Source organism: Hyperolius riggenbachi, chromosome 12 (genome assembly GCF_040937935.1).
Source record: "Hyperolius riggenbachi isolate aHypRig1 chromosome 12, aHypRig1.pri, whole genome shotgun sequence".
NCBI lineage: Eukaryota > Metazoa > Chordata > Amphibia > Anura > Hyperoliidae > Hyperolius > Hyperolius riggenbachi.
In genome coordinates, this window is record NC_090657.1 from 6878343 (window position 1) to 7000238 (window position 121896).

Consider the following 121896-nt stretch of genomic DNA (forward strand, 5'->3'; position numbering starts at 1 on the left):
CCAGTGCATTAATTACATCTGTCCTTCCCTGTAATAACCCACTGATCACCTGTCAATCACCTGCCAATCACCTATCACCCATCAATCACCCCCTGTCACTGCCACCCAACAATCAGCCCCTAACCCGCCCTTGCGGGCAAACTGATCACCCACCCACACCAATAGATCGCCCGCAGATCCGACATCAGATCACCACCCAAGCGCAGTGTTTCCATCTATTCTCTCCTCTAAACACCCACTAATTACCCATCAATCACCCCCTATCACCACCTGTCACTGTTACCCATCAGATCAGACCCTAATCTGCCCCTTGCGGGCACCCAATCACCCGCCTACACGCTCAGATTGCCCTCAGACCCCCCCTTATCAATTCGCCAGGGCATTATTTACATCTGTCCTTCCCTGTAATAACCCACTGATCACCTGTCAATCACCTGTCAATCACCCCCTGTCACTGCCACCCATCAATCACCCCTGTCACTGCCACCCATCAATCAGCCCCTAACCTGCCCCTTGCGGGCAAACTGATCACCCACCCACACCAATAGATCGCCCGCAGATCCGACATCAGATCACCACCCAAGCGCAGTGTTTCCATCTATTCTCTCCTCTAAACACCCACTAATTACCCATCAATCACCCCCTATCACCACCTGTCACTGTTACCCATCAGATCAGACCCTAATCTGCCCCTTGCGGGCACCCAATCACCCGCCTACACGCTCAGATTGCCCTCAGACCCCCCCTTATCAATTCGCCAGGGCATTATTTACATCTGTCCTTCCCTGTAATAACCCACTGATCACCTGTCAATCACCTATCAATCACCCATCAATCACCCCCTGTCACTGCCACCCATCAATCACCCGCTGTCACTGCCACCCATCAATCAGCCCCTAACCTGCCCCTTGCGGGCAATCTGATCACCCACCCACACCAATAGATCGCCCGCAGATCCGACGTCCGATCACCTCCCAAGTGCAGTGTTCACATCTGTTCTCTACCCTAAACACCCACTAATTACCCATCAATCACCCCCTGTCACTGCTACCTATCAGATTAGACCCCTATCTGCCCCTAGGGCACTCAATCACCCGCCCACACCCTCAGAATGCCCTCAGACCCCAGCCCTGATCACCTCGCCAGTGCATTGCTTGCATCTATTCCCCCCTCTAATCACACCTTGAGACACCCATCAATCACCTCCTGTCACCCCCTAGCACACCTACCCATCAGATCAGGCCCTAATTTGCCCCGTGTGGGCTCCTGATCACTCGGCCAAACCCTCAGATCCCCCTCAGACCCCCTTCCGATCACCTCCCCAGTGCATTGATTGCATCTATTTTCCCCTCTAACCACCCCCTGAGACACCCATCAATCACCTCCTGTCACCCCCCTAGCACTCCTATCCATCAGATCAGGCCCAATACAACCTGTCATCTAAAAGGCCACCCTGCTTATGACCGGTTCCACAAAATTCGCCCCCTCATAGACCACCTGTCATCAAAATTTGCAGATGCTTATACCCCTGAACAGTCATTTTGAGACATTTGGTTTCCAGACTACTCACGGTTTTGGGCCCGTAAAATGCCAGGGCGGTATAGGAACCCCACAAGTGACACCATTTTAGAAAAAAAGACACCCCAAGGTATTCTGTTAGGTGTATGACGAGTTCATAGAAGATTTTATTTTTTGTCAAAAGTTAGCGGAAATTGATTTTTATTGGTTTTTTTTCACAAAGTGTCATTTTTCACTAACTTGTGACAAAAAATAAAATCTTCTATGAACTCGCCATACACCTAACGGAATACCTTGGGGTGTCTTCTTTCTAAAATGGGGTCACTTGTGGGGTTCCTATACTGCCCTGGCATTTTAGGGGCCCTAAACCGCGAGGAGTAGTCTAGAAAACAAATGCCTCAAAATGACCCGTGAATAGGACGTTGGGCCCCTTAGCGCACCTAGGCTGCAAAAAAGTGTCACACATGTGGTACCGCCGTACTCAGGAAAAGTAGTATAATGTGTTTTGGGGTGTATTTTTACACATACCCATGCTGGGTGGGAGAAATTTCTATGTAAATGGTCAATTGTGTGTAAAACAAATCAAACAATTGTCATTTACAGAGATATTTCTCCCACTTAGCATGGGTATGTGTAAAAATACACCCCAAAACACATTATACTACTTCTCCTGAGTACGGCGGTACCACATGTGTGGCACTTTTTTACACCCTAAGTACGCTAAGGGGCCCAAAGTCCAATGAGTACCTTTAGGATTTCACAGGTCATTTTGCGACATTTGGTTTCAAGACTACTCCTCACGGTTTAGGGCCCCTAAAATGCCAGGGCAGTATAGTAACCCCACAAATGACCCCATTCTAGAAAGAAGACACCCAAAGGTATTCCGTTAGGAGTATGGTGAGTTCATAGAAGATTTTATTTTTTTGTCAAAAGTTAGCGGAAAATTGATTTTTATTGTTTTTTTCACAAAGTGTCATTTTCCACTAACTTTTGACAAAAAATAAAATCTTCTATGAACTCACCATACTCCTAACGGAATACCTTGGGGTGTCTTCTTTCTAAAATGGGGTCATTTGTGGGGTTCCTATACTGAACTGGCATTTTAGGGGCCCTAAACCGTGAGGAGTAGTCTGGAAATCAAATTCCGCAAAATGACCTGTGAAATCCTAAAGGTACTCATTGGACTTTGGGCCCTTTAGCGCAGTTAGGGTGCAAAAAAGTGCCACACATGTGGTATTGCCATACTCGGGAGAAGTAGTACAATGTGTTTTGGGGTGTATTTTTACACATACCCATGCTGGGTGGGAGAAATACCTCTGTAAATGACAATCTTTTGATTTTTTTACACACAATTGTCCATTTACAGAGTTATTTCTCCCACCCAGCATGGGTATGTGTAAAAATACACCCCAAAACACATTGTACTACTTCTCCCGAGTACGGCGATACCACATGTGTGGCACTTTTTTGCACCCTAACTGCGCTAAAGGGCCCAAAGTCCAATGAGTACCTTTAGGATTTCACAGGTCATTTTGCGGAATTTGATTTCCAGACTACTCCTCACGGTTTAGGGCCCCTAAAATGCCAGGGCAGTATAGGAACCCCACAAATGACCCCATTTTAGAAAGAAGACACCCCAAGGTATTCCATTAGTAGTATGGTGAGTTTATAGAAGATTTTATTTTTTGTCACAAGTTAGTGGAAAATGACACTTTGTGAAAAAAACAATAAAAATCAATTTTCCGCTAACTTTTGACAAAAAATAAAATCTTCTATGAACTCACCATACTCCTAACGGAATACCTTGGGGTGTCTTCTTTCTAAAATGGGGTCATTTGTGGGGTTCCTATACTGCCCTGGCATTTTAGGGGCCCTAAACCGTGAGGAGTAGTCTGGAAATCAAATTCCGCAAAATGACTTGTGAAATCCTAAAGGTACTCATTGGACTTTGGGCCCTTTAGCGCAGTTAGGGTGCAAAAAAGTGCCACACATGTGGTATCACCGTACTCGGGAGAAGTAGTACAATGTGTTTTGGGGTGTATTTTTACACATACCCATGCTGGGTGGGAGAAATAACTCTGTAAATGGACAATTGTGTGTAAAAAAAATGAAAAAATTGTCATTTACAGAGATATTTCTCCCACCCAGCATGGGTATGTGTAAAAATACACCCCAAAACACATTCTACTACTTCTCTTGAGTACGGCAATACCACATGTGTGGCACTTTTTTGCAGCCTAACTGCGCTAAGGGGCCCAAAGTCCAATGAGCACCTTTAGGCTTTACAGGGGTGCTTACAAATTAGCACCCCCCAAAATGCGAGGACAGTAAACACACCCCACAAATGACCCCATTTTGGAAAGTAGACACTTCAAGGTATTCAGAGAGGGGCATGGTGAGTCCGTGGCAGATTTCATTTTTTTTTGTCGCAAGTTAGAAGAAATGGATTCTTTTTTTTTTTCTTTTTTTTTGTCACAAAGTGTCATTTTCCGCTTACTTGTGACAAAAAATAATATCTTCTATGAACTCACTATGCCTCTCAGTGAATACTTTGGGATGTCTTCTTTCCAAAATGGGGTCATTTGGGGGGTATTTATACTATCCTGGAATTCTAGCCCCTCATGAAACATGACAGGGGGTCAGAAAAGTCATAGATGCTTGAAAATGGCAAAATTCACTTTTTGCACCATAGTTTGTAAACGCTATATTTTTTACCCAAACCAATAAATATACACTGAATGGTTTTTTTTTTATCAAAAACATGTTTGTCCACATTTTTCGCGCTGCATGTATACAGAAATTTGACTTTATTTGAAAATTGTCAGCACAGAAAGTTAAAAAAATCATTTTTTTGCCAAAATTCATGTCTTTTTTGATGAATATAATAAAAAGTAAAAATCGCAGGAGCAATCAAATAGCACCAAAAGAAAGCTTTATTAGTGACAAGAAAAGGAGCCAAAATTCATTTAGGTGGTAGGTTGTATGAGCGAGCAATGAACCGTGAAAGCTGCAGTGGTCTGAATGGAAAAAAAGTGGCCGGTCCTTAAGGGGTAGAAAGACTGTGGTCCTCAAGTGGTTAAAGAGGGGGAAGTTAGATTTAGGCAACAGGCAGGGGTAGACAATAGGGTTAGATGGTTAGATGTACGAGAGGGGTAGAGGTAAGGGGTAGGTTAGTGTTCCGAGAGGGGAAGGTTAGTGTTAAGGCTGGTACACATGATGCAGTATCCCATGATGCAGATTGTTGGCTGAATTGATCATTTCCAGCATGTCCGATCTGCTCTCGATCAAGAACAAGATCGGTTTTGTGCAGTATTGTTCTCAAAAACTGATTTTGTTCTCAATCAGGACCAGATCTAACATGCCAGAAATTATCGATTCGACCAGCCGATCTGACGGAGGAACTAGTATGGTGTGCACCAGGCATTAGAAAGGGTGAAAAGAGGTTCATTTTACCTTTGGTAGAGCCAACACATGCTGATGATGTAGGGCAGCAGTAATTGTCATTGCAGTAAGAGGAAGAGACAGGCAATGGGGAGGAAAATGCAAAGAAACAGGCAAGAAAGAGAAAAGTCCAGCTGCATTGACTGCTGCAGGCACTGACTCAGCCTCAGGCAGCCAGCAGTCATTTCTCTGTGTCTCCTTTACCTGACCCAAACCAGACTAGTTATGACCAAAGAATGGAGACTCACCTTCCCCCTCTTTTGTTCCTCTCCAAGTTTGATGCCCCCATCACGTTTATTTTGTAAAGACCGTTGGTATGACCAAGATGAACAACTATACATTTTTCAGCACTGAGTATTTATAAATCTTGGTATCAGGCAGCCACTACAAGCCCTCGCAGATTCTATAGTAACTAAACAAAAACTAGTCAGCAGTCCGTTACCCCCCTGGAGCACTCACACCACGTGGAGTCATGGGAACAAAGGGTAGACATGGTAAGCCAACATTTGAGCCAATGCAAAGAACTAACCTATGTACATAGGCAAGAAAGATTGAGGTTAGGTAGAAAAAAAGGGGGTAATTCATGTTGTGCATTGGAAAGGTGGGAGGTTAGTGTTTGGCACAGGAGGGGTGGAGGTTATTATTAGGCAGAGGGGCAGGTTAGTGTTAGGCACAGCAAAAAGGAGAGGTTAGTGTTAGGAAGAGGAGAAGGGTAGGTTAGTGAAAAGTAGGATGTTAGTGTCAGGCAGAAGAGAGGGGGAGGTTAGTGTTGAGCATTGGAAAGGGAAGAGGTTAGTGTCAGGTAAAAGAGAAAGGGAGATTACTGTTAAAGTGGATCCGAGATAAACTTTTACTCACTGCATAATTGTGTTCCTTTCATATACAGTAGTTTATAGGGCATTCCTCAAGCCAAATATTTTTTTTTAATACTCTAATTCCCTATAAACTAAACTAGCCTCGCCCACAGCTTTTTCAAGGGCTTATGGGAGCTCAGTCTGGGCAGGAGAAGGATGAGGTTACTAGCCAGAGATTTCTGAGGCAGAGGGGAGGAGGGAGGAGGAGAGGGGACTGAATTTGTCACATTACACACAGGCAAGCTGATAGCATCTCCAGCCCTCAGCCTGTGACAATGTGACAAACAGAACATGGCTGCCCTCATTGTATCACAGGAATAATCATATACTGTTGAAGCGGTTTGCAGCTAGATTTGCTGTGTAAACTATCTAAACTTTAGAAAAGATATATAGACAAGTTACTTGTTATAGTTAATTTTTCATCTCAGATCCGCTTGAAGCAAATAAGAGGGCAAGGGCAAGGACAGGTAAAAGTTTAGTATTCGGCAGAGATAGTAAAGTCAGTGTATTGTAGATTAGTCTGGGTCTGGTCAATGTACACCAAACATGCAGTGAGACTGTTTTGTGTACGGTTAATAAGGCAAAGAGATGAATTAGTGTGAATGGACGGAGTATGAACCTTAGTTGGTTGGCCAAATAGTGATTATGCAGAAGTTACAGCTGTGAGATCTGTGCAAATGGATTAACACTTTCATGCTGGCATCCTATGCCACTACTTATGTTGCGTATCCTCCTGCTCTGTTTGCTTAATTAACCTGGAACTGCGTGTGTGGGGCTGCTGCCAATGCAACTAACATGAAGAATTGCACACTACATTGTGGGTGCAAAGACCCTTTCTCAGGTCTATCACATACTTCCCAAAGTGAAGCACTGATTGGTTCACCATTGATACAGTAGACTTCAGTCACAAATCATGAACCATTAATTACCTGCTTCTTGTTCATTGCCATTTGCAGCATATCTTCAGTGGAATCCTCAGCCTCCCACCTGTCTTTTGGCGGTTGTCTTGGTTGTGCAGGTTTTGTTGGAGGTGCTTCCTGATATAATGTCCATTTGCTAAGATTCTCTACCGTCAGGCGTGGCAGTAGAGTTTCTGAGCTCAACCAACTTACTGGATCACTTCTGCCAGGAACACTCTGAGCCCAGTGAATATGAGTCGTGGCTTCGTAAGAATGACTAGTCTCTTCTTCATTTTCCTCCCCTTCCTGTGTAGGGTCCACAACTGATGAACCCACCTGAGAGTCAGCTAGTGTTGTTCCTTCTACTGGACTGGTTTGAACTGCAACGTTACTATGTACTTGCTCTTCCTTACTAGATTTTGGTTTTGAAAATGTAACCAAACGCTTAGAGTCTTCATTAGCTTCTAATACCTGTCCTATGCTAGATCTAGATTCCACTAGCTGTAGAGGTCTGTATCGTTGTATGGTGTCTTGATTTTGAATGTCTATCTTAATATCCTTCATCACTCTCTCTGAACTTCTGCTAGATGAAGCAGGCTGCACAGAAACAATTATTCTTTGACCAGTACTGGCTGAAGACCTTTGAACAGCAGGAGAAACCTTTATGGTCTTTGCAAGATGGTGGATCCTTGGAAAAACTATGGCATACTTTGCATCTGTAGTAACAGTAGATTCTTCAGTTTCAGCTACCTCTGAATTTTTTTTTATGCTAGATGGTGAAATGCCAGTATTTTTTTCAGGGTGGTAACTCTTCTTACTTTCAGTCTTCATCGTACAGATTCCAGAATTTCCTTGGGAAGATTTTTCAACGCTATACTTTCTTTCTGGGGTTTGACCAAACTGATTAACAAGCTTTGATGTGCTCAGCAATCTCATAGCGGTCCTCCTTTTAAGTTCACATTGTCTATGTTTCTTTCTTCTTCTGAAAGTCCTGAATAGCCAGTCCGTGATCCCAATGGCGCGTGCGACACTAGCTAGGCGTTCTTTCAAGCTTGATCTTTTGGCAGGAACTCGCCTCAGCCACCCAGTCATTCTACGAAAGGCTGACAATGAAGACGATTTTTTGCCATTTTTAGGTGCAGTAGGTGAATATCCTGGCATGGTTTGGGTATCGTTACCTTTTTCATCCTTGCCTATTTCTTTAGAGTTAGAATTCTCTTGCGTATTGTGACCTTTTTTCTGTGCTACTGAGCTCATTAGTCCTATTTTATGTTCTCCTTGCCGAGTCTTTCCCGGAACCTTGTTAAGTACTCTATTATTGGAATGAACATTGCTGGTAGCTGAACTGGCAGACTGTTGTTCAATTATATGGTCATCATCTGGGCAGCTTTCTTCATTGACCTGCTGATGTTCCTTCTCTTGACCCTTTAGCTTTTCTCTGGCCTCCTTTTGTCTTTTCCTCAAATTTGTAATTATGTGAGTTTGTGCAAGGAAATTGTTTGATCTTGTGAGTTCCAATATCTCTGGAATGTCTTCTGGAACTTCCAAATGGGATGAGATTTTCGGAACTTTTTTCTTCATACTTGCCCTTGGTTTTATACCTACTTTTCTAGGTTCGGTTTTCCCTTGGTTGGAATTATTAAGGCTTACAAAGTCTTTCTTATGTGTAACAATATTTTCTCTCTCCACTGGAGCTGTCCCAAGTTGGATATTCAAAAGTTTAGCTTTTACACCCTTAGGGAGAGGCTTTCTGTTTGATAAAATCACTTCCTTTATTTCTACCATTTTCTCTTCTTTGTCCTCCTTATCAGATTTGGAGATAGACTTCTCTTTTATATTTTCATTTACATGATTTCCAATGGTCCCATTTCCGTCCGGTTCATCCTTTTGACTGTTTATTGATCCTGCATCATCTTCATCTTCTTCATGTTCAGTTTGCCCCGTGTTTCCCTTTGCCCTTTTATCAATGTTTTCTCTAATAATCACATTTTTTTCAACTTTTTCCATATCATCCTGTTCAGTTTCACTTTCTTTCTGAGAGTGATCTGTAACATGTCCACTCATAGACTCATCACTGTCTGAGGTTTCACTAGAACTGGTGTCTTCACTGCTGGGACTTTGTGCCCGCTTTTGTTCTCCACTACTTGTTTGGACAACACTTTGTTTCTCTGTTGTATCTGGTGACTCTCTTGAGTCAGAAGAACTATCTTCTTCTTCATCTTCACTTTCACTATCATCATTCGTTGAGCTCTCAATCTCTTCTTTTAATGTGCCTTTGGTTTGTCCTCTGGGTTCCACGGTTTCTTCTTCTGAACTGCTTTCTGATGATGATGATGATGACGATGAGCATGAAGATGTTTCATCAATTTTTAACGTTGTCCTGGGTCTCTTTTCATTAGAGCTGCAGTCAGTTCTGCAGCTAGAAGTGGTTTCTGAATCTATGTTGTCCTGTATCTTGCCTTGTGGTGGATTTGATTTTGTTCTGGCATTTACAGTGTAATTTTTTTGGCCCTCAGTACCTTTTCCCCCTTTGTCCTTTTGCTGTTGCTTCAGTCGTATTTTGTTCTCTTTATCCTTAGCTTCCTTTGTTTTTGACAATGGTGATAAATGTTTTGTGGTACGGATCGCAGGTGACAATTTTGGTTTTGTTTTATTTTTGCTTGTGTCAGCCAGATCTGTTTTATCTGTGTCTGAATTCTGTGCATCAGTGTTTTCAGGAGCCTGTGTTAATTTAATTGTGGGTTTATCCCTTGATCTTATGTTCAAATGGGCCTGGTCTTCCTCCTTGATGTCAAATGATTCCAGTTGTGCTACACTGCTGGTTGCTGGAGTCATTTCTTTCTTGTTTTTTGTTGGATTGTTGGTTCTTTTTTCCTCCATTTTGGATGAAGTTTTTGTACTCGTAATTTTTCTTGTGTTCTCACAATCTGGTTTGACTTTATGTCTTTCTCCAGAATTCACAGTGCTGCATAACTGATTAACTTCCATTTTGTTTGCAGGTGGACTCTGTTTTTTTCCTGATGGAGGTACAATTGCTTGGTGTTTATTTTTATTGGATTTAATTTCCCCCTGAGAGGAGGAAACAATTTCAGTCTTTGTCTTGTTGTTTGATGAAGTTGCAGCTTCAGTCTCAGCTCTTTGAGGGCAGGATGTTCTTATTGTGTTGTTAGATAAAGTCTCTGCTTTTACTTTTGACTTATCTGGAACCTTTAACCTCACATTAGAATTTCTAGAGCCTTCCACCCTTTCCGTCTTGTTTTTTGTGCATTGTGAATCCGCACTTATTACCTTGTCAGGCAGGCTGGTTTCATCCTTTGCTTTGCTATGAGATGATACTTTATGCTTTGAATTGCCTTTTGGGGGAATGTCTTTTTCTGTTTTCTGTTTAGGCGGAGAGTCTATCTTTTCATTATTAGAGGACTTCTCTTGTTTTTTCTTTAGTTGTGCTGGAGCATGTGCATTTAACTTTCCATGAGATGAGATATGTTCTATATTAGATGACATTTTAGTATCCGTTTTAGGAATGGATTGAACTTTATTTTTTCTTTTGTTAACAGATGCAGGCATTTGACTTGATGCAGTCATACTCCGACTGTCTGGTGTGGAAGCTACAGTTAAAGATCCTCTACCTATCTTTGTGCTTGAAGATGGTGAATCGCTGTCTAATTCTGAGATGGCATGCAAATCCTCATTTAACTTTTTGTTGGGAGAAGGTCCTTTGGCTGACTTGCTGGTAGACATAGACTTTTCAATTGATTTGGTAACGTGTGGAGATTCTCCATTCGCTGATTTTGTGCTGGAAGCAGTTTCTTGAGTGGGTCTACTGGAGAGAACTTCATCTTCATCCATAACATTTAGCTGAATGGATTCATCATCATCATCCATCACCGGTGGGATCATTTCAGGAGTGTCCGGAGTCTGGGGTATATCTGCTGATTCTCCGTTTCTCTTAGAGTTAATCCCAACTTGAAGTTCTTGCTTTTTCTTCTTCTGTTTGTCTATGAGCTTCTGTCTTTTGTTTCCTGTGGTTGGAGCAGGTTGGTCAACATCAGACATGCTTGGTTTACAGTGACTAGGAGACCTGCTATGGTTTATGAAGGCATCTTCATTTTCAGTGGCTTCACTGTGACTATTGCATTTCTCTTGCCCTCTTCTTACTGCTCTACCTCTCTTTTTGAGAACTTTCTCGGGCATTTTGTCATCCTCTTCCAGCTGCTCATGACTACTTTGTCCTGATAAGCTTCCTCTTCTACTGCTGTTACTTTCCTGTATTCTAGTTTTTCTTGTCGGTGTTCTTTTACCATCGGTTTTGAGGTCTGACACAGGCTTCTTGTCCCTTTTATTACCATTTTCGTTTGTTCTGCCCTTTGGTTTCCTACCCCTTTTCTTTAGGCCAGTTTGTGAACGATGCATTGAAAATTAGGCTCCTTTTGAAATATAATCTGTAAGTAAGCAAATAATGTAAGATATAATAAAATATATTTTACAGGTTTCAAGTAAAACAGAAAACAAACATCAGACATAACAAAGAGTATCCTGACTGCAGGAAAACAGAAATACTGTATATTCTTGCATATAAGACTACTTTTTCACTCTTGAACATCTTCTGAAAAGTCGGGGGTCGTTATAAGCCGGGTGTCATTGATGCCGGGTGATACGCCCTATCCTATTACTGACTCTCAGATCTCGCTGCTGAGGACTTTAGTGAGAGGCAGAGAAGGCGGTAAATAGGATACAAGGGTGAGCCAGAAGGGTGAAAGAGGAGTGTTTTATGGGCACAGAGCGATCTATTTTTTCATACCGCTCTGATACACAGGTAGACAAGGAGAGCTGACCAAGCCACTTAGGGAGAGGGAGAGTTCACCAATCCAACCAGTCAATCGTCTATATACTGTTATACACTGGGTACCACATACAGTACAGCACTAGTATCTATTCATACATAGCACCAGTTATTGCAAACGCTATATTTTAACTGGAAAAGTTGGGGGGGGGGGGGGGGGGGTGTCATCTTATATGCCCCGTCATTTTATACGGAATAGATATATATTTTATAATGCAAAACTGTAGTCTCCTAGCATTTTTTGAATGTTTATAAAGGTGGTGAAAGAATTAAAAGCAAATCATTTGAGCTAAAAGAGCATACAGTGTGTCTACTCTGAGCAGTCATACGGTAACTGTGCTTGTCTAGAGGTGTTAAGACATTTGAACAGAACGAAGAAGAGAGCAACGAGCCAGAGAAATTCCTAAGACAAGTTGAGGAGAAGCTTTCTGCTAATTGATCACACAGGAAAATACTGGAACTTGTATCCAAAAACGAAACAGGCAGCTCTGCAAAAGGCAACACACATTTTATTAATTAATAAGGAGAGTAATGGAATTAACCAACTGATTATCTATTTTGTGCTCAACAGTTAAGTAACAATCCTGGCTTATGGCTGGACTGACAGTGGAGATAATTATCACAAAAGACAGCATAAACTAGTGCAAATAGTGCAATAAGTGTTTACTGAAATAATTTCCGGCTAGATAGGGAATGTGAATGGGAGTCATCAGACAGTTTCGGTACTAGACTCTGCAGATAGAAAGGCCGAGGATTAGAGTGCAAAGACTGAGTGTGGGGTCAGGCCAAACCGATGGATTGGGAAATTGGGAAAGTGTTATGGATTTTGTAGGACCCAAAAGGCTAGTCCTAATGCGTTTGAGAGATCTGGCCCAGTGACCCCAGTGCAGTCGCTACCCCTGCAACCCCTATTATTATGCCACTGTCTCCAACACATTCTGCTTGTGACTCTGACGTGGCCAGGAGTGCCACTAGAAAATTCCATGGAGGCTAGGGCAGCCAGTCAGAGCAGAAGACAGAAGTGAGGCCAGAAAGGATAAGAAACATTCAGAAGTTAGGTTCATCCCCTTTCCAAGTCCTGTTCCTGTCGAACTAGAAATTGCATATTTTGGTGATTTCCTGCTCATCACTCTTTGATAATATCTAAAGGTTTGTTTCAAGTGTGTAAGAACTTCTTGGTAAAAAATCCTAAATTGTATATATATATATGTTTCCACATTTCCCACCCCTGCTCTACTATCAGTGTACCTTCACACTCGTCATATCGATTTTCGTGGACTTTTTTTGGCGAATGGGAATTTGCATGTGTGAATTTTTTCATATGCAAACTCCATATAAAGCCCCTATGCATTGAGAGTGCAAAAAATTGCAATGCAATTTTTAAAGTTATAACTTCCCACTGTGCTGCTCCTTCATTCACATTGAAACTTTGAAATCTTCACTGCTGTATAGAAGTTTAACAGAGCAGTTATCACACAGTTTAGCTGGGTATCCAACATCATATACTGCAGTGGCAGTGTGTCTATAAACACTATGCATGCTTGGTGACAAATGGCTCAGCTACTGAGTAATCTTTAAATGTGGCATGTAACAAACAGCGAGTAGTAATCCCAAGCAACCTCCTCCTTGAACATGGCATGGAAATACCCAACCATTACCAGGGAGAAGTCAACAGGTGGTAATTCCACAGCTCTCAACCAAACGTGTGAGATAATCAAAATCTGAAACCAAAGTTCATGGTAACTTGACATACTTTAAAGAGGATTAGTTTAACTAGGGATTGCACTTCATCCCAATCAGTAGCTGATACCCACTTTCTCGTGAGAAATCTTTTCCTTTTCTTGAATACATCATCAGGGAGGTCTGTCAGAATTCTAGCGGTTTATTTATGCAGGAAAAACTGTCATATGTGTCTGTTTACAGTTTACAATGAAATTTTGCTTAGAACAATAAAACTTAAAAGTTAGAGTACTTCTTTAAAATATTACTCAGGGACATCTCAGCATATTCCAGACAGTGAAACTCAAAAGATTATTTTAGTTACAGAAGCTGAAACATTTTTGTTTATATTATAAGCATCTTTCAAATGTCAAGGTTAGACAGCACAGTATATGAAGACTGGACACAAGCTTAAAAGTCACATTACTGCAGCAATCATATATGTATATTTGCTCAGTTATTACATATAAATAGTATAATTACATATAAATATTAATAATCAATACAGTCCTAAAGAAAGAAATAATTATTGGTAAACCCTATGATTACATAATAGAATGTATTACTTTGAATTACATTTAACCACTTAAGTCTATCTGGACCGATATATCTGTCCAGATAGACTGTGCTGCTCCTGCAGCCTGAGGCGCACAATTGCGCGTGCTCCCGCCGCCTGCCGTTAGACCCCCGATCAATGAATGGGAATATACTTCCCATCCATCGATCTAAGTCACTCACAGAAAAAAAGGACGGTCTCTTATCAGAGGACGCGGTCTTTCTGCAAAAAAAAAAAAAAAGTTTCCCATCCTCTTTCTAGTTCCTGGAAGCGAAATCGTTTGATTCCAGGACTTTTTGACTGTAAACTACACCCATATACATTTTTTATTAAATAATTACATTATATTACATTTAAAATTAGCTATTTACCTCTTTAATTAAAAAAAAAATAACAAAAAATGACAATTAAAAAAAACCATAAATAATTACCTAAGGGTCTGAACTTTTTAAATATGCATGTCAAGAGAGTATATTATTATATTTTTTAAATTAGAAGCTTGTAAATAGTGATGGACGCAAATTGAAAAAATGCACTTTTATTTTTAAATAAAATATTGGCGCCATAAATTGTGATAGGGACATAATTTAAACAGTGTAATAACCGGAACAAATGGGCAAATAAAATACATGAGTTTTATTTATGGTAGCATGTATTAATTTCAAACTATAATGGCCAAAATCTGAGAAATAATGTTTTTTTTTTTCATTTCTTTCTTAAACTTTCTGTTAAAATGGATTTAGAAAAAAAATAATTCTTAGTAAAATGTATCACCCAAAGAAAGCCTAATTAGTGGCAGAAAAAAACAAGATCAATTAATTGTGATAAGTAGTTATAAAGTTATTGGTGAATGAATGGGAGGTGAAAGTTGCTTAGATGCATAAGGTGAACACCACTGAAGGCTGAAGTGGTTAAATGCTGGATTCTGTCAGTGATAATTTGAGACAGTAACATTTTCATAAGATTTTTTAATTTTGAAACTAGAAGATTGTTTATATGTTCTTTTTACTTGAAGGACGTTTCAGCTAGCTGAACACTGATAGCTGATAACACATGCTATGTTTTGGGAACAAGCCTCAACTATATATAATGGGGTTTCCCAATTATTTAAAAATGATTATATGGTGACATCTGCTGGTGGAAATTATTAAATGTATTTGTTCGTAATAGAAAATGATTTTAAATAATATTCAATTATATTTTACACGATTAATTGTTTTAAGAAGAATTATATACGTTTTATATTTAAATAAGTATATTGGGGGAAGTCCTGTATGCTTCAATAACCATTACATTGCTGAAGACTCTTACAGGTCTGTGTTACTGGTTCAAAATGACCAGTTTTATTTTTGGAAAAGGACAGACACATTCCAAACTAATTAGCAGAAGGACACATTATCAGAAATGCATCATGAATGACATTGTTTAATATTTGAAAGTCCCAATGTCTGGGGCAAGTAAGTCAAATCAGCAGACAAGATGGCTGGTGACGTCCATTTTTAATTAACTGTGTCAAAAATAACCTGATAAGCAAATGTCAGTATGTGTATTACGTCAATTTCCACATTTAAGTTAATTAAGGAATTTGTAAACAAGAAATGTTATGGGTATTTTTAAAGGTCAGCTATTTACAGTATTCAAAACAAGTTAGTGAGTTACACATGAGAGTCTCAACCAATCAGAACCAGAGATTTAGGGAAATTAAAAATTAGGCAGCCATATTGAATCCATGTGTAAAAATAGGTGGTTTTGAGAGCTTTCAGAGACATCCAGATCGGATCTCTCCTGAAAGACACCTACTCAGCTACAAGCCAGAAGCTACCTTCCCACATGTGGTTCTAGATGCTAAAGAGATGACAGAGAAGGGGTAATATGCTGAATATTCTGGTGATTTAATGTATTCATATTTCAGTATTAGGTTCCGTTAAGATGTTAGCAAGAAGTTTTTTAGAAGCTATTTTTTATGCTGTTTCTTTAAGAAGATTACTACAAGTTTTACACAACTACTAGATACACAGCTATTGATACAGATGAGACTACTTTTGATCTTATTCTACATAACACAACTGTTATATACTTTTTTGAATGTACTTAGAAGATTGATGATCGCTTGGCTATAAATCCTTGATGAGATGGAATACTGTTAAAAAGAAACGCTACTTGGAACTGTTCATATTTTGTATATATGCTGTATGATAAGCAAATACAATTTTTTATATAAAATCATATACTGAGTGCTCTGATTCATTTCAAGGTATACCGTCAATCTATAATTATTGTTATAGAGGGTTCAGATCCCACTATGCCGGATTTATATGATAGCAACGCTTTAAAGGGACTCTGAGCAGTGCCTGTGGGTATGCCTTTAAGCATACCCACAACAAATTAATTATATCCTCACACCAACCAGCATGATGTTTGTAATTATATTCCCCTGGATTCCTTATATCTCATTGCATTGTGCTGAATCGAACTGCCGACTTTGGAGAAAAGTCATCCTGTGTAATACAATGCTGGACTCCAAAAGGTGCAGAAACTATGGAAAGATGCATATCATTTTGAAGCTCTCTTTCTCCTCTTTCCAATGATAAACTGCCACCCTACGCCTTTTAATTTTCGTTATTTTTGCAGTCGCAATTTCAGTCACGAAAATAGCGAAAACTAAAAGGCATAGGGCGGTGGTTTATATATCATTGGAAAGAGGAGAAGGAGAGCTTTAAAATGATATGCATCTTTCCATAGTTACTGCACTGCTCGGAGTCCCTTTAAAGGCTGGTCCTTTACGGAGTTAGCAATCATGAAAAAGGCAAGAACCGCTCAGGTTTTTTGACAGGTCTGTATGGCTGATATTGTGTTGAAACCCCTCCCACAGTGACCTAGGTCCTGACAGTTTCCTGTCTGTGAGCCTTGTTGCATTGTGGGAAATAACAGATGTTTCCAACTGCCAAGCAACCAGTATCTCCCTTTGTGCATTAAGTATACAAAAACAACTGTTTAGCCCAGGCATGTGCAAACTCGGCCCTCCAGCCGTTACGGAACTACAAGTCCCACAATGCATTACAGGAGTCTTACAGCCACAGTCATGACTCAAAGGCAAATGCATTGTGGGACTTGTAGTTCCGTAACAGCTGGAGGGCAGAGTTTGCCCATGCCTGGTTTAGCCTATCACGTTGTTAGGGGGTGTGGCTATAGATAACGGCATTTGGTGCTGTCTGTTTTTTTTTCATGTCTGACAGCAGTAAAAATGATTATGTGCAGACTCATTGTAGATCAAACAATATGAGCAAATTACATGGTGAACAGCAATGATTCTTGACTTCTCTTCTATTGTTTTAACTTCTTACTTTGCAATGTATTGATTTATTTTTTTCCTCTTTTCGCTAAACTTCTTTCTTAAAGCAGAACTGAAATTCCTGTAAAAAAAAAACAGTTTCACTTACCTGGGGCTACCCTAAGCCCCCGGCAGGTGACCCGCACCAGTCCTGCACGAGCCTCCGTTCTCCTGCTGCCAGCTACTTTCATTACCGCTGTCGACGGCAACTGCGCCTGCGCGCCCTGGGGTATGCAAAGCTTTTTGCACGTTCCCGCTCGCTATAGCGTACTGCGCTATTAGTGCAGGATGCCATTTCGGGCTGGAATGCGAAGAAAGCTTCACGTAGCCCGGGGCGCGCAGGCGCAGATCAGTGATGAGCGAAAATGTAAATATTCTTTTCGCCGAATTTTCGCAAAAATAAGTACTATTTTCGTTTCGAAAGGCGAAAATTCGCCGAATATTTTTGCATTAATTTTCGCCTAAAGTCCGTTTTTTTCGCGTTGAATTTCTAAGCCCCCTTACAAGCTAGAATCACCAAATTTGCAGGGTATATTAAGGAGATATGTGGGTACAAGAGGAAAAAGAAATTTTTCAAAAAGACCTTATAGTTTTTGAGAAAATCGACTTTAAAGTGTCAAAGGAAAAAAGTATACATTTAAATGCAGTAAATGACAGTTACTGTGGCAAACCAAGCAGTAGTGTAAATTTACTAATATCAAAAGAAAGGGCCAAGTGTAAGTGCCATGGGCTAAGTGCCAAGTGCAAACTGCCAAGTGCAAACTGCCAAGTGCAAAGGGCCGAGTGCCAAGTGCAAAGGGCCAAGTGCCAAGAGCAAGTGCCAAGTGCAAACTGCCAAGTGCAAAGGGCCAAGTGCCAAGAACAAGTGCCAAGTGCAAAGTGCAAAGGGCCAAGTGCAAGTGCAAAGGGCCAAGTGCAAAGGCAAAGTGCAAAGGCAAAGGGCCAAGTGCAAAGGGCCAAGTGCAAGTGCAAAGGGCCAAGGGTCAAGGGCTAATGAAAAGGGCCAAGTGCAAAGGGCCAAGTGCAAAGAGCCCTTGGCTCTTGGCCTTTGCACTTGGCCCTTTTCATTTGACACTTGGCCCTTTGCACTTGCACTTGGCCCTTTGCACTTGGCCCTTTGCCTTTGCACTTTGCCTTTGCACTTGGCCCTTTGCACTTGCAATTGGCCCTTTTCCTTTGCACTTGGCCCTTTGCACTTGGCCCTTTGCACGTGCAATTGGCCCTTTGCACTTGGGCCTTTGCACTTGGGCCTTTGCCCTTGCACTTGGCCCTTTGCACTTGGCCCTTTGAACTTGACCCTTGGCCCTTTGCACTTGGCCCTTTGCACTTGGCAGTTTGCACTTGGCACTTGGCCCTTTCTTTTGATATTAGTAATTTTACACTACCTCTAGGTTTGCTTAAAGGAATACTGTAGGGGGGGGTCGGGGGAAAATGAGCTGAACTTACCCAGGGCTTCTAATGGTCCCCCGCAGACATCCTGTGTTGGCGCAGCCACTCCCCAATGCTCCGGCCCCGCCTCTGGTTCACTTCTGGAATTTCAGACTTTAAAGTCTGAAAACCACTGCGCCTGCGTTGCCGTGTCCTCGCTTCCCCTGATGTCACCAGGAGCGCACGGTGCAAGCACAGACCATACTGGGCCTGCGCAGTATGCTCCTGGTACCATCAGCGGGATCGAGGACACGGCAACGCAGGCGCAGTGGTTTTCAGACTTTAAAGTCTGAAATTCCAGAATTGAACCAGAGGCGGGGCCGGAGCATTGGGGAGTGGCTGCGTGGGCACAGGATGTCTGTGGGGGACCATTAGAACCCCCGGGTAACTTCAACTCATTTTACCCCGACCCCCTCCAACAGTATCCCTTTAAGTAACTGTCATTTACTGCATTTAAATGTATATTTTTTTCCTTTGAAACTTTAAAATCGATTTTCTCAAAAACTATAAGGTATTTTTGAAAAATTTCTTTTTCCTCTTGTACCCACATATCTCTTTAATATACCCTGCAAATTTGGTGATTCTAGCTTTTAAGGGGGCTTAGATATTCAACGCGAAAAAAACGGACTTTAGGCGAAAATTAATGCGAAAATCTTAATGCGAAATTTCGCCTTTTGAAACGAAAACAGTACTTATTTTCGTGAAAATTCGGCGAAATCGAAAATGGGATTTTCGATGCGAAAATGGCTTTGGCGAAAATTCGCAAGCAACACTGGCGCAGATGCCGTCGACTTACAAGTAAAAGTAGCTGGCGCGAGAGATTGAAGGATTGTGCAGGACCGGCTGCTGGGGGCTTGAGGAAGCCCCAGGTAAGTGAAACTGTTTTTTTTTTTTACAGGAATTTACAGTTCCACTTTAAGAAAGAGGAAATGAAGTTTCACTGGTTGTATTTGACAATAGATTAGTTTTCACTTTCATGAAGAAGTAAGAAGCGGATAAGCTAAAAGGCGCACCTACAGAATATGTTTTACAAAATGCAGCCGTTTTACTTAACACAGCAGAGAGTGTCTTTACAGACACTTGTTTCTGCAGCTACAGCTCAGTGTTTTGCAGTGGACTCAAGAACATAGGGATAGATCTCTTAGCTGGCTGCTGTGGATCCTGGGAGTGGAGGAAACGGGGGAAGTTCATCCTTAAAGTGAAACTTAAAGTGGACCTGAACTCAGAACTCCTCTCTGCTCTAAAAGATACACAACAGCATAATAACCGTTAAACAAAAAAATTTCTTTTACAGCTGAAACAAATCCTAATACTGGGCATACACGGCTCGACTTTGCCGCTCGATTCTCCCACTCAATCGTTTCACCGCTCGATTCTGCAGTCAATTCTATTTTCTTCTGTTTGTTTTTCTTATCTTTTTCCATTCACTTCAATCCGGAATCGACCGGCGAAATGATCTGGCGATTGGACATCTCGGAAATCATCTATCCAGACATCTAAATGGCTCAGAATCGACCAGCGTATTCTCAGCATAAAATATATGTGCGCTGTTTCTACTTCATGATTCATGGAAGCAGACATATTGTTAACATCCTGTGCTTTTAAATGGGCATATCTGCTGTGGCAGTCAGGTGACACAGGGGAGAGACCAAATTACAATCACAATCAACTTGTAATTAGACACAAATGAGGGGGAACTAAACAGGCTAAACTCTCAAAATACATACAGATTGCATTTCACTCTGTTTTCCTTCTGTCCTGTGCAAGGGTTCAGGGCCACTTTAAGTGAAAATAAACTGATGAGATAAATAATTGTTTCTATCCTCCTACTCAAAAAAAAAATGACTTTTAGATATCCCACAGTTTTATGTTATGTTTAAAAACCTAATAAAGTACATTTATTGTTTTGTCTCAGCTCAATGAAACAGTTTGTTCCGTGTCTCAGAGTGCTAAAACATTTGAACTATCAACTTTTTTATCTATCCTCTGGAGTCAGAAGGCCAGATCTTTGCCAGGAAAGTGTTTTATGGCTGTAATTCCTTATCAGTGAGAGACACTATAGTCCGACTGGATCCTGACTGGAGAAATACAGTTGCATAGCTGAATCTTTAAGGCAGAATAGTTATTTGTGTTCTTGACATTGTACATACTCTATCTTATCACGTCACATGTGAGTACCCCTGAACTGAGAAGGGGTTTGATTATGCTAGGTGCTGTTGTGTGAATGGTGCTCATTCTCTCAGTCCAGTGCCCCCAGGGAGCCCCGTTCTAGTCAGCCAATATCTTCAACTGACTAGAACGTTAATTATGGGTGGAGTGGAAGTGGCAGTTTTCCTCCCCGATCACGATGACCTTTCAAGACCTGTTAAGAAAAAAAAAAAAACACTGCGCACAACTCACCTACTCCTGGATCACTTTGCTGTCTTTTCCACCTTGTCAGCTTTCCCGTTCCGCCGCCGTGTCCTCACGTATCAGCCGGCATCTCTACTGCTATGGCGCTGACTCGGACAAACTTTCGGGTTACTTCCAGGTGAGCGCCATAGCGGTGAAGATGCCGGCAGATACGAGCAGAATCGGAGAGCTGACAGAAAAGACAGAGAAGGGATCCAGGAGTAGGTGAGTTGTGCGGTGGCGCTTTTTTTCTTTCTTTACAGGTCTTAAAAGGTCGGTACAGGAGTACTTTCAGATTCCCTTCAATGTATTTGCAGTCCTTGTTTTCAATATATTTTCTTCTGCTCCTCCTTCATATGGCTGCTAAACATTCATGTGGAAATCGAGTTGTAAAGTTAGCAATTCTCACAGAAAAAAAACATATAGTGCTAAATAAAGAACCAGTCACCCAATTGTGGGAAAAAATCTAAGGAAGCCCAACATGCAAAAACGTACTTCTGCTGGGAATGCACGGGTCGATGCCGAGCTGATAAGATGGTTAGATAGATCATTTCCGACGTGTCTGGTCATGGTTCCATCGTTTTGCCGCTCGATTTGTCATTGAAGTGAATTGAAAAAAGATAAGAAGAACAAGCAGATGATAAGAGAATTGAGCGGGCAAAACGATCGGGCGCAGAACCGAGCGCCAGAATAGACCCCTGTATTCCCAGCATTATTTGCCATAACCCAGAGTTTACTACACATTACAACTGCAGATTTTCTTACAGGACACACCATTCTCATCTGCTCAGAGCATGCAAATATAGGAGTTTTTATCCTCAAACCGAAGACCAAGCCATTTTGCATAAAAATTCATCTCTATGTGATAAAGTTGAGATGCACTTATCCTGCAAGAATGGACACACACACACACACACACACACACACACACACACACACACACAAATACACAGACGCACACACAGAGACACACACACACACACACAGGGATGGTCGTAGTCAGCCAACTTCGCTACGCTGGAACTACGCGTAGTTTTACGCAATCACGCTTCGCCAAACTACGGCTTAAAAATCAATTATTTGCTTCGTATGAATTTCGTAGACTACGCGTTAAAATACGCAATTACGCGTAGTACATGCGGCCGCTTATGCCATTATGCATAAAAATGTACGCACGAATTCCTCTGCAAAATGCTTATACCAGTAACTCTTCTATGCGTACATTCCCCTTTCCAATGCGTAATTTTGTATGCATACAATCGCACGCGGAAAAATAGATGCAAAAAACGCATTCGTAGTTTACTTCGCAATACACATAAGAACTACACCTAGGGGCGTAAACTACGCGTAAGGGTACTTCGCTACGTGAAAAATCGTACGCGTAGTTTTGAGACTTCGCCTACGAACTACGAAGCGTAAATGCGAATTACGATGCGAAAATTCGCACTGGCGTAGTTTCTGCTCATCCCTGCAAATACACAGACGCACACACAGAGACACACTACACACACATACACACATAGTACACACACACACAGACGCACACAGACACAGACACACACAGACACACACACACAGACAGACACACGCAGACACACACACACACACACACACACACAGACAGACAGACACACACACGCAGACACACACACACACACACACACATTCTCACACTCACCTGTAGCTGTACCTGTCCAGCAAATAGTGACACTTGTACCCTTTTCCTTGCTCTGCTGTACACATGAGGTGCATTCATTATTCATATTCCCAAGAAGGGGAGGGAAAGAAATGCTTTAGCCTGTAGACAGAGAAAGCAGAATCCTCAGTCAGCAGCTATGGTGTGTAATCGGTCTATATGTATGGCCACAATGGCTGAGCAAGTGTTATGTTTCTCCGTAAAAACGTCTGCCAGAATTTCCCTTGTGAAGCCGTGCTGGCCACTATTGTTCCACCTGGTCTGAAAGCAAATCTTGTTTCTTACCTTATACAATAAAGAGCTTTATTTGCTCAGATTCCCGAGACTAAGGCTAGGTTCATAGTGGGAGTTACATTGCCTTCCTTGTGACAGCGCCGGACGTTATCCACACGTTGCATTGCATACAGCGAAGCATGCACACAATGAAAAGTATGCTTCACTGCACTGTTAATGTGGGCATTATGCAGTAATCATGCACTGGGATACTGCACTCCATCAGACCGCACTGCGGCGGCTGCACTGTGACCCTCGCAGCGCTTTTGCATTGCAGTGCTATGTTCTGCATTACAATGCGGCTGTGAAAAGCTCCAGTGTGAACCTAGACTAAGAAAAAAAAGGTTCTCCATTATTTCATACTAGTAGACTTAAGCCCGTTTAAAAATGGGTTCTAGGTCTGTGTTTAAACCCCCTCCCCTCTCCTCCTCTCTTCTCTTCTCACCCGCCCAGGACCGCCACCACCGACGCACAGTCACCGCGCATGCTGAGCGCGCCCGACGACGCACACTCGCCACGCACGCCCGACGACGCACACTCGCCACACACCAGCCTGCTGCACGCCCAGCCGCATGGCCCCTTGCCTGTCCTGCTCCCGTCCAATGGCTGTCCTTGCGGCACATGCGCAGTAGCACGCAGGGACACACACACGGACATGGGACGCAGAGACACAGGGGCTTTATTATAGAGGATTCTTTAAAAATTGTACGTAATATTTACTGGGATACCTACTCTGCATCAATGACCTTAAAGGGAAGGTTCAGGGAGGGATAAAAAAAAATCCATATCCACTTACCTGGGGCTTCCTCCAGCCCGTGGAAGGCAGGAGGTGCTCTTGCCGCCGCTCCGGAGGCTCCCGGTCGTCTCCGGTGGCCGACCCGACCTGGCCAGGCCAGCTGCCAGGTCGGGCTCTTCTGCGCTCCAATCTGCGTCTCACTGGTGCGCGCTGACGTCATCGGACCTCCTCCGGGCTGTACTGCGCAGGCTCAGAACTACTGCTACTACTGCGCAGTACAGCCCGGAGGACGTCCGATGATGTCAGCGTGCCCCCGTGAGGCACAGATTGGAGCGCAGAAGAGCCCAACCTGGCAGCCGGCGGACGACCGGGAGCCTCCGGAGCGGCGGCGAGGGCACCTCCTGCCTGCCACGGGCTGTAGGAAGCCCCAGGTAAGTGGATGCGGATTTTTTTTTTTTTATCCCTCCCTGAACCTTCCCTTTAAAGCACACTTGGGGGGTCGATTTACTATAGTGTGAGTTATCACGCTATAGTGAATCGACCCCTTGAAGTGAGAGGGATACGGAGGCTGACATTTTTCTTTCCTTTTAAAGAATCCAAATTGCCTGGTTGTTCTGCTGCACATCTGTCTCTAATACTTTTAGCCACAGCCCCTGAACAAGCATGCAAATCAGGTGCTCTGTCTCAAGTCTGACCAGATTAGCTGCATGCTTGTCTCAGGTGTGTGATTCAGACATTACTGCAGCCACAGAAATCAGCAGAGATAAATATGCTAATTGCCATATGCTTATCACGTCAGGTTCCCTTTAATAACTGTAGTACGTATGACTAGATATAGACAGTATCATAGATAAACATCAGGGTACTCAAAATACAATAAAATGACCTATCAATTTCTGTTTCACAGAGCGTCAAATGACCTGACAAGGGTCCAGAGCTGTCAATAAAATTACCTATTACAAGTCTTCTTTATAGGACGCAAACATCCGATAAAAACATACAGCTGTCAGACAATAAGAGATTGTATAGAAACTGCCCTATAAAAATGGCCTTATGCATGTTTTAAAGAGAACATGGTTTCTAATAGCTATTGGAGCTGCCATCTTACCCCTCCCCCTCTAGCTACTCATTATTTAACCTGGGGAAAGTGTAAAGATAGCATCTGTGTCTTCTCTAAACTCTATGAAGCACAGTGCCTTATGCCTCACCCTTCATGCTGATGAAGCTTTTGTTTGCTCTCTGCTAATGTGTGCAGTAAAAAAAATTACATTTGTCCTTATCTGCCTTAAATTTTTGTGGTTGGACAGGCCTCAGAAGTAGAGTAAAAAGCATCTGCTAAACTTTTAAATGTAGAAAGAAGAGGTAAAATTGAAGGTTTTTTTAGTAGGTAGCCGCATTTTTGGTTTGCATTTTTAATGTGCTATTGAGATGCCCTGGGTGCTAAAAATGGTGCGCAGTTCAGTTTAAAATAAATATACCAGTATAAACAGCCAGCTTGGCAAAATGCCCTGACATTTTGTAACTAATGATCAACTTCCTTTAAAGGATCCATAAACAAGTACCGGTAGGCTCGGTATCGCCTGACAACTAGAGATGGCCGGAACGGTTCAAACATGAACTTTATGCGAGTTCGACCCGCCCCCTAATACTACATCATTGGGCTAAACTTTGACCCTCTACATCACAGTCAGCAGACACATGGCAGCGAATCAGGCTGCACTCCCTCCTGGAGTCCCCCCCCCCCCACACACACACACACCTTATATAAGGCAGAAGCGTCGGCCATTTTCTCACTCTGTGTGCTGCTGTATTAGTGAGAGAAAGGAGAGACATTGGAGAGATAGGGAAAGCGATAGTTAGGTCTGTTAGCTAGCTGATATTTGTTGCTGAAAACCACCACAAAACAGCTCTTTTGAGAGCTAACAATCTTGTAATGTTTTTTTTTTGTGTGTGGCCCACTAACACTTCATATACAGCCCTGTCTGTCGCAGCTGGCCCTTGCTAATTGCTATTCTGTGCCAGGCCCAGCATTCAGTGCCTAGTGTGACTGCTGCACATTGTATTTTAATACCAGTCACTGCATACCTTTCACTGCACCTGTGTGACCACACGCGGTTTTATATACCAGCAGTCAGTGCATCCATTTTCACTGCACCTGTGTGACTGCACATTGTTATACCAGCAGTCACTGCATACCTTTCACTGCACCTGTGTGACTGCACATTGTATTATACCAGCAGTCAGTGTTTACCTTTCACTGCACCTGTGTGACTGCACATTGTTATACCAGTAGTCACTGCATACCTTTCACTGCACCTGTGTGACCGCACATTGTATTATACCAGCAGTCAGTGTATACCTTTCACTGAATCTATATGACTGCACATTGTATAAGTCAAGTCAGTGCATACCTTTCACTTCATCTCCCCAATATGGACAAAACAACAGGCAGAGGCAGAGCCAGAGGCAGGCCACCCGGAAGGTCTATTCGAGGTCGTGCTGTCGTGATTTAGTGCGACCCTCGACCAAAGTACAGAGTTCAGAAGAAGGCACGTTTTATCAACCCCCAATATTGTCAGACTCAGGACGTAGTTGACTATTTAATACAGAACACCTCATCTTCCTCAGCTTCCGCATGAAAGCAGGACATATCTTCCTCCTCCTGCTCTGATTCTGGCACCCCACTTAACACTCAGTCAGCAGCCATCACCCCAGGGCTCAGCGGTATGGACGTTTTTTGTGTGTCTGCCTCAGATGAGAGCGATGCCATCTGTACTCTCTGCCACCGAAAGTTGAGCCGTGGAAAGAACAAGACCCGCGTAGGGACAACTACCTTACAAAGGTACATTATAAAAAAGCACAAACTGCAATGGGATGACCACCTGAGGAAAATCAGCACACAAAAGCAAAGCCACAAACCGCAGTGTAAGATACCAGGCCGCAATTTTTCCTCAAAAAAGGCGATACCTAAACTGTACCGTGATGTTGAAAGGCAAGTGGTGTCATCTCTGGCACACAGCGTTGGGTCAAGGGTCCATCTGACCACGGATGCCTGGTCTGCAAAGCATGCTCAGGCTTGCCCGAAGACTAAGTCAGTCCCCACACGCAGCATCTCTGCCTGCACGCCGTGTGACTGCCTGCCCCAAGACTAAGTCGGTCTCCACACAGCAGGAGAAGGCTTGACTGCCTTCTCCGCCACCACCAACAGGGTCCAGGACACCAGGTGGATTCCTGGATTTTTAAGGCTGCTGCTAGCAGTGGCCACTAACAAAAACAATATTTTTTCTGGTGCGTGTACTTGCCTGCCTAATTTTTCTGGCTGCACTGTGGCTGCAACAACAAAACAAAAGGCAAGTACATGTGCCCATTCCCCTTTGTGATTATTACCTTGCCGCGGTGAAGGGGCTTGTGTATCACAATAAAGCAATGACCGGCTATATGAGTGTGTTGGGGGGCATACCCGACCCAAGATAATAAGATCGTTGCTTCATTGTGGACAGACCACATTCGATCAGCTGGACACTCAGTCACTGTTGTTCTATCATTGAGCTACCTCAGCCAGGCGACCATATGGGCTTGAAACCACCATCACCTGCACTCTCGCCATGGTGCGTACCAGTCCAGCACGGCCGTCACTACACAAACAGCTGTTTGCGGTACGTTACACAGTGAGTTTGGTGTGTCAGTGTGAAGCAGTACTCTAATTACACTCCCTGATTGATGTATACACATGCAAGATGTTTTAAAGCACTTTAGGCCTCCAATTTAGCATTCAATGTTATTTCTGCCCTTAAAACCCTGTGTCAAATCTGTAATTTTCCCTGGATCTTTTGGCGTGTATCCCACTCTGCCATGCCCCCTCCAGGTGTTAGACCCCTTGGAACATCTTTTCCATCACTTTTGTGGCTAGAATTAGTGTTTGCAATTTTGAAAGGTCGCCTGCCCATTGAAGTCTATTGCGATTTGCACAAACGCAAACTTTTGCGGAAGGTTCGAGCCATCTCTACTGACAACCCAGAGGCTCTGTGGCTCTCTGTTCACTAGTGCTAGTGACCAACTCTGGTGTATGCACAGGCAACAGACAATGAACACCAGTCTAATGAGTGCAGTCGTGGTAAAGTGTACCTTATGTCACCATAGTGACTGAAATGTGACATTCCACTAAAACCAATACAGACATTCTAGTTCAGCACACAGTAATACCACTCTCTTTGGAGCAAGAAAAATCGCCTGGCGTCAGAAGGACCTGGTGTCACAGGAGCCCTAGTGGTTAGACCGCAAATTGCCTTCCAATCGGTTTCAGCACACAGACCATGCAAGCTTTGGTCGCGATCTTTGCGCAGAAACAGACAGAAATTTGGGCAGCAGCCCAATCAGAAGGAAGCCAGTGAGGTACGGTAATTACAACTTTACACACTATTTCAGGGTATAACTGCCACCACCACTGGTATGGGCCAGTGGACCCTACTGACTGACGGACTGCAAATAAAACAGTTAAACACACTCTATTCTGTCTAGATATCAACAATAGTAGCGTCTCTTCAGAGACCCGAGTTCAATTTCTTTGTATGCTGAATAATAGTTTAGCAGAACAGTGAATGACTTTGATAAAGTCTTTTATTCACGGGCAATATAAATAATTAATATATACAGACAATTATTAAAATCAACAAGTATTAAAACAGTAATAGCCAGTATGAAAAATAAAAGGGAGAAAATACTTAGTGTCATGGAAAGATGTCCTTTTGTGGGAAGAATCATAAAGGCCTTGGTAAAATCCTTTGTTTCAGATCAAAGTTCAGAGTTCAGACCAGGTGGATGCCAGCATATCCTCAAGCTGGCACAGATGAGATCAAGATCATGTTTCAGGGTGGAGGACACTGAGTTTGTCTCCTCTGCCATTCTTATGCCCCTGATCCAGTAGGAGGGAGTGAGGGCGGGGCCACACACCCCCTTAGAATATGAGATGAGTCCTCCCCTTGTCCTGGGAACCATAAATCATATCTAACCATATATGGGCTCTATCTCACAGAACCGTACAGGTCAGGGCAGATTTACTAACATTTTCAGGTCTGTCTCGATTTACCCAGCAGCCTGATACCAAACATGAGGGGTGGGACCCCTGTGGTATCATCAGGGCACTTTCAAACTGCCTAACTGGCAGTCTTTACCTCAGAATGTTCTGAAACTTCCTCAGAACCAGCGCCAGACAGGGCCAATCCTGTTCTGTTAGTTTGGAGGGTCTGCCAGCCTGGCAACACAGGAAATATGACACATATAGCAGTTTATGGAATATGAGATACATCTGGGATTTACAGCAGGTAATCCCCAGGCAAAGGCTCTTTGAAGTTTGGGGCAGCCAGCTACATGTCAGCTCCCCTGCTGGGAGGAGAGCCAGAATGTCTGACTTTTCCCCAACTAAATTGTTTCTGCCATCGGGCTTATCAACTATACCTGATGGATGGGCCATCAGCACAGCTTGAAGCCAGGGACACTCTGCAGCAGGCTAGTGCCTTTTGGTGGAAGGAGGGAAAGAGAAAAACCCCAGGAATGTCAGTTCTGTTCGCTGCAATGACCAGCAGATCTGACCAAGAAATCGGAGAAACTGACGGCGAATCTTCCAGATTCGCCTACATTCCTCCCGGCTGTTCCGTGACAGCTGGGAGAAAGGGAAACTCCAGGTTGCTGCAGGTAGCCCCTACACAACCAATCCAGATTCTATTGATCTGAATCGCAATCAATGCAGAGAATCGAGCGCGATCGCTTTTTCTTCACGGGCGGTTCTAGGACGCGTCTGCGGCCCCGCAACGGTCCGTGACACCTGGACCACAGTAGTGTTTATCACCTGGGATCAGGAAACGTAACTTTGCAAAACACTAAATTATTTGATGCCTTGCCAATGAGTTATGCTCAATCTCTACTGATACGATCCCCCTAATAAATGCTGTAGATTATAAGTGATCCTGCAAACGGGAGTTTAACTATCGGTCATGGAGCCCTCCCACTAAAACTATGAGGTTTCTCCTCAATACTCACCCCCTCCCTTCCCCTGTGAGGGCTCCCACAGCCTGGAAGCCCATCTGACCAAAACTATATCTCAAGTGCAGCCAACATGACTCATAACTGTGGCCACACCAATACCTGGAGGAGGCCCCTGTAAATAAGAAGGGTACGCAACTGAGGTCCTCTATCTAGCCCTGGGCTCCCTTGTGGCTGTGGAGCTAGCTCTCCCCACAGTAACACCTCTGCCTGCAAACCTTGCATGAATTAATTCAAACTGTCAAGTGGAAATGGTTTCCAATGTTAGACCTATCAAATAATGAGGTTTGCTAAAAGATTGTTCATTCAGGAGTTGTGCAATTCAGTCATGACTACATGAGAATGTTAGGTCAGAGTTTAATCCCTCTAATCAACTTTGACACTAGACGACAGCGAGTTGTGAAGAGCTATCATTAGTATTTTGTAGGTTTTAGTGATTTCGTACTCAGGATCCCAATGTAAAGCTCACATTGGGAAAACTCACAACTGCAGGGTAAGCCACCAATCTCAGAAGGCCCAATGTAAAGCTCACACTGGGATCTATAGCTCCTTAACCCTTTGGGGACCGGCTGCCTGACCCCCCCTTAAGGACCAAGCTATTTTACATGCAGGGGGAGAGCATTTGGGGGGTTAGGCAGCCGGATCCCCATTATAGCATGGTCGGCATAGTGTCCCCTGTGTAGCCCGGTGTCCCCCGAAATGCCAGCAGCCTTTACTCACCTCCCAGGCTCCAGCGATGAGCAGCTCTAGCCCCCTCCGCTCTGGCCGGCATCCCCGCACGCACTGCTGCTAAGTTCCAGGTCGCGGCTTAATGATGTCATCAAGCAGGGACCCGACACTTAGGTTAGAACAAGCAGGGATGCCAGACAGAGTGGAGGGGAGTGCCGATCACAGAAGAAACGTCAGGAAGGGGAGTGGATCCTCTTCTCCCCCTCCTACTGCGGCTGCTGTAATAGTGATCACTATGATCTGCCGGCATTCGTAGTGATCACGTGATCAGGAGCCAATCGCGATGGCTTCGATCACTGAGGGGAGATGTCAGCTGTCATCTGACATCTTAATCTCCCCTCTTCTGTGCGCACGATCGTGTCGGGAGCGGAAATGGCAGGTGGCGTAAATCCTACACCGCATCAGGCTTAGGCAGCCACAAGTGCAGCACAGGATTTACTACGGGCAGTCCCCAAAAGGTTACAGGGAACCTAAACTGAGAAGGATGTGGATTTTTCCTTTTAAAAGTTACCTGACTCTCCTGCTGATCCTGTGTCTCTAATACTTGTAGCCACAGCCCCTGAACAAGCATGCAGATCAGGTGCTCTCTGATTGAAGCCAGACTAGATTAGCTGCATGCTTGTTTCAGGTGTGTGATTCAGCCACTACTGCAGCCAAAGAGATCAGCAGGGCTGCCAGGTAACTGGTATTGTTTAAAAGGAAACATCCATATCCCTCTCAGTATAAGGTTCCCTTTAGGCACACCACTGTGGGGTAAACCAACAATCAGGCAGCTGTTTGTTGGGAAGCGAGGAAGAGTTAACCTTAAAGGGGAACTGAAGAGAGAGGTATATGGAGGCTGCCATGTTTATTTCCATTTAAGCAACACCAGTTGCCTGACAGCCCTGCTGATCCTCTGCCTCTAATACTATTAGCCATCGCCCCTGAACAAGCATGCAGCAGATCAGGTGTTTTAGACTTTAAAGTCAGATCTGACAAGACTAGCTACATGCTTGTTCCTGGTGTTATTCAGATACTACTGCAGAGAAATAGACCAGCGGGGCTGCCAGGCAACTGGTATTGATTAAAAGGAAATAAATATGGCAGCCTCCGTATACCTCTTACTTCAGTTCCCCTTTAATCTAGGTTTCTTTCAACTTCCCTGACCAAATAGATGGAATATAGGAATATACAGTTTAATTACTCTGTAAAATGCACTAATAGAGGCATGATAGAAGTTTGTGAACAGACTGGGGCACCGTTTATTCTACACGCTGGAAAGATGAGCCGGGCAGATAATTCACTGCAACAAAACGACAAGCATTGTAAACAGCCGACATGAATTAGTGATGGCCTTTTTGTCCTGTAAACGGCCATGGCCATCTCAGGTTCCCTCACTAATTAACCAAAGCAGGAGTCACCGCGAGGGCCGCAAAACCCCTTTATAGCCATAGTACAGGTCAAAGTGAAAAACCTCCCCATAGAGGCTAAAACCAGTCAGAGGCACCGGCATAATGCTATTGCCAAAAAATCAGCAATGCAGACAATACACTGAGGTTTGAGGCCTGGGCGCACACTTGTCAGTGCGTGAAACATTGCGTTTTCTGTCATGTGCGGTTTTGCGTTTTTTCCGCACATACATTTTTCTTGCATTTTGCATGCGTTTTAATGCATTTGCGGTTCGCATATACAAAACGCATATGCTTTTTGCATGTGTTTTGCGCAAATCAATAGGAAGTCAACAGGAAGTGGAAATACAGCATAAAACATGTTTTTTTGTTTTGTTTTGTTTTAAACGCATATAAAAACGCATGCAAAACGCACTAAAATGCAATACCTCTGCATCACCATTGATTTTCATTATGTGCATTTTTAATGTGCTATGGAAAAATATGCAACAACATTTTTAAAAACGCATATTACAAAACGCATATGCATTTTATGCGACCCATTGAGTAGCGTTAGACGCATAAACGTATACGCATAAACGCGAGCATTTCTGCCTAATGTGCTCCCAGCCTCAATTTAGGCTGCTTTCACAGTGGGACGTTACAGGCGCACGTTAGAGCAGCCTGTAACGCAGCCCAACTCACAGTAATGAAAAATTAATGTGCTGTTCACACTGCCCACGTTGTGTTACATTGTAATGCAGCACGTTTAAACAAAGTGCTGCATGCTGTGCGTTATACTGGGCTAAGCCACGTTAGACTGTTTGCACATGCTCAGTAATGTTGTTTTTTTTTTGTTTTTTTCCATGCAGGAGAGGAGAAGGTGAGAGTCTGCTATGGTGTTTAGCCACATGGCAAATTAATATTCACTGCACTGCAGTGTTTACTTCCTGGAGCGGCCGCTTATTGGCTGGCGGGACCACGTGATGCGGAGTGTTCCGCTCATGTGGTCTCCACAGTCTTTTGACGCATGCACCGTTTTTGTACTATCACTATCGAACAAAAACAGCGCACCAAAGGAGGGGCATAACGTGTCTCTTGGTAATGTCCAAGTTTAACCCCACCATAGGTTGCGTTAGGCGGACGTTATGGGATCATAACGTCGCCTCTAATGCAACGTCCCTGTGTGAAAGAGCCCTAAACCATGTTGCCAAGTAAATGGGCTGAAGACATGCTTTTCTTACAATATAGATCTATTGTCATTGAAAGTACAATACTTGCACATACCTGCAGACATGCAAAACACAGACTGCTGCTAAGGTTACTGGGTAATGCCAGTCCTTACTGCACACATGTCCATAGGGTTGGCGTTAAAGTAAACTTGACATGAAATGTTTTATTCATACCTGGGGCTTCCTCCAGCCCCCTTTCACACTGGTGCATTGTGTTACCCTGTTTTTACAGCAGGGTAATGCTACACCAAGGTGTGTTGCTTGTTGGGTAGACATCCTAGTATGTAGTGCCCAAGATGATGCTTTGTCTTTCAGTGCATTTTGGCTGCAGGCGTTTTGAAGGTGTTTTAATGCCAACACATTACTATCAATTGTGATGAGAAACGCTCCGGTCAGCAAACGCTCCAAAACGCAGCGTTTAGTGTGAAAGGTAAAATGAAAGTCTTTGGACTTTCATTTTACTATGGATAACGCCAACTATGGGCGTGGCGTTAAATTGCAGAAAAAGCCCTCTAGTGTGAAAGGACCCTTAGGGGTTGACGTTGCTACGTCAGTGCTTTTGGTCAGCTGACCAAGTGGGTGGGGTATCCTGCTATGGGTGTGGTGCACTAGACTTTATAAGTAGTTATGCTGTTTGGGTTGCTTGTACACTTGAGAAAGGGGAGACCCCGAAACATGTCGCGTTTGGCTACTTGTTGAATAAACAACAGTTTATACGCCTTTTGAGTGCCTCCTTCGAATTGGCTAGTTTAATGCTACACCAATGAAAGTCTATTGGGCATTTCATAGCTGTGTGATGTGAAAGAAGTGACATTATTGCCGCATGGCCTATGCTGGCGCAACAGCGCGTTGGTGTGTAACTTGCGCAGTGACGTGCGGCGACCGGAAGTCATGTAAATCTATGGCGCCACACATTTTAAACCGATTGCCGCACGTATTTGTGTCGCACATGCGTGGAAGCGTATTTTGACAATAGACTTCCGCGCAATTCGAATATCGGTCACAGGAAGTGAGCGCAAGAGAACCTCACTTCCTGCTAGGCTTGCAGCCAAAATGGAGATGCCACAATAATCTCCACATACTTTATTGGGCGTTGTGGAGTGGTGCAATCAGCCGATCGCCCCGCACTACAACTGCAGGTCGGCAGTGTGACACCGGCCTTACCCTGATCGATCCCTCGCCATCGATCAGCCTGAAGGGGGCTTAAGGAAGCCTCAGGTATACAGGGAGTGCAGAATTATTAGGCAAGTTGTATTTTTGAGGAATAATTTTATTATTGAACAACAACCATGTTCTCAAATGAACCCAAAAAACTAATTAATATCAAAGTTGAATATTTGTGAAAGTAGTTTTTAGTTTGTTTTTAGTTTTAGCTATTTTAGGGGGATATCTGTGTGTGCAGGTGACTATTACTGTGCATAATTATTAGGCAACTTAACAAACAACAAATATATACCCATTTCAATTATTTATTTTTACCAGTGAAACCAATATAACATCTCAACATTCACAAATATACATTTCTGACATTAAAAAACAAAACAAAAACAAAAACAAATCAGTGACCAATATAGCCACCTTTCTTTGCAAGGACACTCAAAAGCCTGCCATCCATGGATTCTGTCAGTGTTTTGATCTGTTCACCATCAACATTGCGTGCAGCAGCAACCACAGCCTCCCAGACACTGTTCAGAGAGGTGTACTGTTTTCCCTCCTTGTAAATCTCACATTTTATGATGGACCACAGGTTCTCAATGGGGTTCAGATCAGGTGAACAAGGAGGCCATGTCATTCGTTTTTCTTCTTTTATACCCTTTCTTGCCAGCCACGCTGTGGAGTACTTGGACGCGTGTGATGGAGCATTGTCCTGCATGAAAATCATGTTTTTCTTGAAGGATGCAGACTTCATCCTGTACCACTGCTTGAAGAAGATATGTAAAGACAAATTGAAACGAGAGCCCCAATAGTGTATTATTGTTACAGATTATGGAGTTTATCTAGAAGAAATAATACTCACAAGTGTGGGTTGCCAGTCCAGGCAACCACTATCAGCGCAGACGGGGAGTTTAAACCTGTCCCCGCTCAGGTTAAAAGGTCGCTCTCTGTAGATAGAAGGTGTTCACACCCATCCAACTGGTGGACTCAATCGTGTTCAAAACAAGGTAACAGAGGCGCCCCAAGAATAAAATCACTAGATTTAAAATAACATGGGGGGGGTGCTGGATGATACACCTTCCCCAAGAAGACAAATCGCACTGATTCACATAAATGAACAGTTTAATTTTCACTCCTCAAACAATTGCAACGCGTTTCACGGGTCTAACGCCCGCTTCCTCAGGCACATAAAAGAAGGAGCAACTTTAATGTCTGTAAGCGCGCTTGGCACCTCTGACAGAGGTGCCAAGCGCGCTTACAGACATTAAAGTTGCTCCTTCTTTTATGTGCCTGAGGAAGCGGGCGTTAGACCCGTGAAACGCGTTGCAATTGTTTGAGGAGTGAAAATTAAACTGTTCATTTATGTGAATCAGTGCGATTTGTCTTCTTGGGGAAGGTGTATCATCCAGCACCCCCCCCCCCCCCCCATGTTATTTTAAATCTAGTGATTTTATTCTTGGGGCGCCTCTGTTACCTTGTTTTGAACATGCTTGAAGAAGGTGTCTTCCAGAAACTGGCAGTAGGACTGGGAGTTGAGCTTGACTCCATCCTCAACCCGAAAAGGCCCCACAAGCTCATCTTTGATGATACCAGCCCAAACCAGTACTCCACCTCCACCTTGCTGGCGTCTGAGTCGGACTGGAGCTCTCTGCCCTTTACCAATCCAGCCACGGGCCCATCCATCTGGCTCATCAAGACTCACTCTCATTTCATCAGTCCATAAAACCTTAGAAAAATCAGTCTTGAGATATTTCTTGGCCCAGTCTTGACGTTTCAGCTTGTGTGTCTTGTTCAGTGGTGGTTGTCTTTCAGCCTTTCTTACCTTGGCCATGTCTTTGAGTATTGCACACCTTGTGCTTTTGGGCACTCCAGTGATGTTGCAGCTCTGAAATATGGCCAAATTGGTGGCAAGTGTCATCTTGGCAGCTGCACGTTTGACTTTTCTCAGTTAATGGTTAGTTATTTTGCGCCTTGGTTTTTCCAAACGCTTCTTGCGACCCTGTTGACTATTTTGAATGAAACGCTTGATTGTTCGATGATCACGCTTCAGAAGCTTTGCAATTTTAAGAGTGCTGCATCCCTCTGCAAGATATCTCACTATTTTTGACTTCTATGAGCCTGTCAAGTCCTTCTTTTGACTGATTTTGCCAAAGGAAAGGAAGTTGCCTAATATTTATGCACACCTGATATAGGGTGTTGATGTCATTAGACCACACCCCTTCTCATTACAGAGATGCACATCACCTAATATGCTTAATAGAGATGGGCCGAACGGTTCGCCGGCGAACGGTTCCCGGCGAACTTCGGTGGTTCGCGTTCGCCTCCCTCAGGCGAACGTTTCCGGAAGTTCGGTTCGCCCCACAATGCACTATGAGGGTCAACTTTGACCCTCTACATCACAGTCAGCAGGCCCAGTGTAGCCAATTAGGCTACACTAGCCCCTGGAGCCCCACCCCCCTTATATAAGGCAGGCAGCGGCGGCCATTACGGCCACTCGTGTGCCTGCATTAGAGAGAGTAGGGCGAGCTGCTGACAGACAGCCTGTCTGTCTCTCATAGGGAAAGATTAGTTAGGCTTAGCTTTTCCTGGCTGCATACCTGTTCAGTGATCCTGCCACTGCATACCTGTTCTGTGAACCCACCCACCACTGCATACCTGTTCAGTGATCCTGCCACTGCATACCTGTTCTGTGAACCCACCCACCACTGCATACCTGTTCAGTGATCCTGCCACTGCATACCTGTTCTGTGAACCCACCCACCACTGCATACCTGTTCAGTGATCCTGCCACTGCATACCTGTTCTGTGAACCCACCCGCCACTGCATACCTGTTCAGTGATCCTGCCACTGGATATCTGTTCTGTTCAGTGAACTCGCCACTGTATACCTGTTCTGTTCAGTGAACCCGCCACTGCATACCTGTTCTGTTCAGTGAACCCGCCACTGTATACCTGTTCTGTTCAGTGAACCCGCCACTGCATACCTGTTCTGTTCAGTGAACCCGCCACTGCATACCTGTTCTGTTCAGTGAACAGTTTGGTGTGTCAGTGTGAAGCAGTACCTTAATTACACTCCCTGTTTGATGTATACACATGCAAGATGTTTTAAAGCACTTTAGGCCTGTCATTTAGCATTCATTATGATTTTTGCCCTTAAAACGCTGCTTTGCGTCAAATCCAGATTTTTCCTGGGGACTTTTGGCGTGTATCCCAATCCGCCATGCCCCCCTCCAGGTTTTAGACCCCTTGAAACATCTTTTCCATCACTTTTGTGGCCAGCATAATTATTTTTTTTTTTCAAAGTTCGCATCCCCATTGAAGTCTATTGTGGTTCGCGAACTTTAACGCGAACCGAACCTTCCGCGGAAGTTCGCGAACCCGGTTCGCGAACCTAAAATCGGAGGTTCGGCCCATCTCTAATGCTTAATTGGTAGTAGGCTTTTCGAGCCTATACAGCTTGGAGTAAGACAACATGCATAAAGAGGATGATGTGGTCAAAATACTCATTTGCCTAATAATTCTGCACTCCCTGTATATAAAATGTTTTATTCATCTCAGGGACCCTTTAACAAAAAAAAAATGACCTGATATACAGGTCCTTCTAAAAAAATTTGCATATTGTGATAAAGTTCATTCTTTTCTGTAATGTACTGATAAACATTAGACTTTCATTTATTTTAGATTCATTACACACAACTGAAGTAGTTCAGTAGTTCAAGCCTTTTATTGTTTTAATATTGATGATTTTGGCATACAGCTCATGAAAACCCCAAATTCCTATCTCAAAAAATTAGCATATAATAAAAAGATTCTCTAAACGCGCTATTAACCTAATCATATGAATCAATTAATTAACTCTAAACACCTGCAAAAGATTCCTGAGGCTTTTAAAAACTCCCAGCCTGGTTCATTATTTAAAACCGCAATCATACAATACAATAACATTTCTATAGCGCTTTTCTCCCATAGGACTCAATCATGGGTAAGACTGCTGACCTGACTGCTGTCCAGAAGGCCATCATTGACACCCTCAAGCAAGAGGGTAAGACACAGAAAGAACTTTCTGAACGAATAGGATGTTCCCAGAGTGCTGTATCAAGGCACCTCAGTGGGAAGTCTGTGGGAAGGAAAAAGTGTGGCAGAAAACGCTGCACAACGAGAAGAGGTGACCGGACCCTGAGGAAGATTGTGGAGAAGGACCGATTCCAGACCTTGGGGGACCTGCGGAAGCAGTGGACTGAGTCTGGAGTAGAAACATCCAGAGCCACCGTGTACAGGCGTGTGCAGGAAATGGGCTACAGGTGCCGCATTCCCCAGGTCAAGCCACTTTTGAACCAGAAACAGCGGCAGAAGCGCCTGACCTGGGCTACAGAGAAGCAGCACTGGACTGTTGTTCAGTGGTCCAAAGTACTTTTTGTCGGATGAAAGCAACTTTTACATGTCATTTGGAAATCAAGGTGCCAGAGTCTGGAGGAAGACTGGGGAGAGGGAAATGCCAAAATGCCTGAAGTCCAGTGTCAAGTACCCACAGTCAGTGATGGTCTGGGGTGCCATGTCAGCTGCTGGTGTTGGTCCACTGTGTTTTATCAAGGGCAGGGTCAATGCAGCTAGCTATCAGGAGATTTTGGAGCACTTCATGCTTCCATCTGCTGAAAAGCTTTATGGAGATGAAGATTTCATTTTTCAGCACGACCTGGCTCCTGCTCACAGTGCCAAAACCACTGGTAAATGGTTTACTGACCATGGTATTACTGTGCTCAATTGGCCTGCCAACTCTCCTGACCTGCACCCCATAGAGAATCTGTGGGATATTGTGAAGAGACAGTTGAGAGAAGCAAGACCCAACACTCTGGATGAGCTTAAGGCCGCTATCAAAGCATCATGGGCCTCCATAACACCTGAGCAGTGCCACAGGCTGATTGCCTCCATGCCACGCCGCATTGAAGCAGTCATTTCTGCAAAAGGATTCCGGACCAAGTATTGAGTGCATAACTGAGCATAATTATTTGAAGGTTGACTTTTTTTGTTTTAAAAACACTTTTCTTTTATTGGTCGGATGAAATATGCTAATTTGAGATAGGAAATTTGGGTTTTCATGAGCTGTATGCCAAAATCATCAATATTAAAACAATAAAAGGCTTGAACTACTTCAGTTGTGTGTAATGAATCTAAACTATATGAAAGTCTAATGTTTATCACTACATTACAGAAAATAATGAACTTTATCACAATATGCTAATTTTTTTGAGAATGACCTGTAGATTATTCAATTTGAAAAGATCTGAACTGTGTGCTCTCTCCGGAAGTTCTGTTCTCTTATAGTCTTTCACAAACACTGGTTCGCACGACAGCCGGGGGCCCCAGGTCTCTCTCACTAGCTGGGGCCCCTAAGCCACCATACGATACCTAGAGGCAAATGCGGACAAGCCCTGGAACTCTCACAGTCTTTCCCGGTAATCTGGCCGGCCGTGGTAAATATAAATATACGCCAATAGAATCCATCTCAAGTTCCCTTTAAGGGATGAATTGATCACTAGTGCGGAGGAAAGGGACCAAGTGCCAGTGGAACGAGATGCTTTGTCTCCCGAATGCACTAGTGTGAGGTTTGTGTGACCATAAACAACCTTAACTAAGACACAATTAATAATAAAGTACAGTAAAATAAAAAAACAACAGGTCTGGGTATCAGGAATACGAATGTACCTAGAGAGGGTGAGATGGAGTGCAGTGCAGGTGGGAATACATCAGCAATGTAGTTCATCAAGTGGGCAGCACTTGACATCTCAGGCTACAACATTCCAGACCAGCATAGGATAACTAGAAAGAAATTTTGTGTTACACATAAACAGCATCAATAGTACCACCTAGTGGCAACTGTCAGGTATTCATAACATCAAGTTATTAAGTTACCCCTAGCATAGGGGGACGAACACTTTCATAGCCCTCCCCCTCCTTAGGGAAGGCTATGTGGGTCATATAGAGCCTTCTCCTTCCTCTCACGATCCCCATGTTCAAGCGCGATCATCCCCAGTAGCAGTATCTGACAGATCGGTCGAATACTGCTTTCCACCACTACAGAAGCTTCAGAAGTCTTCTAGAGCCCGTGAGGTCCTGAAGATGGGCAGCTCCATAATGACATGTGCAATTGTGCGCTCTTGCGTGCATTCGCACATGCGCAGTACGGAGCCACCAGTCTTCAGGAGCACCCAGGCTCCAGAAGACTTCCAAAGCCTACTGCAGCGGGGTATTCAAACGGGGGTAACAGCACTGTAACAAGGGGACCATGAGAGCAATGGGAAGGCTCTGTATGACCCAGAGCCTCAGGTTTTTTGTTTTGAATCTACTTGACATTAGCTTTAAGTTCAAGGGTCTCAATTTTAGTGGTTTTCTCATTGAGAAGAGCCTTGTCCAGGGTCTCTGTAACAGAGTCAGTTTGTTGTTTTAAAGGGGAACTGAAGAGAGAGGTATACAGAAGCTGCCATATTTATTTCCTTTTAAGCAATACCAGTTGCCTGGCAGCCCTGCTGATCCTCTGCCTCTAATACTATCAGCCACAGCCCCTGAACAAGCATGCAGCAGATCAGGTGTTTCAGACTTTAAAGTCAGATCTGACAAGACTAGCAGCATGCTTGTTTCTGGTGTTATTCAGATACTACTGCAGGGAAATAGACCAGCAGGGCTGCCAGGCAACTGGTATTCATTAAAAGGAAATAAATATGGCAGTCTCCGTATACCTCTTACTTCAGTTCCCTTTAAGTCACTGTTGAGGCCGTCCAGGTCAAAATTCTACTGGGAGATATCTCAAACAGCCTCAGCTCAGAAGACTTGGCCACAAGATGCTTCTGTGAGTGGGGCTGAGGGGGAGTCCTTCAAGCTCCTGCAGCTGGGTGAAGATGGGGGGGAGTTTATCTGCGTTAGAAAGACCATGCCGAGAGTCCTCCCAGGTGCAAACTGCCACCTTGCTTCAGGTAGCATGCGCGGAGGGTGGCAGGGTCTCCAGTGCCGAGCTCGATGAAGACGCCAAGGAGTTGCCAGTCTTGTGCTTTCTCGATCTAGTCATACTCCCCAGCAAGTAAGGAGCATTTGGGTGCCAATGGTAGGCTGTAAAGTATGGTATTTAGTAGGAATGAGCAGCCTGAGCACAGAGCACCAAGGGCTCACATCTGCTCCATTCAGCACCGCACATGCCCCCCCCCCTATATATTGTTTTGTGCTCACTAGTTATGTTTTTGGAAACTTGCAGAGTCATTTGTTTTCAGTATGTGTACCATTTTTTCACTTATATGTATGTATGTGCTTTAAAGGATACCCAAAGTGACATGACGATGAGATAGACATGTGTATGTACAGTGCCTAGCACACAAATAACTATGCTGTGTTCCTTTTTTCTTTCTCTGCCTGAAAGAGTTAAATATCAGGTATGTAAGTGGCTAACTCATTCCTGACTCAGACAGACAGGAAGTGACTACAGTGTGATCCTCACTGATAAGAAAATCTCTTTTTATCTCTTTCTTGCTCTCAGAAGCCATTTTCTGCTAGGAAAGTGTTGTATAGTTGGAATTTCTTATCAGTGAGGGTCACACTGTAGTCACTTCCTGTCTGAGTCAGGACTGAGTCAGCCACTTACATACCTGATATTTAACTCTTTCAGGCAGAGAAAGAAAGAAAGGAACACAGCCTAGTTATTAGTGTGCTAGGCACTGTACATACCCATGTCTATCTCATCATGTCACTTCGGGTATCCTTTAATTATTATCTGGTCTTTTGTCTTCAGGAGAGATTCAGATAATTTCAGGCTGGTGTATATTGCTTGGAGCTTGGCTAATGAAATGTGTCATTTCGGATTGGCCCCATTTTAAGCTGAGTACAAGAGAAAATTAGGTACTTATCCGTTAGCCGGGCGCATCCGGCAGGTGGCGCTTATTACTATTCCCCCTCCAGGCCGACATGGATAGTAGGGAAAGATGTAACTCTGGTGGAGTTTTGTCGCCACCTAGAGGATGCGCCCGGCTAACGGATAAGTACCGAAAATTAATGTTTTGTTGATCATCTTCAGCCAATTTCTGCAGATAGGGATGGTCAATGAGATACAAATAATTCAGAGTTGGTGTAAAATTATGCAAATCATTGGAATAACTCAGAATTATTTGCATATCATTAACCATCGCTAATTGCAAATAGTGACTTAATGCCAATAAAGCCTGTGACAGGAGGCATGGCCCCAAAACATAGCTTCCCCACTCTGTTCCAGAACTCCATCAGCACCACAGGTGCTCTTTGGCAAATCCCCTTGCAAAGAGAGCTGTCTGATAATAGAGGAGAGGGTTCCTTTCCAATCCTATTGGTGCATCATGCACAAATCTAATTTTAATTGGCAAAGTATTAGTTTATTTTACCACCTCCATGTGGTAGGAAGACCAACAGATGGGCTATCATTCATAAAAGGCTGTGCGGTAAAACAAAACAAAAAAATCTGGTCGGGAAAATACCACATTCGGTATTTTAGACTTTTGTGTGCCAAATTATAAATATTTTCACAGCTGCGATGGAAGTGCAGGGTTTTTCCTGTCTGTAACAGTGTTACATCGCAGATCTCTGTGCAGACATTACAGTATGAGGCATCCCAACTTCAATTTACATGTGCATGTGCATGTTTCATTATACTGCCTCTGCTTGCCCCGAATCTGCTCGGAGGCCCGGTGCCTACCAAAAACCGCTAGCCGATCCGCAAATTGCTAGCAGATTTTGAAACGCTTTTTCTTCTTTTTCTGTAGCGTTTCAGCTAGCATTTTGCGGTTTTGTGAAGCGTTTTTGGTGTAGTAGATTTCATATATTACTACAGTAAAGCTGTTACTGAACAGCTTCTGTAACAAAAACGCCTGCAAAACCGATCTGAGCTGCCGTTTTTCAGAGCGGTTTGCGGTTTTCCTATACTTTACATTGGAGGCAGAAACGCCGCCGCAATCCAAAATCTGCAGCAGCCCGGGAGTATGCGTTTCTGCAAAACGCCTCCCGCTCTGGTGTGCACCAGCCCATTGAAATACATTACCCGAGCGTATCCGCAGCCGCAAACGGATCGAAAAACGCTGCCGAACCCGCTCTGGTGTGCGCTAGGCCTGTATCTGTCGACTAGTCTTTCTTAACAATCTATTTAATTGCCACAGCGTAGAAGAACTTAATGAAACTTAACACGTGGCAGGCTTTCTGATGTGAAATACACATCTTGAGGGCCTGTTGGCACTGCAGGCATTTTTGTTATTTTTTTTATGTGACAGGGCTTACACAATGATTCTCTTTGAGATAGCTCATATCTAAGCGGTTCGTTTCCGATTCATTTAGATAAGCGGTGCTTGAGCAATTTTTGAGGTAATTCCGCCTCAATGGAAGGTATAGGATAAACGCCAAACGCTCACAAAACCGCCTTGTGGAGCGTTGGGGTTTTTAAGAATAAATACATTGTATTTATTCTTTTCCAGATCAAAGAGTTCACTTCCTGACTTGCGTCAGGGAGTGAATTACAAAACGCTTCAGAAATCGCTAACTACAAAAAAAAAAAAAAAAAGACACCCACCCAAGCGCAGGCAATCAGAAAGAAAACGCCTAAAAAAAAAAAGCCCACCGCAGACGGACACGCGAGCCGAACAAGGCCTAAAAGCAGGAACCCAAGAGATTACACAAGCAAAAGGTGGCCATACACTGGTCAATTTACCATCAGATCAACCAACAGATAGATCCCTCTCTGATCAGAGAGGGATTGTATGGCTGGCATTGGCCACCTTTACTGCAAACAGATTGTGAACCGATTTCAGCCTGAAACCGATCACAATCTGTGGTGGTGGTGCTGTATACACTCACCCCCCAACAGCTCATCTGCCAAGCTTTAATATTGCCCTCTGATGTATTTATACATGTTAATTAGATCCCCTCTAAGGCGTCTTTTCTCTAGACTAAATAAACCCAGTTTCTCTCACCTCTGTGTGCTCGGACAGCAGTGAGCAGTTAGGGAGCGGCAAACAGTTGGGTGAGTTTGAGAGGCTTTTTACTGCCTAACTGCCAGTGTAAAAGGGACCTGATTCAGCATAAACCAGCCCATTTGGCAGTGTTCCTCAAACCTGCCCTCGTGTCTCCCCAATGGTGCATGTTTTGCAGACAACCTCCCCTAGGCACAGGTGGGGTAATTAGGGTCTCAGCTAGGTGGAGTCCATGTAGAGACACTAATGACTCCACCTGTGCCTAGGGGAGGTTGTCTGCAGAACATGCACCATTGGGTAGTCATTAGGGATGCTCGGAAAATTCAGCGGAATTATAAATTCCGTGATTCCGGCCGGAATTAGGTTATTTCCGATTCCGGTAGTCAATCGGAATTCCTATACCTCTCAAACGGAATTTTATAATTCCGATGGAATTTTCCAGAATAGCACAAATCAATCTCTCTCTCTTCCTCCACCTCCTCCTCCTCTATCCATCCATCCATCCATCCATCCAGTAGGGAATTGCAGATTTTCAAAACAGCTTATATACCATAGCTGGGATTTGAACCCAGGACCTAGTGTGTAGTAGGTATCTGTCTTAACCTCTAGACCATGACCCACACTACATGCTAAAGCTGGCGGTAGCATAAACCATACTTCCATTATGATCAATTCGATAGAAAAAGTAGCATGATTAAGGATTTGTACTTTTTGAAAAGCATGCTTATATACCATAGCTGGGATTTGAACCCAGGACCTAGTGTGTAGTAGGTATCTGTCTTAACCTCTAGACCATGACCCACACTGCATGGTAGTAGGTACCTGTCTTACCCACTAGTAAGGCTGAGTCTGGAGAGGCTGCAGCCTCAGGGCGCAGTGTAGGAGGGGGTGCACAATTCATTCAGCTGTCATTCCCAATTGTGTTTGAAGCAGAAAGAAATAAGAAAAGGTGATACATGGCAGCGACTGCAAGCCAGATAAGTAGTGATTAAGGTGTTGGGGGTGGGGGGGGGGCCCTGGGGCACCTCTTAGTGTAATAGCAATCAGTGTGTGACAGCTGGGGTGGGAAGGATGGGGGGGCGCACTTTGCTGTCTCAGCCTTGGGTGCTGAAGGACCTTGTCCCACCTCTGACCACACTACATGCTAAAGCCTGGCCCTGAGTGTGGTTGATGGTCTAGAGCAGTGGTCCTCAAACTAAGGCCCGCGGGCCGAATGTGGCCCCCTAAGGCTTTCTTACCGGCCCCCCACACAGAAAATGTATTGCTTATAAATGCAGTCAGCTACATCTTTGAATATTGGTGGTCCACATATGGAATAGCAGTGCAGCACCCCCCATCCACATGGAAGCCAGAAAGCAGAAATTTTGCTGGTTTCCAATCAAATTCCACATCAGGTTACACTGCTGTCCAATTGGCTTGCAGATTGTCACCTGGGTATGCTTCACTGTCTGGTCCGCAAAGACTTCTACATCATTTTATGTTTACTCCGGCCCACCAGCGGTCTGAAGTATGTTGACCCGGCCCTCAACCCAAAACGTTTGGGGACCCCTGGTCTAGAGGGTAAGACAGATACCTACTACACACTAGGTCCTGGGTTCAAATCCCAGCTATGGTATATAAGCATGCTTTTCAAAAAGTACAAATCCTTAATCATGCTACTTTTTCTATCGAATTGATCATAATGGAAGTATGGTTTATGCTACCGCCAGCTTTAGCATGTAGTGTGGGTCATGGTCTAGAGGGTAAGACAGATACCTACTACACACTAGGTCCTGGGTTCAAATCCCAGCTATGGTATATAAGCTGTTTTGAAAATCTGCAATTCCCTACTGGATGGATGGATGGAGGAGGAGAGAGGGAGTGAGAGAGAGATTTTAAAATTTTTCCGACGGAATTCCGTATAAGTCGGAATTCCGTGGAACTGCCCCGGTATACCGTCGGAATGGAACGGTAACGGAATTTCTATATGACGGAATGCGGAATTGTGCCGGAAATGGAAATGGGCTATTCCGACCATGCCTGGTAGTCAGTCATGGACAGGTTTGAGAAACAAATGCCTTATGGGCTAGTGTACACTACAAATTACAAACCACAATCACAAAGCTATTGTGTTTTTTTTTTCCACCAAGTACAAGTTTGTGGTCCTATAATTTTTCGTCAAACACAATACTGAAACAATAAGATAGCCTTGGGTGCTGGAGGACCTTGTCCCAGCTCTGTGGCTGAGACACCACAGTGATTGCTATCAGGCATGGGCTCACAAGTAGTTACAAATCCGTAAGGACTGAAATTCATAAGTTAAAATGAGGCTTAATTGCCTCAGCTGTGTGGCTGGATGAGAAGGGATTAGTTACCCATAAGTGATCTGCAAACTTGGCACTCCAGCTGTTAGGAACTACAAGCCCAACAATGCATTGCAGCAGTCTGACAGCCACAGTCATGATGTAGAAAGGCAAATGTATTGTGGTTCCTTAACAGCTGGAGAGCCACCTTAGCAGATCACTGGCCTAGGAGTACTCTCAGCAGAAATGCTAGCGTTTCATTAGCTGCAAAAATGGGCTGCAGGGAAAAGAAAAACAAAACACATGCTCCCAGCCTCAAAGAAATAATATGCTGTAGTAAACACTAAAGGGGACCATACAATGGACGATTTCAGTGATCGATCAGAAAAATCTATCTATCTATCTAGGTACTTATCCATTAGCCGGGTGTATCCTTTAGGTGGCGACAAAACTCCACCAGAGTTACATCTTTCCCTACTATCCATGGCGGCCTGGAGGGGGAATAGTAATTAGCGCCACCTGCCGGATGCGCCCGGCTAACGGATAAGTACATATATATGTACACACATATATATATATATATATATATATATATATATATATATATATATATATATATATATATATATATATATATATATATATATATATATATATATATATATATATATATATATATATAGCTTTGTATGCGTGAGTTTTTAAAGAGAGTCTGAAGCAAGAATAAATCTCACTTCAGACCTCATAGATAGCAGGGCCACGTGTGCCCCTGCTAAACCGCCGCTATCCCGCGGCTGAACGGGGGTCCCTGATCCCCCAAATCGCCTCCATAAAGCGGGGGAGCGCTTCCTGGTTGGGGCAGGGCTAACCGCCGCAGCCCTGCCCCACGCGCGTCTGACAGCGCGTATCTCCACCTCTCACTCTTCCTTCACGGAGAGGCGGCGATGTGCCGCTGATAGACGCGACTGGAGGCAGGGCTGCGGCGGTTAGCCCTGCCTCCAGGAGCGACCAAGTCTGCGACCAAGTGTCGCAGTGGGGGGTTTGGGGGTGAAGGGACCCCCGTTTAGCGGCGCTATAGCGGCGGTTTAGCAGGGGCACACATGCCCCTACTAACGATGAGCTCTGAAGCGAGATTTATTCTCTCTTCAGAGTCTCTTTAAAAACGCTGGGTTTTGTTGCATGATATGCAAAAATACTTAAGTAAATGCAATGGTATGCATATTATAGGCTCTTTTTTGCTGTTTTGTGATGCATTTCCACTTCCTGATGTCTTCCTAGTGATTAGCATAAAGCACAATTGAAAAACAAAAATATACAAAATGAAAATGCATTAAAACGCACCAAAAATGCATCTGCGGTTAAAAAAACCACTAAATGCGAACAGTAAAAAATGCACACAAAACCGCACATGACAGAAACCACGACCTTTCAGGCTCTGTTATGTCTGCACCCAGCCTCAAACACAATAGGGGAATGATAGCTGAACGAGTTGTGCGCCCCCCTCCTACACTGCGCCCTGAGGCTGGAGCCTCTCTTGCCTCTGCCCTGCCCCCTCCTACACTGCGCCCTGAGGCTGGAGCCTCTCTCGCCTCTGCCCAGCCCTGTGTCCCCTCCTACACTGCGCCCTGAGGCTGGAGCCTCTCTCGCCTCTGCCCAGCCCTGTGTCCCCTCCTACACTGCGCCCTGAGGCTGGAGCCTCTCTCGCCTCTGCCCAGCCCTGTGTCCCCTCCTGCACCCTGAGGCTGGAGCCTCTCTCGCCTCTGCCCAGCCCTGCGCCCCCTCTTACTCTGCGCCCTGAGGCTGGAACCTCTCTTCCCTCTGCCTCAGCCCTGCCCTGCACCCCTCCTACACTGCGCCCTGAGGCTGGAACCTCTCTTCCCTCTGCCTCAGCCCCGCCCTGCGCCCCTCCTACACTGCACCCTGAGGCTGGAGCCTCTCTTCCCTCTGCCTCAGCCCCGCCCTGCGCCCCTCCTACACTGCACCCTGAGGCTGGAGCCTCTCTTCCCTCTGCCTCAGCCCAGCCCTGCGCACCCCTCCTACACTGCACCCTGAGGCTGGAGCCTCTCTTCCCTCTGCCTCAGCCCCGCCCTGCGCCCCTCCTACACTGCACCCTGAGGCTGGAGCCTCTCTTCCCTCTGCCTCAGCCCTGCCCTGCACCCCTCCTACACTGCACCCTGAGGCTGGAGCCTCTCTTCCCTCTGCCTCAGCCCCGCCCTGCGCCCCTCCTACACTGCGCCCTGAGGCTGGAGCCTCTCTTCCCTCTGCCTCAGCCCCGCCCTGCGCCCCTCCTACACTGCGCCCTGAGGCTGGAGCCTCTCTTCCCTCTGCCTCAGCCCCGCCCTGCGCCCCTCCTACACTGCACCCTGAGGCTGGAACCTCTCTTCCCTCTGCCTCAGCCCCGCCCTGCGCCCCTCCTACACTGCACCCTGAGGCTGGAGCCTCTCTTCCCTCTGCCTCAGCCCTGCACCCCTCCTACACTGCGCCCTGAGGCTGGAGCCTCTCTTCCCTCTGCCTCTGCCCAGCCCTGCACCCCCTCCTACACTGCGCCCTGAGGCTGGAGCCTCTCTCACCTCTGCCCCGCCCTGCACCCCTCCTACACTGCGCCCTGAGGCTGGAACCTCTCTCACCTCTGCCTCAGCCCAGCCCTGCGCCCCTCCTACACTGCACCCTGAGGCTGGAGCCTCTCTTCCCTCTGCCTCAGCCCCGCCCTGCGCCCCTCCTACACTGCACCCTGAGGCTGGAGCCTCTCTTCCCTCTGCCTCAGCCCCGCCCTGCACCCCTCCTACACTGCGCCCTGAGGCTGGAGCCTCTCTTCCCTCTGCCTCAGCCCCGCCCTGCGCCCCTCCTACACTGCACCCTGAGGCTGGAGCCTCTCTTCCCTCTGCCTCAGCCCTGCCCTGCACCCCTCCTACACTGCGCCCTGAGGCTGGAGCCTCTCTTCCCTCTGCCTCAGCCCCGCCCTGCGCCCCCTCCTACACTGCGCCCTGAGGCTGGAGCCTCTCTTCCCTCTGCCTCAGCCCCGCCCTGCGCCCCTCCTACACTGCACCCTGAGGCAGGAGCCTCTCTTCCCTCTGCCTCAGCCCTGCCCCCTCCTACACTGTGCCCTGAGGCAGGAGCCTCTCTTGCCTCTGCCTCAGCCCCGCCCTGCGCCCCCTCCTACACTGCACCCTGAGGCTGGAGCCTCTCTTGCCTCTGCCCCACCCTGCTCCCCCTCCTACACTGTGCCCTGAGGCTGGAGCCTCTCTTGCCTCTGGGGCCCCTCCTACACTGCGCCCTGAGGCTGGAGCCTCTCTCGACTCTGCCCAGCCCTGCGCCCCCTTCTACACTGCGCCCTGAGGCTGGAGCCTCTCTCGCCTCTGCCTCAGCCCCGCCCTGCGCCCTCTCCTACACTGCGCCCTGAGGCTGGAGCCTCTCTCACCTCTGCCCAGCCCTGCGCCCCCTCCTACACTGCTCCCTGAGGCTGGAGCCTCTCTTGCCTCTGCCTAGCCCTGGATAACCATGCTAGTCTTGCTAATGTACTGACTACAAGGATCTCCCGAGTCCCAAGGCCTCCTAGGCGTTGGCTAAAGGTGGCCATACACTTATAGATTTGCAGCAGATTCGACCATCAGATAGATTTCGGTCAGACACCTGTCAAGGGGAATCTGCCAGGAATCTGATGTGTGCCACGCACTAGGAACAGATTTCCAATCTATTGAAAAACCGATCTAAATGCATTATTGGACCATTAGATCTAATGCAACTCTATGGGCCATTCATCTGCTGCCAGCAGCAGATCCACCTAGATCTTCCATCCTGTCAGATCAAATTGATCTGAAATCGGACGCAAATTGATCGAATGGGGAATTTGATAGAATTGATTTCTGATCAATCGCTGAAATCGACCAGTGTATGGGCCCCTTTAGTTTTTACTACAGCATTATTTGAGGCTGGGAGCATGCGTTTCCTGAAGAAGCATTGCAATTCTGCAAATTATGCTCCCGGTCACAGGATTTGGCTATGTTATCCTATGTGCACCAGCTGCCTTGATTGAATGACTCTTGGCAATAGGCCTTTACCATTGTTTGCAATCTTCCATCTTGTTTCCAAGGCTGGTACCTCGACAAAACTAGCCAATTGCCCAGAGCTGGCTGTATGGCACCCAGGCTCCTTCCAAAGCGCCCATTTCCACAGGCAGTTGAACTGTGTGCTCAGCAAGCAGTTACCACCAGATAACAGCGAGCAGTCACCTGGCGGCAGCAAGCAACTACCAGGCAGCAGTGAGCAGTCACCTGGCGGCAGCAAGCAACTACCAGGCAGCAGTGAGCAGTCACCTGGCGGCTGCAAGCAACTACCAGGCAGCAGTGAGCAGTCACCTGGCGGCAGCAAGCAACTACCAGGCAGCAGTGAGCAGTCACCTGGCGGCAGCAAGCAACTACCAGGCAGCAGTGAGCAGTCACCTGGCGGCAGCAAGCAACTACCAGGCAGCAGTGAGCAGTCACCTGGCGGCATCAAGCAACTACCAGGCAGCAGTGAGCAGTCACCTGGCGGCAGCAAGCAACTACCAGGCAGCAGTGAGCAGTCACCTGGCGGCAGCAAGCAACTACCAGGCAGCAGTGAGCAGTCACCTGGCGGCAGCAAGCAACTACCAGGCAGCAGTGAGCAGTCACCTGGCGGCAGCAAGCAACTACCAGGCAGCAGTGAGCAGTCACCTGGAGGCAGCAAGCAACTACCAGGCAGCAGTGAGCAGTCACCTGGCGGCAGCAAGCAACTACCAGGCAGCAGTGAGCAGTCACCTGGAGGCAGCAAGCAACTACCAGGCAGCAGTGAGCAGTCACCTGGCGGCAGCAAGCAACTACCAGGCAGCAGTGAGCAGTCACCTGGCGGCAGCAAGCAACTACCAGGCAGCAGTGAGCAGTCACCTGGAGGCAGCAAGCAACTACCAGGCAGCAGTGAGCAGTCACCTGGCGGCAGCAAGCAACTACCAGGCAGCAGTGAGCAGTCACCTGGCGGCAGCAAGCAACTACCAGGCAGCAGTGAGCAGTCACCTGGCGGCAGCAAGCAACTACCAGGCAGCAGTGAGCAGTCACCTGGCGGCAGCAAGCAACTACCAGGCAGCAGTGAGCAGTCACCTGGCGGCAGCAAGCAACTACCAGGCAGCAGTGAGCAGTCACCTGGCGGCAGCAAGCAACTACCAGGCAGCAGTGAGCAGTCACCTGGCGGCAGCAAGCAACTACCAGGCAGCAGTGAGCAGTCACCTGGCGGCAGCAAGCAACTACCAGGCAGCAGTGAGCAGTCACCTGGCGGCAGCAAGCAACTACCAGGCAGCAGTGAGCAGTCACCTGGCGGCAGCAAGCAACTACCAGGCAGCAGTGAGCAGTCACCTGGCGGCAGCAAGCAACTACCAGGCAGCAGTGAGCAGTCACCTGGCGGCAGCAAGCAACTACCAGGCAGCAGTAAGCAGTCACCTGGCGGCAGCAAGCAACTACCAGGCAGCAGTAAGCAGTCACCTGGCGGCAGCAAGCAACTACCAGGCAGCAGTAAGCAGTCACCTGGCGGCAGCAAGCAACTACCAGGCAGCAGTGAGCAGTCACCTGGCGGCAGCAAGCAACTACCAGGCAGCAGTGAGCAGTCACCTGGCAGCAACAAGCAACTACCAGGCAGCAGTGAGCAGTCACCTGGCGGCAGCAAGCAACTACCAGGCAGCAGTGAGCAGTCACCTGGCGGCAGCAAGCAACTACCAGGCAGCAGTGAGCAGTCACCTGGCAGCAGCAAGCAACTACCAGGCAGCAGTGAGCAGTCACCTGGCGGCAGCAAGCAACTACCACCAGGCAGCAGTGAGCAGGCGAAAGTTTGATATGAATTTCACTGCCCATCAACTGCTCGTGAAATAGGTGACCATTAATGATCCCATTCTTCAGACAATTGATGCTCTAAGGCCTCTTTCCCACAAACTGTTGAGCTGTGTGCTCAGCAAGCAGTTGCCAGGCAGTAGTGAGCAGTTACCAGGCAGCAGTGAGCAGTTGTGAGAGTTTGAGAGGCGTTTCACTGCCTAGAAACAGTTTGTGGAAAAGAGGCCTAACTCAATCGCAATATCAATTAAACCTACTAAACAGAAGTAAAGGTGCTATCCAATTAAGGCCCTGTTCACACTTGCGTTTTGGCATGCAAACGGACCGGATCAGGACCTGATCCGGATAAGAACTATACAGTTCCGATCCGGATCCGGTCCGTTTGCATCAGGCATGCATCAGGCTGCCATCCGGATCCGTGGGGTAAAAAAAAAAAAAAAAAAAAAATTAGTATTACCATAAAATTGTTGGGGTCTGCAGAAGGTGCACCTGTAGAATCAGGTCCTCCGCTGTAAGCTCCACCTCCGACATACTGCCAAACAGCTCCAGCACGTCTGTCACTGCTGCTCCACTCCAGATATGCTGGGCCCATGTGTCCCCATCCGAAATGGCCGCTATAAATACGCATAGGAAGTGGGGTAGAACGTCCAGTGTTTGTCTCCAGTGTGTTCTCTGTGCTTCCGTTTCCCATTGGTTTTCTGGATGGTGCAGTCAGGCTCCGGCCCGGGTGCGTGGGCCGGATGATCCGGACCGAAAAATAGCGCATGTTGGAAAAGTGTCCGGATCCAGCTCCGTTCTGTACGGAACGGACACGTGTGAACGTCCGCATAGACTTTGCATTGCTATGTGGAACGCACGTTCCGTTTGTACAGTATATGGTCCGGATCTGATCCGGACAGGCAACGCTAATGTGAACCGGGCCTAAGTCAGCTTAAAGAGAACCTAAACGGAAAATAAAAGGCAAATAACCATACACAGGTCATACTTACCTCCTGTGTGGTCTACTCAATCTCTTTCTCCTGTCCTGCGTCCTGTTTGTCCACTGTGATCAATGGAATTCTCCATCCTCCTTTGTGAAAATGGCCATTACCCCATAACAGCTTCCTGGTCAGCACACTGTTACATCGCCCACTTGAGCCAGAGGGAAACATGGACATTACCTTGCACATTTAGTTGTAACTGACAGCAACTGGTATATTTCAGATTTGACACAATCTGGTCAAAACTGGAAGGGATCACTGTAAGAAGAAAATGGCGAGCTTCTGAGAGGAGCTGACAGTGAGGTAAGTATGTAATATTCAGTTGCAGCTACATCATGTGTTTACTTTAAATAAAGTTATTTGCTTCATGTTCCCTTTAAGGGAACATTTCCATGGGCAGTTAAGTGTGCCAGTTAGTTACAAGGCAGCAGGAAACAGTTGTGAGAGTTTGAGAAGCTTTTCACTGCCTATCAACTGCTTGTACCAAGGGGCCTAATAGTATCAGTTTTTATTAGATAGATTCCATCTGATCAAAGTGGATCTTTGAAGCTTTCCTTCTGTAAGGTCTCTTTTGCACGGGCAGTTGAACTGTGCGCTCGGCCAGCAGTTACCAGGGAGCAGGAAGCAGTTGCCAGGCAGCCGTGAGCAGTTTGGCTTCTTTTCCACAGACTCTTGGCAGAAAGTGAAATGCCTCAAATTCAACTGCTTGATGCTGCCTGGTAACTGCACACTCACTGTTAACTGCCCATGCAAAAGAGGTCTGAGCACTAGTTTCTAATAAATGTGAGGGCTGGTGCACACCAGAGCGGTTCTGGGGAGTTTTTGAAAAAGCTAGCCGTTTGAAATACATTACCCAAGCAATTGTCAATGGGCTGGTGCACACCAGAGTTTTTTTTTTTTTTAACAAAGGCCAACTTGGGGGGCTGCAGCATTTTTTTAGATTTGTGGCGTTTCTGCCTCAATGTAAAGTATAGAAAAGTTGAAAACCGCTAGATCAGAGCAGTTTTCCAGGTGGTTTTTCTAGAAGCTGTTCAGTAACGGCTTTACGGTTATATATAAAATCTGCTACACAAAAACTCCCCCCAAAAAATTAGGCATGTTTAGAAAACCTCCCTATACATTAGGGATGGTCGGAATGCTAATTTTCGATTCTGCATTCTGACATGTACCGATTACACTTTCCACTACCAATTTCTGCATTGCAAAGCGGAATTTCTGCTGGAAATTGTGGAAATTCCACCCGACTATCAATTTTCTCAAAAACTATAAGGTCTTGTTGAAGACTTTTGCATCTTGTTTACAAGAATCTGTTTAATAAACCCTGAAAATTTGGTGTTTCTAGGACTTACGGGGGCTTTGCTATTAACTGGCAAAGTTGGCGGATTTTTACTGTAATGTAAAATGCAGGAAATAGGCAGATGCAGATTTTTCTGCATTTTACATTACAGTAAAAATCTGCCGACTTTAGTGGTTAATAGCAAAGCCCCCATAAGTCCTCGAAACACCAATTTCAGGGTTTATTAAACAGAATCTTGTGAACAAGATGCAAAAAAAAAAAAAAGTTTTCAAAAAGACCTTATAGTTTGAGAAAATCAATGTTAAAGTCGGGTGGAATTTCCACGATTTCTGGTGGAAATTTCTGTGATTTCCGGCAGAAATCCACCTACGGCACTTGCATTACCGATTTCCACATTCCGATGCGGAAATGCAATTTCCAATCGGAATTTCGGAAATTGCATTTCCGCGGAATCTGAATGAGCATCCTTACTATACATGCCTAGAATCACTGAAAAATCTGCTTCAAAAACCCTCCAGTGTTTTGCGGGTCTGCTAGACGTTTAGTGTGCACTGGGCCTCAAACCAGAAAATTGTCTGAGGAATTAGATTAATGGCCACCTTTAAAAGGAATTCCTCACAAGCCAATGGTGGTCCTAAGTTGGGGCACAATTCACATGGAACATTTCACCCCTGGTGCCAACATGCTAAATCTTTCCCTCTCCACGTTACCCTGCAGGGCCTCAATCACTGCAGCCCACTGGCAATTTAAACAAATCTAACTATAGATGCTTGTGGGAACTGAGAAGAGGCATTAACCAGGACAGAGCTAGAAACCTGTCATGCTAGAACAGTTACCTGCATCCTTCTCAGTGTGCAGGTTACATGCGTCATCGGGGGAAACTGAGGCAAACTGTACCCTAATAAGTACTGATCAGCACAAGTGGTGCATAGTAATTCATTATTGTACCCCCCAAACAAACGCCACAAAAACAAACCCATAGCATTAAGCTTTTCAAATCACTAGCACTTCAAAAAGCTCTTGCAGTGTGAACCAGGTCTTAACTAGTGCTATGCACCACAACAAGTGCCCTTTGGGCTGAAAATCAGTTGAATAGTCAGTTATACCTGACAGCAACCGAGTCAATGGCCTCAATTCACTAAGCTTTATCCAAAGTTTGATGATTTACCTCATGGGTAAAATCTAATTTTGAATTCACTAAGGTGTTGGAATGTTTTATCGATAAAACGTTTAAACCTATAATATATATAGCACCTTAGTGAATTCAAAATTAGATTTTACCCATGAGGTAAATCAAACGTTGGATAAAGCTTAGTGAATTGAGGCCAATGTTTCCCTTTGTTAAAATGCATATACTGTGAACTGACCTAAAGCTTTTCAGTGGACTGCTAGGTTACTTTTTTGAGGGCCCATTCACACTAGTGCGTTATGCTGGCGATTTTTGGCAACACGCTCAAATGCTATCGCTTTTTAAAGCACTAGTGCAATAGAAACCTATGGGCCCATTCTCACTTGGGCTGGTGATCAATGCAAATCAGCAAATGTAGCCTGCACCATTTTCAGGCAATTTCCTGGCAATTGCATTTCAGTGCTATAGAAGCACTAAATGCGATTGCAGGGTTTTTTTTTTCCCCTGCAGAGTCAAGTGATTTTTCCATGTTAAATTGTGAAAAATAAATAAAAACCTCGCCCAGTTTGCGCTTTTAAGTGTGAATGGGGTCTTATAGCTGACAGCAACCGATTTAGTGTCAAGCTTTACCTTTGGGTCACTCCTTAGGACATTGACAGTTTACAACAGGTACAAAGATGGGCATGGATTCAAGTGCCCATCTTTGTACTCGTTTTAGGCTGGAGGGCTGTAAGGCATCACTAGCCAAGAAAGGTTGGACAAACTAGCTGAAAAAAAAAAAAAAAAAAAAAAAGGCAGAGTAGTGACTTTACTAACAAATACAGGACAGAGGACAATACATAAGCTATGGAGATAAAACTGTTGAGAATTACACACCGGTGCAGGGGACAATATGCCCACTAGACAGGGTAGGCTTCCTGTAGCATAGTAACTGCCAACACTTTGGTTACATCTGACACCTCACTGAGCATAGCTACATTGCTGCTGATGATCTCTTAATATCCCTGTGTCTGCGTCCGCTATTTCCCTGTGTCAGTGCTTTTTTGCACTGTGCATGTGGAGGGAGGGACAAAGACACTGAGGAGAGCTGAGGTGACGGGCATGTGGGCCTTAAAGCTGCAGTGGCCCTTTTAGTAAAAAAAAAAAAAAAACACTGGTCTTTAGGGGGTGTTAGCGCTGTGGTTACAAAAAAAAAAAAAAAAAAAAAAAAAAAAAAAAATTCTTGAAGAATGCCCTATAAGCTATATGAAAAACACAATTATGCAATAAGAAAAACTAAAGTTTGCTTTCTTAAAACAGAAAGAATTTGCGATAATTCAGGTTGGAGTGAGCTTGAGATGTCTCCCAGGGCAACACTGCTGACTATATGCAAATTAACCATTCTACCCTTAGAAGCTAAACACCTCCAGAACCGCTGGAATGCAATGATGTGTCAGCTTGTTAATTTGTACAGAGCCATAATAATCCAACATGCATACAGACTGCTTCGGATTGTTTAATTTGCATATATTCAACAGTGTTGCACTTGGAGACATCTCAAGCTCACTCCAACCTGAATTATCGCAAACTCTGTTTTAAGCAAACTTTTGTTTTTCTTAACATCTTAGTAAGGGGGCTTTTAGGACCATTGTAGTCCCTTACACACTCCGGCCTGGTGCACACCAAAAAACGCTAGCAGATCCGCAAAATGCTAGCAGATTTTGAAACGCTTTTTCTTCTTTTTCTGTAGCGTTTCAGCTAGCGTTTTGCGGTTTTGGTGTAGTAGATTTCATGTATTGTTACAGTAAAGCTGTTACTGAACAGCTACTGTAACAAAACGCCTGGCAAACCGCTCTGAAGTGCCGTTTTTCAGAGCGGTTTGCGGTTTTCCTATACTCAACATTGAGGCAGAAACGCCTCCGCAATCCAAAATCTGCAGCAGCCCGGGAGTATGCGTTTCTGCAAAACGCCTCCCACTCGTGTGCACCACCCCATTGAAATACATTACCCTAGCGGATCCGCACCCGCAAGCGGATCGCAAACTGCAGCGAAACGCTCTGGTGTGCACTAGACCTCCAATGAGTTCTGGGTCACCATGAGCTTGCTGGTTAGTCTGTACCTATGCAATGATGCAATGAGTAAAAGTTTCTCGGATCCACTTTAAACACCCTAGTGACCAGGCTTTTTTTTTTACAGAAATTGGCCACTGCAGCTTTAATGCCTTGCTGCAGGGCCGTACACCTCCCCCACCTTCTCCCGACCAACAGCTTTGTTGGTGGAGTCAGATCACCCCCAGGTGTGTTTATCTTTATACATTTTTACTTTATTAAATTGCTCTATTTTTAATATCTCTCCCCCCCCCCCCATCTACCCATCACCACAGATCGCTTCTATGTCCCAGGGGGACAGCTGTGTCACACGGCTGTACAGGCTTAGACAGCGAAACTTCCATCCTAATAACAGTCTGAGTGGCGATTGCCGCTGGGAGACTGAAGGTAGTGTGGAGGTGTGCAATCCCCATTCCTGGCCATTCATGCCAATAGACATGGAGCGGTTGGCAAGCAGTTATTTGGTTGCGTTCCATAGCAACTGGGTGGTGCCCGTTTCCAGGGCCGGATTTGTACTTTACTGCCCTAGGCCGACTATACCGTCTGTATGGTTGTTATCTCTGTGTGCCCCAATCATTGGTTTCACAGACAATAGCCATTTTAGTAATATGCATTTAGATTATAAGTTAGGTTTTCCTTAAGAACTTTTATGTTATGCTTGCCATTTCGTTAATGATGGACCCAGTTAGGCTGATGTGTACCTGCAGGATTGAGCTTACAGGTCTTGCATGGATGACACAAGTACAGGACAGAGTTCAAAGGTTAAAGCTGTCTTTGTATATAGGGATGGCTGTATAGAACAGCTTTACTGCCCCTCACTGAGCCGCCCCTAAATTTCTGGTGCCCTAGGCCATGGCCTATGGGGTCTTGCCAGAAATCCGGCCCTGCCCATTTCCCAGCAGCTTAGCGTATGACCTATGTGGAGCATTACACTTTAAATACACAAAGACAACTTGTGAACATCAGGGTAAGGTTTTATTCTTCATTTCCACCATTATCACATTTCTTCTGTGCATAAAAGATATCCTCACCAACCCTGAAAACAAACAAAGTTATCTGTTAGACCTTTATAGATGAAGGTGCATAAACATTACAACACGCGTGTGGCAAGTGTGTACAAACCCTGATCATGCAAGCATGTACATAATGAATCTAGCTTGCCCCCCCCCCCCAATGCAAGAGGGGAGAACGTGTTAGTGTGTACACATCCCATTTTGGTTGTCCAATTTTACCACCTTAAATCTAGTATGAGCGATTACCTACAGAATCCCTAGTACTCAAAATCTGTCATTCATACACAACACAAAAACACAAATGTTTCACAAACATATTTGTCATGGAGCAGTGAAGGCGCATCACAGTCTACCACTGCTTCACAACCTGCAGTGCAAATAGTCCAGAGATTTATTTACTTTTTTTAACCACCAAACAGGAAGCCCCATGTTTCCTGTGCACCGAGCAAGCAGTGGACAGGGACAGCATGGGCGATGAGACAAGTGTCGGAAGCACCGGAGGGGTGACATGTGGGTACCCCATGGCCAGTGTAGATGGCAAAAGCACGTCCTGAGCAGAAGAGTTGATTGCATGCACTATAGTGTGAACTGGCCTTAGGCTCCTTCCACAACTAAGGCCAGAACCCCACTAGTACAGGTGTGTCAAATGCAAACACAAAGTGGACCAAAAAAGACTGGGTCAAAGTCACGGGCCAACCTCAATTTCTAATAGCCACCTTCATACCTTTGGAAGTTCCCTGGTGTCTAATGCCCCCCCAACCCCTATACCGTTCCCTGGTGTCTACTGGCCACCACCCTCCCCTAGTGTTTAGTAAAATTCACATGATTAAACCATAGACGTGATGGTCAGGGGAAGACACATGTGGTATGCAAGGCCTGCATTTACAATGTGAACAAACCCATTGATTACAATCTAAAGCCATTCGGCATGTGGGCAAATTACATGCTGTCTCAAGTTACCTTGTGGCCTTCCAATTATTGCCTTCTGAAGTTTCCTCTGATCTCAGCAGCCATACGGTCCTCAGGATAGGACAACCTGCTTTGATGAAACACTGGCCAACCCAAGCAGTCACAGAACCTGTAGACAGTTATCAAAAAGTTGGGAATAAGTCTGATAAACACATCATGGAACTGCAAACAACCTAAATTACTCCCACTATGTCAGCTACCGGATAAAGTAAAAGTGAATGTTTAGACAAAAAGTTTTATCTTAAAGTGTACCAGAGGCTTATTAAAACAGTTAGCTACTTGCCTATGAAGAGGGATGCATCTAGATCTTCACACCCTGCCATGCTTTGTCCACACCCAGAAAGCAGCGGTAGTCTAGGCTTCCCTCTTCATTAGTAGCTAGCTTATAGTTCCATCTGCCTCGGGTTCACTTTAAAGAATTCAGATCTTTGAAGCCAAGTGATCCAACTAGAACAGTTGCTACAGTTTTAATAGTTTCATTATAGGCCTGTGGTTGCCCATACATTTGTCAAGCATAAGGGTGTTTGTGGCATTTCAGATGCAGCATTTCGGGATCGACCACCATCCCATTCAAGTGAATGGGAGAGTTTAGAGCTGGCTTTTGCAGGCTACCAGGAAAGCCTGGCGATAGATCCCGGCGTTGCATCTAGTCTTGAAAGCAACATGTTGCTTTCAGAGTCGGTAAACGCCAGGAAACCATAGAGTTCAGAATGGCTAGCCTTGAACGTTTCCTAAAAGCCTTTAAAAGCTAGCGTCTAAACACTGGCGTTTGAACGTGGAGCCAAATGAAAGCTCTGCAGAAGCCCATGTTTACCAGCCCTAAAGCCATACAAATACTACAAGAGTCAATATACACACAGAAATGCTTGGAAATCAACACTCCCTAATTAATAGCTTAAACCATAACACCACAAAAGTATTCATAAAAGGCTAGTGTGATACACCTTCCAAAAGAGATTGAAGTGTACCCAAGATGAACAGGAGAAGTTTTTTTTACCTGTGGCTTCTAGCTGCCAGTAACCCATCAGCTCCATTGATGCTCTCCTGCCACTGCAAGCCCCATGGGGTCCACAGCTCAGTTGCAGAATACTGCGCATGTGCAGCACCTGCTGTGCACTTGTTTCCTCTCCAGCCCAACCCCTTCATGGGAGTGTTCTGCACATGTGCAATTCTTTAAGGCAAACCACACTTGTGCAGAACACTCCCAGTCACAGGAGGCACACGACAACAGTACATGCACATAGTGGTCCACAAGCCAGCTGGAGTGTAGACTTCACTGGAGCCCAGCAGGTCAGACTGGAAGGACATCAAGGGATTATTGACAAACTACAGGGGCTGGAGGAAACACTGGGTAAATCTTCCCCCTCCCACCTTCTCAGGTTTCAAAATCTGCTTCAAAGAAGCTTAGAGTGAGGGCAACATTCATTTAATTTAAAATAGCAGTTGTGTAGCAGGCATACAGGAAATAAAGAAGTCTGGACAACAGGGCATGTGGGTTGCTGGCAGTAAAATTGCTAAGGTTAGGGATATTGTTCTAGTGAATTTTGATCGTAAAAATATCCCCAATATTTTACTATAGCTAAAGTTATACAGAACCCTCCCCTAGTGGTGGCCAACCCCAAGAGCCCTCCCAGTGCAGTGGCATCTCCAGCTTTATAGGGGGCACACTGGCTGGTGGGGCCCATTTGGGTGATCAAAATCAGTATTTTAATGGTGAGCTTTAGATTTTTTACCTAACTCAGGTGACATTAATAGGGATGGTCGGAAATGCCAATTTCCGATTCCGCGGTAAATCCGCATTCCGCCATTGCCAAATACCGATTCCGCTTTCCGCTACCAATTTCCGCATTCCAATGCGGAATTTCCGCCGGAAATCGCGGAAATTCCGTCCGACTTTAACATCGATTTTCTCAAAAACTATAAGGTCTTTTTGAAAACTTTTTTTTGCATCTTGTTCAGAAGATTCTGCTTAATAAACGCTGAAAATTTGGTGTTTCTAGGACTTACGGGGGCTTTGCTATTAACCGCTAAAGTCGGCGGATTTTTACTGTAATGTAAATGCAGAAAATAAGCAGATGCGGATTTTCTGCATTTTACATTACAGTAAAAATCCGCCGACTTTAGCAGTTAATAGCAAATCCCCCTTAAGTCCTAGAAACACCAAATTTTCAGGGTTTATTAAACTGAATCTTCTGAATAAGATGCAAAAAAAAGTTTTCAAAAAGACTTTATAGTTTTTGAGAAAATCGATGTTAAAGTCGGGCAGAATTTCCGCGATTTCCGGCGGAAATTTCAGCGATTTCCGGCGGAAATCCGCCTAACACACTTGCATTACCGATTTCCGCATTCCGATGCGGAAATGCAATTTCCGATCGGAATTTCGGAAATTGCATTTCCGTGGAATCCGAATGAGCATCCCTAGACATTAACGTTAGCTAGTTCAGCAATGATCAGAACCAAATGTGATCACAAACAGAACAGGCTTTTCAGCAGAGCAAATAGTCCAAATGATGGTGCTGTTATGGAAGAAAAGTTACCTACATATGTACTGTACTTGGCTAGCATCATGCTTTAATCCTTACTAGCAAGCTGCTCCTGTGTGGACAGATCAGTAAGAAAACAAAAACCTCCAGTTTACAACACGGTCCGCAGGCACAGTCCCGCTTCAGGCAATTATTGGAGAAACAGAAGTCTGTAGCATGGCCAAGCGCCTCTGTATTAGAGGTGGTTAGCCACGGTACCGAGTTTCTCCAATTGCCTGATGAAGTGGGACTGTGCCCACAAAACGTGTTGCAAAGTGGAGCTTTTAATAAATATTTTTATATAACATATTGTGAATCCCCAAGACAATATTGGGCTCTTTGTCTTACAAATTGGAAAAAAATGGAATCATGTGACTGGTCTAAAAATTACTGCAGTTATTTTGGCAGCAAAAACCCAGCATTCTCCAATCGGTCCAAAGCGTCTGAGTTCTGCAGAACTGATTTCCGATCAGAAAACAATGAACACCCCTTCTCATGTCACCATAGTGTTTGATCCATAATCCTTTAGGTTAGTATGCAACACAAGTCAACAAATTGAATGTTTAGGCAAAATGGGGACCTAATAGGTCCACTAACGATCCAAGTTCCTGAACAAGTGACTCAACCATTTCTTGAAACTAAACCTGTAGTGAGATCTTACCTTTATGCCATCTCACAGACATGGCAAACGTTGGCTGCTTTCCCTTCCCCAAGACTCCCATCAGCTTCCCAGTCATGTCGCCACCTGCAGCTCCAGGATTCTGCTCCACAGTAGTGTGCAGAGAGCCACTGAGACTTCCACCATCTGCATGTAGGGTGAGAACTGATCCCAAGGTATTTATCCACACACCCGTCATGTTGCACTCTGCCCCCTGCTGGAGGGAAAAGATTACTGCATTACATTTTCCAGTAAGGTCATTGTGTACACTTAGGGCTCTTTTCCACTATGAAACGGATTTCAATTTCCACTATACTCAGTATAGAGCTCAATCGCATCCAAAATGCGGCAGGACGATTGCGCTTTGACCAAAATTGCAACACAATCAGATCACACTAATGGAAATTGCTGCTGCAGTTTCCATTCATCTAATATAACCTGCATTTTGCAATCTGTTATCAACTGCAGTCAGGTCGCAAAACGCAAGGTAGTGGAAAAGGGCTCTTAACCTCCTTGCCGGTTATCCCGAGCTCAGCTCGGGGTAACCTGCCGCGGAGGATTCCTCAGGCCCCGCTGGGCTGATTTGCATAATTTTTTTTTATACACGCAGCTATCACTTTGCTAGCTGCGTGTCACTTACGATCGCCTCCGATTTGCCACTACCCACTGATCAGAGAGGGATTGTATGGCTGCCTTTACTGCAGATTGTGAATAGATTTCAGCATGAAACTGATTCACAATCTGTGGAGCTGCCGCTGCCCCCTGCATACATTACCTGCTCCGCCGGCGCATGTGCCTGCTGTCACCTTCTCTGCTGGGTTCTGAGTCTGACAGGCTTGACTTCCTGTCTGGGGAACAAAATAGAGGGCGCTCTGCTGTTTAAACTTCCTGTTGGGACAGGAAAAAGTGAAGCCTGTCGGAACTGAGCGGAGAAGAAGACTGGTTACACACGCCAGAGCAGGTAATGTATTGTGCTGACCATGCGAACGCCACTATCCACGCACTCCTGACCCACTGGCGATCAAGCAAAATCTTCTGCATGGACGGGGGGAGTCTATTGGCTGGCAGGGGGGGGATCTAGAGCAATTTTAGCCATTCGATTTTCTGCTAGATTCATCTTCCACTAATTTTTCCATTGACTTCTATAAGCAATCGAGCGGAATATCGGACATGTCAGAATTTTATCAGCGAAGGCATCGGAACGATTCTTACAAAAAAAAAAAAAAAAAAAAAAAACATGTACTCCCAGCATTTGAAATAAGGTCAGCTCTCCAGCAAGGCCAATTCTGGACTTTTTGCTGCCTGAGGAAAACTTGTAGGATGCACCCCACCCCCTGATTTGGAATGATCACACAGCACCCCACAATTTAGTCTTCATTTAATGTTCTCACTTGACATGCTGCAGCTCAGCACACTGATTGGATGTGTGTCAGTGACAAACATACTGCTCACCTTCAGCCACTCCATTCCTCCGCAGGAAGGTACACAGTACAAACACGCTGCCCCTGAAATCTCTGCGCCCGATGCAAATGTTTCACCTTGCTTCATGAGAGAACCGGCCCTAGCTCCATGTTGTGCAGTCCAGGAGATGCCAGAACACATTCTGGGACTTTCCTGAACTAAAATACACATGTCAGCACAGGGCCGGGCCGAGGCAGAGGATGGAGAGGCTCCAGCCTCAGGGCGCAGTGTAGGAGGGGGGCACAGGGCCGGACGGAGGCAGAGGCGAGAGAGGCTCCAGCTTCAGGGTGCAGGAGGGGCTGCACAATTCATTCAGCTGTCATTCCTAATTGTGTATGAAGCAGAAAGAAATAAGAAAAGGGGACACAGTGACTGCAGGCCAGATAACTAGAGATTAAGGTGTTGGGGAGGTTGTGGGCCCTGTGGCCCTCTTAGTCTAATAGCCATCAGTGTGTGACGGCTGGGGTGGCAGGGAGGGAGGGGCGCACTTTGGTGTCTCAGCCTTGGGTGCTGGAGGACCTTGTCCCAGGTCTGTGTCAGCATAAACCCAAAACAGTCAGGACTTCACCAAAATGCTTGGGTTATTGCACATCATAATCAAATAGAAAGCTTAATGCAGTTATTACTTATATTCCACCCACAGCTCCCCTACAGTGGGAAGTAACTAACTTAAGCTGGAGAGTTTAATTACAATATTTATGTATAATCCTGTAGGGGTAGGAGGTTACTGCTTGTTATACTTTGCTTGCCGCTTTGTGATAGCCTAGAATATTCTGGCCTCCTGTAACCAAGATGACCACTGAACAAACATTTCTTGTATTGCTGATCGATGCAAATAAACCTAAAAGCTCTGAGGGTCTGAAGGCTGAACAGCTGTGAGAACCTCCAACTGACGAGTTGTGAAGATTGGTGCCAAAAAGATATACAATGGAAGCTTCAGTATTTACACTGTTAGCATGCAAGTTTAGCAGTAATGCACTACGCTACCATACTGCAACCCTACAGCCACAGAGTGCATTGTGGCAAGCAGCATTGCAAAGCGGCCGTTACACCACAATGCACCACTGAATGAGGCCCAGTGCACACCAAACCCACTAGCAGCATTGCAAGACCGCTGTTACACCAAAATGCACCACTGAATGAGGCGCAGTGCACACCAAACCCACTAGCAGCATTGCAAGACTGCTGTTACACCACAATGCACCACTGACTGAGGCAAGGAGGAATTGAGTTTTTAAAGCTGCAAAAGTTTGCATAATCCTGTATCAACTCAGAATTCTTTGCATCTCATTAACCATCCCTATTGAGAACCTTGATAAGGCCTCTTCCAGCTGAAGCTGATAAATGCACTTTCCATCCACATGCAAGTTCTTGGCACAGGCAGCTTACCCCAGGTAGTTGCAACCCCCATGCTCAGACACCACATGAGTTTTTGCAGCTGGGTAACGCCACCTGCTTGTCAAACATGATGCTTTGCCTCTTTTCCATGAACTGTTGAGCTGTGTGCACAGTGAGCAGTTACCAGGCAGCAGCGAGCAGTTACGAGAGTTGAGAGGCATTTCACTGCCTGTAAACAGTTCGTGGGAAAAAAAAAAAAAAAAAAAAAAAAAAAAAAAAAAAGGCCTTAGTCAGGGCCCGTTTTCACTAGAGCGAATCTGCATGTGTTTTCTGCATGCAGATTCGCATAACCAATACATGTGCATAGGACTGTTTCCACTTGTCAAGATTTCTGAGTGTTTTTCTGAGCAGAAAAAAAAAAAAATCTGCACGGCAGAGCCATCAAAATTCGCACACCACAAAGCGGTGTGCGAATCGCATACAGTGTAGTAGGAAGAACGCATGCATTTTTTGCCATGCGTTTTCGCAAGAGTTTGTGTAAAAACAATGTCAAAAGCAAACCAGCATTGACATGGTAAAAACGCTTGGCCACAAAATGCATGGTAAATTGCATAGAAAGATGCATGGAAAAACGCATCCGCATTCAAAATCGCACATGCGTTTTCCATACTGGAATCGCAACGCACAAGTGGAAATGGGCCTTACTAGAGGCTGCCATTTGGCTGCTTGCAACTGTGGGCAAACTGCACTTGTGGCTGGCAGCTAAACTGCCAGACAGCTGTTTGTGGAATAAAAAAAAAAAAGTTCCATTAGTTTGACAACCCTTAACTCAGGCATGACAAGGACAGTTTTAAAGCCTGACACTGCTAGATGTACAGGTTACTGCCAAAAGCCCTCTAAGGATTGCATCACACTACAAGCACTTTCCTAAACACCAGAGATTCAAAAAGCACTTTACATATGTAAAAAATATAGCATGACATTAAAGCACTTTTCAAGTCGCCAGCACTAAAGGAAAAAAGTGTGCTTGTAGTGTCATCCAGTCTTAAAGGATACCCGAAGTGACATGTGACATGAGACATGATGAAATAGACATGGGTATGTACAGTACCTAGCACATAAATAACTATGCTGTGTTCCTTTTTTCTTTCTCTGTGTGAAAGGGTTAAATATCAGGTAAGTGATAGTTTGCCTGGGTCACACTGGGTCAGACTAGCATAACCCTAACTGATAAGTACTCCCATAAACCACTTTCCTGACAGTAAATGGCTTCTGAGAGCAGTAAAAAGATAAGGGCCAATAAGTGATATTTGAGCTCTGGTATTCTTCAATGAAGGAGTCATTGAGCAGAGACCATGAAACATTAACTTCAAAACTAGATTGAAATATAAAATGAAACTGGGATATTGAAAACAAATCATTTGAAGAGAAGGATAGATCTCATCAGTTTTTCACCTTGGATGTCCTTTAACCATTTAAGCCGCCTGGATGTATTTGTCACGTCCAGGCAGCTAGTGTTGCGCGATCCTGCACATGTGGCCCCCCAGTTATCCCGGAGATCAGTGTATGGGAACGTAGTACCCATTCATTGATCCAAGTCCCCGATAATTTTGTATAGCGCTTTTCTCCTGTCAGACTCAAGTGGTTGCGAGGCAGCCACTAAAGTGTGCTCAGTAGGCAGTAGCAGTGTTAGGGAGGCTTTCCCAAAGAACTCAACTCCTTTACTGGTGCTGGCTTGGGGGGGGGGGGGGGGGGTGCATCTTGTGGCAGTAAAACGTTTATCTACTAATACACATTACTACATTTAAGATTAACTTTATCTCCCACACCAAAAATTACACAAATACATTTTTAATGAAGAAAATTACAATCAATAAAAATAAATAAATAGTTACCCAAGGGTCTGGACTTTTTTTTTTTAATATGCATGTGAAAAGGGCATCTGAAAAATAATTAAATTCTAAACTTGTAAATAGTGATGGTGTAATAACTGGGAAAAATGGGTAAATAAAATACATAGGTTTTAATTATGGTAGTATGTATTCAGCCCTCAACCATGTGGTCTGGAAAAAAATGGCCCCTCCATGCCTGTAAAGTTGGACAGCACTGGACTACTTAATTTTTATTTTGTGGCATTTGACCACTTGATGAATTATGAGGCATGTAACTATTTGATTTTTTTTAATCTAAAATGTATCTGGGCGGACCCAATCTGTGAATAACACTGCTACTTATTGTGTGCATTTTTAAGTCTGCCCATGACCCATCATGACCACGCCCATGTTCGAGTGCATGGTGTCACCCATTAATTTTTGCTGCGGCGTGCTGTTGGAAATGTCCCTGTTGGGAACTGTCCTTAGAAATGCTCATAATCTATTCCCTACCATAATCTAACGTCCTACCAAATTATGTGTATATAGTGCAAAATTTCTAGAGTACATGCGTATGTGAGCCCAAAATGGGGGAGAATGGATCGGGGAGGGGGGGCCCAGGCTAAAGCTTTCCTGGTGGGCCCTTAGTGTCCCAGTCCGACCCTGCTAATAGGTGGTGGAAAAACCAAGCTAGATCAATTCATTGTGATAAAGTTATTGGCGAATGAATGGGCAGTGAAAGTTGCTCAGATTCATAAGGTAAAAAAAATACTCGCGGCCAGGCTGAAATGGTTAAAGGAAATGTCCAGTGTAGAGGGCAAAAAACAAAAACCCTACATACCCAGGGCTTCCCCCAGCCATCACCATGTCCCTTGCAGCAACTCTGCTCTCCCCTGCTGGCTCCCGGTCCCCAACAGTGCAGAGGCAGACCTCACTAGGTCATCATCCTCTACAGGGCCTGCGCTGCTGTCAATCAGGTCCACATTGTCTGGAGTGCACTGCGCAGTACTCCGTACACTCCAGACAACGTGGACTTGATTGACAGCAGTGCAGTAGAGGATGACCTGGCAAGGTCACCTCTGCACCATCAGGGATCGGGAGCCAGCAGCTGACAGCAAGGGACATACCAATTGCCAGGGGCCGGAGGAAGGTCTGGGTAAGTCAACAGGTTTTTTTTTTAATCTAGCCTGGACATTCTCTTTAACTGCTTGCCGACCGCGTCACGCCGATAGCTGTGGTGGCAGCCTGAGGACCGCCTAACGCCAATCGGCGTAATGTCCTTTGGGCCCGCAGTGCAGGAGATTGCATGCAGGCTGTGTGTGCGCATTTCCTGTTGGTAGGCAGAGCTCCGCCTTCAGTCTACAAGCAGCTCGGGAGGCTGACAGACAGTGAAACTGCTGTCTAATTACATTGTACAGAGCAGCAATCTGCAGCAGTGCTGTACTGGGGACCCCCCTGGGGCACTAGAGAGCAATCATCTCTCATAGGCTGAAGCCTATTACAGCCAATCGCCAAGATTGGACAGCTGGGGGGGAGGGAACAAGAAAAAAAAAAAAATTAACACTGGGGAGTAATCAGACCCCACCAGCAGAGAGGTTCTCAAGAGGTTAAAGCAAGTCTGGTACAGAGATTTAACCCATCCCAGCAGTGAGACCCCCAGCAGTTGGCTGATGGTGTAATGGTTAAGGGCTCTGCCTCTGACACAGGAGACCAGGGTTCGAATCTCGGCTCTGCCTGTTCAGTAAGCCAGCACTAATTCAGTAGGAGACCTTAGGCAAGTCTCTCTAACACTGCTACTGCCTATAGAGTGCACCCTAGTGGCTGCTGCTCTGGCGCTTTGAGTCCGCAAGGAGAAAAGTGCAATGTTATTTGTCTTGTCTTTCCTGGAATTCACACACATGGCGCATGCACAGTAGCACAAAGCCACTTCTTGGGCTCAGATAAAAAAAAAAAAAAAAAAAAAAAAGGGGGGGGGGGGGGGTGCCTCCTAATACACAGGTCTTCACCCATTCTAGGAAGAGGAAACTAAGCCTAGACATCACATACAGCAGATGTGCAGGAAGTCCTGCATTCCAGGAAAATAGCAGCAAAGGGGAATCAGTAAGGATTTGTTCACACCTAGAGCATTTGAGATTTTTTTAAAGCGGTGGCGATTTTGAAAATCACCCTAAGGCTCCATTCACACTAGAAATTGCTAACAAAAACACTGAGCGATTTTCTGGCGTTTTCCTAGCGATTTCTAGTTCAATAGAAGCCTGCAGAATCGCTCAGAAAATGCTGCAGGCAAGTATGCATTTCAGCAAATCGCTTAGATGAGAATACTTCAACATACTTTCATTGTACCCAATTTTTTTAAAAACACTAGCAATTTCCAGCAATGCTGAAATCACCTGAAAAGCACTCTAGTGTGAATGGGGCCTCTTTTCCATAGACTGTTGATAGGCAGTGAAATGCCTCTCAAACTCTCACAACTGCTCACTGCCGCCTGGTAACTGCTCGCCGAGCACACAATTCAACAGTCCATGGAAAAGAGCCCTAAAAGCACTTGTGCAAGGAATCCCTATAAGAGATTCTTCACATCTGAGCAGTTCGATTCCGATCCTCTCACCAAAGTGCTCAGCGCTCAAAAAAGTGCTGGCGATTTATAATGTGAACAAAGTCTAAGCAGGTACAAAATGATAGATATTTACCTGCAACAAAACCAATACATGAAATATCATCTCCTAGTTACTTACCACATCACTACAAGAACAGCTCAGTACAAACACACAGAGCAGAACCCGCTGGACTCCCAGTAATGACACCATTTTCCTTCTGACTCTGGAAAGCAGATCTTCAGTAACTCTCTCTATAAGATGGCCCATATAAATAGCAATGGTCAATTGGATGCAAATAATGCCAATCTGCTTCTGAATGCAAATATATGCAAATGATTGATGTATTTTCAAACTGCATAAATTTGCATACAAAATTGACAATCCTGCTTCAACTCAGAATTATGCTACGTACACACTTGCGATAACGATCGTTTACAAGGAACGATAGTTACCTGACAATGGGCTCTATTCATAAAAAAGTTGTTGCGAGAAAACTCCTGGAGGGAAAATACCGCAGCGGTATTTTACACTTCTGGGTGGTCATTCAAAAAAATCTTGAAAGCTGCGATGCAAGAGCGGAGATCTCCCGCTGAAAGCTGGCGGTAAGCTGTCGGAAGGCATGCGGAAACACTTCAGCCGGCAGAGTCCCTCCGTGCACTGCTCTCTCTGGGAGGTCTGTCCCATTCACTTGTATGTAATCCGCAAAATCAGAGGAAGCGGTATTTCCCGTCCACATACCGCTTCCTCTAAACTTCATGAATGGCCATTTTGTTACTTTTTTCTAGATAAATCTAGAAAAACACTGGAGAAGGCGGAAATTTCTCGCTCTGCTGGGGGATCGTAGATTTTCATGCGGGAACAGCTTTTATCAATGCCCACTTTGCTAAATGGACGGGAAAATCCGCAGTTTTGAGCGGAAAACTTGCGGTAAGGTTTTATGAATAGAGCCCAATGTCACAATCTTTACGGGACACGCTACACAGGAAGTACAAAAGCGCGACAGAATCCAACGCAGGCGCATTGACCCTTGTAACGATCGTGCTCGGCAGATAACTGTACACACTATAGTTTTGTAACGATTGTCACTCGATACGATCCATCCTGTTGGATTTTCTCATCATGCCGATATCGTTCATTCGTCGTTGTACTTAATGATCGTTTGGTAAAGTTCTTTCCCCGATTGTCGGCAGACCGATCGTTAAGCTGCTGTTACAAACGACCATAGTCGCAAGTGTGTACGTACCTTAAAGGGAGGGTTCAGGGACTATTAAAAAAAAAATTCAAATCCGCATCCACTTACCTGGGGCTTCCTCCAGCCTGTGGCAGGCAGGAGGTGCCCTCAGCACCGCTCCGCAGGCTCCCGGTGGTCTCCGGTACAGGCTGGCGGCCAGGTCGGGCTTCTTCTGCGTTCCAAAATGCGCCTCACGGCGGCGCGCTGATGTCATCGGACGTCCTCCGGGCTTTACTGCGCAGGCTCAAAACTACTGAGCCTGCGCAGTACAGCCCAGAGGACGTCCGATGACGCGCATTTTGGAACGCAGAAGAAGCCTGACCTGGCCGCCGGCCTGGCCAGGTCGGGTCAGCCACCGGAGACCACCGGGAGCCTGCGGAGCGGTGCCGAGGGCACCTCTTGCCTGCCACGGGCTGGAGGAAGCCCCAGGTAAGTGGATGCGGATTTTTATTTTTTTTTATCCCTCCCTGAACCTTCCCTTTAAGGCCCAGTGCACACCAAAAACCTCCAGCAGATCCGCAAAACGCCAGAGGTGTTTGAAGCAGATTTTCAGAGCGATTCTAGGCATGTTAAGGCCCCATTCACATCTGAGCGTTTTGCCAGCGATTTCGGCAAAACGCTCAAGCGCTAGCACTTTTTTAAAGCGCTAGTGCAATAATACCCTATGGGCCCGTTTTCACTTGGGCGATTTCCGTTAATCGCTGGAGATTAACGCAAATCGCCAAACACAAATTTGTATCCTGCACCATTTTCAGGCAATTTCCCGGCGATCGTGTTTAGTGCTATAGAAGCACTAAATGTGATCGCAAAAAAATCGCCACGTGTGAATGGCGATTTTTTTCACGCTAATCGCCAAAAATCGCCAGAGCAAAACACTTGCAAAAGCGCTAGAGTTTTGCAAGTGTGAATGGGCCCTTAGAGAGGTTTTCGAAACATACCCACTGAACAGCTTCTGTAACAAAAAACGCTTGGAGAACCGCTCTGATCTGGCGTTTTCAGATCGGTTTTCCACTTTCCTATACTTTAACATTGAGGCAGCAACGCCTCAGAAATCGAAAAAATGCTGCAGCCCAGGAGTTTGCGTTTGTGGAAAAAACGAACCGCTCTGGTGTGCACCAGCCCATTGCAATACATTAACCAAGCGTTTTTCGATCCCCAAGCGTTTTTAAAAACGCTACAGAACCGCACCAGCCCGTAGGCCTCTTTTCCATGGACTGTTGAACTGTGTGCTCAGCCAGCAGTTGCCAGGCTGCAGTGAGCAGTTACCAGGCAGCAGTGAGCAGTTACCAGGCTGCAGTGAGCAGTTACAAGGCAGCAACAAGCAATTACCAGGCAGCAGTGAGCAGTTACCAGCATACCTCCCAACTTTTTGAGATGAGAAAGAGGGACACTTAAGCCACGCCCCTGTCACACCCCTGACCACACCCCGTCACACCCCTAATCACACATACCATAAAGATTTCATAAGAAAAATATGTTGTTTTATAATTCAAACCACACTGGTCCTTCTATGCTGGTTCATTTTCCTTCATATTAACATTTTAAAATTAGTGATATATCAATGAAAAGGATGGGAATAAAGTTTAGAGTCAATCAAACACATTTTTAGTAGATATATATATATATATATATATATATATATATATATTTACATAGAAAGAGGGACTAAAGTCCTGAAAGAGGGACAAATGAGGAGGACAGAGAGCTATGGTGTTACCTTCCGGAGCTATATGGTTAAGGGCTCGTTTCCACTATCGCGAATCCGCATGCGTCCAACACATGCGGATTCGCACATGTAATGCAAGTGGATGGGCCTGTTTCCACTGTAGCGTTGTTGAGGTGCGTTTTTTTCAGCGGTGAAAAAACGCACAAAAGAGCCGCAGAATTCGCCTGCGAGTGGAATGCATTGAAATTAATGGAAAAGCACGCCAGCATTGCTATGGTTAAATTCGCATACATCGTCATCCATGCGAATTTCCATGCGCATTCGCACGAAAATTCGCATGCACACGCATGCGAAATTCGCATCTGCATGCGAATTTTGTCGCAGCAATTTCGCAATGCAATAGTGGAAACGAGCCCTCATTTATAAGGTCCTTATTTAATAGTAACAAAGAGAAGAAAACACAAACATACAAACAAACAAAAAAGCATAATAAACATGATGATTGATTTTTTAATAGCCTAAATAACTCATTGGTACTGCTTATACCTTGGGGAATAGTGTAAGTTGTCTGGTCTTCAGAATTTAAATTCAGCGCTGCGTAATATGTTGGCGCTTTATAAATACAATAAATAAAATAAATAGTTTGGTGTCTCAATAGATTTGGGTCATTGGGTGAGACCCATAGGAGGATGTGTCCCATGTCTGAAAGAATAATTGAGTATAAACATCATAAACTTCAATGCAACTAGTGATGTCCGGCTCATGAGAGATTGGCTCATTTGAGTCGGTTCTTTTCTGTGAGTCTGATTTCCGGTTCATGATGGATTGGTTCATTAGTTCAGTGGATGAGTCAGGAACTGAAGGAGGAGCCGGGAGGAGGAGTAACAGATGTCTGGGCCAATTAGCAGGGGAGGGGCGTGACTAGCAAGCAGTTACTGCTAGCCACACCCTCCCCAGTCACATGAATCGAATGATTCGGTTCATGATCCGGCTTTTTTTAATGAGTCGATTCATTAGACAGAGCCGGACTTCCCGTCACTGAGCAATGAGAGCCGGCTGCTGATGACGTAGGCGTTGGGGGCGTGTCGCAGCTCTCGCCCATTGGCTGCTGCTGTGTGCGGGAGGCGTGGCTGTGTGATCGGGGAACATGGCGCTGAACAGGAACCAGCTGGACGGAGGAGGTGTCGCAGTGAATAACAGCGAGAGGTGAGCGGCGATCCCGGGGAGGCTGCGGGCGCTACAGCTGTGCGGCGGCGGCCGTGTGTCGTGACGTCATGTGACGTGCTGTGTAGCGATGTGACGAGTTGTGAAGTGATGTGACGTCATGTGACGTGCTCTGAAGCTATGTGACGTCATGTGACGTGCTCTGAAGCTATGTGAAGTCATGTGACGTGCTCTGAAGCTATGTGACGTCATGTGACGTGCTCTGAAGCTATGTGACGTCATGTGACGCGCTCTGAAGTGATGTGACGTCATGTGACGCGCTCTGAAGTAATGTGACGCGCTTTGAAGTGATGTGACGTCATGTGACGCGCTCTGAAGTGATGTGACGTCATGTGACGCGCTCTGAAGTAATGTGACGCGCTTTGAAGTGATGTGACGTCATGTGACGCGCTCTGAAGTAATGTGACGTTATGTGACGCGCTCTGAAGTAATGTGACGTCATGTGACGTGCTCTGAAGTAATGTGACGTTATGTGACGCGCTCTGAAGTAATGTGACGTCATGTGACGCGCTCTGAAGTAATGTGACGTCATGTGACGTGCTCTGAAGTGATGTGACGTGCTCTGAAGTGATGTGACGTCATGTGACGCGCTCTGAAGTAATGTGACGTCATGTGACGCGCTCTGAAGTAATGTGACGTCATGTGACGCGCTCTGAAGTAATGTGACGTTATGTGACGCGCTCTGAAGTAATGTGACGTCATGTGACGCGCTCTGAAGTAATGTGACGTCATGTGACGTGCTCTGAAGTAATGTGACGTTATGTGACGCGCTCTGAAGTCATGTGACGCGCTCTGAAGTAATGTGACGTCATGTGACGTGCTCTGAAGTAATGTGATGTCGTGACGTGCTCTGAAGCTATGTGAAGTCATGTGACGTGCTCTGAAGTGATGTGACGTCATGTGACGTGCTCTGAAGCTATGTGAAGTCGTGACGTGCTCTGAAGTGATGTGACGTCATGTGACGCGCTCTGAAGTAATGTGACGTCATGTGACGCGCTCTGAAGTAATGTGACGTCATGTGACGCGCTCTGAAGTAATGTGACGTCATGTGACGTGCTCTGAAGTAATGTGACGTCATGGGACGCGCTCTGAAGTAATGTGACGTCATGTGACGCGCTCTGAAGTAATGTGACGTCATGTGACGCGCTCTGAAGTAATGTGACGTCATGTGACGCGCTCTGAAGTAATGTGACGTCATGTGACGCGCTCTGAAGTAATGTGACGTCATGTGACGCGCTCTGAAGTAATGTGACGTCATGTGACGCGCTCTGAAGTAATGTGACGTCATGTGACGCGCTCTGAAGTAATGTGACGTCATGTGACGCGCTCTGAAGTAATGTGACGTCATGTGACGCGCTCTGAAGTAATGTGACGTCATGTGACGCGCTCTGAAGTAATGTGACGTCATGTGACGCGCTCTGAAGTAATGTGACGTCATGTGACGCGCTCTGAAGTAATGTGACGTCATGTGACGCGCTCTGAAGTAATGTGACGTCATGTGACGCGCTCTGAAGTAATGTGACGTCATGTGACGCGCTCTGAAGTGATGTGACGTCATGTGACGCGCTCTGAAGTGATGTGACGTCATGTGACGCGCTCTGAAGTGATGTGACGTCATGTGACGCGCTCTGAAGTGATGTGACGTCATGTGACGCGCTCTGAAGTGATGTGACGTCATGTGACGCGCTCTGAAGTGATGTGACGTCATGTGACGCGCTCTGAAGTGATGTGACGTCATGTGACGCGCTCTGAAGTGATGTGACGTCATGTGACGCGCTCTGAAGTGATGTGACGCGCTCTGAAGTAATGTGACGTCATGTGACGCGCTCTGAAGTAATGTGACGTCATGTGACGCGCTCTGAAGTAATGTGACGTCATGTGACGCGCTCTGAAGTAATGTGACGTGCTCTGAAGCTATGTGAAGTCATGTGACGTGCTCTGAAGTGATGTGACGTCATGTGATGTGCTCTGAAGTCATGTGACGTCATGTGACGCGCTCTGAAGTAATGTGACGTCATGTGACGCGCTCTGAAGTAATGTGACGTCATGTGACGCGCTCTGAAGTAATGTGACGTCATGTGACGCGCTCTGAAGTAATGTGACGTCATGTGACGCGCTCTGAAGTAATGTGACGTCATGTGACGCGCTTTGAAGTAATGTGACGTCATGTGACGCGCTCTGAAGTAATGTGACGTCATGTGACGCGCTCTGAAGTAATGTGACGTCATGTGACGTGCTCTGAAGTAATGTGACGTCATGTGACGTGCTCTGAAGTAATGTGACGTCATGTGACGTGCTCTGAAGTAATGTGACGTCATGTGACGTGCTCTGAAGTAATGTAACGTCATGTGACGCGCTCTGAAGTAATGAGACGTCATGTGATGTGCTCTGAAGTAATGTGACGTCATGTGACGTGCTCTGAAGTAATGTGACGTCATGTGACGTGCTCTGAAGTAATGTAACGTCATGTGACGCGCTCTGAAGTAATGAGACGTCATGTGATGTGCTCTGAAGTAATGTGACGTCATGTGACGTGCTCTGAAGTAATCTGAAGTAATGTGACGTGCTCTGAAGTGATGTGCTCTAAAGTAATCCAATATAGACCACAGAAATGGGCAAGCACCATCAACCACTCAATAATACAATGAAGTACTATGTACTGAGTGTGCAGTAAGGCACTCAAAAATAAAATCACTTAACAATAGGAGCCATGCAACAATAATAAAGGTACATATATATTGTAATATATTATGCTAATAAAAATATCACTGTCCATAGAACAAGATAATGAACGGTAAAGCACAGTAATAATTAGGACTAATTGTCGCTAATCAATGTAATCAATGCACAAGCAAGGCAGCCTGAACAAACACGTGATGGAAAAGGTATGAATGTGTAAAGATGAACCCCTCATAAGGTAAATAACAATAAAGTGCAAAGTGCAAAAATAAAGTCAGTGTAACCACTCTGAAAAAAGTGTGTGCAAAAGAGCATAAACCAGTGCTGAGTGCAGTGAGGACAGCGTGCCCGCCCTGGATGCCATGCTCCATCTGTTCCATTGACACCTTCTTTTCAGCGGGCACGCTGTCCTCACTGCACTCAGCACTGGTTTATGCTCTTTTGCACACACTTTTTTCAGCGTGGTTACGCTGACTTTATTTTTGCACTTTATTGTTATTTACCTTATGAGGGGTTCATCTTTACACATTCATACCTTTTCCATCACGTGTTTGTTCAGGCTGCCTTGCTTGTGCATTGATTACATTGATTAGCGACAATTAGTCCTAATTATTACTGTGCTTTACCATTCATTATCTTGTTCTATGGACAGTGATATTTTTATTAGCATAATATATTACAATATATATGTACCTTTATTATTGTTGCATGGCTCCTATTGTTAAGTGATTTTATTTTTCTGAATAAAGATGATGAATTTAATATTTATTCTTTGAGTGGTGCGGTCTTTGAGGGAACTACTTTTCTTGTTCAGTTCTTGTGCTCTGAAGTAATGTGACGTCGTGACGTGCTCTGAAGCGATGTGACGTGCTCTGAAGTAATGTGACGTGCTCTGAAGTGATGTGACGTCATGTGACGCGCTCTGAAGTGATGTGCTCTGAAGTGATGTGACGTGCTCTGAAGTGACGTGACGTGCTCTGAAGCGATGTGACGTGCTCTGAAGTAATGTGACGTGCTCTGAAGCGACGTGACGTCGTGACGTGCTCTGAAGCGATGTGACGTCATGTGACGTGCTCTGAAGTAATGTGACGTGCTCTGAAGTAATGTGACGTGCTCTGAAGTAATGTGACGTGCTCTGAAGTAATGTGACGTGCTCTGAAGTGATGTGACGTCATGTGAAGTGATGTGACGTCATGTGATGTGCTGTGACGTGCTCTGAAGTGATGTGACGTCATGTGATGTGCTGTGAAGTGATGTTTACGTCATGTCACGTGCTGTCGGCCGGGGCTCTGCCGCAGGGGCGGGCCTTCTGCAGGGTGAGGAGCTGCTGCTTACTGGTGTTCACAACTTGTCAGCTGATTAAGGCCCCGTTCACACCCAGAATCGCAAACCGCTAGCAATTACCGCTAGCGTTTTGCGGGAGTGATTTTTCTGCGTTAAACACAAAAAAAATCACTGGATGAAGTAGCATTTTGCGAGCTATCGCGATTGGAGGTTCTATACATGCTAATTGCAATCGCTCCTGAATCGCTGGCAAAACGCTGCATGTAACGCATTTGCGGTTAACCGCAAAACTGCCATAGGATTAGTGGCTAGCAGTTTTTAAAAAACCACTAGCAGTTTGCGGTGAGCGGGAATCGTGCGATGTGTGAACGAGGCCTTACAGACAGTCCATAGCTAATGTGATGTGAGTTCCATGAAAACGAGCTTAGGCTCCATTCACATCTACAATCGCAAAATGCTAGCGATTACCGCTACTGTTTTGCGTGAGTGATTTTTCCGCAATTAACGCGTAAAAATCAATGGACACTGTAGCGTTTAGGGAGTGATCACGATTAGCGGTTCTATATATGCTAATCGCGATCGCTCAGGAATCGCTGGGAAAACGCTGCATGTAACGCGTTTGTGGTTATCGCTAAGAGAATGCTGCCTTAGGATTAAATGGCTAGCAGTTTTTAAAAAATCGCTAGCGGTGAGCAAGGATCACGTGATTCCCGCTCAAGTGTGAACGGCAAGGGAGGCTGCAATAGCAGTATAGGGGGAGCTATTGCGGCCAGGAACGCATTCCCAGCCTGTCGGCACCTGTCGCCGAAACCGGAAGTAGCCGGCGGCGGGGACAGAAGGATCGGAGCGAGGCTGCGAGGGCATCGGACTGCTGCAGGGGGCTAAGGGAAGCCCCAGGTGAGTAAAACTTTTTTTTTTGTGTGTGACTTAAATGTCCCTTTAGTGGTGCCCATACATGGTACAATTTGTTTTAGCCAATCTATATAACCATTTCTATGTAGTGTAAGGGTAAATTAAGTGAATACTGAAAGGATAATTTAGGCAGTTCCCTTATATTACATAGAAATAAGATTGGATGAAAAAAATTGGACCATGTATGGGCACCGTAATTCCTCCTCCATCTAATCTTAGTGTAATTTTTTTTTTTTTTTTTTTTTTATCTTCTTTCTTCGAACTCAGCTTGGCTTGACCTCGCCCTTGCCAGACCAAAATTTGGGCTTCATTGAAAGACTCCTTGTGTCCGGCTGTTATTTGCATCATAGTTCGATAATTAGTCTCTTTATTTAATCATCTAATAGGCCAAATTAGTATCATAAAAAACCTTACTGAGGCTGAGTACATTCTGATCCTCAAAACACAACACCACATTCTTCCCTCCTATCGTCTCCCCCCCCCTCCTTTCCCTCATCTCACAAATTCCACTTTGAACTGAACATACATACCCACTTCCATAACTTAACTTTACCAATCATCCCTCATTTAATCCATCTCTTCCCCCCCCCCTCGTTCTCTTTCACCATTCATACCCAACATATTCATAAATCTATTTAGCCAGGTCATCCCCTTCTGTCTCCCCCCTCCGTGTCAGGTCCATCCAAAGGTGATTCAATCCCTTTATCTTATTTTGTTCCTTTATATCCTCTATCCTCATCTCGCAGGCCTCCTCCCAGAAAGCGCACATCCCAGCCAACCACATCTCCAGGTCTAGTGGGTTCTTATCTTTCCATTGTTTTGCCAAAATATTTCGCGCTACCAGGCTCCCAATTTCTCTTAATTCCTTTAAATGAGTATTCTCTTCGCTCTCTACAATTCCGAATACTGCTTCTAAGCATCCTATATATACGCTTTTTTGCGTGACTTTGCTCCAAAACCTTTCTATTCCCTGCCAGGACTGGTGCACCTGGGGACAGGCCCACCACATATGAATCTGGTCAGCTCCCCCCTGGTCACACCTCCAACATTGGTCCACACCATCTTTGGAGAATTTAGCCAATCTTGCCGGGGTAAGATGCCATCTGGACAGTATTTTATATTGAGAGAGTTGACACCTACGGTTTGGATATTTCCACGTAATCTGAAAGATCTTGTGCCATAATTCTTTTCCCCAATTACTTCTTATATCTCTTTCCCATTTTATTTGGCACCTAAGGGGTTTCTCTAGCTTTTCCCCTCGGATGAATTTATATATCTGTGATAATAATTTTGACGGTCTTTCTTTAAAGAAAATACACTTTTCTACCATATTTATATCTGGTCTTATACCTGGTCTTTTCTTATCCAGTACTCTCAAAAAGTTTATAATTTGTAGTCTACCCCATGGGTGGATATTATTCTCCCCTCCCAGATACCCAGTGATTCTCAGCCCGTGATTACCCGTTAAATCCAAGATCCGCGTTTCATAGTCCAGTCTATTAAAAACAAACCAATTTCTCTGGCTACCAGGGGGGAATTCCACGTTGTCTCTCAGCGTGACCAGGGGGGAAGTGCCAGCCCTCCCATTCCAAACCGCCACAAGGTCATATAGAGTTTTAAGTGTTGGAGCAATGAGTGGATGTGTGACCCCTTGTTTTGTAGCCCGGATGTTCCCCGGTATCCATGTAAATATAAAGTTAAGATCTATTTCCCCCTCTTCTGTCATAACCCACAGTTTCTCCTCATAACCTATCCTCCAATCTATTACTTTTGAAATATGAATACTTTTATAATAAGTTTCAATGTCAGGGGCACCCATTCCTCCTTGTTCTTTCTCCCTCATCAGCTGTACATATTTGATTTTACGTTTTTTATTGGCCCAAATAAATTTTTGAAAGATATTGTTCCAATCTATGAACCAATGATGTGGTAGAGCTACTGGGAGACATTGGAGCACATATAAAATCTTTGGCAGGATTAACATCTTGATAATATCTATCCTTCCTAGGACGTTAAAACAGGGGCGGTCGGCTCCCCTTAATATTCTCTTACAATTCTTGACCAAATTAGGAAAATTATCCGAAAAAAGCTTATTTGGATTGCTACTCAATAGGATCCCTAGGTATTTGACAGAATCTTCACACCATCCCAGTTGATTTGTTTTTTGAATTGCTATTCGAGTCTCTTTTGAGCACCCTATATTTAGGATCTTAGTTTTCCCATTATTAATTTTAAAATTGGAAAAGGTACCAAATTCCTCTAGTAGTTCCCAGGTTTTTTCCAATGAACTTATTGGCTTTGTTAAAGTCAGCAGTATATCATCTGCATATGCTAATAATTTTAGTTCTGTCCCTTTTAGTGGCATACCTTCTATTTGTGGATTATTCTGAATTAGACTAATAATCGGTTCTACACAGAGATTGAAGAGAGCAGGAGATAGCGGGCATCCCTGACGTACCCCATTCTGTAATCTAAAGCTTCTTGCTATGCAGCCATTCAGCTTCACACTTGATGACTGGTTCTCATAAAGTTTCTTAATTCTACTAATAAATTTATCTGTAAGCCCATATTTCTGTAAGGTTTTAAACATAAATTCCCTAGAAATTCTATCAAACGCCTTTTCGGCATCCACTGTTACCACTATAGCTTCTTTTTTTTTTTTTTTACAGTCATGAATAAAGCCGATGGCTGCATAGATATTTTCCTGAATGAGTTTATTTTTCCTAAAACCACTCTGTTGCTTGCTCATTATATGTTCTGTAGCGGCCTCTAATCTAGAAGCCAAAATTCTTGAATAAATTTTTACGTCTACATTAATCAGAGATATAGGCCTATACTGTTTACAATTTTCCAAGTTTTCCCCTTCTTTTGGAATTACGGAAATAAAAGCCATATTAGTTTCTTTAGAAAAGGTTATAGGAGATATATCCTGATTAACAAGACTGCAAAATAACGGGGCCACCTCCTCTGCTACACATTCGTAAAATTCCCCTGGGAACCCATCCGGTCCTGGACTCTTCCCCTTTTTCAGTTTCCGTACTGTTTCTTTAAATTCTGACTCTGATATTGGGGCATCTAAGATTGTCCTCATCTCTTCTTCAATCTCCGGCAGTTTTATCTTCTTCAGATATTCCCCGGGATCATGATTTACAGTGCTAGTTAGATTATACAATTTTTCATAGTAATTAGTAAACACTGTCCCTACTTCTTCAGGTCTAACCTTTATTTCTCCATTCTCATCCCTAATTTTTTCAATGTTGTTTTTCCCCTTTATTCCACCTTTAAGATATTCTGCCATAAACCTACCAGATTTATTGATGTTTTTTTTAAAGAGGAGTTTTTTTTTTTTTTTTTAATTTCTTCCTCACATTTTTTTATCCAAAAATAAATTTAGTTCTGATTTTATTGTGTTTAGTCTAATAATGTTATCTATAGATGGATTATCTTTAACTGCATTGTCTGCTCGATCAAAATTATACAGTAGGGCATTTATCCTTCGCTCTCTCTCCCTCTTCAAAGCGGATTTCATTGCAATCAGCTTCCCCCTTAGCACACATTTCATTGTATCCCATAAGATAATTGGTGAAGTTTCTGGTGTTCTATTCAATGTAATAAATTCAGTTATACTAAGTAACAACTTTTTTTTTATTGCTTCATCTTCCAATAGACTAGTGTCCATCCTCCAAATAGTACTCTGTTGGTGTGCAGGTCCCATTCTTATTGATAGCCAAATTGGGGCATGGTCAGAATAGGTTATCCTTCCGATCTCAACATTGGTTACTTCAGTTATCTTTTTTTGGGAGATAAAAAAATAATCTATCCTGGAGGCTGTTTTATGTCTGCTGGAGTAAAATGTGAACTCCCTTTCATTCAGGTTATAGAGTCTCCACACATCTATTAATTCCAATGTCCTCAGCCTGTCCCTTAATACCAATAAGTCTATATCGGGAATCTGGGTAGTTCCTCTGGACGTGTCTTGGGGGGGGGGGCTGATTGCAACATTAAAATCACCACCAATAACAATAGTGCCAACCGCCACCTGCTTAACTTTATCCAGGAAACCTATAATATATTTAACCTGTTTTTTATTTGGTGCGTATAGGTTGGCAAGTGTAAATTTTACCCCATTAACACTTCCCAGGACAATTAGTTCCCTTCCCTCCATATCTTTTATTATTCTGTCCACGATAACTGATAATTTGGAGCTAAAAACAATTGCTACTCCCCCCGCTTTTTTTTGAGGATTTGCATTAATAATCCACCTACTGTATCTTCTGTCAAATGCCTTGGGTATCCTGCCGGTTTTAAAATGTGTTTCTTGGATGAAACCTATATCAATCTTCTTTCTAACAAATTCCTCCATGATTCTTCCTCTTTTACAACCGGAGTTAGCTCCTTTTACGTTAATTGATTCAAATTTAATAACACTCATTTTATTAGAAAAGATATGCTCTTAAAAACAAAAAGAGGAGGAATCTGGAGAAAAAAAAAAAGAAAAGTCGTAGGGGAAATCTTGGGGGGACCTGGCTAGTATCCCTTCTACCACATTCATTCTCAGCCATAACCACGCATAACCCTTTTGATCCATTTCTAGAGAGAGACACCTGTTGGTGTCAACTTTATGAGTTCCTCGACAAACTCTCCTTCTCTAGAAGCCTATCTTCACACTCTCAATGGAGTACTAAAGAGAGGCCCTGAATCCGGTAATCCTACCCCACCTTTCGCCTGTTTTCTCTATGATTAGTGTCAGAGCCCGGAGCTGATACAATAAAACCAAAAACTGAGCATTAGGGGGAAAAGAAAAAAAGAAAGAAAAAAGTGCCTGTAAGCGGAAATCCTTATGAGAATTTCACCTTAATCTAGACCCTTTCCCACTCTGCAATCTCCTTTTTTGGTAGGCCCAGGATCTCAGTGAAACCTGCTAATGGGTCTCCATCCCGCAATATTGCTGATTTATTATCAATAGTGGCATTCAGTGAAAGTGGAAAACCCCAACGGTATGTGCCCCCCCTCTGTCTAATCTCCTCTAAAAGAGGTTTGAGCAATCTTCTCCTATCCATCGTCCTTTTGGAAAGGTCCTGAAATATTTCAATATTGGAGTCTCTATATTTAATAGTGCCCACGTTTCTTGCTTTCTTTACAATCTTTTCCTTCATCTGGAATAGCAACAATTTACAGAGAACATCCGTTCCTCTTCCTCCTCCGCCTGCCCCAGCCATGTTTTTACCGACTCTGTGCACTCTTTCAATAACTATTTCTTCTGGGGCTTCATTGCCCAGGATTTGTTTAAAGAGTTCTGATGCTGCTTCTAATAGCTCCTCATTCTTTATTTGAGATGGCAATCCTCTAATTTTAATATTGTTACGTCTATTCCTGTTTTCTAGATCATCCAGCTTACTATTAATCTCATGTATTTGTTTTTTATATGCTTTAAGAGATTCATTACATGTCTGCGTTACTGTGGAGAGTCCTTCCAGCCTGTCCTCCATCCTCTTCACGTCTTTCGTCATCTGCATTATCTGATCCTTGATAGGTTGGATCTCACTGGCAACTGCCTCCTTAATACTGTTCTGTACTGTCGCTACCATTGTTTGTTCCATTTTCATTGCAAAATTTTCCAATAATCCCAGCATTTTTTTTTCCATACCATTAACTGGTTTCTCCGCCTCATCGGCCAGCACGCCCTCAACTGGGCCCTGTAAGTTAACCTGCATGTTACTTAGTTTTATTTCTGAGGTAGTCTCCTCTGTTCTTAAATCTTTATATGCGGAGCTGTTGCACAGTGCCTCAATTCTCTTTATATGTGTTGATATATCTTTAGGTGTGAAGGCTGCCTGTGGAGCTAGAATTGGAGGATCTTTTTTGGGGGTACTAAGCATATTACAGGGGGCCCTATCCTCAGCGGAAGAACCTAAAGTATCTTTTCCGTTTGTGTTTGGTAAAAATCCAAAGTTAATCAAGCCTTTACTTTTATTTGGCTGTAAGGTCCTTCCTCTGTTTCTTGTGCCTGCGGCCATGTATTTCTTCCCCACACACTCTGTCTACAATCCACCTTAAAGGAAGTATAAACATCAGACTTCACTTACCCTTGGTTCCAACGGTGGTGGGGGGGGCAGCGTCCCAACTCCCCACTTTCTCACTTACCCTCTTTCTTTTCATAAAGAGCAGTGTGGCCCGTATGGCTGATATGAGCAGTTTAACAGATTGATTGTTAGTCCATCGGATAGCCAACTTGTACCGCACTCATGCACATGCGGATATAAAAAGATAAGGGTGACATAAGTCTAATATACAGAACACAGAGCAAGTTCATTTAGCAATAAATGTTAGTAATGTCAGCAATCAGCAATATCAGCATTATATGTGATCTATCCATTACATTTAAGCAGCGTAATGATTCAGGTATTGAAATAGAGAGTTATGCTAGAGCCACAGCTCCGTTCGCTGAGTAGCTGGGCAGATAACCAGGCAGATCGCTAGGCAGATAGGCAGACCGCTGAAAGGCTGGTAAAAAGTTGATTAACCGTTTTAGCCAATTAGCAGGTTGATCAGCAGATAGCAGACAGCAGGGACAGCAGGGATTGCCCGTGAAACAGGCGCATAAACAGGCAGGTGAAACAGATACTGTAGGTAACTTATAACCTATAACCTATAGCCCCCAAAAATATTGGTGAACAGGGCAGGACAGTATAAGGCAGTATAAGGCAATGCCAAACACCGCACCGTAAAACACACCGTAAAAGATTGTAACAGACTGCAGCAAGTGCAGTCAGGTCCGGGAGCTGGAAAGCTGGCAAACTAAAGGGCAGTGTGCACAGAGGGGTGGCAGGAGAGAAAAAAAAAAAAAAATTAGCTACTATGAATATAGATGAATACAAATAGATAGATATTAGCCACAAGCCCATAATCCGCAGCTTTACTCTTCATGCTTTCATACTGGCTGCATACTGGCTGCAGGTTTTCCTGTAAATTAGATTAGATTAGATTTCTTGCATTCAGTAGGTGCATGTGCTATGATGCGCTAGGAGCCGGATAGTTTGGTATAGTTTTGTATAGTTTTATATATACAATGCGTATGCAGTATATACAGTGCCTACAATGCCTCTTCCTGAGCCTCCTGGAGCTTCTCCTAGCGAAAGTTGGTAAGTAAGTTCCACCCGCACGCTGTACCACATACTATATGCTGCTCATCACCAATGTTAGCTATACGGGGGGCCACATGATTTATTCCTGATTCCTGGTTCAGTGAGCCAATCCTGAGCACCAGCGATACAACTAGTCATCAGACCACTCCTCCACACAACCGCCACACAGCCACCATCTGTCTCTGCCTATGATGTGGACTGCCGCTCTGACTCTCTGGCGCTCACTGCTCCCCGCTCACCAACTCCTCACCCAGCCACATGATGCTTGCGTACGGAATCCCGTCCTCTGATCGTCTGATCTTCACCGTCCCACTCTGAACCAAAGGCTGCAGGCTGCAGGCGCTGGAACCGCCGTTCTGCCGCCGCTCTGCCACTCTTCTGCCGTTCTGGTGCCGTTCTGGTGCTCTGGTGCTCTCCGCTCCCACTCCCCCGCTCAGGCTACCAGAGACTACAGGCTACAGGCGCAAGGTAAGTCGGAGGCTGGGCAGGACATGGCAGGACGCAGGGCGCCAACCACGGACACGTGTGATGCGGAGACTGCACACTCCGGCTGAAAACCAGCACTGACGAAAGGTGGGTGGTACCGGAAACTCAGGTGACGGATCCTCACATCCTCACATCCTCACATCAGTGTAATTTAATCTCTCAGCTGAGTCAACTCAGGAATATCTGCTGCCTTGGCAGAGCAGCTAATTTGTAAGCAGTATTTTAACCATATGTCTGCTCCTATGAAAGCAGGAAGTAGACACCCTGCAGATTTATGACAGGAATTGTATCCGCTATAACAAATAAAGTTTTTTTTTAAAAGGTTTTTAAGCTGTTGCTTATCTTTAAAGAGACTCTGTAACTAAAAAAAAAGTTCCCCTGTTGGGTAACTCACCTCGGGAGGGGGAAGCCTCAGGGTCCTATCCAGGCTTCCCCCATCCTCCTGTGTCCCACGGCGGTCTCGCTGCAGCCCCCGGAACGCACAGGCGACAAATCCTACAGCCTGTGCAATATTTACCTTCCCTGGCTCCAGCGGGGGCGCTGTTGTGGCTCTCAGTACAGAAATAGCCGATTTCCGTCGGGTCCGCTGTACTGCGCAGGAACAGGAGACTTGCAGGAGACTTGCACCTGCGCAGTAGAGCGGCCCGACGGCAATCGGCTATTTCCGCCTATCTCCGAGCGGAGAGCCGATACTGCGCCTGCACTGGAGCCGGGAAGGTAAATATTTACATCCCCGCTGTTCGGGAGGGGGGGGGGGGTATAGCGAGACCGCCGTGGGACACAGGAGGACGGGGGAAGCCTCAATAGGATCCGGAAGCTTCCCCCACCCGAGGTGAGTATCCCCCAGGGGGATTATTTTTAGTTACAGATTCTCTTTAAGAGCAGAGAGGAAGTTCTGAGTTCTGGTCCGCTTTGAAGGATACTCGAGGTGACATGATGAGATAGACGTGTTTATGTACAGTGCCGAGCACACAGATTGTTCTCCCCAGGCTCTTTTAGCCGGGCGCTGCGCCCGGCTAGTTTTGGTGAGCACCCGGCTGTAATCCGCTCACCTCCTCCTATGCTGTAAGCAGAGTTGCGCACAGCAGCTACAGCCCTGCATTCTCTCATCTCGCCACCCGGCTACTTTATCATGCCACCCAGCTGGAAAAAAATTCTAGGGAGAACACTGAGCTTGGCTGCGTTCTTTGTTTTCTTTCTCTGCCTGAAAGAGTTAAACATCAGGTATGTAAGTGACAGTGTGACCCTCAAGGATAAGAAATTCCAACTATAAAACACTTTCCTAGCAGAAAATGGCTTCTGAGAGCAGGAAAGGGATACAAAGGATCAATTGTTCATAGATTTCATAGGTTTTAGCTCTGGCATACTTCAATGAGTGTGTCATTGAGCAAAAACAATAAAACAGTAAAAACTTTAAAAGTAGATTTAAATATAAATTAAAACTGTGGAATATCTTAAAAAGTCATTTTTAGGAGAAGGAAGATGGATACAATTGTTTATTTCATTAGTTTATTTTCACCTCAGGTGTCCTTTAACTACTTACTGCACCAGGTGCAGTACAATCACACCCTGGGAAACTTCACCTGAAGTCTCAGGGCCGCGAAAGTCATTGAATGGGACCAGGCGGCTGCCACCCGCTAGCTTATGAATGGGTTTCTGTCATTGCTGAACTAATTGGCTATAATTTTTCCATTCCCTGAGCAAGACAAAAAAAATCTAACGCTGGCCATACACAAGTCAATTGTGATCAAATCTGCCAGTTTGGTACATATCCAATCGACTGACTTCTGTTTGATCCAACGTGTTGAAATCTGCTCTAGTCTAGTGTAGGAAACCCCAAATCTCTGTGTGATGGGGCAAGACAGCAGTGGTGGGGGGTCAATGGCTCATAGCTGTGCACTGCAGCAAGCAGTACAGCACTGAAATTTGCTGTGGAAGACGTCAATCCCTATCCACTAGAATTCTAATGAAATAGTGATCAGTAAGATAGGAATAATCAGCCCGTGTATGGGTAGTGGGGATGAGAGAGCGGAATTGATGAGTTCTCTCACAGCAAATCTGCTTCTATGTTGCTTAAGGTGGCCACTAACGGTCCAATTTCTAGCAAAAAATCGTTAGAGCGATCAGAAATTCTGATCTGATTGGTTGTAAATAATCTCCATTGGTGGACACAAATCGATTATGAATGAGTGAAAAAAATGTCGCCCAAATGAATTTTCGTCCAACCAAAATTTGGAATTTCTTGTTGGTTGTGATAGGAAGTAAAGATTGGTTCGTTGATGGTGTGGTGAACGATGTATTACAATATTTCACTTCCGATCTGAATTTCTGATTACTCAAAGGATTATTTGCTAGAAACTGGACCGTTAGTGGCTACCTTTAGCAAGATTCTCATGAACCGTGCAGTCAAGTTCACCACGTGGCATGATTAGGTGAGAATGAGGAAGTACTGGGCTATCAAGTTTTTGTCCCCCTCCCCCCAATATAAGTAGTTGTAAAGTAATTGATATATCGATAGTGAACTGCCATCTTATCGATGTTGGCATGATTATTTTAGGATTGACAAAAAAAAAAACAGCTCAATATTAATATTGATTAAAGTACGTGATGCGGAATTCAAAAGGAAAAAAAAAAACAGTTACTTGCCGGAGAGGGAAGGCTCCAGAGCTCCTCATCCCTGTCCTCAGGGCCCACCAACGGTGCATGTTTTGTGGAAATCACAGAGGTGGATAATCAGCTCTGCTGAGACACGAATTACCTCACCTGTGCATGTTTGTGGTTTGCTGCAACACATGCACTGTTGGTGGTACTTGAGGACAGGGTTGGGGAACTCGGCACTAGAAGGCTCCAGAGCTCTCCATCCCTGTCCTCAAGGCCCATATACTCCCCTAGCTGTTCTAGGTCACCATGCGCTGTCTGGGTACTCTGTAGGAATAAGAGAAACTGCAACAATCCTCCCCGGGGGGTACTTACCTTGGGAGGGGGAAGCCACTGCATCCTAATGATGCTTCTCCCATCCTCCTCAGCCTCAGGGATCCAGCACCGGCTCCTCCGACACCACAGCTGACAAAGTATGTCGGCTGTTGTGCAGAAGCGGTGGCGCCTGCAATATGTACCTACCACAATCCTGCGCAGCAGCGGCTTTCCGATAAGGTCAGGTGGGAATAGCTGATCCCTATCAGGTCCGCTCTACTGCGCAGGCATGAGTCGGTACTACGCCTGCACAGGATCGTGGTAGGTATAATATTTGCATCGTCGGTGTTCAGGGGCTGCCAGGGCTGTATCCTGGAGGGTGAAGGAGAGAAGGGAAGCTTCATTAGGAGCCAGAGGCTTCCCACTCCCAAGGTAAGTATCCCTCATGGGTTGTTGTGTGTTTGTTTGTTACATATTTTCTCTAAAGGAAAGATTTGGCTGAAGTGTGTTATTACTGAACTCAGACACCACTTGAGAAAAATAAAGGTCAGGCTACAGCTGCCTAAACTGTGTGAAAAGGACATGGTGTTGTATAAAGGAATGCATTCAGCATCTGCTGACATCTCCTTTCCACTTGTGCCATGTGACCGGTCACATGCTAGTCACACGCTCATTACTCTGAATGCACAATAATGCTGGGCGTCGCCCCTTGTGATCACATGACCTGGGGAGCCGTCGCAGATTTCATTTGGATGAAACCGAGCGCAAAAGTCATAAAAATAATCCACCTCAGCGTATGGATCAGCCTATCTTCAGTGTATTGCATGGTCATAAATAACAGTCATTTGTCTGTGGTGAAGATTTCATTAAAGCATTTATATTGTATTTTTTGTCCTCCTATAAGACTAGGCTGTAGCCAGAAATACTTTGTTTTAGATCTCCTTCAACAGGCTAACCAATCACTGCAGTTTTAAAGCATACCTGAGCTGAAAATAAAAGTATGAGATAATGAATGAATTGTATGTATAGTACTAATGGTTAAAAAACCAGTAACATTGAACGAGTCTTATATTTTTATTTTTACTTCAATATATTTATTTTTAAGACTGCATTCTAAACGGCAGCAACAACAAAACATTTGTAAAGTGCTTTTCCAGGGCTGTGGAGTCGGAGTCGTGGAGTCGGAGTCGTGGAGTCGGAGTCGTGGAGTCGGGCAATTTTGGGAGCCTAGAGTCGGAGTCGGGGAAAAAAAGCACCGACTCCTAATGAATTTGTAACTGTAATTAAAAAAGAAAATATGATAAAATGTTCTATTTCTCAGATAATAGTCATTAAAAATAATGTATATATACAGTAATAGCTGTGCTTAGTCCACAAAAATGAAATAAACCAATCAAAATTAGTTACTTGTGCTGCTTCAATAAAGCAGTCCCCGTATTTTTAAGGTCAGATATACACATCTGATTGTGACTGTATATATGATGTGTACACAGGAATCTCTTATATATACTAAATAACATCTATGCTGTAAGAATAAAGCCTGATGTGTAGCTGTGTCACTAATAGAGATGGTCAATGAGATGGAAATAATTCTGCATTGATGCTGATTTATGCAAATGTATGCACTCCCTTTGCTGATGAAATCAAATAATTTGATATGTTGTTAAAATTTGGTTTGGCGACTACAAATTAAAGGGTACCTGAAACGGATGAAAAGTAAAGTTTTATACATACCTGGGGCTTCCTCCAGCCCCCTTCAGGCTAATCAGTCCCTCGCTGTCCTCCACCACCCGGATCTTCTGCTATGAGTCCTGGTAATTCAGCCAGTCAGCGCTGTCCGGCCACATGCCGCTCCCACAGCCAGGAACATTCTGCACCTGCGCAATAGTGCTGCACAGGTGTAGTATGCTCCTGGCGGCGGAGTGTGTGCATGCGCACTACACCCGACTGGCTCAAGTACCTGGACTCATAGCAGAAGATCCAGGTGGTGGAGGAGGACAACGAGGGACTGATTATCCTGAAGGCGGCTGGAGGAAGCCCCAGGTATGTGTAAAACTTTAATTTCATCTGTCTCAGGTTTACTTTGTTACACAGTACTATACTCTACATATGCACTCCCAACAGAGCTGCAGGGAATCCACTGAGAATGCTGTGCACATTGAACACAGAGGTGTTGTCTGTTTACAACCTCCTCATTCCCCTGCAGAGTACCTGCACATCATTCTTACATGTACCCACACTTACATTGCCTAGGGCCTGATAGATGTTCTTTGTTCCGGTTTGTACCTTTTACAAGTACTCTTACCAAGGACTAGTTTTAGTCTAAAGGGAATAAATATAGTAGTCTACATATCCTTCTCACTTCAGTTGTCTTGTAAAATTCCTAAGCTTTGGCAGTTAAGAGATGAATTTCATGTTACATACTTTTAATCAACAAAATTGTAATATGCAAATTAGAGGAGTCGGAGTCGAGGAGTCGGAGTCGGTGGAATCCTAAACTGAGGAGTCGGAGTCGGTGGATTTTTGGACCGACTCCACAGCCCTGTGCTTTTCTCCTGTAGGAGTGCATAAGTTTGTCTCCGTTCAGTAAATAGTGATGTGTACGGGGAAAAGCTATGTGATTTTAAATGCCAGACTAAACGGGTGGCTTTTCAGTTTTTTGATTTAAACATGTCCAGGGTTGGAGCTGTCTTGATTAAGTTTGGCAAGGCATTCCACAGGGTTGGGGCAGCATGACAGAAAGCTCTGGCTCCAAAGGGTTTTAGTTGAACTCTGCCACAACCATGACAGTCTAAAGTAAAATTTGCTTCATTCAGTTGAAAATAAACTTCATCCAGTTATTCAGATTTCTCCAGTAAATCACTGCATTCTCTAAATGGTCCAATACTACCAGTTATTTCCAAATTCCCAGTCCTCAGAAATTTAGAAATACTCTGTAGTATTGGACCAATCAGAAAATGCTGTGCTTTACCCAGGGATGGGCTCAAATTCGAATTCAGGTGAATCCGGATAGTTGCTATCTGGATTTCAACCTAATAATGACAATCAGCTGTGCGGGCTTGTCTTCCGGATCGAAGGAGGAAGTGTTTGTAGTCACGTGACGCGCGTGGACCGCATCGTGGGAGGCGCCGAGGGACGAGTGAAGAAGACGTCAGACAGGTAAGATTGACCCTCCCGCCCACCCCGCACAGGTAACTGGGAGATATCCAGATAGCAACTATCCGGATTCACCCGAATTCGAATTTGAGCCCATCCCTCGATTTACCGCATAAGTCTGAATAACTGGGAAATTGTAACACAATCACAAGGCTGAAATTGTGGTACGCCACTGCACTGATTATCAGCATTTGCAGAAATCGGATTTGTGTCGGACATTGGCTGATAAGTGGTTTAACAAATACCTGAAAAAAAATGACTTTTGAAAAATGACTAAAGCGGATGTTTTTTTTTGTCTTCCAGCGTGTTGATGTCCTATGACCATGTGGAACTTACATTCAGTGACATGGCAAATACTCCAGATGCTTTTCGAGGAACGAAGAAAGGAAAAATATTGTTAACTCCATACAGAGTAAGAACGCATGACTTCTTTCCACATTGTCCTCTATATTATGGAACTGCTGTTTTGTCCTGTTTTTGGCTGGGGGATCGACCATAAATTGAAGCGGACTCAAACCAAACATTTTATAACCTATTGGGGGCCGACGTAAGTTGAATCAACGTCCAGCAGATGGTGCTGCCGCCATGACTGGACGTTCATTCAACGTCCGCGCTAACGAACCGTCCTGACGCGATTGTGCACACCGGAGAGGAGAGATTAAGCTGTCATATCACAGCTGACATCTCCCCTCAGTGATCAGCAGCCATCTCGTATGGCAACTGATCACATGATCACTATGATCGCCAGCAGATCGTAGTGATCACTAAGGCCCCATTCACACTTGCGTTTTGGCAAGTAAACGGACCGGATCCGGTCCGTTTGCATCAGGCATGCATTAGGCTGCCATCCGGATCCGTGGGCAAAAAATAGCGAAATTTAAGAAAAAAATGTTGGGGTCAGCAGAAGGTGCACCTGGTGCACGTGTAGAATCAGGTTCCTCCGTTGTAGGCCTCACCTCCACCTCCGACATTCTGCCAAACAGCTCCAGCACGTTGGTCACTGCTGCTCCACTCCAGACATGCTTGGCCCATGTGTCCCCATCCGAAATGGCCGCTATAAATACGCATAGGAAGTGGGGTAGAACGTCAGGTTTTTGTAGGCAGTGTGTTCTGTGCCTTCCGTTCCCCATTGGTTTCTGTGTTCCGGATGGTGCTGTCAGGCTCAGGTCCGGCTCCGGTCCGGGTGCGTGGGCCAGAGATCCGGACCCAAAAAATAGTGCATGTTGGAAAAGAGTCCGGATCCGATGCGGCTCCGGTACGTACGGAACGGAAGCGTGTGAACGTCCGCATAGACTTTACATTGCTATTCGGAACGTACGTTCCGTTTGTACAGTTTGCGGTCCGGATCAGATCCGGAAAATCCGGATAGCGAACGCTAATGTGAACCGGGCCTTACAGTGCTGCGGTGGTAGGGGGGAAAGATGAGGATCCACTCACCTTCCTGCCGTTCCCATGACGATTGGCGCGCTCCCCACCGCTCTTACCGGCATCTCTGCTCCTTCTGACATCAGCACCGGGTCCTGGCCTGATGACATCATCAAGCCGTGACCCGGAACTGAGCGGCAGTAGGAGCAGAGATGCCGGTAAGAGCAGAGGGGTCCGCTGCGGCTGATCGCTGGAGCCTGGAAGGTGAGTGATGGCTGCTGCATACAGGGGGGACACCTGCACAGCAAGACCCTATTGGGATCTGGCTGCCTGACCCCCCCCCCCCCCACAGCAAAATGTCTGGTCCTTAAGGGGGGGTCAGGTGGCCAGTCCCGAAAGGGTTAAATTCAAAATATTTAGTTGCAGCACTCTGACACATACAAAGATAAATAAACACTCCTTCAAGCCTATGAGCATTTCAGTGCATGCTTTTCACCCTTCTCTTTTCATAACTAGGGTTATACAGGTGGCAGCCATTACTTCTGAGCTTAGTAGGAGGTTTTAGATCATGGGTGTGTTTGTCATCAGCTACCCTCCCTCACAGGGGCGTGGTCTATGTGAAATCTCAAACAAGCGGAGATCACCTCCCCTGTGACATCATCAGTGGCAGCCTGTGTTTTGTTTTTTATCTCCTCCACCAGTCTGCCGGATTCTGTCCCGGCAATATGAAAGGAAGGGAGGGGTTCCTCCAATAAATGTAAACTATTTTATATTTGTCATCCTGCAGCTGAAAAAAGGCTGCTATTTATTATTATAAGTTGGAAAATAGATTTTATTTCTGAAATCTTGTATTTTTAATTGGGTCCACTTTAAACAATGAAATTTGTAAAGTTTTAAAGAGACTCTGAAGTCTCAAAATAAAACAGTTTTTATTTCAGATTCCTCTTAACCCATTCGTGTTCCGTCATTTTCACTTGAGAAATGTTCACCTCCCATTCATTAGCCTATAACTTTATCACTACTTATCACAATGAACTGATCTATATCTTGTTTTTTCCGCCACCAATTAGGCTTTCTGTGGGTGGTATATTTTGCTAAGAGCCACTTTACTGTAAATGCATTTTAACAGGAAAAATAAGAAAAAAAATGGAAAAAAATCATTATTTCTCAGTTTTCAGCCATTATAGTTTTAAAATTATACATGCCTCCATAATTAAAACTCACGTATTGTATTTGCCCATATGTCCCGGTTATTACACCGTTAAAATTATGTCCCTATGGCGACAATATTTTATTTGGAAATAAAGGTGCATTTTTTCCGTTTTGCATCCATCACTATTTACAAGTTTAAAATAAAAAAGTATAGAAATATTTTATCTTTACATTGATATTTAAAAAGTTTAGACCCTTAGGTAAATATTTACATTTTTTTTTTTTATTTATTGTAATGGGTTTTTTTTTTTAATATTGAACATTTTATTTGGGTAGTTTTGGGAGGGTGGGATGTAAACTATAGGTTTATAATGAAAATGTGTGTTGATTTTTATTTATTTTTTTACTTTTCGTTGTAGTATTACTTTTTGAGCCATGAGTTTGTTTACATGACGTCACTCTAAGCGTAACACGCTTAGAGCGACGCATGGGGTACGTTACAGCCAGAAAAAGCGAAGCTTCCGAGAGAAGCTGTCGCTTTTTCAGTGGGGGAGAGGAATCAGTGATCGGGCACCATAGCCCAATTCACTGATTTGTGGGCTAACGAACCGCGGCCGGGAGCGCGCATGGTTCCTGGACGTAGTTTCTACGTCCAGGAACCAAAATAGGTTAAGATTCGTGGACACCTGGGGCCTGATTCACAAAGCGGTGCAAAGTGTTTGCACGCCTGTGAAAAGCCCTTTATCACGCCCAAACTCAGTTTAGGCGTGATAAAATGAAACTCGTGCGAAATTCCCACGCGCAAAACTTTGCGCGCGCAATCGCAGTGCGCGCGATGCGCCCATTAAACCCTATGGGCGCTGCGCGTGGAATTGCACGATTGCGCGCGCAACACTTTGCAAGCAGGACTTTGCGCGCGATAAAGAGCACAAAGCGGTGCTAACTCAGCGGTGCAAAGGTTATCACGCCTAAAGTCTTTTAGGCGTGATAACTGAGTTATCACCGCTTTGTGAATCTCCTGACCCCTGGAATGGCTGCTGCCCATAGTGATTGGATGCGATCGCTATAGCGACAGCTCAGGTACCCAACGCTGTATAGATGCATAGAAATGTTGTTGCCTAGCAATGCATCTGTACAGCACTGGGGTCCCCAGACTGTGCCCCCTAGTGATGGCATGTAATCTCTACAGACGCACAGGCTAACGGTACGCTACATGCCTGACTAGTGATGAAGTATGGCATGTATAGTATCGCTTTCACTGGGACAAGCCAAATAAGGTATTTTGAGGTGTTTTTAAAAACTGTGGTACTTGTTAAAGGAGTACTGTAGGGGGGTCGGGGGAAAATGAGTTGAACTTACCTGGGGCTTCTAATGGTCCCCCGCAGACATCCTGTGCCCTCACAGACACTCCCCGATGCTCCGCCCCCCACAGACATCCTGTGCCCGCGCAGCCACTCACCGATGCTCCCCCCCCGCAGACATCCTGTGCCCGCCCAGCCACTCACCAATGCTCCGCCCCCCGCAGACATCCTGTGCCCGCGCAGCCACTCACCGATGCTCCGCCCCCCGCAGACATCCTGTGCCCGCGCAGCCACTCACCGATGCTCCGCCCCCCGCAGACATCCTGTGCCCGCGCAGCCACTCACCGATGCTCCGCCCCCGCAGACATCCTGTGCCCGCGCAGCCACTCACCGATGCTCCGCCCCCGCAGACATCCTGTGCCCGCACAGCCACTCACCGATGCTCCGCCCCCCGCAGACATCCTGTGCCCGCACAGCCACTCACCGATGCTCCGGCCCGCCTCCGGTTCACTTCTGGAATTTCAGACTTTAAAGTCTGAAAACCACTGCGCCTGCGTTGCTGTGTCCTCGCTCCCGCTGATGTCACCAGGAGCGTACTGCGCAGGGGCAGACCATACTTGTCTTGCACAGTACACCCCTAGTGACATCAGCGGGATCGAGGACACAGCAACGCAGGTGCAGTGGTTTTCTGACTTTAAAGTCTGAAATTCCACAAGTGAACCGGAGGCGGGGCCGGAGCATCGGTGAGTGGCTGCGCGGGTACAGGATGTCTGCGGGGGACCATTAGGAGCCCCGGTTAAATTCAACTCATTTTCCCCCGACCCCCCTACAGTATCCCTTTAAGTGAAGGAAGGGAAAGCGTAAAAAAAAGTGGCAGTCTTGCCTTATGCCTAATTTTGCTTGATAAATTGCCCCTGAAATTAATACTTGAAAAAAAAATATTACCCTAAGAAAGCATAGATTATCCCCCCAAAAAATATATATGTATCACTTTTGATGGCATAGGTAATAAAAAGTTATAGCTGTATCAAAAGCTACACATAATATGCCAAAATTGTCAGGAACCATAAAAACCCCTGAACCTGAAATGGTTAAATGTCTGATCAGCCTTATAGTGATACTAATACAGGCTTTCTCAACCAGGGTTCCTTGGCATTTTACCCCATGGTGGGGGAAGTATAATAGAGCACACTATAATAGGTGGTACTGTAACAAGAAGCACTAAATTGGGGGGTCAGGAGACATTATAATGAGTGGCAGTGTAATAGCAGATAGTGAATTAGCAGCCTAACCTACTTTTAAAGACCACGCCTCCTGCAAAATAAATTTAAGGGTTCCTCGAGACCAAAAAATTGTCTGCAGGGGTTCCTTGAGATCCAAAAGTTATTTACAGGGTTCCTCCAGGTAAAAAAGGTTGAGAGAGGCTGTACTAATAACTCGAGTGCCCTTGTTTTTCTTATCTCCTCGCATTTTATTTCCAGTAAACGTCTTTGGAAATTTTGTAATCTTTATTAATTCTTGGTATTCCTATCACAGGAACTGGAAGTAAACCAAAAATCTCCCTCAACTGAAACAGACATCAGTAGTTATAACGTCCCAACACTTCCTCACTTTGTCCATAACTAAAGCATTAAACTGGCTGAAGTTTTACTTTCAATATTATTTTCTTTGAAAGAAAATGTAAACAGACAGAATGGAAAATGAATTGGGGGCAGGGCAGGAGCAGTGGATGATTGATAGGCCATAGCATTGCTATCGAATAGTGCAACACTGCGGTTTAATTGAATTTTTATTAGATTCCCTGCTGGAATCTATTAAAAATCGATCTGCTGTGTGTGGTAGGAATCGATTTGTTTTTGAAAGGAATCAATAGTTTTGGAACATTGGGGGGAAGTCTGTGTATGGCCAGCTTTAGACCTCTAAGGAGCAGCACCCTATAGGTAAGTAATGATTACTCAATTCATAATACATTAACTCTATTAACAGAGACTTTTCAGGCTTGATTCACAAAGCGGTGCTAACCTACTTAGCACTTCTTAAGTCTTTAGACGTGCTAACCAGGGTGCTAAGTAGGTTAGCACCAAATTATCTGATTCAGAAATTCGGTGCTAACTTACTTAGCACCCTGGTTAGCACGTCTAAAGACTTTAGACATGCTAAGTAGGTTAGCACCGCTTTGTGAATCAAGCCCTTCATCTGTTACATATTGCTCACCAAAAGAGTCACCACCTGATCTTAATGAGAACCTGTAATAAAAAAAAAAAAAGTGCCCCTGGACGGTACTTACAGGGCTGTGGAGTCTGTACAAAAATCTTCAGACTCCAACTTTATGAAACCACCGACTCCAACACTGACTCCGGGTACCCAAAATGGCTCCGACTCCTCCTTAGTCTAATACTTACCAGGGCTGTGGATTTTGTACAAAAATCATCCGACTCCGACTCCTCAGTTTATGAAATCACGACTCCGACTCCACAGCCCTGGGTACTTCCCTCGGGAGAGGGAATCTTTGGGTCCTAATGAGGCTTCCTCCAGGGATCTAGCACTGGCTCCCTCTGACAGCAGACGATGGCAATATTTACCTTTGCGATCCAGCGCAGGCGCAGAACCACCTTCCCCCTCCATCTCCGGTGGATATAGCTGAGCCCGATCAGGTCCGCTCTTCAACGCAAGTATCTCTTGTTTCAGCTGACAAAAAAAATCACACACACTTCCCAGTTCTTATGGGAAAGACCAAGTTTTACTGTCTAATACACGAGAAGTTTGTCTATTTGCTTTTCAAAAATTTGCAACGTATGTACTTGTGTACAAGGATTCCAGATTAAAGTGATCTTCCTATTGAATCCACAGGTGATCTTTGTTAGCAAAGGAAGAGATCCCATGCAGTCATTCATGATGCCGTTCTATTTGATGAAGGATTGTGAAATTAAGCAACCGGTTTTTGGGGCTAACTTTATCAAAGGCACCGTGAAGGCGGAACCTTCCGGTAAGTAGAGCATTTTCTTTGTAATTGTCCATAGTATTAAGGGAAGCGGGTAGTGAGGAATGTTTCCTTATTTTGCTGAGAAATGTTGTTAGTGTGTAAATGTTGCTGTTTTGTATTTTTGTTTGTTCTCAGTGATTACATCTTCCCTCATCTTTGCCTTTGTACATTCTTTTTACACCTTATTCATTTCTATGACTCTTATCTCATACTTTTCTCCCCTTCTCATACTGAGCATGTGTGATCTATACAGGGCACTGGCATCCTTATGCTTGCAAGTATTTCAGCAGACTTCCTGCATGCTTAGTGCTTACTCAGCTTAACTTGTTTAACAACCTGCTCAAGGGTCACAGTGATCGAAACTGCCGTGAAATCGCGGCGCACACAGCTGACAGAACGATGGACTTCCGTCCGAAATCCATCGTTCGCGTCGATCCATCCGTGCGGAAGATTTTTCGCGGGTCGGGAGTGCGTCGATAGCGGCATTCGAATGACCGACGCAATACAGCGGAGATGCATTATCTGCTCCGCCGACGCGAGTCCCCGCTGTCACCTCCCGGCTGGCATCTTCTCCCATCACCTTCCGCATCACGGCATCAGTGTATAACTTCCTGTGTCACTGCAGTGACAGCGGAAGTACAAATAGAGGGCGCTCTATCTGAACTTCCGCTGTCACTGGATTGACAAAGTTATACGCGGACGCCGGATGTGTGATGCAGAAGGTGATGGGAGAAGATGCCAGCCCGGGAGCCGATGCAAAGAAGATGCCGGGACCAGGCGGAGAAGAAGACAGCGGTGGACCAGGGGACTCGCGCCGGCAGAGCAGGTTATGTATAAAGGGGCAGGGGGCGCGCCGGGGGGGGAGGGGGGTGGGGTTAGGGGGGGGGGATGGTTTCGGCGGCAGCTCAGCAGATGGTGAATCGGTTTCAGGCTGAAATCGATTCACAATCTGTTTGCAGTAAAGGTGGCCATACGATCCCTCTCAGATCAGATTCGATCAGAGAGGAATCTATCTGTTGGTCGAGTCTGATGGCAAATCGACCAGTGTATGGCTACCTTTACGTGGCGTCTCTGAACTGTAACAAAGGATTGAACTTCATCCCAATCAGTAGCTGATAATTCTTTACCTTTTCTCAAATAGATCAGGGGCGGAAGGTGCTGATATTGTGGTGAAACCCCTCCCCCAGTGTGATGTCAGCACCAAGGTACTGGCATCACACTGTGGGAGGCTTGTTGCATTGTGGGAAATATTGGCTGTTTCCAGCTGCCCAGCAACCAGTATCTCCCTCTGTGCATATGCATATTTATAAAAACAAAACAAAAAAAACCCCTTTTAGCAGGGGTCTCAAACTTAATTTACCTGGGGGCCGCAGGAGGCAAAGTCAGGATGAGGCTGGGCCGCATAAGGGATTTCACAAAAAAAGTCCTCAAATGTCATTATTAACAGTTTTAATTATTTCTTCTGAACATGAAGTGTCCTACCTTATAGTTCGCTTCAGTGCTCCTATTACAAGTAATCTGCCGTGTCCCCGCCGCAAAACGAGGCCTGCAGAGCCCCCAAATCGCCCGGGGGGCAATCTGCCGGCATTTCCTGGAAGGGGCAGAGCTTTCAGCTTCAGCTCTGCCCCTCCTGACATCAATCTTGGCGCATCTCCGCCTCTCCCCGCCCCTCTCACTCTTCCTTCACAGAGAGGGGCGGGGAGAGGCGGCGATTGACGTCAGGAGGGGAAGAGCTACAGCTGGAAGCTCTGCTCCTCAGCGCAGTCGTGGATGTTTGCCCGGGGGATTTGGGGGCTCTGCAGCCCTTATTTAGCGGCGGGGATGCGGCGGATTACTTGGGAGCACTGAAGCGAACTATAAGGTAAAATAGGGTTCACTTCCGTGTCTCTTTTGCTTTTGCCGGTGCGGGCCACAAAATATTGTACCGAGGGCCGCGAGTTTGAGACCCCTGCTTTTAGCCTATTGCATTGTTAGTGGGTGTGGTTATAGCTAATGGCAGTTGGTGTTGGTGCTGTCTGTCTGTCTGGCTGAATCAAACAATATGAACAGTTACATGGTGATGATCAATAATTTCTTCTTTACGGCCCAGAGACATTTGTTCTTAAAAACAAGCTGTGATCGGCTGTTAGTGATCAGGGGCTCAGGCGACAATGAAATTAGCATTGCTGTATTGGCGCAAGCATCAGGATCGGCATGATGGCGCAACGGGAAAGTTGCAATCTACGCCCTTGCAGGGATAAGCCGCCACAAACAGGGTGTAGACTTCAACTAGCATCATCTGTAACTGGTTAAAGCAGTAGGATTAGTCATACTATGCCAGGGAAAAAACACATATATAAGTAGATAAATACTTGATCTACTTACATAACACATGTATTATACGGTCCACGTTTTGATTTCAGTGAATGTTATATAGTAAATGAAGAGAATTCTGTTGCTGGTGGGAACCATGTCTTTTGCCCACAGTTTAGGCTAAATCCTGATGTCATTTCTGCCCTTTACTTTTTTTCTTGTCTCCTCCAATCGCTGAGTCACCTCAGCCTTGCTTGTAAACACAAGTGAGTAGGGGATTAGGTTTCAGATAAGCAGCTAGGCAGGGAAATAAATGGAAGAGGAGGAATAGATTATAGATAAAAAGAACCCCCAGCATGCAATTCTTTGGCACGACTACTAAAGGGCCAGTGTTCCTTAAGTATGTGATAACTCCAAATGATAACAGCAGAAAAAGTTTTGAAACTTTTGAATGCAGGATTAGCATCTTTATCACTTAATACACTCAGACCAGTTGCTGTTGCAATTTGATTTTTTATGGTGACGATACCGCTTTAAGCCACCTTTTTCAATTGCTCCATTGAGGATTTTCAGTGGTTCACATTCTTTGTGTTGTTCTAATTGTGGAAGGCAAAATTTAAAAAAAAAATAGTTTGGGGAAAAAAAAGGCAGCACAGCTTACCAAGCTAGCATAGAATTTCTTCAGTTTATCCGGTTATAATGGCGGGATACGGTTGTAGGGATGGCAAGTGTACCACAAAGAAGGTACGTTGAAGAAACCCTTGAGCAAAAATATACAAGGAATGACTGATACTGCATTTTTAGTTTAGACCTTCTATGCTGAGTTTTCAAAAAAGTAGAGACACCCTTTAGTTATTTAAGAGTGTTTCTAATTTTTTGGGCCTCCTTTAGCTCTGATCACAACCGATATTCTTCTTGGCGTGGACTCAACAAGATGCGGATACCATTGCTGAGGAGTGTTGGCCCATGCTGGCATAATAGCGGCTCTAAGTTGGGTCAGATTGGGTGGCCGCGTTTCCAAGCTTTGAAGTGATCTTCGTCCCACAAATGCTCAGTAGGATTGAGGTCAGAGGACTGAGCTGGCCATAAAAGCAGGTTAAACTCTGCTGTTCCTCTAACCCAGGGGTCAGGAACCTTTTTGGCTGGGAGAGCCATAAACTCTACATATTTTAAAATGTAATTCTGTGAGAGCCATACAATATGTTTCAAACTGGGACAGTGCACATGCGCAGCAGAGGACTCCCGTCCCTGTTGCCATGGTGATGTGTATACAGTTGATCCGCGAGGCAGTGGAAGTGTCAGACTCGTCTTCAACTTCTCTTGTGTTTCAGCAACATCAGCAATTTCCCCAGAGCCAGACAGGAGGAATACAGACTAACAGCTTGTACAATTAGCTAGCTGACTTGGGGGTTCATTCACTTTGTAGGACGAGATCCCCGTACTTTGGCCCAATAGGCTGCCTGCCCTGTCAAGTGACAGGCAGCCTATTGGGCCAATCAATGTGCGGGGATTTCATCGTACAAAGTCACTGGACCTGACAGGGCCCAGAGTGGGACGATTGGAGCAGCTGTTCATATTGGGGGGAGCGTGAGTAAGTTAGTAGTGCATGTTACAACAGTAACGTGCCTACTCTGAAAATGTTAGTTGCGCTGCCACACTAAGCTGTGCTGCTTGAGCAGAGTAGCTTAGTGAATCAATCCCTGCTGATTTGTCTGTGAGCCAGATGCAGCCATCAAAAGAGCCACATCTGCCTCCTGAGCTATAGGTTCCCTACCCCTGGTCTAACCAATATGAGCAAGATCGAGCATGGTGGCAAGAAGCCACTACAGGCATCTTTTCCTATTTTTCTGTGATACCAAAGCCACTCTTGATGGTCTCCTGCTGCTAAATCCCAGCCTTTTGCATTGTCTGCTTTGCTAGGATATGCTTTGTTTAACGCACCTGCATTGAATTCCGCTGTAATTTCTCGTGTTGTTACCCTTCTGTTGCTCCTGAATATGCGTGCCTTTCACCTCTCTTGTTCACCAGCCTTTTTTGACCAGAATAGTTCTTTATTGCTGTCTTTTTTTTTTTTTTTTCTCAACTGCCATTCTCTAAACAGCCGAGATAGTGTTAGGCGGGAAAAGTCGTAGTTCCAGAAATGATGGCGCCAACTCTTCAGCATTGCTGATCATCCCTTGTTCAAAGTCACTTAAATCTTTTGTCTTAGGCTAGATTCACAGTGGGACGTTGCGTTTTGATGCCACGTTAAAGTCGCACCGCAAGCTTACAACGCAACGCGCCCAAAAAGTGGCAACGCAGCGTTACCGTCACATACAGCAGATACAGTAAAGAATACAGGCAATGAAAAGTATGCTTCCAAGTCATTACTGAGCATGTGCAAACAGTCCAACGCAGCTAATAACGTGTATAACGCACTGCATGCAGTACTTTTACTTAACGTGCAGCGTTAGGCACTAACGCAACGTGTGCACTGTGAATGGGGCATTGATTTTTCATTGCAGTGAGTTATTCTGCGTTAAATGCTGTTTTAACGTGCGACTTTAACGTCCCACTGTGAACTTAGCCTTACTCTTTTTGACAATAATTTCTATGATAACTACTTTGCATTTGTCCTTCTTTTACTTTCAGAAAGGTTTTAGCTGAATTTGATTTGCTTGCCTGTTCCCCTGATTTTTCTTTTCATGCAGAAATGTTTATATCCTGTACTGTGTGTTCTCTTCCACAGGAGGCTGGGAAGGTTCTGCCCAATTCAGACTTACATTTCCAAGCGGAGGGGCGATAGAGTTTGGACAACACATGCTGCAAGTGGCCTCTCAGGGTATGCCGTTTATAATTAAATCACTTTACCTGATATATGATCAGAGTGACCTTTCCATTTAAGATTAGTCGTAAGTTGTAAAAACATCAGTTCCCACCTTGACCTTTTAGCCTTCATTTTATTTAAAGCGGATCCGAGATGAAAAACGAACTATAACAAGTAACTTGTCTATATATCTTATCTAAAGTTTAGACGGTTTACACAGCAAATCTAGCTGCAAACCGCTTCAATAGTATATGATTATTTATTCCTGTGATACGCCAGCAGCCATGTTCTGTTGTCACATTGTCACAGGCTGAGGGCTGGAGATGCTATCAGCTTGCCTGTGTGTAAATTCAGTCCTCTCTCCTCCTCCCTCCTCCCCTCTGCCTCTGAAATCTCTGGCTAGTAACCTCCTCCTCCTCCTGCCCAGACTGAGCTCCCATAAGCCCTTGCTACACTGCCAAGGCACAAAAGGAGCTGTGGGCGAGGCTTGTTTAGTTTATAGGGAATTAGAGTAGTAAAACAAAACAAAGTATTTGGCTTGAGGAATGCCCTATAAACAATAGGAAAGGAACACAATTATGCAATGTGTAAAAGTTTATCTCGGACCCACTTGAAGCAGAATGAATGTTACATTCCCTAAAGACACACAAGATGTGATTGTTGCTGGTAAATGACCGCTCCTCCTGAATGATCAAGTAGTTTACAGTAGAGCTACAAATGGCACCAATATAACCCCCGTCCTTTCAGTGTTGACAGGTTTTTTTTAGAACACTGTGGCAACCCCTGGAAAGCAATGTGCCCAATTCAGCTTTCCTTTTCTGCTGAATAATTCAGGCTGCTTTTTACACATTTTAATCCAGACTGGAACTGATACTGCCAGTTATTTATGGACTAAAACATTGCTATAACATGTCTAGATTGTAAGCCTTTGGGCAGGGTCCTCACTCCTTTTGTGTCCTACCTGATCATGCACCTCTATTACTGTGCACCCATGCTATGCATTTGAGTGAACCTAACTTGCCTAACTCCATGCTCCCATCCAGTGACTGACTAAGCATTACCTGGTACTCATACTGTGCTGTGTGATCTGGTTTTCTTGTATTCCTGTATTGTCATATTGCTGTTTGTCACCCCTAAATATTGTCTGTAACCTAAATTAATGTCCAGCGCTGCGTAATATGTTGGCGCTTTATAAATACAACAAATAATAATAATAATAGTTGTGGAGAGCGTGGCCTGTTTCTTTGCAATGCTTAAAGCGGACCTGAACTCAGAACTTCCTCTCCGCTCTAAAAGATAAGCAACAGCATCATAACCTTTACCGAAAAACATTTCTTTGTTACAGCTGATACAAATCCTGCAATAAATCTGCAGCGTGTCTACTTCCTGCTTTCATGGAAGCAGAACATATTGTTAAAGACACTGTCAGTCTAGCCGCTCCTCCTTCATCACTCCGGTCCCCGCCCACGTCCCTTCCCTCCAATCAGCGGCGAGGGAAGGGACGTGGGCGGGGACCGGCGCGATGCAGGAGGAGCTCGCTGAGCACAGGGGGGGCTTAGGGGGAATCTGACTAGCAACCGAGGCTGGGCTCTATAGGCAGACCCGGCCTCTGTATGGGGATTTCATTCTCAGAACTCCACCTCGGGTTCTCTTTAACATCCTGTGCTTTCCAAATAGCTTCTCTGAGGCAGTCAGCTGACACAGCTGAGGGATCAAATGACAGCTTGTGATTAGTCACAGATGAGAGGGAATTAGACAGGCTAAACTCTCTAAATACATACAGGGTGCATTTCTCTGTTTTCCTTCTGTCCTGTGCAAGAGTTCAGCTCCACTTTAAATTTGCATACATTGCAAGGAAATGTAAAGTAGGAATTTTCACATTCCAAATGTGAAAATGTGCTTGTGAATGTAAAGCATACTTTCTGTGTACTGTATGCTTCCCTGTATGCTTCCCTGTATGCTTCCCTGTATGCTTCCCTGTATGCTTCCCTGTATGCTTCCCTGTATGCTTCCCTGTATGTTTCCCTGTATGCTTCCCTGTATGCTTCCCTGTATGCTTCCCTGTATGCTTCCCTGTATGCTTCACTGTATGCTTCACTGTATGCTTCACTGTATGCTTCCGTGTATGCTTCCCTGTATGCTTCCGTGTATGCTTCCCTGTATGCTTCACTGTATGCTTCACTGTATGCATAAAGGGCAGTGCGACTTTTACCCTCCACTGCATTCCTGTGTTTACAGAGCACATTGCAGCTCCCCACTGTGACTGTAGCCTGAATGATCAGGAATGGCTGTTTGTGATGCTATTTCATTGTATTGGTACTATATTAATGTGTAATACCGGTAATTACTATCAGCACCACTTCTCCATCCCGACATGGACGCCTCTTTATGGGTAAGTGGTAGTCGGGCATCTCTCTAACATTTTTCTACTTTTTTTTTGTTTTTATTTTGCAGCCTCAAGAGGAGGTCCTCCACCTGGCGCTTACCCCTATGTGCCCAATATGCCCAACATGCCCAATGGAGGATATGCTTACCCACCCCCAGCAGCCAGCGGGATGTATCCTCCTCCCAATGCTGGATACCCTTATCCTCCTCCACCTTCTGGTGAGCACGTCACCTTCTTCTGTGATTTTTACTGCGCTAGTAATTGTACCTTTTCATATTAAGATCGTACTCCGTAAGTATTCAGTGTTAAACTGTACCTTGCATGCAAAATCACATACTTGCTTAAAGGGAACCTAATGTCTAATTTAAAAAAAAAAGCCAGTTTTTCTTACCTGGTGCTTCTACTGGCCCCCTGCATTCGCCCTGTGCCTGCGCCTGTACTCAGCGATCCTTCAGTCCCCCGCATTCGCCCTGTGCCTGCGCCGGTACTCAGCGATCCTTCAGTCCCCCGCATTCGCCCTGTGCCTGCGCCGGTACTCAGCGATCCTTCAGTCCCCCGCATTCGCCCTGTGCCTGCGCCTGTACTCAATGATCCTTCAGTCCCCCTGCATTCGCCCTGTGCCTGCGCCGGTACTCAGCGATCCTTCAGTCACCTGCATTCGCCCTGTGCCTGCGCCGGTACTCAGCGATCCTTCAGTCCCCCGCATTCGCCCTGTGCCTGCGCCAGTACTCAGCGATCCTTCAGTCCCCCGCATTCGCCCTGTGCCTGCGCCGGTACTCAGCGATCCTTCAGTCCCCCGCATTCGCCCTGTGCCTGCGCCGGTACTCAGCGATCCTTCAGTCCCCCGCATTCGCCCTGTGCCTGCGCCGGTACTCAGCGATCCTTCAGTCCCCCGCATTCGCCCTATGCCTATGCCGGTACTCGGCGATCCTTCAGTCCCCCGCATTCGCCCTGTTCCTGCGCCGGTACTCAGCGATCCTTCAGTCCCCCGCATTCGCCCTGTGCCTGCGCCGGTACTCAGTGATCCTTCAGTCCCCCGCATTCGCCCTGTGCCTGCGCCGGTACTCGGCGATCCTTCAGTCCCCCGCATTCGCCCTATGCCTATGCCGGTACTCGGCGATCCTTCAGTCCCCCGCATTCGCCCTGTTCCTGCGCCGGTACTCAGCGATCCTTCAGTCCCCCGCATTCGCCCTGTGCCTGCGCCGGTACTCAGCGATCCTTCAATCCCCCGCATTCTCCCTGTGCCTGCGCCGGTACTCAGCGATCCTTCAGTCCCCCGCATTTGCCCTATGCCTGCGCCGGTACTCAGCGATCTTTCAGTCCCCCACATTCGCACTGTCGCATTCGCCCTGTGCCTGCGCCGGTACTCAGCGATCCTTCAGTCACCTGCATTCGCCCTGTGCCTGCGCCGGTACTCAGCGATCCTTCAGTCCCCCGCATTCGCCCTGTGCCTGCGCCGGTACTCAGCGATCCTTCAGTCCCCCGCATTCGCCCTATGCCTGCGCCGGTACTCAGCGATCTTTCAGTCCCCCACATTCGCACTGTCGCATTCGCCCTGTGCCTGCGCCAGTACTCAGCGATCCTTCAGTCACCTGCATTCGCCCTGTGCCTGCGCCGGTACTCAGCGATCCTTCAGTCCCCCGCATTCGCCCTGCGCCGGTACTCAGCGATCCTTCAGTCCCCCGCATTCTCCCTGTGCCTGCGCCTGTACTCAGTGATCCTTCAGTCCCCCGCATTCTCCCTGTGCCTGCGCCGGTACTCAGCGATCCTTCAGTCCCCCGCATTCGCCCTGTGCCTGCGCCGGTACTCAGCGATCCTTCAGTCCCCCGCATTCGCCCTATGCCTGCGCCGGTACTCAGCGATCCTTCAGTCCCCCGCATTCGCACTGTCGCATTCGCCCTGTGCCTGCGCCGGTACTCAATGATCCTTCAGTCCCCCGCATTCGCCCTGTGCCTGCGCCAGTACTCAGCGATCCTTCAGTCACCTGCATTCGCCCTGTGCCTGCGCCGGTACTCAGCGATCCTTCAGTCCCCCGCATTCGCACTGTCGCATTCGCCCTGTGCCTGCGCCGGTACTCAATGATCCTTCAGTCCCCCGCATTCGCCCTGTGCCTGCGCCAGTACTCAGCGATCCTTCAGTCACCTGCATTCGCCCTGTGCCTGCGCCGGTACTCAGCGATCCTTCAGTCCCCCGCATTCGCACTGTCGCATTCGCCCTGTGCCTGCGCCGGTACTCAATGATCCTTCAGTCCCCCGCATTCGCCCTGTGCCTGCGCCGGTACTCAGCGATCCTTCAGTCCCCCGCATTCGCCCTGTGCCTGCGCCGGTACTCAGCGATCCTTCAGTCCCCCGCATTCGCCCTGTGCCTGCGCCGGTACTCAGCGATCCTTCAGTCCCCCGCATTCGCCCTATGCCTATGCCGGTACTCGGCGATCCTTCAGTCCCCCGCATTCGCCCTGTTCCTGCGCCGGTACTCAGCGATCCTTCAGTCCCCCGCATTCGCCCTGTGCCTGCGCCGGTACTCAGTGATCCTTCAGTCCCCCGCATTCGCCCTGTGCCTGCGCCGGTACTCGGCGATCCTTCAGTCCCCCGCATTCGCCCTATGCCTATGCCGGTACTCAGTGATCCTTCAGTCCCCCGCATTCGCCCTGTGCCTGCGCCGGTACTCGGCGATCCTTCAGTCCCCCGCATTCGCCCTATGCCTATGCCGGTACTCGGCGATCCTTCAGTCCCCCGCATTCGCCCTGTTCCTGCGCCGGTACTCAGCGATCCTTCAGTCCCCCGCATTCGCCCTGTGCCTGCGCCGGTACTCAGCGATCCTTCAATCCCCCGCATTCTCCCTGTGCCTGCGCCGGTACTCAGCGATCCTTCAGTCCCCCGCATTTGCCCTATGCCTGCGCCGGTACTCAGCGATCTTTCAGTCCCCCACATTCGCACTGTCGCATTCGCCCTGTGCCTGCGCCGGTACTCAGCGATCCTTCAGTCACCTGCATTCGCCCTGTGCCTGCGCCGGTACTCAGCGATCCTTCAGTCCCCCGCATTCGCCCTGTGCCTGCGCCGGTACTCAGCGATCCTTCAGTCCCCCGCATTCGCCCTATGCCTGCGCCGGTACTCAGCGATCTTTCAGTCCCCCACATTCGCACTGTCGCATTCGCCCTGTGCCTGCGCCAGTACTCAGCGATCCTTCAGTCCCCCGCATTCGCCCTGCGCCGGTACTCAGCGATCCTTCAGTCCCCCGCATTCTCCCTGTGCCTGCGCCTGTACTCAGTGATCCTTCAGTCCCCCGCATTCTCCCTGTGCCTGCGCCGGTACTCAGCGATCCTTCAGTCCCCCGCATTCGCCCTGTGCCTGCGCCGGTACTCAGCGATCCTTCAGTCCCCCGCATTCGCCCTATGCCTGCGCCGGTACTCAGCGATCCTTCAGTCCCCCGCATTCGCACTGTCGCATTCGCCCTGTGCCTGCGCCGGTACTCAATGATCCTTCAGTCCCCCGCATTCGCCCTGTGCCTGCGCCAGTACTCAGCGATCCTTCAGTCACCTGCATTCGCCCTGTGCCTGCGCCGGTACTCAGCGATCCTTCAGTCCCCCGCATTCGCACTGTCGCATTCGCCCTGTGCCTGCGCCGGTACTCAATGATCCTTCAGTCCCCCGCATTCGCCCTGTGCCTGCGCCAGTACTCAGCGATCCTTCAGTCACCTGCATTCTCCCTGTGCCTGCGCCGGTACTCAGCGATCCTTCAGTCCCCCGCATTCGCACTGTCGCATTCGCCCTGTGCCTGCGCCGGTACTCAATGAACCTTCAGTCCCCCGCATTCGCCCTGTGCCTGCGCCGGTACTCAGCGATCCTTCAGTCCCCCGCATTCGCCCTATGCCTGCGCCGGTACTCAGCGATCCTTCAGTCCCCCGCATTTGCACTGTCGCATTCGCCCTGTGCCTGCGCCGGTACTCAATGAGCCTTCAGTCCCCCGCATTCGCCCTGTGCCTGCGCCAGTACTCAGCGATCCTTCAGTCCCCCGCATTCGCCCTGTGCCTGCGCCGGTACTCAGCGATCCTTCAGTCCCCCGCATTCGCCCTGTGCCTGCGCCAGTACTCAGCGATCCTTCAGTCCCCCGCATTCGCCCTATGCCTGCGCCGGTACTCGGCGATCCTTCAGTCCCCCGCATTCGCACTGTCGCATTCGCCCTGTGCCTGCGCCGGTACTCAATGATCCTTCAGTCCCCCGCATTCGCCCTGTGCCTGCGCCAGTACTCAGCGATCCTTCAGTCACCTGCATTCGCCCTATGCCTGCGCCGGTACTCAGCGATCCTTCAGTCCCCCGCATTCGCCCTGTGCCTGCGCCAGTACTCAGCGATCCTTCAGTCCCCCGCATTCGCCCTGTGCCTGCGCCAGTACTCAGCGATCCTTCAGTCACCTGCATTCGCCCTGTGCCTGCGCCGGTACTCAGCGATCCTTCAGTCCCCCGTATTCGCCCTGTGCCTGCGCCGGTACTCAGCGATCCTTCAGTCCCCCGCATTCGCCCTGTGCCTGCGCCAGTACTCAGCGATCCTTCAGTCACCTGCATTCGCCCTGTGCCTGCGCCGGTACTCAGCGATCCTTCAGTCCCCCGCATTCGCCCTGTGCCTGCGCCAGTACTCAGCGATCCTTCAGTCACCTGCATCCGCCCTGTGCCTGCGCCGGTACTCAGCGATCCTTCAGTCCCCCGCATTCGCCCTATGCCTGCGCCGGTACTCAGCGATCTTTCAGTCCCCCGCATTCGCCCTGTGCCTGCGCCGGTACTCAGCGATCCTTCAGTCCCCCGCATTCGCCCTGTGCCTGCGCCGGTACTCAGCGATCCTTCAGTCCCCCGCATTCGCCCTGTGCCTGCGCCAGTACTCAGCGATCCTTCAGTCACCTGCATCCGCCCTGTGCCTGCGCCGGTACTCAGCGATCCTTCAGTCCCCCGCATTCGCCCTATGCCTGCGCCGGTACTCAGCGATCTTTCAGTCCCCCGCATTCGCCCTGTGCCTGCGCCGGTACTCAGCGATCCTTCAGTCCCCCGCATTCGCCCTGTGCCTGCGCCGGTACTCAGCGATCCTTCAGTCCCCCGCATTCGCCCTGTGCCTGCGCCGGTACTCAGCGATCCTTCAGTCCCCCGCATTCGCCCTGTGCCTGCGCCGGTACTCAGCGATCCTTCAGTCCCCCACATTCGCCCTGTGCCTGTGCCGGGACTCAATGATCCTTCAGTCCCCCGCATTCGCTCTATGCCTGCACCGGTACTTAACGATCCTTCAGTCCCCCGCGGCGGCTCAGGTTCGATTTCGCCGACTGAGCCTGTCGCTGGCCACATGCTTTCTTGTTCACACTCCTGTTGCCAGTAGCGTCCTGCACAGACATAGTAGAAATGTTCTCGTGCTGCATCTGTGCAGGATGCAACAGGCAACAAGAGTGGAAACAAGGATGTGCGCAGCCAGTGCGGCACTGGCCAGCGACGGGCTCAGTTGGCAAAATTAAAACTGAGCCGTGCCGGGGGACCGGAGGATTGTTGAATACCAAAGCAGGCACAGGGTGACTGCAGGGGGCCGGTAGAAGCCCCAGGTGAGTAAATCTGCCTTTTTAAATTAGCCAGTAGGTTCCCTTTAAGAAGAGGGAAGCTTCTGGATCCTAATGAGGCTCAGGCCTGGAACCCACTAAAAAACGCCAATGCAGTCGCTAGTGATTTGTGATATCGTTTTGCAAGCAATCGTGGGAGCTATTTCCGTGCTCCTATACAATTCATTAGAATAGAAACGCTCCCACCATGCAGCATGTCCTGCTATCGCAGTTTCCTAAATCGCAATCGCTGTAGTGGAATCTGTCCCATTCATTTACATTGGCAGAGCGTTTTGAAAACGCTCCCTAAACGCTCAAAAAAATGCTCTAGGGGGTTCCAGGCTTCAAAGATGCTCTGCCGGGCTCCCTGAATATCATTGCGCCAGAGAACCATCAAGAAGAAGCAATGTTTGTCCTGGTGGATTGCGGCGGAGCAATGGGTGGTTGCCAGAGTGGCGGGCAGGACACTTTAGTCAAGATTCATAGGAGAGATAAGAAATGACAGAAGAATACAGAAGTATTATTTTATTCCCTGATAAAGTTTGTTGTTCTATTGTTTTTAAACGTTACCGCACAGTGGGCGACATAGGACAAGTTATGTGTATATATACACACGGGGGCACATTTATACCCTAGGGGTAACGGTGTCGGCGGTTTTTGTCACTTGTCCTGATATGGCTCCCTGTCCAATGAGCAGAGTGAGGGAGCACCCATGTAGGACATATACACAGGTGTGCCAAGATTTGCCCCGGCACTGTTGGGGGCCACAACTCCAACAAACCAAAAAATGTCGGCACCACCGTTTTTGTATTTCAAGCTCTTATTACATTTATTAAGCAGGCAATCGCATGAGCAGCTGCCAACCTTATTTGGTTTGTTGATATCGCTCCTTGTTACCGCTGCGCACTAATAGATTATGACAGCCCGACATCTTGCAGCATGTCGGATCGATGCACACATCCGGAAATTGGTTGCACCGTCGATCGGGCATGCTTTTGGCACTGATTTCCCTTCAATGCTAATGATCAGATCAGATGGCTGATTGGCCGTCAAGTCATGAGATGTAGGGTCCATTTTCGGCTATTGGTTAATCTTAGGGCCCTTTCACACACTGTGTGGTTTGCATGCGGCATAAGAGCGTACCGCAGCGCATTGCACCGCCATTGCGTACAGTTTGCTCCCTGTGGCAGACTGCCCCTACAGGGAAATCGCTGTGAAGTCAGGCGTAATAAATGTCTGACCCCTCAGTCCCTTGCATGCTTCCAGACAGGAAGTGCATTGCATGATTGTGGCCATGTGCACATGCATACCTCATCGCTGCCATACTTCCAGACAGGAAGTGCATCGTGTGATTGTGGCCATGTGCACATGCATACCTCACCGCTGCCATACTTCTGGACAGGAAGTGCATAGTGTGATTGTGGCCATGTGCACATGCATACCTCACCGCTGCCATACTTGCGGACAGGAAGTGCATCGTGTGATTGTGGCCATGTGCACATGCATACCTCACCGCTGCCATACTTGCGGACAGGAAGTGCATCGTGTGATTGTGGCCATGTGCACATGCATACCTCATCGCTGCCATACTTCCGGACAGGAAGTGCATCGTGTGATTGTGGCCATGTGCACATGCATATCTCACTGCTGCCATACTTCTGGACAGGAAGTGCATCGTGTGATTGTGGCCATGTGCACATGCATACCTCACCGCTGCCATACTTGCGGACAGGAAGTGCATCGTGTGATTGTGGCCATGTGCACATGCATACCTCATCGCTGCCATACTTCCGGACAGGAAGTGCATCGTGTGATTGTGGCCATGTGCACATGCATACCTCATCGCTGCCATACTTCCGGACAGGAAGTGCATCGTGTGATTGTGGCCATGTGCACATGCATACCTCATCGCTGCCATACTTCCGGACAGGAAGTGCATCGTGTGATTGTGGCCATGTGCACATGCATACCTCATCGCTGCCATACTTCCGGACAGGAAGTGCATCGTGTGATTGTGGCCATGTGCACATGCATACCTCATCGCTGCCATACTTCCGGACAGGAAGTGCATCGTGTGATTGTGGCCATGTGCACATGCATACCTCATCGCTGCCATACTTCCGGACAGGAAGTGCATCGTGTGATTGTGGCCATGTGCACATGCATACCTCATCGCTGCCATACTTCCGGACAGGAAGTGCATCGTGTGATTGTGGCCATGTGCACATGCATACCTCATCGCTGCCATACTTCCGGACAGGAAGTGCATCGTGTGATTGTGGCCATGTGCACGTGCATACCTCACAGCCGCCATACTTCCGGACAGGAAGTGCATAGCGTGATTGTGGCCATGTGCACATGCATACCTCACCGCTGCCATACTTCCAGACAGGAAGAGCATCGTGTGATTGTGGCCATGTGCACGTGCATACCTCACAGCCGCCATACTTCCAGACAGGAAGAGCATCGTGTGATTGTGGCCATGTGCACGTGCATACCTCACAGCCGCCATACTTCCGGACAGGAAGTGCATAGCGTGATTGTGGCCATGTGCACATGCATACCTCACCGCTGCCATACTTCCGGACAGGAAGTGCATCGTGTGATTGTGGCCATGTGCACGTGCATACCTCACAGCCGCCATACTTCCGGACAGGAAGTGCATAGCGTGATTGTGGCCATGTGCACGTGCATACCTCACAGCCGCCATACTTCCGGACAGGAAGTGCAGAGCGTGATTGTGGACATGTGCACGTGCATACCTCACAGCCGCCATACTTCCGGACAGGAAGTGCATAGCGTGATTGTGGCCATGTGCACGTGCATACCTCACAGCCGCCATACTTCCGGACAGGAAGTGCATAGCGTGATTGTGGCCATGTGCACGTGCATACCTCACAGCCGCCATACTTCCAGACAGGAAGTGCATCGTGTGATTGTGGCCATGTGCACGTGCATACCTCACAGCCGCCATACTTCTGGACAGGAAGTGCATCGCGTGATTGTGGCTATGTGCACGTGCATACCTCACAGCCGCCATACTTCCGGACAGGAAGTGCATCGCGTGATTGTGGCGATGTGCACGTGCATACCTCACAGCCGCCATACTTCCGGACAGGAAGTGCATCGCGTGATTGTGGCCATGTGCACATGCATACCTCACCGCTGCCATACTTCCGGACAGGAAGTGCATCACGTGATTGTGGCCATGTGCACATGCATACCTCACCGCTGCCTTACTTCCGGACAGGAAGTGCATAGCGTGATTGTGGCCATGTGCACATGCATACCTCACCGCTGCCATACTTCCGGACAGGAAGTGCATCGCGTGATTGTGGCCATGTGCACATGCATACCTCACAGCCGCCATACTTCCGGACAGGAAGTGCATCGTGTGATTGTGGCCATGTGCACATGCATACCTCACCGCTGCCATACTTCCGGACAGGAAGTGCATAGCGTGATTGTGGCTATGTGCACATGCATACCTCACCGCCGCCATACTTCCGGACAGGAAGTGCATCGTGTGATTGTGGCCATGTGCACATGCATACCTCACCGCTGCCATACTTCCGGACAGGAAGTGCATCGCGTGATTGTGGCCATGTGCACTTGCATACCTCACTGCTGCCATACTTCCGGACAGGAAGTGCATCGTGTGATTGTGGCCATGCATACCTCACCGCTGCCATACTTCCAGACAGGAAGTGCATCGCGTGATTGTGGCTATGTGCACATGCATACCTCACCGCTGCCATACTTCCAGACAGGAAGTGCATCGTGTGATTGTTGCCATGTGCACATGCATACCTCACCACTGCCATACTTCCGCACAGGAAGTGCATTACGTGATTGTGGCTATGTGCACATGCATACCTCACTGCTGCCACAAACCATTTTCAAAGTGTTTGCAGTGCCATCGACTTCCGCTGCAGCCTCTGCTTTGGCCAGACCACTTCCACTTATGGTGTGTACACACTTGAAAGATATCAGACCAATTTTACCCCCTTCCATGTAGTATGAGAGCCATACTCTACGCAGTCTATTCTATTGAGCTGCACTCCCCATCAGATAAAATCTTTGCAAGATGCTGCACACAAAGATGCCCGTACACACTCAAAAGATCATTATCTGCAAAAGATCTGTTCCTGCAAAAGATCCATTCCTGCAAAATGCATTTATAGTCTATGAGATCTGCAGATCATCATACACACTTGGTTTAACAGACAATTATCTGCAGATCATCTGCAGATCAGATCCACCAGGATGGATTTTCAGATCTGCAGATGATTGCCAGATATGCAGACGAAGTCGGTTAAACCAAGTGTGTATGAGGATCTGCAGATCTCATAGACTATGAATGCATTTTGCAGGAATGGATTTTTTGCAGGAACAGATCTTTTGCAGATAATGATCTTTTGAGTGTGTGCAGCATCTTGCAAAGATTTTATCTGATGGGGAGTGCAGCTCTATAGAATAGACTGTGTAGATTATGGCTCTCGTACTACATGGAAGGGGGTAAAATTGATCTGTGATCTTGCATTTTCCAAAGACTTTTATCTCAACTGTGTATGAAGCATTAGTCTCTACGCGTGTACTGTGGCATGTCTCTTAGACATGAATGGCCGCTTCGAAGGTGGGGAGTACTGTGATGCACCATTATGTGGTAAGTATGAACGGGGCAGCACAGTGACGTAGTGGTGGGCAGCACGGTGGTGTAGTGGTTAGTGCTTTTGCCTTGCATCCCCGGTTCGAATCCCAGCCAGGTCACCATCTGACAGGAGTTTGTATGTTCTCCCTGTGTCTGGGTGGGTTTCCTCCGGGCACCCTGGTTTCCTCCCACATCCCAAAAACATACAGATAAGTTAATTGGCTTTCTCTAAAAATTGGCCCTAGACTATGATACATACACTACATGATACACACATAGACATATGCCTATGGTAGGGATTAGATTGTGAGCTCCTCTGAGGGACAGTTAGTGACAAGACAATATACTCTGTACAGCGCTGAGTAATATGTCGGTGCTATATAAATACTTAAATAAATTAAATACATAAAGGGGGCCTCAGGGTTATGGGTTTGGTATATTTTCGGGGAAAATTGAGGTTAGAGTGTGGATCAGGATGTAGGTTAGAGTTGGGCATTGTTTTAAAAATGTACATTTGTGGACCGATTTGTTGGTATCCTTGGAAAAGTGTTTTTGGCCCCTTTGCAAATGAGAAGTGGTCCCATCGATGCTTGCATGCTGTCAATATTCCATTAAGTAATGCAAAGCAAATATGAAAGGAGCTAAAGTAGTATTGCTTATTCTAAAATGATGCACAGTCAGCCAATAATGAATTTGTTTTTAACTAAAAACTTGGGTACCTCCTGCCAATCCAAGTGTAAGAGGGGCCTAAAGGTGTTAATCCTATCTATCTCTCACATGATAAAGCTTTTTGGCTGTTTTTACTTTAAAAAAAAATCATCTTATAAAAAGCAGTTCATTCTGATTTATTTACTTTTATTTTACGGTTTCTACCAGAGTATTACCCAGTACCTCCAATGCATGATGGTTCCATGGCGTATATGCATCCACCTCCTCCTCCTTATCCTGGACCTATGGAGCACCCCACTGCGTCTGCTCCGTCTGCTCCCGCTATGCCCCATACTTCAGCAGGTAAGGGAGTGACACCCAGTGTGTGTGTGTGTACAGTGTGTGTGTACAGTGTGTGTACAGTGTGTGTGTACAGTGTGTGTGTACAGTGTGTGTGTACAGTGTGTGTGTACAGTGTGTGTGTACAGTGTGTGTGTACAGTGTGTGTGTACAGTGTGTGTGTACAGTGTGTGTGTACAGTGTGTGTGTGTGTAGTGTGTGTGTGTGTGTGTACAGTGTGTGTGTGTACAGTGTGAGTGTGTGTGTGTACAGTGTGTGTGTACAGTGTGTGTGTACAGTGTGTGTGTGTGTGTGTGTGTGTGTGTGTGTGTGTGTGTGTGTGTACAGTGTGTGTGTGTGTACAGTGTGTGTGTACAGTGTGTGTGTGTGTACAGTGTGTGTGTGTGTGTACAGTGTGTGTGTGTGTACAGTGTGTGTGTGTGTACAGTGTGTGTGTGTGTGTGTGTGTGTGTGTGTACAGTGTGTGTGTGTGTGTGTGTGTGTGTGTACAGTGTGTGTGTGTACAGTGTGTGTGTGTCTGTGTGTGTACAGTGTGTGTACAGTGTGTGTGTGTGTGTACAGTGTGTGTGTGTGTACAGTGTGTGTGTGTGTACAGTGTGTGTGTGTGTGTGTGTATACAGTGTGTGTGTACAGTGTGTGTGTACAGTGTGTGTGTACAGTGTGTGCAGTGTGTGTTTGTGGTATGTAGTGTGTGTGTTTTGCTTTCCCGGCGTTTCGAAGTGCTGTACAGTAAGCTGTGCACTGCCTCTGATTAGTGATTTTTTTTTCTTTTTTTTTGTATTAATTTTATTATACGTTACTGCTTCTGGCCATAGCCCCGTCTCCTAAAGGAAGTGGTCATATGTGCTTCTCTAGAACCAATCAGAGAAGTGCCTGTGAACTCTTCTGTTAGGGGCGGGGCTACGAATGGAAGCAGGAAATCTGGGCACTGGTGAGTATAATAAAGTTTATTTAAAGGGAACCAGAGCTAAAGATAAGAAGATTCTATACATACCTGGGGCTTCCTCCAGCCCCATACACGCTGATCGATCCCACACCGCCGTCGTCCTCTGCCCGCAGCTACGAGAACCGGCTCCCCGCTCTGCCGTCAGTCGGAGCCAGTCTAGCGTAGGAGAAGTGCGCTCTTTGTGTATCTCTGCAGTAGTGTATGGAGAGATACGTAGAGGGCGCACTTCTCCTGCCTAGCTGGCTCTGATGACGTCAGTGACGGGAGCCGGTTCTCGTAGTTGCCGGCAGCGGTGGACGGCGGCGTGGGATCGATCAGCACGTATGGGGCTGGAGGAAGCCCCAGGTATGTATAGAATCTTTTCTTATCTTTAGCTCTGGTTCCCTTTAAATTGTAATCCCCTGGCCCCTCAGAGTGCTGTTAAATCACTTTTCAAAGCAATTTTGCAACGTTTATATAGTAAGCTTTGAGGGCAAACTCTCAATATTCTGCATGTCCTGCGATTACCCCTAATCGCAATCCAACTAGTGGGTTCCCCACCACACACTTTCATTAGCAAAGAGGTTTGGGAATCGCCGGCGATTGTTGTTGGTCCCATAGTGCTGCTAAATCACCCTAGTGGGTTCCAGCCCTTGGTGTGATGTGATCTGAAACAGGTGGAGGTTGCAAACCAATAGCAGATGCATTTTAGCCTCCCTGGCGCTCAGGCTGGCCGCCGGGAGCTCAATCCAGAGTATAACTGCAGCTGCAGCTTTTACTCACCTCCTGGGGGATCCAGATGGCCGTCCACAACGGGTTATTCTGACAAAGTGGTCCTATCGGCCACGCTATGCATTAAGGGTCATATTATTGCATGGAATTCCTTCTCCAGCCCTCACTACCCACATGGTCTGTATAGTTTCACTGCAGCTAGTATCTATTTACTAGGGATCTGCACTGCCATTGCATTGGGGTTACTGATTTTTCACTGCACTTTTATAACTTTCCGGTATGATCTACAGTGGGATGCAAAAGTTTGGGCAACCTTGTTAATCGTCATGACAATCTGTAATAAGTGGTGCACACTGATTTGTGAGTATTCGTTTTCCCGGGGGATCCAGACATTGGTAGCTGTTCTCCTTCCTGTCCTTTGAATCACTCTGGTGAGATCGCCGTCATCGAGCTCACCACAGAGTTACGGCACCACCTGGAGGGCAAAGGTAAAATTGCAACGCTGAAGCCCAGGTAGGTGAGTGAGAGCAGGGAGGTTAATAACACTAGTTCATAGTTGCTGGCTCATACAAGCTGTAAGTCAGGGCTTTTCTGTGTGTTGGGTAGTGGAGACTTTGGAGGGGATGTTTTTTCATAATTTCTCTTTCATATTCCTACGTTCCTCTTTCTGCAGCGGAGGCGAAAGCAGCAGAAGCAGCCGCCAGCGGTTACTGCAGCCAGTCCAATCCTCACAATGTTTACATGCCTATGGTAAGTCGCTTGCAAGGTCACGGATTACGCAGGGAAAACGTTTGTGTCATCTGTCAGTAATCTGCTTTTTTCTTTTATTTCAGGATCTTCCCCCACCACCTCCTTACTTTCCACCAGACGAAAAGAAAAACCAATAAAACTGCCTGCTGTGAAATAATGGAGCGCAAGCTCCTTGTCATTCCTTTATTGCTTGCTAACTAGAAGGCAGATCTTCCAAAGACACTAGTCTAGTAACATTCCCAGATAACGATCTCCCTGCCTGCTCTATAGACACTTCCATCTGACGGGGACAGGACAAGCTGCACAGGCAGTACAATGGTCACACCTGCATCGCACCAGGAACACCCGCCTTGTTTCGCCTCCGCTGATAGCATCCTGGACTGGACTGAATACTGCTGGATGAAGCATGCACTAATCCTCTCTGTTGTCTGATTGCTGTGTATATGCAAATAGTCATTTTCGAAATTAATTTATTTTGACGGAGGTAAAGAAAAAGGCATTGTGCGTACTATATTAAACCTTAAATAAAGATTTATTACACTGTTATGTTATTTATTTTGGTAAAGAGGCTGTGAAAGCTAAAGTGGATCTGAATTATTGCACAGGAAAACAGAAAGAAATGCACCCTGTATGCATTTAGAGAGTTTAGCCTGCCTTAATTCCTCCTAATCTGTGACTAATCTCAAGTGTTATTTGATCTCTCACCTGTGTCAGCTCAGGAATCTCCTCTGGCATGGCAGCGCTGCTAATTTGTAAGCACAGGATGTGTAAACCCTTTGTCTGCTTCCATGAAAGCAGGAAGTAGACACACTGTAGATTTATTGCAGGATTTGTATCAGCTGTAACAAAGGACTGTTTTTCTTTAAAGAGAACCCGAGGTGGGTTTGAAGAATATTATCTGCATACAGAGGCTGGATCTGCCTATACAGCCCAGCCTCTGTTGCTATCCCAAACCCCCCTAAGGTCTCCCTGCACTCTGCAATCCCTCCATAAATCACAGCCACGCTGCTGACAAACAGCTTGTCAGAGCTGGCTGTGTTTATCTCTATAGTGTCAGTCTGCTGCTCTCCC

General features: G+C 46.0%; 2 protein-coding genes across 2 annotated transcripts; one reads left to right on the top strand and one right to left on the bottom strand.

Annotated features, from left to right (window-relative positions):
- Positions 1-58749: 58749 nt before the first annotated feature.
- Positions 58750-70427, bottom strand: LOC137541826 (avidin-related protein 4/5-like). The gene is made up of 4 exons (XM_068263352.1): positions 70352-70427; positions 62950-63163; positions 59758-59875; positions 58750-58820 (listed from the first exon to the last, which is right to left on the bottom strand). Exons 1-4 carry the CDS (start codon positions 70421-70423, stop codon positions 58760-58762), a joined length of 465 nt encoding a protein of 154 aa, XP_068119453.1. The 5' UTR covers positions 70424-70427; the 3' UTR covers positions 58750-58759.
- A 3773-nt stretch (positions 70428-74200) lies between these two features.
- On the top strand, positions 74201-121368 carry WBP2 (WW domain binding protein 2). Its single transcript, XM_068263789.1, has 8 exons — positions 74201-74316; positions 93213-93321; positions 99578-99713; positions 104731-104823; positions 107263-107412; positions 118287-118421; positions 120749-120825; positions 120909-121368. The coding sequence occupies exons 1-8, from the start codon at positions 74258-74260 to the stop codon at positions 120960-120962; spliced, it is 813 nt and encodes a 270-aa protein (XP_068119890.1). The 5' UTR covers positions 74201-74257; the 3' UTR covers positions 120963-121368.
- Positions 121369-121896: the final 528 nt, after the last annotated feature.

Coding starts and splice junctions, on each gene's coding strand:
- LOC137541826 (XM_068263352.1), bottom strand. CDS start 70,423: ATGGTGTCATTACTGGGAGTCCAGCGGGTTCTGCTCTGTGTGTTTGTA. Junction 63,164..70,351: donor GCTGTTCTTGTAGTGATGTG/GTAAGTAACTAG, acceptor TTTTCCCTCCAG/CAGGGGGCAGAGTGCAACAT. Junction 58,821..59,757: donor AATAATTGGAAGGCCACAAG/GTAACTTGAGAC, acceptor GTTTGTTTTCAG/GGTTGGTGAGGATATCTTTT.
- WBP2 (XM_068263789.1), top strand. CDS start 74,258: ATGGCGCTGAACAGGAACCAGCTGGACGGAGGAGGTGTCGCAGTGAAT. Junction 93,322..99,577: donor TATTGTTAACTCCATACAGA/GTAAGAACGCAT, acceptor TTGAATCCACAG/GTGATCTTTGTTAGCAAAGG. Junction 118,422..120,748: donor TATGCCCCATACTTCAGCAG/GTAAGGGAGTGA, acceptor CTCTTTCTGCAG/CGGAGGCGAAAGCAGCAGAA.